This window comes from Tasmannia lanceolata, unplaced genomic scaffold, assembly GCF_043159265.1.
Source record: "Tasmannia lanceolata isolate RefF3 unplaced genomic scaffold, GAP_Taslan_0.1 ptg000003l, whole genome shotgun sequence".
NCBI lineage: Eukaryota > Viridiplantae > Streptophyta > Magnoliopsida > Canellales > Winteraceae > Tasmannia > Tasmannia lanceolata.
In genome coordinates, this window is record NW_027518680.1 from 54,174,618 (window position 1) to 54,318,796 (window position 144,179).

General features: G+C 41.1%; 8 protein-coding genes, 1 long non-coding RNA gene and 1 pseudogene across 10 annotated transcripts; 3 read left to right on the forward strand and 7 right to left on the reverse strand.

The window, feature by feature from the left end:
- Positions 1–2,794: 2,794 nt before the first annotated feature.
- On the reverse strand, positions 2,795–4,470 carry LOC143869935 (desmethyl-deoxy-podophyllotoxin synthase pseudogene; annotated as a pseudogene).
- Positions 4,471–9,887: 5,417 nt separating this feature from the next.
- Positions 9,888–25,292, reverse strand: LOC143855918 (uncharacterized). Its single transcript, XM_077365970.1, has 2 exons — positions 22,647–25,292; positions 9,888–10,944 (listed from the first exon to the last, which is right to left on the reverse strand). The coding sequence occupies exon 1, from the start codon at positions 24,623–24,625 to the stop codon at positions 22,676–22,678; it is 1,950 nt and encodes a 649-aa protein (XP_077222085.1). The 5' UTR covers positions 24,626–25,292; the 3' UTR covers positions 9,888–10,944; positions 22,647–22,675.
- Positions 9,980–11,865, forward strand: LOC143855927 (desmethyl-deoxy-podophyllotoxin synthase-like). Its single transcript, XM_077365976.1, has 2 exons — positions 9,980–10,931; positions 11,230–11,865. Exons 1-2 carry the CDS (start codon positions 10,032–10,034, stop codon positions 11,848–11,850), a joined length of 1,521 nt encoding a protein of 506 aa, XP_077222091.1. The 5' UTR covers positions 9,980–10,031; the 3' UTR covers positions 11,851–11,865.
- Positions 25,293–32,702: 7,410 nt separating the features above from the next.
- LOC143863349 (structural maintenance of chromosomes protein) lies at positions 32,703–46,410 on the forward strand. The gene is made up of 5 exons (XM_077374033.1): positions 32,703–33,386; positions 34,057–34,275; positions 45,213–45,308; positions 45,522–45,626; positions 45,868–46,410. Exons 1-5 carry the CDS (start codon positions 32,853–32,855, stop codon positions 46,090–46,092), a joined length of 1,179 nt encoding a protein of 392 aa, XP_077230148.1. The 5' UTR covers positions 32,703–32,852; the 3' UTR covers positions 46,093–46,410.
- A 6,329-nt stretch (positions 46,411–52,739) lies between these two features.
- Positions 52,740–57,532, forward strand: LOC143863355 (oligopeptide transporter 3-like). Its single transcript, XM_077374038.1, has 6 exons — positions 52,740–53,288; positions 53,637–53,734; positions 54,506–55,075; positions 55,274–55,529; positions 56,459–56,641; positions 56,749–57,532. The coding sequence occupies exons 1-6, from the start codon at positions 52,785–52,787 to the stop codon at positions 57,361–57,363; spliced, it is 2,226 nt and encodes a 741-aa protein (XP_077230153.1). The 5' UTR covers positions 52,740–52,784; the 3' UTR covers positions 57,364–57,532.
- Positions 57,533–61,884: 4,352 nt separating this feature from the next.
- Positions 61,885–89,007, reverse strand: LOC143863363 (3'-5'-exoribonuclease family protein). 2 transcript variants are annotated; one of them, XM_077374043.1, is made up of 8 exons: positions 88,806–89,007; positions 87,691–87,818; positions 87,445–87,501; positions 85,832–85,924; positions 71,237–71,315; positions 67,197–67,321; positions 62,524–62,667; positions 61,885–62,418 (listed from the first exon to the last, which is right to left on the reverse strand). In XM_077374043.1, the coding sequence occupies exons 2-8, from the start codon at positions 87,814–87,816 to the stop codon at positions 62,179–62,181; spliced, it is 864 nt and encodes a 287-aa protein (XP_077230158.1). In that variant the 5' UTR covers positions 87,817–87,818; positions 88,806–89,007; the 3' UTR covers positions 61,885–62,178. The 2 variants fall into 2 exon arrangements, with proteins under 2 accessions (XP_077230158.1, XP_077230159.1); XM_077374044.1 differs by lacking the exon at positions 88,806–89,007 and adding an exon at positions 88,673–88,779.
- A 7,252-nt stretch (positions 89,008–96,259) lies between these two features.
- LOC143863369 (uncharacterized) lies at positions 96,260–96,688 on the reverse strand. The gene is made up of 2 exons (XR_013240869.1): positions 96,566–96,688; positions 96,260–96,485 (listed from the first exon to the last, which is right to left on the reverse strand). It is a non-coding gene; the product is annotated as an uncharacterized LOC143863369 (long non-coding RNA).
- Positions 96,689–96,725: 37 nt separating this feature from the next.
- On the reverse strand, positions 96,726–99,158 carry LOC143869936 (protein FAR1-RELATED SEQUENCE 5-like). The gene has a single exon (XM_077376477.1). It carries the CDS (start codon positions 99,156–99,158, stop codon positions 96,726–96,728), a length of 2,433 nt encoding a protein of 810 aa, XP_077232592.1.
- Positions 99,159–130,241: 31,083 nt separating this feature from the next.
- LOC143869937 (uncharacterized) lies at positions 130,242–130,955 on the reverse strand. Its single transcript, XM_077376478.1, has 2 exons — positions 130,403–130,955; positions 130,242–130,318 (listed from the first exon to the last, which is right to left on the reverse strand). Exons 1-2 carry the CDS (start codon positions 130,953–130,955, stop codon positions 130,242–130,244), a joined length of 630 nt encoding a protein of 209 aa, XP_077232593.1.
- A 2,247-nt stretch (positions 130,956–133,202) lies between these two features.
- On the reverse strand, positions 133,203–136,049 carry LOC143869938 (uncharacterized). The gene has a single exon (XM_077376479.1). The coding sequence runs from the start codon at positions 136,047–136,049 to the stop codon at positions 133,203–133,205; it is 2,847 nt and encodes a 948-aa protein (XP_077232594.1).
- Between the last annotated feature and the right edge of the window lie 8,130 nt (positions 136,050–144,179).

Consider the following 144,179-nt stretch of genomic DNA (forward strand, 5'->3'; position numbering starts at 1 on the left):
CTTCTGAAGTGCCAGCTACATACCCTCGAATCATCCAAGTTCTGACTCCACCTCACTCAATCAACACAGCCAATGTACATGTGTAGCTGCCAACCGCTGACTCACCCAATCAACCATAAAGAGGGGTCTCGATCCATCATCCGCATGGCGGGTACCATCACCTACTCACCATCGTCTGCAATCTGGAAACTCATCTCTACACTAACTGTGCTAGAGACCCTATGCGTGCACACGTCACCACTTTGCTTCCAACTAGCCATTGAGATCTTATGAACGCTAGTCATTGTGTCCCCAACCAGACAATACAATCTACCACAATCAGTATCCTTCATCTTCTCTGTCTTCGTATCCTTTCCCTTCAACGCCTTAGCCAGGCCTTGTTGAACAAGGATGTCCTTCACCCTCATCTACCAAGGGTGAAACTACTCTTTCCATCAAACAGTCTGTTAGAAACTTACCTCTAGAAGGCATCAAAGGGAAAGAGAGCGAGAGGGAGATGAGACGCGTGGTTACGTGGTAGAGGAATAATAGATAGCCTATGGTCATTGAAAACCATATAAATTTGAATTATTTAGGGGCTAAATGGTAAAAGAATATGAGAGAGAATGAAGGAGAAAAATCGAGAATTAAAAAAAAATATTCCTTTTTCCTCTACAAGATTCCATAAATGATTTTTGGAAATCTCCATATTCATATCAGTTCGGATCGGAGGGTTAGGATCATCCTATGGAACTGATTTTTGGGGCACAACGTACAACCTATTTACGTTGTGCCCAAACAGATGAACGGTTTGGATCATCAAAAAAGGTGGGTCGTACCTACTTTTTTAGACTTCACGTGTTTTCACGGTCACCCATCATATAAATTCTCTATATATATAGAGAGAGGAAAATGATTGTGAGCTTGAAGCTCATATAGCTTATATGAGCTGGAGGGCCCAAACACATGGGTCCCACATTTTTTGTGGTGATCCAAACCATTCATTTGCAAGGCCCCATCATAGATAGGGTGTGTACCAAAAATCAGCTTCATTGCATCATCCTAACCCCTCCAAAAGTGGAGAGCAAAAATGGGCATATTTGTGGCAGATTTTAGAAATTGTATTATATAATTCCAACATCACCCTAACAATTACGTGGACGTTTGAAAAATTGAAGTCTCTCTCATGGATAAAACAATATTTGCCTCCTTTGAAAGCTTGTGCGTTGCTTCTTAAGTTGCCGATCATATACTTGAATTGATGTATTTTTTTAGCTGTTGTCATTTGTCGAAAGGCATCTTTTATTTCTTTATTTTCTCCTTAGGTGTGATATATTCACCCTTTTTTTTTTAACTTGGGACAGCCACCTGTAGTGTATTTATGACTACTCTTTTATACGGAGACGGTCCCGAGGAAAAAAGATGCGAATATAACATATTCCTTTGTCAAAAGGCATTTTTATTTTGTTCTCATTAATTAAGTCATAGGATTCCCTTTCTTGCTTTCTCTTGGTTGATAAGAATTCTCCTTCTTAGTAGTTCTTTACTTATTTTATTGTCTAGTCTCTTATTTCTTTAATATAAGAAGTTGTTGCTCTGGCAACAACTACATAATTCATAACATGTTTCCTTTTTAGCATCGATTGGATTGGCACACAATAAGGAATCAAAATCGGTATCCAATTCCAATTTTACTGGAAATGGAATAGAAAAATTAAAAATTAAAATTAATTCAAAAAATTACTAAGCGGTATCCGAATACCACTTCTTCGGGTGAGAGACAGATTCCGGCATTTTCTTCTTTAATTCCGCCTTGGTCTCATTTCCGCCTCCCTTGATTCGGTTCATTTTTTTAAACAAAAGTCAGAATCCGATGGAATCGGAATAGGATGGCGATTCTAGCACCTGATTCTGGCAATCCAACCGAACCCTTAGACCATGTTTGGCAAACATGAATTTCTTTTATGATAAATTATTTTCTCTAGTCAAGTGGGGAGAGAGGCGTGGATCGGATCGGAGAAGGAGAGACTTAAAGGTGAGCTACTCATATATCCCTTTTCCACTGTCTGTCACCATTGGGAAAGCTAATATTTCAGGAAAAAAATTCATGGTAGCCAAACATGCCCTTAGAAATTTCATTTTTCCCAGTTATATATTATTTCGTTTGGTTCTTAAACTCATAAAAATAGGGGATTTGCTAGGCAATTTTGTAAAGGGCGATGATAAATTCGCATCCTGCAGGATAATTCGCACCCCTTTAAAGGGGGTATGTGGCAGACTTCAATGCTTTTTAACGTCAAATCACGTTACAGGGGTGCGAAATATCCTACAGAGGGTGCGAATTTATCATTGCCCTTTTGTAAAAAGTTTCAGGAGAGAACAAACACCTAGAAGCAGATATTTCTTAATTAATTCATCTGAATTGGCTGTTCTCTCCTGAAAAAGTGAGTTGTGAAATGGCTTTTTGCAAAATTGCCTAGAAAATCCTTAAATATAATATAAGAAGACCCGGGATCTCTTTCGTTTCCTTTTCAACATTAATTAAATTCATAATTGGCTTCGCAAGAATAGCGGCTCTTAATTTTAAATGAAGGTTCCTAGCAAAATGGGCACGGGTCCTCCATCGTGACGACATACGCAACAAACAAAAAAAGGGAAGCGTGCTGAGCTCAATTGGAAATGAGAGAGGCCTTATCAAGAACTTCAATTTTGTTGGAATCATTCTTTTTCATTTCATGCTTTCAATTCACTTAAACTACCCATAAGTACATGAACATTACACATTAAACTCCTTTATCCCTCCTTAACAAGCATGCTAAACTAAATGGACGATGGGGAAATGAGGTGTTGCAACTAAGTTTAGGCTAGTTCTTCTTGCTGAAGTTAAGCCGAAAGCCTCTCTCATGTCCAAATTCTCTGCCTTCATCCCATGTGGAAGTTTCCAATGAAAGTGGTAGAGAAGGTTGGAAAGGGCTAACTCAATGGTAGCTAGTCCAAACAACATACCAGGGCAACCTCTCCTTCCTGCCCCAAATGGGATAAATTCGAAGTCTTGCCCCTTGAAATCGATAGAATTACGAGAAAACCTTTCTGGCTCAAACATTTCAGGGTTTTCCCAATATCTTGGATCTCCTGATAGTGCCCATGAATTGACAAGAACCCTTGTCTTCTTGGGTATCTCATATCCATTGATCTCACACTTCTCCATTGATTCTCTAGGAACTAACAATGGAAGAGGAGGGCACAACCTCATAGTCTCCTTGATAACAAGTTTTAAGTAGCTTAATTCACCAATGTCACTCTCTAGTATCTTCTCCTTTCCTCTTAGAAACTTTCTCACCTCTTCTTGTGCTTTCTCCATTTTTCTTGGGTTTCTCATTAGCTGTGCCATAGCCCATACCATGACAGTTGATGAAGTCTCAGTCCCCGCCCCGAACATGTCCTGTAAAGGGAATAGATACACTTATTTCAAAGAACGGAACAAATCTTTATAGAATGATTAAAACCATCATATACTGAACTTTTTTAGAGTGTGTTGACTTTAATTTTTGAGAAATACTATATTCACCACCTTATAGTGTACAAGAGTAGTCGTAGTACACTAGAGGAAGATGGCCCAGGGAAGAAAAGGGGGAGAATATATCACTTCCCTTCTTTTTTTTTCCTTTATTTACTATTTCCTCTAACATTTCAATATAAGAAACAAAATCAGTAATACAAGACGACAATAGCAACAAAAATTTCCAAGGTTCAATCCTTTGAAATAACACATTGCCTAGTCAATTACAAAAAAATACATACCAGGATGACTGCTTTTATATTGTTGGTTGTGAGAGGAAATTCAAAGTCTCCATGCTCTTGAAGTCTTAGAAGAACATCAACCAAATCCTCCTCTTCATGTACCTCCTCATCACTCTTCATCAGCTTCTTCTCTCTGTGTTGTTTGATGATGTCCTCCAAGATCCCATCAAACTTCCGAAAAATCCTCTGTAATCTAAACTTTGTTCCGCTAATCACACTTAAAATTTTCAGCGATGGAAACAAATCGGCAACACTGAATCCCACTGCGAATTCCAATGCTTCCTTGAGCGCGGATATGAATCTTTCTTGATCTCCACACTTGTAACTACTAAAGGTGGCCCTTGATGTTATGTTGTTGGTTAAGGACATAAGCATATTGGTTAGGTTAATTGTCGGTTCATTTGCCGACGCTATGGATCGGATGAGATTTGATACCTCTTCTTCCCTCACTTTGTGATACGATTGAACCCGCTTGGCACTTAATAGTTCCAAAATGCAAATCTTTCGGAGTTGTCTCCAGTAAGCGCCGTAGGGACAAAAGACTACATCCTTACATCCGTACGGTGTGATCTGTACGACAAGGAGATCAGGTCTTGTGGAGAAGTTGAGATCATGGGTCTTCATGATCTCTTTAGCAAGTTCGGGGGAGGAGATTACTACAGTGGAAATTTGACCAAATTTGAGGTGCATTAGGGGTCCATACTTGTTGGCTAAATCTCTAAGGGAGTGATGTGGTAGTGAGCCTAGCAAGTGGTGCAAACTACCTATGATGGGTAGGTTCCATGGCCCCTAATGCAAATCCATTTTAGAAGTGTTTTTCAAACAATATTTTAATCATCCATGATGAAATGTTCGGCATAGCTTCTCATTCTCGCTGTAAGGTTCGGGTAGAAACGGACTAATGAGAATCTGCAGAAGCTCACTCAGAGTCGCTTTGCAGAATCTCATCATCCGGTCTCGCAAAAATGTGAAAAATGGAAACGAACTCTACTGGGCCGTAGAGCCCGAACAAGATTTTCAGGATTTTCCTACTTTTCTCATTCATGCACCTACAAAATAGGTGGAAACCATTTTTATAATAGTTGCAGAACATGCTCCAATAGAAATCAAATAAATGAAAAGTCTTGGGTTGCTATGGGCACGGCCCCTAGGTATTTTAAACTATATAAATGTAAGAGGGCTTCTTAGCAAAACGGACATCAGTTCTGTAAAAATAGACAAAACATTATGTTATGAGACATGCCTAAGAAGATAAGGAAGCAACCTCAAATCCCCGCAAAATGCCAAAAAAAATACAAAAAAATACTAAAAATGTGATACGGAACGCGTGGCGTTGAACAAGACTTTTATTTTTTATTTTCTATTTTCGTCATTTTATTTGTAGTATTTTTTTTGGCATCAAATCTTGTTCTTTTGGCCTGATTTGGTGTTTTAAGAAAAAAAATTCGATTACCTATCTAAAGAGCCCAAGATTACGCGATTTGGACGTGATTTGTCTATAGGCATTTTACGGATATGGTATAGCTGTATTACGGGATTACTATTTTAGGAATATTTTAGTTATGTTTCTACTTTTTATTTATGTTGCTTTAGTTAGAAGATTGAGAATAATGGTTAGGCAAGCATTTAGGGTCGCTAGTCTTAGGTTTTGGCTCTCTATAATGTAATGGCATGAGGAAAGAAAGATATAGATTGAATAAAGTTTATTTTTCGGAAATCACTTATGAAGAGAGCATTGGCTCTTTCGTGTGGGTGAAGGAGATTGGGTCCTTTCACGTGTTAAAGTTTATTTTTGAGAAATCACTTGTGAAGAGAGCATTGGCTCTTTCGTGTGGGTGAAGGAGATAGGGTCCTTTCACGTGTTATATTGAGTTTTTTTGCAAACCGTGGCATGGATTTTAAACCCTCACGAGATTATTTTAGTTGCTGCTTGTGTTGATCTCTATCTTGGTATTGTTGCTCCACGCTCCCTGCATCAAAATGACCAAATGGTTGGTCAATTTCATTTCACTTTCATCTTTATTTTTGAAACGAAATCCCATTTTGGAAGTGTCTTCCAAAATGTAAATCACTCTCTTTTAAGCTTCTACGCTATTTAAAATATGTCTATAATAAGTAACTAGAAACCTGGTGTTGCTACACTAAGGGGCCGTTTGGATACGTGGATTTTAGAATCTTGGATTTCCTCAAAATCCTGGATGGGTGACAAGAGAAGAAGGAGACAGTCCATTTCACTTTTCTTTAGAATATTGGATTTTAAGTAAGAAATCCAGGTTTTAGAAACCTCTCCCCCATCCTGAGATTTCTAAAACCTAGAAACAAGGGATGATCTCCCACTCTCTTACTGACAGAAAGAAGGGTGAGAAATCAGAAAACAACGGCTGGTCTCCTGCTTCTCTCGTCTCCCATCTACGATTTTGAGGAAATCCTAGATTCTAAAATCTGCGAATCCAAACGGCCCCTAAATGTGCTAAAAAAAGTGGGTTGTTTCCTCCTTCAAAAGTGAGTCGTGAAATGGAGTTGCCACGATGAAAACCCAAGCTTTCCCTACTTTGATTCACTAGTTTTGTAGATTTTGGAGTTGTTCGTGGCAACCCCACTTTTTCTAGTTAACTCTAGTGGTGCATGCATGAATGAATAAATCTAGTTTCCACAAGAATCGGTACACGAAATTGGCCCAAGGTTACTCACCCATCGAGGCTTACTCATGCCCATTGCAACTTTAGTCCATAGTGACTCAGACCCGTGAGGATCGGTATCTAAATCCAGCCCATGAGTACCCATCGAGGAACACCTTTACTGTTAAGCAGCGTTCTATCATGATCTATTGGCTTTCGTTCCCCAATTTCGTGGCTCATGTTCCAAGTGACAACTTCAACATCTTCACTAACATGAATCAGTTATTATCTTCTGCGAACATCTATCACAAATCTTTGACAGTACATATTAAACTGATAGATTCTAATTCATTTCTTATTGAGGAAATTTTATTGTAATCAAATTCATTATCAATTTTAAATCTACATATGTTTCAAGATGTATATTACCGTATATGAGATCACCTGATCACGTCATTAGATCGTCTGATTTGGCAACTAAGCTAGATTAGAATACCAGGCTAGATTTGGATTATCTCTTTCCCTACTTATCTTTGTTTTCTATGTTGATCCCTTTTAGTTTTCTATATCAATACTTGTCAGGGTTAATTGCAATCATCCAAGATCAGTGAAATATAACCTTTTACACCTAGCATCAAAGGCGATAATATGGTGGGTTTATTGAAGTTGGGGTGACATGGTGTGACTCATAATTATGTTTGATCCTCATTCATTAATGAAGAGTTCCTTCATTCTCTGCCCATTTAGCAAGCTTAGTCTACCTTCCATGGATGTATTACATGGAGAGCATTTTATTACCAAAAATGGATAATTGAAAACCAGAAATGGCATTGCTATGGTTCGATATTTGGCTTGAAGATTATCACATATCATCTCTTTTCCCATCAGAAAACATTCACTCAATGCTCATGGTTGATTACAGTATCATAAAAAATAGGGATAATTACATTTACACCCCCTCTAGTTTCTGACATATCCACTTCCACCCCTATAGTTTAAAACGTGACAAATACACCCCCTAAGTTTCAATTTGTTTAAGGTTTGCCCCCTCACCTGAAGGTTCGTCCCTAGATTGAAGGGTTAGAATGATCCGATGGAGCTGATTTTTTGGGCACACCCTATCTATGTCAGGACCCATCAAATGAACGCTTTGGATCATCCAAATAATGTGGGCCCATACCAGAATCCAAACACTACCAAAAAATCATCCAAATAATGTGGGCCCACATTATTTGGATGATCCAAAGCGTTCATTTGATGGGTCCTGACATAGATAGGGTGTGCCCAAAAAATCAGCTCCATCGGATCATCCTAACCCTTCAATCTATGGACGAACCTTCAGCTGAGGGGGCAAACCTTAAACAAATTGAAACTACAGGGGTGTATTTGTCACGTTTTAAACTATAGCGGGGGATGTGGATGTGTCAGAAACTAGAGGGGGTGTAAATGTAATTTTCCCTAAAAAATATAGTCAAACTGTCAGATTTCTATACATGATTCTTCTCTAGATTCTTTTGCCTAGTGAGACAGGTGAGTGGGATTTCTATTCATGATTCTTCTCGAGATTCTTTTGCCTAGTGAGACAGGTGAGGACGGTTTGAAGTTGTTATTTCGTAATTTAATGCATGAATGTAACAAGTAACAAAACGATTTTGCCGCCTATCGCCATCTTGTCTGCTTGCTCATTCGCCAGCCTCAGCCAATGAGGTATCTGATTTCCATAATAATGCCAAAAGTTTCCATGGGCCTTCCAATGCTTTAGCTAAAAAACCTCTTGGCTTTCCAACAAGGCTTTCTTGCAAAAAGACTTGAGACTCCAATAGAACAAAATCCAAGTCCAGAACCACAAGATATTTCTTCTAAAGAAATCGAATACTGACCTAACTTTCAATATATCCAATCCTTTGGATTATCAAAAATGGGAAAGATAAAATTGTCTACAATTTTCAGTGGAGTTGGTCTGAGTTTCACAATTCACTTGACAAACCCAAAGAATAGCCAAGTGAATTGGAATCCTCTTCCTCGTAATTGGCTAATAATCCACACTAACTGATCTATTAAAAAAGGGAAGTGATATATCCGCCCCTTTTCATTACTTGGGACACCCAGCTGCGTGTATCTATGACTTCAACGAGGCTGTTGTACTTCGCATGGGAAGGGTTCAACGGATTTGATTGCCACGTACACTGCAGTTGGCTGTCCCAAGTAATGAAACGGATTTGATTGCCACGTACACTGCAGTTGGCTGTCCCAAGTAATGAAAAGAGGCGCATTTATCATTTCCCTTTAAAAAATCAACACTGGTAGAGCCTTAAGGTCTTCTTTGAATTCATAAGAAAATCCGCCCATCCGCCCACTCATCGCTGAAGACATATAAACAAGGTGCCTAAGTATCATTTTTTTATGATCTTTCTCCTTGGTAATTTCTCCTTCTCCTTTGCCATTGTGTTGTTCTTCTGTCGTTTGGCACTTCTACCTTGATCCCATTTTTTTGTAATCTTGCTTTTCGCTTTAATAGATTCCTTACTGATCTAGGCAAGAAAAAAAAATGATGATGTCCAATCATAAATGGATGTTTACATCATATGGGACTACTACTGAATTTTTTTATACTGTCATAAACACAACATAGAACAGTCTACTATTTTGAATATCAATGTGTTATATTGAAACTACTGTTTAAAAACTCCCCACGTAATTCATCAACTTGTCCAAGTCGACTCATCCCTCTTACCTTGGCCGAGTTCGACCGAGTTTTGAGTTTTTTCCTATCAATTCAATCATAACCCCTTGCCCAAGTTAATAAAAATTAGGGGAAAATACAGATACACCCCGTCAACTAGTGCCAATTCCACTTCTAACCCCGTGGTATTGAAAGAACCAAAGACACCCCCTCAATTTTCTGACATTTTAAGTAGACAGCCTTACTTTTCACCCTATAGTTCAAAATTCATCAAAGACATTTTTAAATAGAATCCTGACTTTTCACCCTATAGTTCAAAATTCATCAAAGACGCCCCCTGACAATTTCTTCGTTCCCGTCCACCCCGTCACATAACTAGCATTATTGAAAACTGAGGGGGTGTCTTTGGTACCTTTGATACCACTGGGTTAGAAGTGGAATTTGGCCATAGTTGAAGGAGTGTATCTATATTTTTCCCTAAAAATTAACTGTGTCAATCAAAGACTCGCCAAAGTCGACTCCCTTTGATTATTACCGAGTTCTCATCCAGAATCTGAGTTCAAAAACGCTAACTAAAACTACCTTTAATAAAGGGAAATGATATCAGCACAACCATGTTTTGATATTTTCACTAACGCATCTTATCTTTTAGTATTTAAAGAGTTGGCAAAAGGTTAATACAGTTCCAGAAACAGAAGATCATTAAAACAGAAAAAGGCAAGCTGGTCTGTTCAATTATTAAAACATGGTTGTGCTGATGTCATTTCCCTCAATAAAATATACTAAGAATGTATATTTGTACTATATGAGTAGGATCCCGCAGTGGGGATATGCTCTTTGAACCCCATCAGATTCAGTATACATAAAAAGATATAACTCTTCGCATCAACATAACTACGAGTCCAATAACAAAGACATCAAAATACACTGCAACTTCTCTCCTCTCACCCATGGAAGTCCACTTACCATCCTTTCCTCTGCTCCTCACATTCCTTCTCTTCATGTTCATGTTGATGAAAGTGAGAAAGAGATTCAAGACTAAAAACCCAATTCCAAAATTGCCTCCAGGGCCATCGAAGCTACCCATCATAGGTAGCATGCACCACTTGCTAGGTTCACAACCACATCATGCCCTTAGGGACTTAGCCAAGAAGCATGGACCTCTTATGCACCTCAAGCTTGGCCAGGTCTCTACAATTGTAATCTCCTCACCTGAAGTTGCTAGAGAGATCATGAAGACTCATGATCTGAAATTCTCAAGCAGGCCCGAGTTGTTTCTCCCAGATATAGTATTGTATAATCGTAAGGACCTTGTCTTTGCTCCGTATGGGGACTATTGGAGACAACTTCGAAAGATTTGCATTTTGGAGCTCTTAAGTCCCAACCGTGTCAAATCGTTTTACCAAGTGAGGGAAGAAGAGGTATCAAATCTCGTTCAATCCATTTCATCGGTAAATGGGTCGACAGTTAACCTCACCAAGATGCTCATCTCATTGACAAACAACATAACATCGAGGGCAGCCTTTGGTAACAAGTGTGGGGACCAAGAAAGATTCATAACAGCAGTCAAGGCAGCATTGGAATATGCAGGGGGGTTAAATGTAACTGATTTTTTCCCTTCTTTAAAATTCGTAAGTGTGATTATGGGAACAAAGTTTAGGTTAAAGAGGCTCCATCGGGTGTTCGATAGGATCCTGGACAACATCATCAAAGAACACAGAGAGAAGCAGCTGATGAAGACTAATAAGGAGGAAGTTGAAGAGGATTTGGTTGATGTTCTTCTGAGACTTCAAGAGCATGGAGACCTTGAATTTCCTCTCACAGACGACAACATAAAAGCAGTCATCTTGGTATGTATGTTTCCTAACAGATAGGGCAAGAGAAATTAGAAATAAAAACTGAACTTGAAACCCAATAACAACCTTAGAACTTTTTGTTGTTGTTGTCAAGAGAAGTAGAAATAAAAACTGAACTTGAAACTCAATCACAAAACAAATTGAAAGGGAAAAGACTAGAGATAAAAACTAAAACCATCACGTTCTCAAAAAATTTAGTTAATTCCTTGATTGTATTAGGATTTTAATCACTGATACAGCCAATAAAGCATTGGTTGGTTGTGTGAAATCAATGTATTTATTCTCTTTACAGGACATGTTCGCAGCGGGGACTGAGACCTCATCAACTATCATGGAATGGGCAATGGTAGCGCTAATGAGAAAACCTAGAGTGATGGAGAAAGCACAGGCAGAGGTAAGAAAGGTTTTCAAAGGAAAGGACAATATAGCAGAGAGTGAAATTGATGAATTGAGCTACTTAAAACTAGTTATCAAGGAGATTATGAGGCTGTGCCCTCCTCTTCCATTGCTAGTTCCTAGAGAATCAACTGAGAGATGTGAAATCAATGGCTATGAGATACCCAAGAAGACTAGGGTTCTTGTGAATTCATGGGCAATGGGAAGAGATCCAAGACATTGGGAGAACCCTGAAGAGTTTGAGCCAGAGAGGTTTTCTCATAATTCTATCGATTTCAAGGGGCAGAACTTTGAATTTATCCCATTTGGGGCGGGAAGGAGGGGTTGTCCTGGTATCTATTTTGGACTAGCTTCTACTGAGTTAGCCCTTGCCAACCTTCTCTATTTCTTTGATTGGAAACTCCCTCATGAGATGAAAGCAGAGGATTTGGACATGAGTGAGAACTTTGGCATAACTCTAGCAAGAAAAGCTAACCTAAACTTAATCGCAACCCCTCATTTTCCAGATGGGTTTTGAATTTAGCATGCTTTTTTAAGAATAAAGAAGTTTGATTTGTACAGTTCAGGTGATTCATGCTTTCAAGTTATGTGATAGTGACATGTAAATGATTCTTATCAATATTTTCTACATCCTGAGAGTTTCACACACACAAACACGGGGAAGATAGTGTCAACAAAGAGATGTCTTGTTCATTAACATCAAGAAATATTCCATCACAAACATCTGTACTCTTTGAATAGGTAAAAAACTAGTAGGGAGGTAAAGTAGATATTATTAAGACAATTTACATTAGACCATGTGAGTTTCTTATATGTAGGATTGTGTTCATTTGCCTCCAATCAAATAGTCGTGATGAATGGGCAGATCATCTTTACTGTTGAACAAAATTCGCGCGCGCGCGCGCGCGCACACACACACACACACACATTGCATGTATGCTTTTATATTTTAAGTAATGCAACAAAAACCTAGACGTAAGGGTACCCCAATAGTAGGGGTGCAACTGAAGCCGTGTTAGATCGGTTTGAGGCCAACCCCAGTGCAACCCAAGGTAGCATTACCCCAGCCCTAACCCGACCCAAACCGAGCCTCGAGTCGAAGAGGGTCAACCCTAACCCAGTCCCGCGTCTAAACACTCAACGCTAACCCAACCCATCTAACATGATTTTCCAAATCAGTTTGATTGGGCCGAGGAAAAATAGATAAAATACCAAAAAACAAAACATGACCCTAAGATTTTTGTTGAGAAAATCTGCCAGACAAATCCAATCCCAATCTGACCGTATACAAATAAACGGAAAAGTAAAAAAGATAAACACAAGCCACAAGATGAACACCTAGATTTTACGTGATTCGGCCAAGATGCCCACATCCATGGGTGAGAACACGATCTTCTCAACCAAGACTGTAAACAAGAGAACCCCGAGAAAAATCCCAAGAGAAAACCTGAGAAGAAACTCTCTTCTTCTTCTCTATCTCTCTCCCTTCTCTTCTTTCTCTCTCTTGCCTCCTTTTGCAGCCACCACACAAAGAACCTCCCACCCCCAAGAGAAAAAGCCTCCCTCTAGCTTTTCATATCTTAGGTTTTACAAAACCTAAAAAAACATACTTTCATGTTCTGCCTTCCCACCACAATTAGAAAACCTAATTATTTTAGGTAACTAGAGGTGGTACGAAACAAGGTAACTTTCCAAACAATCTCCACCTTGGCTTGTTTCCCAGCCAACTGAAGATTTTCCATTGATGTCGTCATCGATCTGTTGTCGCCACAAACAATCATTGGCCTTCCGAAGTGCCAGCTACACACCCTCGAATCATTCAAGTTTTGACTCCACCTCACTCGATCAACGCAGCCAATGTACATGTGTAGTTGCCAACCGCTGACTCACCCAATAAACCATAGAGAGGGATCCCGATCCATCATCCCCATCGCAGGTACCATCACCTCCTCACAATCGTCTGCAACCTGGAAACTCATCTCTACACTAACTGCGCTAGAGACCCTATGCGTGCACACGTCACCACTCTGCTTCCAACTAGCCATCGAGATCTTATGAACGCTAGTCATTATGTCCCCAACCAGACAATACAATCTGCCACAATCGGTATCCTTTATCTTCTTTGTTTTCGTATCCTTTCCCTTCAACGCCTTAGCCAGGCCTTGTTGAGCAAGGATGTCCTTCACCCTCATCTACCAAGGGTGAAACTACTATTTCCATCAAACCTGTCAATGTTAAACTGGGTAGAAACTAATTTTACCATCATCTCATATCACCCTCGTTGTGGAGCTCCACCTCGAACGAGAATCCCTCGAACAATCTTTCTACCTCTTACAATCACTCTAATTGTGGTCGAACAACACCCACGATCGCTCCAACTACGGCCCAAGGACGATCGCTTCAACCTGAGCTCTGATTCCACTTGTTGAGAAATCCGTCGGATCTCATCGTGCATAAATACACGAAAAAGTAAAAGGATAAACGCAAGCCACAAGATGAACACCTAGATTTTACGTGGTTCGGCCAAGATGCCTACATCCATGGGCGAGAACACAGTCTTCACCATGAGAAAGCAAAATTACAAGGATTACAATGGGATTAACCCGCAAACCTGCAAACCAGAACCCTTTATTTGTCCTCTCAACCAAGATCATACACAAGTGAACGTCGAGAAAAAATCCCAAGAGAAAACTCGAGAAGAAAACCCTGAGAAGAAACTCTATTATCCCCTCTTTCTCTATCCCTTCTCTTCTTCTCTCTCTTGCCTCCTCTTTGCAACTTCCACACAAAGAGCCTCCCGCCCCCTAAGAGAAAAATGCCCCCCCTTGCCATTTTATATCTTAGATTGACAATTGTATTCATACCATGAAAATTACATGGGGATTACACTGGGGACCATGAGCATGGTTTTAAATTTCGGTTTTGGCTAAAACTTCGGGCTTATCCGAAACCGAAATTTCAGCTGAAATCCCAAAATTTCGGACAAAATTAGGTACCAAAAATTACGCCGTAATTTTGGGACGAAATTTCACTCGAACGAAATTTCGGTAATTTCGTTTGAAAATTTTTGACAGAATAAAAAACTATTATTTTGTTACAAATTTCGATGAAATTCCCGGAATTTTCGAAATTTCGAACAATTTCGTTTCGGTACATTTCGGTTTCGGTCCTCACCGAAATCCAAAATTTCGCTCGAAATTTAAAACCATGACCATGAGTCCCCTCATGCTTTTGCATAGTATGATAGGTTAGGGTGTACCCTAAACCAAAAGAACAAAACAAAAGTACCCACAGAACCACTTTTAGCTATAGATACCATAGATTGACTTTTTCTTTATACCATACAAAACTCCACCCCAAAAACTCTAGCACCACCATGAACCAAGAACACCTGTGAATCATCAAGAAATGCTTCCACCGCTATAGACCTGAAATACCTAACCCCCTCCTACTGATTCCAAAAGGCAATAACGATTTCTAATCTTTGCGATCTTCCCACAGAGATCTTGAAAGTAACTATGCCAAGCATTTCTCCAACTCTTCCATGATGTGGCGGATTTGGAAATCCAGCATTTCACTGAGTAATTCCTCCGGAATCCGATCCAAGTATCCCAGGTTTTTTCTGCTAGCAATCGTTTCTTCCACCAGCCGGATGCCTACTATCTTGTTAGCTTCCCAATTCAGCCTCCTCTCGGCCCTTTCCTCACTCAACATGAATTTGAAGAAAGGGTGTTTATATAGCGGCGAATGGGTATATTTGACCGAGCCAGTCCCACAGAGCCTGTACAAAGTAAAGGGGCATTCTTGAGCCTCTAACTTGAATGATTTCCACTGTTTGCGGAGAAGATCTCCCGACAGCTCCTTGTGCGTCGGGTCATTGATGAAAGCCCTCTCTCTTCATTAGAGATCATCATTTTCATCCTTTTGAGAATATTTTCTAAAACAAGAATCTCCATGAATAGCCGTCTGCTCCTATTTTATATCTTAGGTTTTACAAAATCTAAAAAAACACTTTCACATTTTGCCTTACCACCACAATTGGAAAACCTAATTATAACAGGTAACTAGTGGTGGTGGGCAACAAGGCAACTTTTCCAACAATTTTGAAAATAACGATAAAATTAGGACAGCCATTGGGTTCAGATCGGATCAGGTTGCCCAAGGCCTCAACCCTAGCCCAACCCATTATTAAATCGGGTTGTCTTTTCCCAACCCTCACCCAACCCAACATTTGGAAATGCCAACTCAACCTAAGCTAAAATTGGGTTAACCCCTCGAGTTCAGATTGAGCCCGGACCAAGTTGCACTACTACCCAATGGATCTACGCCACCCAACTACATTTATAACTGCACTCAAAATGCAAAATTAAAGAAACGATAAGTGATGTGGATCCAATGGGGCGCTTAAACTACAAAGGGGTTGCCCGGAGAAGAAAAGCGGGTGCATACATCATTTCCCTATATTTATCTTCTTGAAGTCGAAAAGAAAATTGCAGCTCACATTTCGGCATGCACACATGGCACAATGGGTTCCTAGTAAGGAATAGTGGGTCCCACCTTTGATTGAACACAAAAACTGATGAAAACAGTACTAAAACCAGTATGTTCCTGGAATTTGCAGAAAATGCAGAAAATGTGCTGAAATGGATAGAAAAACATAAGAAGATGAGAAAAACATAGATGAACTGATTCTTTATTGAATTTCAATGAAGATAACAGTAAAAGAAAACTTAGCTCAGTTTAAAGCTCAAAACTGAGAATAAATGGAGTGGAAGGCCTTCTTGAGCAGGAATTCCCTTCAAACAACCTTCAAAGTTCTTTTTACAAGTGATTTCTCTCTCCCAAAGCTTGAATCCTAGCTCTTACAATTCAAATCTCAGCCAAAAAGTCCCCCCAAAATTTTAAAAAAAAAGGCCATTTATATTGGGGCCCAAGCCTAGACTACTCACATTACAAGAATGCCCTTACTGCATTTCTCAATTACAAGTATGCCACCTGTCCTAAAAGAGAAAATTGCAAATGAACCACCATTAATGACTTGTTACATTTGTGACCATACACTATTCCTACTAGAGTTGGCCCTCTTATGCTATGAAAATGTGCCGTAGATAAGTCACTAGAAGAAAAACACCTTATTGTGACGGAAAAAAATCCATTGCCATTGTTCTGTCGCTATGGACAGTTTATAGCGACAGATTTTTCTGATGTCTATTTGTAACTCTTTAGCGAAGGTTAGTAAGAAACTAAATGATATTGATGCAATAGTAGAAGTATAGAGTATCATGTCTAAATTTTATTTTCAATTGAAAAGTTCAACTCATCTACCATTCAAAAAAAAAAGTTCAACTCATCTAGGATGAGAGAGAGAGAGAGAGAGAGAGAGAGAATCTGTTGTAGAATATGAAAAAAATGGGTATATTGCCTAAATTGTTAGCTAAATCCAATTATTGAAAAATGCAAGCCTCGATTGTTCTTCACAACCTCCTCCTTCATAGGACTCACATCCTTCTTCATGTAGCTCGGTAGTAGTTGTCATAAAGAGCTCAGGTTAAGAAGGGAACATAGCTAAGGAAACTAAAGGAATGAAAGTCAAAATTCTATTTTTTTCTGTTTGATTAACCAAGGAAATAAAAGGGAGTCTATAAAGTTACTGGGTTTAGTCCTTCAAAGCATTGCATTGCCTAGTCATTAGAAAAACATACATACCAAGATGATGGCTTTCATGTTGTCAATTGTGAGAGGACAGTCGAGGTTGCCATGCACTTGGAAGAACATCAACCAAGTCCACGTGATCATCTTCCTTTTTGTTATTCTTTATCACCTTCTTCTATTTGTGCTCTTTGATTATATTTTCGAGGATCCTATCAAACTTACCATGAATTTCCTCTAACCTAAACCTTGTGGTGCTAATCACAGTAAATAATTATTACACGATGAAAACAAATAGGCCACATTGAAACCCACTGCAAAATTCAATAATTCCATAGGAATCTTTCTTGGTCTCTACACTAGTTACTGAAGGTGGCCCATGGTGGAAAGAGAGAAATGGCAGAGTGTTTTGCCGTCTTTGTTATATGGCTTGCACTTTGTAGTTTTATGTTGCAAAGAGTTTATCTTTGTACGTATATAGAAAAATATACATATATGTACAAGCCCCAAAGAAGTAGAGTGTAGGCCCCACCTATTTAGATTATCCTAACTATTCAATTTGTGAAGATTTTTTTTTTTTAATGGTCAAAAATTCATTAATTGGACCGCAATGGTCAAAGATACACATAATGTACAGAAACACCAATAATTACAATACACAAAGATGACCGCTCGAGGAGGAAGAAAATCATATTGCTCCAAGGATGCCAAATGAACACCCCTACTAGCAAGACAGTCAGCCGCCCCGTTGGCCGATCTTCTAACATGGAGATTAGATGCAGCACAGGACCCAACAATATCTCTAATCTCATTGAAATAATCCACAAAATGCCAAGGAAATGGATGTGATCCAGAAAGCCCACGGATAACATTGATAGAGTCCCCTTCAACCACTATACGATCAAAATTCTCCCCCTCCAATGGTTCAATCCCATGGTGCACCGCCCTAACTTCCGCCACATTTGAATCGATAATAACCAAAGGACCTGCAAAAGACCATTTAACCTCACCCATCTCATCCCGCAACAACCCTCTGATGCTGACTGGTCCCGGATTGCCAAGACTAGAGCCATCGATAACGAAGCCACTCTCCGGCGGTTGCCCAAAAAATAGTAAGCGTCGTCGCCTTAGATGGAAAGTAAGAAGCACTCCTAACCGATCCCTTAAAAATTCTATCATTTCTTTCCTTCCAAATCATCCATAACACCGCTAAAAATTATATAAGCCAAAAAATTTTGCCCTTACTTCTCCACGGATTGAAAAACCAACTATCAGACGCCTGAAAAATTTCCTCCGGAAAGACCCAAGAGTATCAAACCTCTTCAACACACTTCCCCAAACTTCCCTAGCCACCTTGCAATGTAAAGAGACATGGTTAGCCGGTTCTCCATCCTCAACACAAAGAGAACAATGATTGATAATTAACATTTGTCTCTTCCTTAAGAAATCAACCGTCTGAACGCATTTCTGAATGGAAGCCCAACCAAAAATAGCAACCCTAGGGGGAACTTGGATGGACCAAATCCTAGCAATCTTTAGAGAAGGGGACCAGAAACTAAATGATTATAGAAGGACTTCGCCGAAAACTCCCCAGAAGAGTGCCACACCCATATTCTAACATCATATTCGTCTCGCTTTATATAGCATCCTTCAAGAAGCTCAAAGAGTCTAGTCACTGCAGGAATCTCCCTGTCGAAAAAATTCCTTCTAAAAGAAGGAACCCATTTCATCTTGTTCCCAAAGTGCAAGAAACAATCTCGAACCAAGGCCTCCTTTCCAGAGGAAGCAACAATTAAATCCGAAAATATATCCTTTAGAGGGGAAGCAGAACACCACTTATCTAACCATAATTAGTGAAGATTTTTATACAATGTTTTTTCGACTTTTTGAGTTGTTTGTTTTACACCAAATATCTAAGGGTTAGGATCATCCTATGGAGAAGATTTTTGGAGCACGGTCTATCTACAGCGGGGAACAACAATTCATCTAAATAGGTGGACCCTACTTTATTTTTTAAGGGAATTTTTACATTAAAATTCAAGCCCACATATCATATAAAATCTCTAGAATTTGTTGGGATGCAATAATATTTTTAGGTCAACTCTCTCATATCATATAAAATCTCTACAATCTATTGGGGTGCAATAGCATTTTTGGGTCAACGCTCTCTAGGCATGCACTGGGTTAGTTCAAGCTAGAAGTCAAATTGAGTATGATTTCCACATTGGTGTTGCAGAGAATTCTAGTGGTAAGAAGACCGGATCCAGTGGAAAAAATGAGGTCAATTAGATAAGGAGAGTAGCACTAATGTGGCCATGTTACAGACTCAAAGATTCATCATCGTCGCAGCAGTAACAGAGGTCGAATCGTCTAAGGAGAGAATTTACTAATTTGTGATTACCTTTAAGCAAGGTTATATCGTCAGCATTTATGTGTTTTCAGGTCTGATCAGATTAACAGACTCCACGGAGGCCAAGGTTCCGGCTATCCACCAGCATGAGCATCTTTAGGGAGTAGATGGGAGGTTAAGTTGGACGTGGAAGTTGATTCCTCTAATGTTATTTCTTGGGCTCAAGGCAAGAGTGTTAGGTCCTTGGAGATTAGCGAGGTTTTTAGATGAAATTTGTGGGATGTATGATGACAGATTTCTTTCTTTTGTCCATAATCCAAAGAGCGTCAAACATCCTACAGATCGAATGGCCAAATCGGGGACCTTGCAGGATTCCTCATATGTTGGGGCAATCTGTTACGTGCCTAATCGACTGTAACACATGCACCATAATTATATGCACATAACACAATCCTTGTCCTATGACTTAATTTGCAATCTTTCTCTCTTTTAATTTAGTTATCTTTTGCTCAAAAACAAACACCTTTGAGCAAGGTTAGGAACAAGCTTAATTGTGCAGAATAAGCTTATTACTCTTTTGGAACCTAGGCTATTGCCAAATGCATTGCCGAAGAACTATAATCATAAAGAGTTTTGTGCCTCTCACCAAAATAATGTGCATGTTGCAGACAAATGTATGGCATTGCGTCGTGCAATCCAGGATCTGATTGCGTCGTACAATTTCATTGAAGAACAAAGACAGAAAAGCATGATGACCAAGTTCCTTTCATCATCGAAGGAGACTACAAATGCTCTAGCTTGGCCTAGTAGAAAATCAAACCACCCTTGGAAATTAGCAGATATAATATCAGAGATAAGAGACATTTGCTTGAGAATTCACACCAAGTTTCACCATAGGAGGTCGGCAAACGAACAAGCAGACAGACTGGCTGAAGGAGCAGAGTTCATCCAATTGGAATAGCTCGTGACAACTAACCAGTGTTTAAAAACTCCTTGACTCGACAAGGAACTCGCTCGAGTCGACTCCTTTTCGCCTTGGCCGCATTCCGCGTTACACCACATCCGCATTCCGCGTTTTGCCCCACAAAGTCAATAAACTCCGTTGACTCTCCCAAGTTATGACTGCGTCGATCGCGTCAACCGCATTCTTGGACGCGTCCGCACTGAGTCGACAAGGATTTTCCTTGGCCGCATTCCGCGTCACATCCGCGTTTTTAAACACTGCAACTAACTATAGGAAGAAAGGAGGCTGGAACCTTAAGGGTCGGTGTATGGATGTAAGGGGTTTCCGTTTTAATGATGTATACATTTCTAGGGACACCTTGTCCCTGCTGTAGTATCTGCTGTTTTTTAATAAAACTGTTATCACTGCACTAATTAATTTCATGAGTAGAAGTGAATCAAGTTTCTCGATCTAGTTCACCTTCTTATAAGTATTTCAACAAAAAATGTACCCTTGAGAAAATGTACAGTAACAAGTCACCTGAGCACCATTTTTGGATTCAAAAGAGAGAAATATGCCGTCGATGAGTTTTTGCTAATAGTTTGAAATTTAAAACAGGTAAGAATGTTCAATCAATGTAGTTCTTGGAGTTATTGACCATTACTTGGCTGAGCTCATGGCGATGATAAGGTGTGGGCTTGAACTTCCCCTTGGGCCATTAATCATTGAATGACTCCAAGAACATCTTTCGTTGAGATTCCCAAATAGAGTCCCTTGGAGATTTGTTGATCTGATTGATGATGTTGGATCGCCTGAGGGACATTGCCTTTTGCCATGTTAGCGGTAGGCCAATGAAAGGATAGATAAGGTAGCAAGAGAGGGAGTTCAACGCCCTGCTTTATCAATTTTTTTTTTACACTCCCCCTTGGTCTAGGGAGTGTCTTTGTATTCTGTTACTATTTGTAGTCTTTGTGGGACATCAGTCCACGCTTTATATGTTGCCCCTCCTTTTTGAATAAATCTTATCCACTATTCAGAAAAAAAATACATAAGCCTACCTCAAGAGAAAAGTTTAATGTTCTTGCAAAGCTAATTCTCTTAGATAGCAACGGCCAAACACACACAAAATTTGAAAAAAAAAAAAAAAAAAAAAAAAACTTTCAAAAAAAATATCTCTTGTATAGCCGACAGACTCTTAAGACTTTTCCATAAGCAATCCTTGTCTGAATTCATAAGATGACAAGTATAAACAACAACGGCAGCAACTGAAAAGTACGTTCAAGGCAGAAAGATAGTCAAAGAGGACTATCAAAAGATGTACAAAGAAGTAACACCTCATGTAAATGCAAAGGAGGATGGAATTGAATCTCTCCAACAAAAACAAGTATGTCAACTAGGGAAACACTGTGTGGAGCGCAGCCAAAGAACTCATCATTAGAAAGCAGCCTAAAAAAAAGATACGAAGAAATAGTGGTAGCAAGCACAACAATATACATACATATATATATATATATATATATATATATGAGGAAAAGGATTGTACGCTCGACCGTACCTAAAGTTAGGTACGGTAGAGTGCCAAATCACATGGGTCCCCCATTTTTGGTGGGCATCTAAACCATTCATTTGCAAGGCCCCATCATAGATAGGGTGCATACCAAAAATCAGCACCATTGAATCATCCTAACCCCTCAAAAACTAGAGGCCAAAATGGGCAGATTTGTGGACAAACACTGTCTGTCCATTTTGGCCTCCACAAATGGATGGGTTAGGATGATCCTATGGAGCTGATTTTTGGTATGCACCCTATCTATGATGGGCCTTGCAAATGAATGGTTTAGATGCCCACCAAAAATGGGGGACCCATGTGATTTGGCACTCTACCGTACCTAACTTTAGGTACGGTCGAGCGTACAATCTTATTCCTCATATATATATATATATATATATATATATATATATATATATATATATATATATATATATATATATATATATATATATATGTATATGTGTGTGGTCTAGCTCAGATACCATTTATCTTATATATATATATATATATATATATCTGTGTGTGTGCGCGCGCGTGTGTGTATAACTGGATGTGGTAATTATGATATCGATCTTGCAGATTTTATTTATGTTGACATTCAAAGAGAAAATGAAACATGTACAGCATCCAATCTATTAGTACTTGCCCATAACTTCACACAGAGTGCTCAAATATATGAAATATTAACAAGTTATCTACAGCAACCTTCCGATGGTATCTGTAATCTTTGACAAAAAGAACAAATCTATTTAAGAATGAGCACTATCACAGCAATAAGTGATATATAGTGTGTTTTAGGCTCAAAAAGAAAAGATTTACCACTATTCAGTTGTCTATCTCCATTTTCTTTAGCTTTCATTATGCAATTGAGACGACAAAATCCCAACCTCATCAAAACCAACGGGCATAAGGTGTCTCCCTTCCACCTCCATGCACAGCTCCATGGCCACCTTGCCTTTTCCACACTTGCAGAGACCCTCAAAAAGCTCAACCAGAAGGGTCAAATCAGGAGCCACTGATATCTCCAACATTTCCAGGAAAACTTGGACAGCTCCCTCAAAATCTTCATTCTTGCAGAAAGTAGATATCAGCATCTTAAAAGTATCAGCATTCAGATTACACCTACTTTTTTTCATGCCCTTATAAAGCTGAAATGCGCGCTCAGAGTTCTGCCTCTTGCATTGCCCACTAATAAGAGCAGAATATGTTGAAGCATTAGGGATTAGATTCTCTCTATCGAGTTCTTTTACCAAATATGAGGCCTTCTTTGTCTTTCCCTCTTTGCAGAGCCCCAAGATAAGTGCATTGTATGTAAGTATATCAACCTTAACCTCATTCCTTAACATCTCCTCATAAAGCCTTGCACCCATCTCACTGTTACTCAGTTGACTATACCCATCTATCAAAGTATTGTAAGTAACAGTATTAGGAGCCACATTCATGGCTTTCATCTCACTAAAAATCTTATTTGCATCGTGCAATTTTCCTGCCTTGCAGAACCCATGGACAAGTGTGTTATATGTGATGACATTTGGATGCAAACCATTCCTTAGCATCACGGTCTTAAGCTTCATGGCTGAACTCAATAGCCCTTGCTTACAATTTCCAGCAATCAATGTATTAAAAGATGCAACTGTGGGTATACAACCAATATCCTCCATCCCCCTAAACACCTCTGTAGCCTTTTCAAGTTTCCCCGAGTTACAAAGAGCACAAATAACCATATTCAGAGTATAAACATTCGGAGAAATCCGACAACGATGAATTTCCCTATAAAAAGCTAGAATGATATCCGATCTATGTAGGTCAAGCAAAGAGCTAATATATGCATTGCAAGATTCAATAGTTGGGAGAAAACCATAATCTTTCATTCGACAGAAAGTATCGGTGGCATTTCTAAATTTTTTCAAATGCGCATATGTTTTGAAGAGACAGTCAAAGACATGCGGTGATGAATAGCATAGGCGGTACGAGTAGAGAATGGCATCGAAGAGTTCTGAAACGGAACCTGCAGTTTTAGGTATTACTGTTTTCTTCAAAAGCGACTCGGCAATTCTAAACTTCTTTGCCTTTGTGAGTATGTGAAGGATTATAGAATGGGTTTCAAGAGTGTGTATATTGGGTCTTTCAAGTTCAACCCAATTGAAGAATTCAAGAGAAAGTACATGGTCTTTTTGGATTTTCAAGAGAATATGTTTAATTCTGAAGGGTGTAAGACTAGAAGAAAATGCATTGAGTTTAGCCCAATCAGTGTTGATGAGATGGCTGTGAGTGATGTTCACAAAGTCAAGATCTTGGCCTTTGGGTTCAGGAATCGTGCGATGGGGCAATGGAAGAGTAACCAAACCCCTTCTTCCCAAACTACTGTAAGGCGTCGAGTTGGCCTTTTCCTTCATTAAATCAAAGAATGTCGAAAAACAACGTTGTGGCAGATAATATGTGCTTATCCCCAAGACATCATGGATTGTATACATTGGGCTTATTGTTCTCAAGTATCCAAGGGACGTGGAAGTAAGTTTTTCTTCCTTGGAAAAACAAGGCATTCGCAAAGACTTGAAATTCCTTGTTTTGGGAATATAAGGAAGTGAACGGTGATCGTTATACTCGGAGAGATGACTAGATGTCAAAGGCATCAGATCCCTAATCCCAAGAAACATATGTATTGTGGGCCTAACGACAGGGTTTTCTGGGACAAGAGAGAACATTAGAGGGTTGAAACCCAACCTTACAAAACCATCAGAGGATCTTGAAATGAGGTTTCTCATGTTGAAACTAACAGCTGAGCACGCCTTCGACATTCATCAAATAGAGAGAGGATAAAGAATCAATCTTTCAAGAACATCAGTGGGTATCGAGATGAGGTTTATCATAGTAAAACAGACATCCTAAAACACTTCAGTGCTTCTAAATCGTCATCAATAACGGGATTTGAAACATGGGTTTTATTCACAAATTAGAAATGGGGGAAGCCATCAAATAAACTGAGGGTTGAAAACTATCAGAGGGTCTAAAAATATGTTTCTCATGGCCAGTATTCACATATAAGAAATGGGTATCCATCAACTAGATAGAGACTTATGAACCAATTTTCCATAAATATCAAAGGGTCTGAAAATAAAGTTTCTAGGGTTGAAATTTTTTCAGCAGAAGAGATTTCAAACCATTGGATATCATAAAAAACAGAGACTTTGAAGTATGGGTTCTACTCACAAATGAGAAATGGGTATTCATCCAGTCGAAAAATCAAAGCAAATGAATATTATATTGAGTTCAATAGGAAGAAATCGTGAGATTTAGAAGTTCAATTTCATTTGTATGAATAACAGAAGGGGAAAGATCAAAGTGGAGAACGATAGGAGAACTGATCGTTACTGACCTTTTCGAGACAAATGGGATATTATTGAAGAAAAATCAAAATCTTTCTCTGCTTTCCCTCCTCGTTCTCAACCCTGAAACAGAAAAAGTATGGTCGCAGATGAAAAAGTAGGGGTGTCAACGGATCCACTTAGGGTCGGATCCACGATCAATTCAAATTCCTTATCGGTCGGGTCGGAGTCAGATTGTTCTTTGTATCCTACTTTCCACGTCATAATCACGATCCAATTTAAATCAGATCGTCCATCGGAGTGTCCTATTATGTCCCACTAAGTTAAGTAAACAATTTTTTTTTTTTTAAAGAGTTAGAATGGCAGTTCACTATTAGTGTGTCTCTGTGCATTTTCTTCAACTAAATTAAAATTTTATTTATATTTAATCTGTGTGTAAAATAATGCTTGTAAACAATAAAACTAATCAAAATTACACACACGAATATAATGTATAACTATTATCAAAGAATAAATTACCCTAAAACCCCTTTCTCTTATCCTTCGGGAAAGTATGAAATGAAACGATTGAAATGGGTGAAATCGCACTCCCATCCGATTCATTAAGTGATAAGAGAGGTGTTGACCAAAATACCCTTCATAGAACGGTTAGCGTTAACAAAATTTGAATCGTATTTTTGCAAAACATTTCGGATCGTGACTATCCAATGGGCCTCTGTGGAGTGCCCATACCCAATCCGAAATTTTTCGGATCCCAGATTTGATGATCCGAAATATGCCCATGGATCCTATTCATATGTTTAGATCCCGTTCATTAACGTTCGGATTCGGACGCTCCATCGGACCGTCTGGATCCATTGACACCCCTATGAAAAAGTATGGTGTGGAGAAGGATAGTGTGGGGACCACTTAGTCAATGATTTGAACCATTCATCTATTGGTCCCACAGTGGATTGGCAGGGGGGGCTGCTTTTTTTATTTGGGCTTTGTTATCCTTGACAATTCGATCGACGGTGGACAACACAGTGAAGAAGAGGAGGAAAGTAGGGGTTTTCAAAAGGCTAGTGATTTCGGCATGGTCTATCCTTGTTTTACACTTAAATTCTCTTCTAATAGCTTCTTAGGAATTGTAATAGCTAGAGCTGGTTAAGTAACATGAATTAGGATCTTTTATGTTGGGACGCCAACTCATTCTGAAATGTCCATGAAAAACTACATGGAGATGGTGTGTTTACAGTGGCTTGCTTAGGCTAAGCTAGAGCTCTATAAATACACCATATCCATGTTGCTTGACTCATCTAACCCATTCATTCTATAGGACCTCACATAGATAAGGTGTTCCTAACAAACCATCTCCATACCATAATCCTAACCATTCAATCTATAGAAGACAATTTTCTAGCCATCCATCTAAACCTCCACAAGTCATAACCCTTAGGGTGATTGATATTGAGAAACTGATTTGCCCATTTGTTCCCTCCACGAATGGAAGGGTTATGATGATTCTATGGACCTGATTTTTTGTAGGCACCCTATCCATGTAAGGGCCTTTCAAATGAATGCTTTGGATCACCCCAAAAATGTGGGCCCAAAGAGTAAGGCTACCAAGAGTGCACTCAAGAAGATAACTCTTATGATTGGGTAAGCTTCTTTGGAATCCTTAAGGTATAGGGTAGGTAAGGATTCTCCTCCGTAACACCTCGAGATAGGTGAAGTTCCTCCTCTCTTCCTAGGAGTAAAGGTTTTTATAGAACTCGCGGAACGAGGTGAGTCTTTTGCTTGATTGATGCGAGGCTATTCATTTTGTACTTTTTTATCAGAATAGGCATTGGAGCCATGTGGCTAACCGTAGGGGAGGGTGATTTTTCTGTAGTTTGAAAACTAGCGCAAGGCTCGAGTTTCTGTTGGGCTTAGGGCCTAGGTTTTGTGTTAGCTCGGCACTCGGGTGTGTTGTTGAGCTTGGGGCTCAAGTGTGCGATGGCCCCACAACCCGAGTATTTTGCAAAACGTATTTTAGTCCTTAAAAATGGGTGTGGTTGACTCATCGACGGGTCCTCAGACTGTGGTTTTTGAAACAGAATTTTGGTTTGGGTATCGTTTTGCGAGTCTATAAAAGACCTCACTCCTACTGAAAAAAGGAGATTCATCATTAGGTTCGTTGTCGCGGGTTCTCATTGGCCAAGCTAAGCAAAACGGGGTATCTACACCTTCAGACAAGAAAGATGGGCCCACACAACCAGCTACCAAGGCAGTGGTCGGACGGACAAAGGCCCCTCGGAGATAAGAAGGCTTTCACCATAGTAGTGCCTCATAAGACCTACACTCTTGCATGCTTGCCTTTTTATGACGTCACCATCCAGAGAATCATTTTCTCTGCCCTAGGAGACCGCACAATGTCTCGTCACTTTCCAGTGCTATTATTAACAATAGTTGTATGAGACCCAGCCTCCATAGTACAAGATACTATAGTTGCTAGCCGCCAAACTGTCACCATTTGAGACGACACAAAGTGCATGTCTTGTCACATCACTCTAGAAGTCGTACACGCATGACCCGCGTCTTCGGCGATTATCACAGTGTCATGACATGACACTGTCACATCACATCAAGAAACGCGGAACTCCGTTTATAAAAGGTGTTTTGAAAATCCTATGGGCAAAACAATCTGATCGTGCACAAATTAAACGGAAAAATAAAAGTAACCACAAGCCACAAGATGAACACCAAGATTTTATGTGGTTCGACAAAGCCTACTCCACGGGCAAGAAACACGATTTTCCACTATGAGAAAAATAAAATATAAGGATTACAATGGATTAAACCCAAAACCCTTTCCTTGCTTCTCAGCCCAAGACCATACACAAGAGATAACCCGAGAAGAAACCCAAGAAAGAACCCAAGAGAATAAACCCAAGAAGAAAACTCGAGAGGAACCCGTGAAGTAACCCAAAGAAGAAAGCCACTCTCTCTCTCTCTCTCTCTCTCTCTCTCTCTCTCTCTCTCTCTCTCTCTCTCTCTCTCTCTCTCTCTCTCTCTCTCTCTCGGGCAGCCGACAAGCCCAAGTCTCTTGTACTTGCCACTCTTATTTTTTCCCTGGCCCAAAGAGACTCACGTTCCCTTTTATAATTAGGTTTTCCTAAAACCTAACAAAGCAGACTTTCTATTTTAGCCTTTTACCTTCTCACGTATAGTGGGAAATAAGGCAACTTTCCAACAATCTCCACCTTGGCTTATTTCACAGTCACCTGAAGATTTTCCGTTGATGTCATCACCGGTCCGTTATTACCGCAAACCACCATTGACCTTCTTAAGTACCAGCTACACACCCTCAAATCATCCTGGTTCTGACTCATCCTGATTCGATCTACATGAGTAATGCACATGTGTAGCTACCTACCCGTTGACTCGCCTAGTCAACCCTGGAGAGGGATCTCGGGCCATCCTCCCCAACACAGGTAATGTCACATTCTCACCATCTTCTGCAACTTGGAAACCCGTCTCTGCACCAACTGTGAAAGAGACCCTATGCATGCACGTGCAATCACTCCATCTCAACTAGCCATCGAGATCTCACGAACACTGGCCACCGTATCGCCGACCAGACGATACAATCCGCCACACTCTCTACTTTCATCAGAACCATACAGTCGCGTGTGATTTTCATGGCTCCACCTGCAGTTGAATGCCTGCAACCCCTGGAGTCCAACCGGCCAAGAGATATTAGATTCCTTTGCATCTTTAGGACATAAGCCACACCACTCAAAGTACGAACCACTCCATCGAACATCTCGATCTTAACCCTCCCAACTCCCATGATGCCATAAGTAGACTCGTCACCCATGGACACTACACCCACCCTTGTCTCCCGGAACGTATCAAAATATTCCCTCCGGGGTGTACATGAATAGAGCACCCTGAATCTAAAATCCATTCATCATGAGGATAAAGTGTGAATACCTGTGGAGACTGCGAGAACGTCTCCAAACTCTTCATCCTGCTCATTTGTTACTACTACCGCCGTATTCGTAGCACCATTATATGTCTTGTCAGCTCGCTTTGGACAATCTCCCTTGATGTGGCCATATTCCTTGCAGCGGTAACATTGCAAGCACTTTCCGCCGACTTTGGATCTTGACCTGCCTTTTTCAGATCCCCTATTAGACGCCCTTCCTCTTTATTCCCACACCGAACAACCAACCCATGCTCTTCACTTCCACCAAGAGCATGTTTCTTTCGCATCTCATTCGATAAGAGCAACGCCGTGACTTCCTCTAACTTTATTGCATCCTTACCAAACAACAAAGTCATCATCAGGTTGTCATACGAATCAGGAAGCGAAGTAAGATGCAAAAGGGCCTTGTCTTCTTCCTTCAACTTTTCGTCAACCTTTGTGGAGATGATCCACAAGCCCTTTGAACACCGTGATGTGTTCCAAAAGATCTTCGCCTTCTTGTATCTTCAGCCCATACAATTGCCGCTTCAGATACAACCGGTTGGCCAAGATTTTTGACACGTAAAGCTTTTCCAACTTCTCTCATAATTTTGGCACATCTTCTTCTTCCATAATGTTAAACATAGCACTATCTGTCAGACATAGCCGAAACGTGTTGACCGCCTTCGACCCAATCTCTTCCCACTCGGCATCCATCATCTTTTTCGGCTTTCCATCATTTCCTTCAACGCCTTAGCTAATCCCTATTGAACTAGAATGTCCTTCACCCTCATCTACCATAGGGTGAAAGTGCCATTTTCGTCAAATCTATCGATGTTGAATTGAGTAGAACTTGATTTTACTGCCATCTCAGATTACTCCACAATTCACGGTGTAGAGCTCCACCTTGAACGAGAATCTTTCTTGGACAATCTTTCTACTCCCAAAATCACTCTAGCAGCAATCCAACCACAACACCCACGATCACTCTGCCTTGCCTTGACGATCGCTCCAACCTCGGCTCTGATAGCACTTGTTGATAAAATCCGTTGGGCAAAACAATCTGATCGTGTGCACAAATTAAACAAAAAAATAAAAGTAACCACAAGCCACAAGATGAACACCAAGATTTTACGTAGTTCGGCAAATGATTACAATGGATTAAACCCAAAACCCAAAACCCACAACCCTTTCCTTTCTTCTCAACCCAAGACCGTACACAAGAGATAACCTAAGAAGAAACCCGAGAAAAAACATGAGAGAATAAACACGAGAAGAAACTCGAGAGGAACCCGTGAAGAAACCCGAAGAAGAAAGCCAAAGCCAATTCCTCTTCCTCCACACACTCTCTCTCTCGCCTTCTCTCTTTTTCTCTCTTTCTTTGGGCAGTCGACACAACCAATTCTCTTGTGCTCGCCACTCTCATTTTTCCCCAGCCCAAAGAGACTCACATTCCCTTTTATAATTAGGTTGTTCTAAAACCTAACAAAGCAGACTTTATATTTTAGCCTTTTACCTTCTGACATATAGTGGGAAATAAGGCAACTTTCCAACAAAAGGGAACCCTCCACTCCACGTCTGGGGCTTCATGGCCTCACTCCTTTAGAACTCCCTCAAAGTGGAGGCTCTTTTAGCCTCTAAGGCTTCCTCTTGGAACCTCTCCCTTGTGACCATTACAATCAGAGCACAACACAACCAAACACCACCCCTAGGTATGTATCCACCCGACCTTCTCTCTCTCTCTCTCTCTCTCTCGTTGGTGTTCAACTCTCATTTTGGTGCCTTTGTCTCACTTGAGTGTCGAAGGATTCCCCCGAAGTTCCAACTTCATGTGGCCTTTTATCTTTGTGCACAAGTCGTAAGTCGAGGCAATCCTCCCACTCGGCCACCAGAATTGGAGAGAAGGCGGGACCCAACGCAATCAGAATCGTTCGCACTCCTGGCTAGATTAAGCAGCATCAGAGTGTAAAGACGATCAAAATTGGTAATTCTAGCTCCATGCACAATTGGTTGAGTCATGAACACATTAAGGCTTAATTCCAACCCTACTCCTAAGCTTAGAAGCAACGATTATATTCAGAATGCACACAATAGCTCTAGCCACACTATATATTGAATTGTCTAAAAATAGAAAGAATCAGATTTAAATATAGAAAAAAAATTACGGTGATGATATTTTCACCCCTTGCAGTACGCATGCGCCCCCTTATAACGTGATTTGACATCAAAAGGCGTTATTGCCCAAGAAAAGTACGGAATGGGAGTGATAATTACCTAAAATTATGGATTTCGGGTACATTTTAAATTAATCATCAAACACTGGTGATTCTTAAAAAATGGGTGGAAAAAGACCCCAATACCCTTCTGACATCAACATAAATCTCCTTGCAGCTTCCTTTTTCATTACAGTAAATCCCCCTGTTTTTAATGCCCAGTAAATTGGCGTGCTGCACAAGGGTTTTTTTGATTCGTTTGAATGTGTATTTGAACCGACAGAACCTTAGGTTCGTTTCTATCTTGGCCGTCGGAAATAACCAGAGACGGATAGATGCTTTACATGTGTTAAAAAACTTTTTCGAAAGTTGCCGCCTCTATACACAGCTGGTTTGGTTTGGATTTGAAATTTTCCTTAGAACCTAGAGTCCATTGGGTTCATTTAAATCTTGGTTCATCAATATGCATAGACGGTTAAATCCACGACACGTGGATATCAATATGGAACGGTGACGTCTTCTAATAATACCGCAATTTCTCTGTATGAAATTTTGCATGTACCCATTATTTACGCCGGCATACCCTTGAATTCCGCCGGCGTACACATTGATATTCCGGTGGCGTTCTCGATATATCGGCTGGGTACTCTAGAATCCCACGGGGTTCTCGATATTCAGGCGGCATACTCTAGAATCCGGTCGCATATTCAATATTTTGGCGGCGTACTCGATACGTTTGGAACGCATGTTTAAACCCAGAAAATCTGGCAGCGTAGTCGATATTTCGGCGGCGTACTCTATATTCCAGTGGCGTACTCCAGAATCTGGCGGCGTTCTTAGCCAAAAGAGACATGAGAAATAATAAAATATTTAATAACATCGCCTTTCTAAGCCAAAAGAGAAGTGAAAAATAATAAAATATTCAATAACGTCGCCGTTCTCAACCAAAAGAGATGTGTAAATAATAAAATATTTAATAACGTAGCTGTTGTCACCAAAAGAGAAGTAAGAAATAATAAAATCTTACTTTAAAGATAATGATTGACGTTGGGTTGTGAATTTGTCACGAAGGGCAACATACGAGGACTATGATCATGTCATAAGGGTATTGGGGTCTTTTTCCCACCCGTTTTTTGAAGAATCACCTCTGTTTGATGATTAATTTAAAAGTTACGCAAAATCCGCAATTTTCAGTAATCTAAAGCTCCCATTCCTTACTTTTCTCTTATTGGGCTCCCTAGCTCTTGGATCATTAGGGACCCATTTTTTCAAAACGTGTACGGTAGGGATTGGAGCGAGCCACAGTTTCAATGATCTCTTGCGAGCTACCAAATAGTGGCTTCTTTCAAGTTTCAACGTGAATAGCGCGTCATTTCCCAAAACCCTCTCTTATCCCCCTGAAATTTTGAATCAAAAGACCGCCCAAAAAACAAATCTCTTTCACTCTCTCCTTTTGTTCTTATTATATCATTCTCCCAAAACCCTAAATCCTCTACATTTCCCCTTTTCAATCCTTCAAAAATCCTCTCCATTATTCCCCAAATTGTCTCTCAAAATGTCATCTTCTCGCTATCCCTCCTTCGATTCTCGCTCTTCCACCTCATCTCACCACTCAAACCTTTCTTCCTCATCCGATCTCAAAAACCCTAACCAAAACCTCTCAACCCTAAAACGCCTAGTTTCAAACTCAAATTCATCCCGGATCCTCACCAGAGCTAGATCTGCAGACATTATCGCTCCTCCAAAGATCAAGAACGAGCAGAATTTCGGATCTATGGTTAAGAAATTAATGAGATCTAAACCGAAAACTCCAATAGATCGAATGACTCTCGTTGTTCCGAAAGATTTTATTGCTGAGGATTTGAAGAAGAGTGCGGGGAGAGGTTCGAATCTTACTAATTTTCCGAAGAAATTGTTTCAGAAAGGGACGAAGGATCGGATGGAGATTAAGGCGTTGACGGAGGTGAAGGCGAATACGAGGAGTTTGGCAATGGTGTTGAGGAGTGAGAGAGAGCTTTTGAGTCAGAATAAGGAGTATGAAGCTGAGATTACGGAGCTTAGAGAGATGCTAGAAGGGAAAAACAGAGAGGTAAATTTTTTATTTTTATTTTTTATAGTTAAATGTTTAGAGATTGCTAAATTTCTTTTATAAGTGTGAAAGATTTTATGCTTGAAATTCTAAAACTATTTGGGGCAGTTTGGATACTTGGATTTTATAATCTAGATGGTAAAATCGTTGATTTTACAAGCTAAAACCTGGATTGTATAAGCTAAAACTTGGATTATATAATCTTAAACCTAGATTTTACAATCCTGAAAATGTTACAATCCAGATTTTAGCTTATAAAATTCAGGTTTTACCTTATAAAATTCAGGTTTAGCTTGTAAAATCCAGGATTAGCTTGTAAAGTCTAGGATTTTACAATCCTGGATTAAAAAAAATCCTTGTATCCAAACAGATTGTTTGTTAAATGGCGATTACGAAATTCAAATATTTCCATCAATGGTGATTATCATAAGTGGGGATGATGAATCCTTCATGCTTCAATATTTTGTGGGCGTTTGGAGGTGGAGAAGTAAAAATCTTTTTTGATGAATAAATGCTTAGAGATTGTTCAATTTCTTTAATAAGTATGAAAGATTTTGTCCTGGAAATTCTGAAACTACTCATGAAACGGCGATTCTATTCCATCAATTATGATTTTCGTAAGCGGGGATGAGGATTTCTTCATGCTTCAATATTTTTTGGGTTTTGGCAGGTGGAGAAATTGAAGGATTTATGTCTGAATCAAAGAGAAGAAATAAAGTCATTGAAAAGCGCCATCTTGTTTCCAGATGTTATGAATTCTCAACTAAAGGAGCTTTATGAGAAGCAGGGATCGGAGCTGAAACAGGCAAAACAAGTAATCCCGACCCTTCAAAAGCAGGTTACATCTCTTACAGGCCAGCTCCAATGTTTGGCGGAGGATCTCGCTGAGGTATGCTTATGAGCTCCCTTTCTCTCTTGCTTCATGAAGTGTTTTACTGCTAGATCTTTCATGTTAATTTGACTTTGAAATGATGATGAATGATCTAAGGTTACCTGTCTGGCTTTTTCCTTGTATAAGCTGTTTGATGACTGATTATTTTCATAACCTTATAAAAATCTGTTTGTGAAACAACCAATTACTCCAAACGCTCTAGCTGTTAGAGTCAGCGTTGTTTAATCATTTATACTTCAACATTCCCCCTCATGCGTGACCCCTCTTTTATGGGTTGATTGTATATGTGGCCCCTCTTTTCGGTTGGCTGAACACGTCCCAGGACTTGCTGTGAGGCAATAGCACTGATATATGTGGCCCCTCTTTTCGGTTGGCTGAACACGTCCCAGGACTTGCTGTGAGGCAATAGCACTGATACCATGTGAAACGACCAATTACTCGAAAAACTTATGCTGTGAGAGTTGGTGTTGTTTAATCATTTATATTTCAACCCTGCTCACCAGCAAGGAGTAAGAACTAAGAATTCTATTACATACCATGACCCTTTATATTCCACGTTAAGCATGGGACACAACTCTTCAATATCTGTTTAGGCAAAGGGAGAAAGTTATATTCATAAATCAATAAGAAGGCCTCATTCTCATATAGGATGATCCGAGATTACCTGTAATGACATTCAGACAATACTAAGCATATTTGACATCACAAGAAATTGCCACATCATACTATCTTCCCTAAGACTATTCCTTCCCAAATCAAGAGCAGGATATTTGATTAGTGTACACAAAAATGGTTGACATCCCTCATGTAGCTTCCAATTTGTTAATTATATAAGAGAATGCCACTGATAAGATCTTAGAAGCACGAAGCGGGTGCGGGTGCGGGGGAGCGTGGGGGCCTAGAAGAGTAAGTTTGAGAGCGCTATGGAAGTGTGTATTTAATTTTTTTTTTATATATCTTTCAAAATTCAAGTACACCAAAAAATAGTAATGTCCAACCATTTTCACACATCTTTCAAAATTTAAGTGCGTAAAAAAGCAGTAATTTTTAATCATCTTCATTTTCGTGCCCTCATTCTCGTGCCTTTGTGTTTGCTCCAATGAAGTACTTTGAAGAGTTGGAGGACTTTGATGCAAGGAAGTTGGTGATGGTGGGACCGAGAAATAGGAGCAGGTTGGGAACGTCATGGGAGTGGTTCCCGTTTCTTTGGGGTCGTGCTCCTTGCAAGCTCCTTCCTAAGGAGTGCCAAATCGAGGTTCCGGGGTGGGAGCGGCACCCTGAGGTAAGGTTCTTGCTTCTAAGGATAAGATACAAGTGTCCACATTCTTGGAGATTCCTTGATACTCAAACCTTGTGTATCCTTAGTCTAAGAACTATTCTCCTTGTTGTGACCCAAGTACAACTCACCCTTATAAGCATACTGTTAAGGGGAGAGTGCCCAAGCCCTTATAAGCCCATCCACATCTCTCTCACTTTTCTGATGTGGGATCTTTGCTTTTGCGTGTAACCCGCAACAATCTCCCCCTCCACGCTGAAGCAATGTGGGAACTACGAGATCTTCCCCAAGGGATTTTCACCATCCTCAAGGGCACACAAGGGTTTACCGAGATCTTCTCGAGGGATTTCCATTGTCCCCGAGGGTACAGTGGGGTTACCACACGTCCACACCCTAACTCTGATACCACATGTTGGGACCTGGGTAGAACTCACCCTTAAAAGCTAGCCATCAAGGGGAGGGTGCCTAAGTCCTTATAAGTCCGTCCATATCCATTCACTTATTCGATGTGGGATCTTTGCATTTGTATGTAACCCCCAACAATTTCCCCATCCACGTGGAAGCGATGTGAGAACTACGAGATTTTCCATGAGGGATTTCCACCATCCTCAAGGGTACATCGGGGTGGCCGAAATATTCCCCGAGGGATTTTCTCTGTCCTCGATGTTCCACTGGGGTTACCATGCTCAGGCTCTAATACTACTTGTTGGGGCTCGAGTAGAGCTCACCCTTAAAAGCTAGCTGTTAAGGGGAGGGTGCCCAACCAACCCTTAATCGCATGAAACCCCCAACAATCCTAATGTTTTGGAAATGAGAATCTGGGTTTATGCATCTTGGTCCTAACTCCTTGTAATAAGCCTATGTTGCCTCTTCTCTACAGAACAGCCTAGAACTCCAAAAAACTGATTCTGCAACTTCTTCCAAAAGTAACCATGCTTCAATCTCTCTGATAGGGAAGAAGCAACACTATTCAAAACTTGCATCTCTACAATAATAATGTTAGCCAATCTCAAATGACCTGGTTTAAGCTTCAACGCCCATTCCTTTTTTTTTTTTGAAAAGTGACATATTTCATTAATATTCAGATAGCATTCGGGACCAAGAGTCCCAGCTTGCAGTACAAAATATTAAGGTGAATTGGCACGGGCATACCCGAGACTAATTCAAAAAGTAAACAAAATAGCCAAAAATTACAATAGAAACCAAGCATTCCTTTTCTCTATTCTGCTGAATGCAGTCTTTACATCTTCTATAACCATTTTGAAACTATCACACATATCTTTTCGAGACTGAGAGTAGATAAAGAACTCCTAAACAAAACCTCTTAGAACTTCAAGCTGAATGAATCATCAGAAACTACCATGTTAAATGTACTGACGCCTAAGCAAGGGCATCTTCGTCTTTTCCATATACATATTAATATAATATGCGTATTGGGGAGAGAGTTTTTTAACGCATTCTCTCTCTCTCTCTCATTGACGCCTCCTTTTTCTCCCTCCATAGTTTCATTCTCTCTCTCATACTTCTTCTCCCCTCTTTCTATCTCTCAACCATCATCATGTAGGTCTCTAACATGGTATCAGAGCGATTGGTGTGAGAGATCCACATCAACAATAAAGATCCTTTATTATTCTTCGTGCCTCTTTTTTTTTTTTTCAAATTTTCATTGGGTTTTTTTATTTCAGCCCTAACTGTTTGGGGTTTCCAACCCAAACTTTAACCAAAAATCCCATACCCCATCCTCTTCATTTTCGCCCAATCATTTCCCCAATTTTTTTTTGTCTTATTCACAAAACCCTAGTTTTTTTGTCCTATTAAAATATCAGCACCTTCGGTCCTTTTTCTCCAAACCCTAGACCAATTCGTTCTTGTCTTTCTTTCTCGTTTGTGATTCCGATCCTTAGGTCCCCTTTACGCATGATCTAAATCATATCTTCTCTCTTTATTATGAAACTTGTGGTTTGTGGTATTTGTGGTTCGCTCCGTTATCCATGATCTAAATCAGCACCATAGTTGTTGTTAGTGGTGGTTTGATGAGGTTAGATGATTCATCTGTTGCTTGTATTGTTGGTGGTTGTGTTGGCACAGTTGTGGTGATTTACTTGTGGATGGTTGGCCACGTGTGTTGTAGCCTCTCTTTGGTCGTTTCTTCGTGGGGGTGCTGTGGTGGTTATTGTTGGTGATAGCCTTCTTGTGTTTGTTTGCTGAAGTGTTGTTGCCTCGTTGTGTCTGTTGTTAGGGCTACTATGGCATTGCAATAGGTTGTTGAGTGCCTTGTGGAGCTTTTCTATTTATTTATTTTCCGGTAGTGATTGGAGTATACTTGTTGGTTGTTCTGTTTGTCGGCTGTTGTTATGGATTTTGTGGAGCCCTCCGCTCAGCAACTTACGACTCTCAAGGTTGACGAGGGCCGTTCTTCGTCGTATACTGCTCAGTCTAGCTATTCCCATGTTGAGCCTCCCCTTCAGATGACTTCAATAAAACTGGATGGGACAAATTACCCCCCGTGGAAGAGATGGCAGTCTACACTTATCTACTTGGCCGTAGAAAAATCAGTTTTCTTGAGCGCTCTTCTCCGATTCGTACTGACTCGACATATGATCAGTGGCGTGAGGATGATGCCGTGGTTCGCTCCTTTTTATGGGGTTGGATGGAACCCCATATTGCTTCGTCTATGATGTATCTGTAGTCCTCAAAGGAAATCTGGGAGCATGTGGCTACTATGTATTCAGGAGTGGATAATCTGACTCGTATCCGTGATCGTTTTTCAGATTGGTTTAGACTTGAGCGAGGAGACAAACCAGTAGGATCCCATTATAGTGATTACTTTGCACTCTGTCAGGAGCTTGACTTATTGTTGCCCTTTACTGTTGATCCTGAGGTTCTTAAAAAGCGTCAGGAAGAGATGCGGGTAGTTCGATTTCTTGATTCTTTGGGCCCTGGCTATCTCCAGATCCGTCAGCAGCTTGTTAGTTCTGGTTTGCTTCCCACACTCGCAGAGGCCTTCTCCTGTGTCCAGCGTATGCGGGTACCTCAGTCTGGTGAACCTCTAGTGGATGGATCTGCTCTTTGTTTCATATGGTGGGGGTGATCGTGGCCGTGGTGGTGGCTGCTTTGGGCGCGATCGTGATGATGGTTGGCGTGGTCGTGGCCATGGTGGTGGTCGTGAGTCAGGGGGAGGCAGAGATGGTGGCGGCCGTGGTCGTGGGGGTCATCATTGCACTCACTGTAGGTTGGATGGCCATATTGTTTATTATTGCTACGATTTACATCCTGAGCTTTGTCCATACAGGCCTGTGAATGCCTCTGCTGCTGCTTCTGATGGTATTTCTTCTCCTGTGGCTCCATCTACATCTGACTCCCTTGTGATCCTAGGTAATTGTCTTCCTTCTTCAACTTTATCTGGGAACATGCCTTTTTCTGTCTTGTATCCTCTCGGTGACCCATTTCCATTAGTGCCCCGTGTCTTTGGATGTGCATGCTTTGTTCATAATCTGTCTCTAGGACTTGACAAGTTGGAACCGAGAGCTGAAAAGTGCATCTTCTTAGGTTACTCTCATACCCAAAAAGGCTATAAATGTTATAGTCCTCGTCTTAAGAAGACATATGTCTCTGCCGATGTCACGTTCTTTGAGGACCAGCCTTATTTGCCTTCCACAGGTTCTCCATTACCTGCTAACGTCACTAACTTGCCTGTTCCTATTCTGATCGATCCTCCTCTACCAGCCCCTGTGGCTGTTCCTAATATGCCAATGGGTCCTCTCTGGCTTCTAAGGGTTCTGAACTGCAAACTTATACTCGGGGACCTCGCCAAGTTGTTCATTCTACGATTGAAGAAGCGTTATCTCCGCCTACTGATCCTCTTCCGCAGTCGGATTGTCAGCCTTCAGGTACTTGTTCTCCACCTTCTGATTCACCAATTGCATCCCGTACTAGATCTCGTAGTGTTGCTTATCTATATCTAATTTTGTTTCTTATGCCCATCTCTCACATTCCTTTCAGTCCTTTGTTTCTAGCATGTCTTCGATTAGTTTGCCTAAGTCTGTCATAGATGGGTCTATTGAGCATCTCAAAGCCCGCCTTGTGGCTAAAAGGTACACTCAAACATTCGGTGTCGATTATCAGGAGACGTTTTCCCCAGTGGCTAAGATTCCATCGGTTCGTGTCTTGATCTCTCTAGCAGTAAATCGTGGTTGGCCTCTGTATCAACTTGATGTAAAAAATGCATTTCTTCACTACGATCTGTCTGAAGAAGTTTATATGGAGCAACCTCCTGGGTATGTTGCTCAGGGGGAGATGTTCTCATCAGTATGCCGTCTTCAAAAGGCGATTTATGGACTCAAGCAATTGCCTAGGGCTTGGTTTGAAAGATTTAGTGCCGCGGTTTTGCGTTTGGGGTTGAAGTAGTGTGCTGTTGATCATTCTGTGTTTAGTTACAAATCTACTTCTGGATATATCCTCCTCATAGTGTATGTTGATGACATTGTAATTACAGGAGATGACAAGTCTGGCATACACAATCTGAAGTCCTTCCTCCAAGGTGAATTTTCTACTAAAGATTTGGGTCAGCTCAGATATTTTCTTGGTATTGAGGTTGCTCGCTCTCGTCGTGGCCTCTCATTGTCACAGAGGAAATATGTATTGGACATTTTAGAGGAGACAGACTCAATGGGGGTGAAACCTGCGGCTATCCCTATGGATCCAAATGTTAAACTTCTTCCTGATCAAGGGGAGTTGCTGAATGATCCTGGTCGATATAGAAGATTGGTTGGGAAACTAATCTATTTGACTGTCACTCGTCCAGACATATCATTTGTAGTTGGTATGGTTAGTCGCTTTATGAGTGCTCCACGTACCTCCCACTGAGCCGCTGTCATTCAGATCATCAAATATTTAAAGGGTACGCCAAGCGAAGGTCTGTGCTTCAGAAAATATGGACATGAAAAGATAGAAGGATTCAGTGATGCGGATTGGGTAGGATCTCCTGCTGACAGGAGATCAAAGACAGGATATTGCACATTTGTCGGAGGTAATCTGGTGTCGTGGAGAAGTAAAAAGCAAGATGTTGTGTCCAAGTCAAGTGCAGAAGCTGAGTATAGAGCTATGTCATATACGAGTGGGGAGTTAATATGGCTTCGCTCATTCTTATCAGAGATTGGGTTCGCATCGACATCTCCAGCGCAGTTGTATTGTGACAATAGAGCGGCAATTCATATTGCAACGAATCCAGTGTTTCATGAACGAACCAAGCATATTGAAGTTGATTGTCACTTGATTCGTCATCGAATTCAGAGTGGTGAGATTTGCACAGCGTTTACCCGATCCGCAGATCAACTTGCAGATATGTTTACCAAACCATTGGGATGTGCCAAATTGAACGATTTTTTTAACAAGCTTGGAATGTATGATATATACATTCCAGCTTGACGGGGAGTGTTAAATGTACTGACGCCCATGCAATGGCATCTTTGTCTTTTCCATATACATATTAATATAATATGCGTATCGGGAAGAGAGTTTTTAACGTGTTCTCTCTCTCTCTGTCTCTTACTCTCTATCTCTCATACTTCTTCTCCCCTCTTTCTATCTCTCAACCATCATCATGTAGGTCTCTAACATACCAAAACCTGCCTCCAAGGTGAACGAATCATCAGAAACTACCGAAACCTGCCTCCAGGAACTCTAAGATGAGATGAAAAGAGAAACTTCCAGGAATATAAAGCACAACTAAAATATCCAGATAGGAAAGCCCAAGCGAAAGAACGAATCTCTCAAGCTATAACTATGGAAAAATGACAATTTCTGGATAGTGGCAGACAAATCACAGTGCTATTCAACGATAGAAAACTGAGTTGTATCTCCCTTTTCCAACACTTCTCTGTCTATTCAATTACAGTTCTCTTCTTCCTCTTTTCCTTTTCTCCCTTTTTCTTTTCTCCTTCATTTTATAGCGATATTTTTTTTCCTCAGGGCCGGAAGGCCTTTCATTCAAGGTTACTACCCTTGGCCCCATTTTCCTCACCTTTCTTCTCAATACCAACCTTCCTTAATTCTTTCAAATCCCTAATAGCTATTGACCGAAACAAATTCTTTGTGGCTTCCAAATCATTGTCAAAACCTATTCCGAAGACATCCCCTATAGCCAGCAGCTCATCCATTTCATTAGAGGGAATGACTCTGTTCTCTTCTGATTCTAGAAAATCTATCAACCTTGAATCCGCCTCTTGTCTTTCCAAATCCTCTCCCATCCGAGTCTGAACCTCCATGCTGACTTCCCAATCCAAGGAATTCCGTGACTCCTGAGGCACATCATCTGAGTAACCCATCAGTTTCTCCAAACGCTCAATCTCTGCCGCTCTAATCTCCTCCCAACGTTGACGACAAGCTCTTCGCTCCTCTTCCAGGGCTTCCTTAAAGAAAAAAAGTTTATAGATTCTGACAAAAGGTCTCTTTTGGATCAGACTTCCCTGAGACCTTTAGAAGGCTATCCTTGCTGGCCAGTGCATCCTTCTTGAATTGTTTCCATTGCCTCTTCCAGATTCCCATGGAGATTTCCTTAGGCGTAGGACATACTTCTGCCGCCATCGCTTCATCATATTGCAGGGCCCTAAGAAACTGTAAATCATCTATCTCAAATGTGATCGCCTTCCTCTTCCTAAATGAAGAACCAGAGTAGGTCGACATAGCAGCTGGAAAGGGTTTGAAAGGCTTATGAAAATCTTTGAGGAGGTGGCTAAAATTAGAGGAGGTGGCTAAAATTAGAGGCTAAATTAGATTTCCTTGGCTCTTCTTTTCTTCGAGAATCCAAGAGATTTCTTTTAAATAGAGAAAGACCTCCTTTTGTAGCTAAAAGATAATTCTCGGGACACACACCCCTCCCCTTCTGGCCAACTTTATCTTTCTGAACCGAAGAGCCCTTTTTGGAAGGATTGACACGAAACCTTTTGATGTGACTATTGAGATCATTCAAGGCTTTTAAATTTCCGTTATTCTTATTGCTCTTAAAAAGACGGTTTTTAATCTTAACCGCCTTTTCCACTGACAAGGGTTGTAGATTATGACAGTTAGAAATATCTTTTCTGGAAGCTTTTCCATCGAAAATACTTGATTTAGCTTTTAGGGGCTTCTGACACGGTCCTTCCTAAGACTGACCAATTTCCCTTTCAATGATGGGGCTAAACTTTTTGGAGCTTTTGCCGGTTTCTCCATTCCCGAAGTAGAGGATAATTCAAATTCTGAGACAGAATTATCCAACGGCTCTTTTGACTTGGGAATGACAGAATTACCCCCAGAGCCTGCAGGTAAATGCTCATCCACAGACAGTTCAATCACCGGCGGAGGGTCAGTAGAGACATCTAAAGTAGGGGCCAAAGGAGAGGAATTTCTTTCTGCTAAGGGATTATTAAAAGACATTAAAGACTCATCCACCATCTTAACTCCAACTGGATAAACCGTAGAATCTACCAGAAGGTTAATAAAGGATGGCAAACCTTAACAGAAGAAGCGAATTCCAGGCAGTGGTCATGACTACCCGACATCTGATTTTCCAGAACTTGTCCAAAGTGCTGACCCAAAGTCTCCACCGTGGAAAGAGACTAGGCATGGAGTGGGATATTAAAGAACTTAAGTCTCACTGTTCTTGCATCAGTATTTAAGGCATGTAACCACAGTTGAAGGGAAACTAGGTATCCACCCAAAGCATCACCTCCCCGCCGAAGAATGGAAGTGCCTGACTTTGGGACTCAAAGCAAAAGAGCACCAATGAGGGACTAATGCAGAACGGTTTGCTTAAAAGCGGCAAAGCCCAATTTCTCCTTGCCCAGGACCAAACTTCTTTCAATAAGGACCTATTCCACAAGGAACCTATCAAACAAGTTTTTAAAGTCTTCTTCCTATCATTGATCAGTTCGCTTGGGATAGTGAATACAGGGGGTTTTTTCATCCACTCTGGATACGTGGAGCTCCTTGTGGATCGCCTTAGGTATCCATGACTTAGCAGCCTCTACCTTTTTGTTAGACTTCGGCCCTGAACATTTTCTGCAGATACGTCGAGTACCATAGTTGCTATAGCTGCACTTCAAACACCTACAATCATCTTCTCTTTGGTTTGGTAATGTCCACCTTCCTCGAGTAGATCCATTTCGGAAGTCAAACCTTCTTGTTATCAAGTCTAGATCCTCATGGCTCCCTACCGATCGAGGAAAGGATCTTGGGGGATGCCATGGAGATCTCACTCTACTCTCCCCCTGACTTATCAAAATCAGAGACCTCCGACAACAGCTGTTAAAGACTCCTGACAAATAGAAAGCTTCCTGAGCTGAGTATCCGCTTTCTACCAGATCTAGGAACGTTGGAGCCACTCAGTCAAGGTTGGAACCACAAACAAACTGATTTGTGAAGGTATCCCGGTCCAACGGGGATTTGTATGTCGGCGATTGAAAAACTCTCGAATGGACATTATGCCCTAGGAAGCCAACTTCCCCTGCTTCAACAAAGACCTTTTCAAAGAGCCCACCTAAAATAGTTCAAGCTAATGATTCATAACTTATGATTGATTGTAAGACTATAATCATGGCAGGGCTTATCAGTCAAAATTCTCCTACACCCAAGCATTCTTTTTCAAAATGATCCTACACCCGAGCATTTTTTTTTCTTTTGTACTTGTTTAAGTAAAGAAAAGAAAATATCACTGAGACTGCCCAAGCCATGGACATTGAGGGGAAGGGAAAAGGGAGTTTGTGGTGTGAGAAGTCTTCGAAGAGGAGAAAGAGAACATAGGGGAAAAGGGAGTTTGTGGTGTGAGAAGTCTTCGACTCCCATTCAATAACATCGAAAGAGAAGGCCTTTAACACTTAGCTCCCCAAAAATTATGCCTTAAATATGCAAAGACCCTCTAAAAGCTTTGTTCTTAAGGAAAGTTACTTTGATTATTCAAAATTCACAACTCAATGCATTGCTTATTTTTCTGAGCACAGGTAAAGGAGAAACCTTCACACATGTTGGGGGTTCCACACTAAAGCAAAGGTCCCACAAGTCTTATATGGACTTGGGCATCCTCCCCTTAACGGCTAGCTTTTAAGGATGAGTTCTACCCAGGTCCCAACAGGTGGTATCAGTGCGGGGCGTGGTAACTCTTGTGTGCCCTCGAGTATAGAAAAAATCGTCGGGGAAAATCTCCGTAACCCAGCTTCTGCCCAGGTCCCAACAACACATACATCGGAATTGGAAGCCTTGCTTAGAATCTGCCAATTTCTTTCTCCTAGGAGGCTGGATTTTGTAGGTGTGTTGTCATTAACTCTTTCCTTTGAAGGTTTTGACGAGTGGCCTAGTGGGTGTGATATCAGTTCAAAATTGTACAGCAGATATAAAAAAATTAGGAAAAGTAATGGAACACTGGGGTATCCTATTTGGTCTGAGAGAGAAAACAATCATGTCATTAAGATCGATTGGACATCCATCACCAAAGATTTACATTCTGGGTCCTTCAGTAAATGATGTTTCCTTTCGACTCACATACAAAAATGTTCAAGAAAAAGAAACCATCTATATAGATCTCCTGTTCAATTATGGGAAATTCCACTTGCTGGGTTAAAAATTCGTTCATTTAAATTATCTAGCATGGCTTGGGTTAATTGCTGATATTGAATTGGATGAGCAGGTTAAGGCAGATAAATATGCAGTGAAGTCATGCTTTGGTGGACATGTCAGCTCTCCTAGAACACCAGAGTATGATCAAGAGGCTGCTAACTCTTTGGTATGTGATATCCATTGCTAGGCTCAGTACGTAAACACATGGGAAAAGTGAATCTTAATTTTCATTTTGCACACTGCACTTAAGCAGATTCAATTCAAAATTAAGCTAAAATTTGCAGGTTACTTCCTTGCAGCATTCAGTTTTTATGTATAATCTTCAAAAGTTAAGTTCCAGTTTTTCAACTTTCATCTAATACTCTTTGCACAATGTCAGGAATTCAGTTCTGGAGATCCTGTGACTCCTGGTAGCCCAGATGACATGTTTCTCAAGGATTTAAATCCTTGTTTGACTCCTTATTTTGACAGGACAAAGTCTAAGGTATCACTCATTTAAAACTTAGATTCATCCATCCCTTAGCCATGTCTGATCCACTTCTGGTTTCACATATGGCTTGTTTACAAAACTGAAAATTCCCCTGTTTGTTTACAATTAACAGATACATCCCTCCCTTTTCTTTTTAACCATTCGTACTTTTGACGATTGACATCTTACTTAAAGCTGTTATTTCAATACTTCCTTTTTAGGGACTAGTTTTTTTATGAAAATCCAATTTTTTTAGGAGTATGAGCAGATGATGGGCTATGATTCTCCACATGAATCGCGGTTTTTCGGAAGCAACACCCAAGTTTTCGAAGAGAAGCGTTCGAGCTCTCACGGTGTGAAAATGTCCAAGAGTTCAGAATATTGCCAGAGGCCAAGTTTCGGAAGTACTGTCCGAGTAGCCCGCAAATCAGATGAAAGTAAATGCACCTCTGGAAAGCCAAATCGTCAGAGGTTTTTGTAAGTTCAATGGGTTTCCATAGCCATCAGTTTTTAAGAATCCGCCATGTTTCTTTTTATTCTTCTGTCTATGTACTTTGTTTCTTTCGGCAATTAAAACTCCTGAATGGGATTACCATATGGCTAAGTATGTTATCTGTCCATTGTATTGGCAAAAAAACAGAAAAATCTCTATTTATATGTATCAACAATATATAGAAAGGTTTAGTGTAGAGTCACTGGTTCTGTCTGCCTTCTATTAGAAGAGGAATGCTATTACTCTTGTAGAAATTGGTTTTCTTCTACCTTTCTTGGCTATAAAGTTCTTGCTTATTTGCTGCTTTACTGGTTATTATGGGTGATATGTTTTTCTGGTGCAGTGTATACCCTAAAAATAGTGTATGAACAGATTGTGGTGATTTTGATGGTTGTGTGATCTCTTGTAAATTGTCCGTGACACCCTAATGCAGGAGCATCCCCTTGGCAACACATGGGTCCTTGGCTCCTTAGGTTAGTTGCTAGCTTCATTAATTGATAGTTGCATTAGTGGTCTACTTAACCACTTTCTATCATTTTAGTTGTGTTTACATGTCATTTGACATTTAGTATGTCTTTAATATTCCTTTTCCTAATTAGTGGTAGTTTAGGAAATATCATTGTATTAGGGACATCATTTAAAAGCCCTCTTATCTTCTTCTTGGGAGAGGTTAGTTTTTGGAATGTTTTGGGGATTGGGATTTTGCAGTTTGGTAAGAGAGTTTTCTTCTACCCTAAAAGTAAATCCTTAGTTGCAGAAATTTCATATAAGCAAGGAGAAACCGAGCTTGGATTTCAAGCTTCTCGACCTTGCTGCTATTCTTCTCCAATTGGACCAAAAGGCTGGGCCTGGGTGTACCCTCTCTCGGCCATCTCAAGTTGTATCCTAGGACTTCTAAGGCCCTGTTTGTTTCATATTATGACAACCAATGGTGAGGGCCCCAACCGATTATTGGCCCTCACCATCGGTTGTCACAATATGAAACGACGAAACAGGGCCTCCGTTGAGATAGTGACAACCGATTGTATGCCCCCTGGATGATTATTTGACTCAAAATTAATGTAATTTTGACAACAATAATCGGTTGGGGCCTCACAATTGGTGGTCATTACTATTCGTGAACTTCCATTACTATTTGAAGAGAAACAAACAAACAGGGCCCTAAAGGAGCAGAAACCAGTTCCATTACTATTAGGCTCTGTTCACTTGTTTTCCCGGGAAAGGAAAAGAAAATGTTTCCCGAGAATCTGACGTGGCATTAGGAAAAGAAATCCAGGGAATTTGTGCAGGAAAAGATTTTCCTGGACTATTTATGGACTGTTCACTTGCACAGGAAAAGGTTTCCAGGGAAACTACTTGCATGTCATTTTTTGACTTATTGTAGAAATTCCACGAGTGTAATTTTATTTTCCCTGGAAAGCAAGTGAACACCATAATTCTATCTTGTCAAGGAAAAAAGAGGCTGTTTTCCAGGGATTTGCTTTTCCGGGAACGCAAGTGAACAGAGCCTTAGTGAACTTCCTCTATTTTTTTTATTTTATTTTTTGAGAAAATAAAAACTCAGATAGTAGTTCAGAGTAAAATTTGTAAACTTCCTCCTTGGTGTGAGTAATTTTTTTTGTGGAGTTTTCTTCAAAAGTCCACCCGTATAATTCAAAAGTTGGTAAGCTATTATGGTGTGACGACTAAGTTTGGGTCCATATCTGGTTAACCTTTGCAAATCATATTTCTCTGCATGATTTTTTTTTGTTGAGCAGTCCTGTTATTCACAAAATCAGAGGTAGGGTTGAGGACCCAAGATCTGAAGTGTGGTTGCTGTTGGCTTAGCCATGGATTAAAGGGATTGACCTTATATCCAGACTTGTATTTTGTCAACCCACTCAGAGCTAGAACTATTACTGTCAGATACAGAAATTTTTTCTTACTGTAATAAGCCGATAGCTTATATACAGAAAGACCGCAGTTCTACTCATAGCTATAAACTTACCAATAAACTGGTTTCAGAGGAGTGGGATTAACCTGAAATTCAAATTCCTAGGAGAAGTTCAGGCTAATGTCACTCTTATGGCTGAACTTTGGGAGAATGAGGTGACGATCATTTGTTTATCTAAAGGAATGTAGTGGGATTAGCCTCAAATTCAAATGTCTAGGAAAAGTTGAGGCTAGTGTCCCTCTTATTGCTGAACTCTGGCATGCAAAAATGAGGTGACGTTCATTGGTTTTGACTACTATTAAAAGAAAAGGATTATCCACATCTCGGACTAGTCTTATTGGCTTGTAAAGGTCTTTCCACAGTTAGTGACTGGAGCTTAAATTTGTTAAGCTATCATATAAATATACAAACACTTGGCTGCAAGCATTTTGTTCATTGGCTGCCTTTGAATCAGTCACAATAACCACCCACCCTTCCCTTCCGTGGGTGTGCTATTGATCCACATATTTCCCCTGGAAGCTAGCTCAGCGCATCTGCTCTTATGTATTTCATCACACTCAGGCTTGGACTTTGAGTACGCAGACATCTAAGCACTTTTGAACTTACGTGAACGTCGAAGAGAACTTTTGATTGGTTGCAAGTAATCGTCTGAAAACGTGATCAAAGCCAAACAATCAGCATAAGTTGGTTCACTACTTCTCATCTCAGCTTGGTTAACTTCATTAGAAAACCCAGATGGGTTCGTTAATGCGTATACTTATGTGAACTTCAATGCATTGTATACGGCGCCAATTCAAGTTGTGCATTAGTCGTGAACAAATACATGACTTTAGAGTCTTGTTTAACATTCAATCTTGAGGGCTGCTAGCAAAATGGGATTTCATTTGACAAAAAAGAAAGATGAAACTGTAGGTTGTGACACATGCACAAGATAACAAGGAAGTGAACTCGAATCCCCATGAAATCCAAAAAACACTATATATGCTCTGTTTGGATGCCGGGTTTTTTTTTTTCCTGGGATTTATGTGGGTAAAGGTAGGAGACAAAAGAGGGGACAAGCATTAATTAGAGAAAGATATTATGATGAGTGGAGAGAGAGGGTAGAGAGAGAAAGAGAGAACACCCTTTTCAAGACAAGATTTTGCTGATGTCAGCAAGAAAAAGCTGATGTGACCACTAAACCTTTACCCACATAAATCCTGGGAACAAAAAAAACCCAGCAAGGGAAATGACCAAATCGTTAGTCAAGTCCACTTTTGTCTTTTTTTTTTCCAAAGGAAATCAGATTTTGAAAGTGTTTTCCTTTCAATCTTTATCATTGTCCTGAGGGTTTATGAGCTCCACTAATGGATTCAAATACCAACGGAGGTTTATAGACCTTGTTAATAGATCCAAATACTAGTAGGACTATGTGGGCCTTAGTCAGTCCAAATAACAAAACATTTGTAAGCTTGAGTGAGCTTTGGAAAAATTTAGTAAGACTCAGTATTTTTCAAATTAAAATGCGTGTATTTTAAGGTACGTGCCAAGTTGATGGAGTAAAAATAGGTAGGGGCAGACCGAAAATAACTTGGGTAGAAACAGCGAGGAAAGACTTGAGGCCTATGAACATAATAGAGAACATGACCTTGGATAGGAGAAAATGGAAGAAAATGATCTATGTAGCTGACGAACCCAACTAGTATCAGGATTAGACTTAGTCAATTTGAGCCGGGTAGATCCTTTCACCTTCTTAATGAAAAATTTGCTAAAGGATTCATTAGCTGACCCCAACTAGTTTGGGACAAAGGCTTAGTTGAGTTGAGTTGAGTATTTTAAGATACGTCTTTTAATAATGGCACTTCTCTTCAGACATATGCCAATATGTAAGCTCTCATGGACTTACATGGACTTTGACGAATACTTTAGAGATACGGGAATTGAAGTTGTGCATTAGTATGAACAAATACACGACTTCAACGTGTTGTTTAATATTCAAATTTTATTGTCATAGTGTTTATGGGCTTGATGTCGGGAAAGGGGGCGGAAACGATGCCAGGACGTTATTAGAGTATGTGGTGACTTGCCTTATGTTTGGTTGCCACATGCCTAGAATCCTCAAGGATAATCCAAGTAAAAAAAAATACGCTTTTTGGTAACTTTATGGTGTTTGCTTGCCAATTTAGCATCATAATCCTAGGAAACTACCAAACAAGAATCATAGGTAATTATTGCTTGTCGGGTGAAGTGGCCCCCCTGTTCTCTCCGTAACAGTTGATTGATTGTACACAAGAAGGGTGAATGGATGATGAAACAAAGTATTTGATCGGCGTGCGGCTTTAGCCATTCGATCGTAAATGGTATCAGAAGGGTTATAAAAAGGAGAGAGAGGGGAGTCACGGTGAATGAGGCCAACACTGAATCCACCATTACTGGCTTCCACAAATTTGTTTGGTAGAGAAACTAAGAGAGCCAAAGAGAGGAGAATTGTATGGGCAATACCAACAGTAAGCGCCATTGTCTTAGAAAAGGCTAGGAGACGAGGGAAGAATGGTTTTTCATTATCTGAACAAGGTCTATATAATAATTTACAAAAGTGAATTTCATAGTTTGTTGGAAGTGCTGTTACCTAAACAAGAGAGTGCATGAATTATTTCCAAAGGAAATTCCCACATCTGAATGTGGGGGTCCAGTTGTTTGTTAGACTTATAATATGGTGGGCCCCAGTTCTGTTTAGAATCTGACCACCAATTGCAATTCGAAGTGGGAGATGATATCACATGGAAAGAGAGACAAATAGGATATAGTGGGTCCCACAAGCGTCAGAATTATTGATGTCATGCTTTTGAAAAAGGAAGTCATGTGTTCTCCTCCTTTTCTTCCCCAGGCCACCCCCTCTCTTGCTTTTATCTTTTGACACTACAAGGGGTGGCAGGGAGAAGAAAATAGAATCACCCTAACCTGACCCCTGACCCATATAAGAAAGTGGTATCTTTTTGTGAGGACCGTTCTTTCTGTGAAGGTTTACAAAGGGAAATTATAAATTCGCTTCCTTTTCTTCCTCAGGCCACCCTCTGGTACCGTGAAAAGATACACAAGAGAGGGTGGCCTGGGGAAGAAAAGGTACCGTGAAAAGGTACACAAGAGAGGGTGGCCTGGGGAAGAAAAGGAGGAAAATACATCACTTCGGTTTCAAAAGCATGACAACCATAGACAATAGTTCTTTGTGGCTTGTGGGACCCGCTACATGTTATTCATCTGGAGATTTTATATAGTGTAAGCCCTTATAGTCCCGTATTTTACAAAAAAGTACTGTACGGACCGCATCATAGGATGATCCAAACCGTCCATTAGATGGAATACAGAGTAAATAGGTTTTTCCCAAAAGAATCATTTCCATCGGATGATCCCAACCCTCCAATCTAAATAGGTTTTCATAATATGCAGTTCCTCTATAGATTGGAGGGCTATGATCATCCTATGGGAATGATTTTTGGGGAACAGCCTATTTACTCTGTATTCCATCTAATGGACGGTTTGGATCATCCTATGATGTGGTCCGTACAGTACTTTTTGAAAAATACGTCTAGACTGTATTGGTAGTCGGATTCTAAACGTAACTGTGGACCCACATTCAGATGTGGGAATTTGCCACGTGGAAGCCACTGCCACATCATCTGACACGTCAGCCTAGAGCACGGCCCGTACTAGGGGCAACGTTCCGTTTTCGGAAAGAAGGGAGAGGGCACTCGTGTGGCGACGGTGTGGGGCACGTGTCTCACGCATGCACGTGTAAACTCTCCACTAGCTTACCTATTTAGAAAAAGACAACCTGTCTCATTTCCAATGTTATGATAGGGTCCATCTAAATGACCAAAGTACCCTTTTCTCATTTTTGTTTAAAGAACTTGCGCATAAAGGGTGGACCCTACTATGGATTGGAGAATAGACTGAATAGTGGAAACATCTCATCAACCAAAACCATCTTAACCATTCAATTCTCAATGTCATTTGTAGGAGAGTGATACATTCACCCCTCTTTCTTATTTGGGCCACCCGCTTGTACTCTAAAAGGGTAGTAAAAAATACACTAGAGGGGGATGGCTCAAGTTAAAAAAAAGGGGTAAATATATCACTTCCCTTGTTTGTATTACATGAGAAATTATACCGAGCAAGGTCGTGCATGATCAGCCCAAAAGTACAATGGGGCCCACATTGTTTGGATGATCTAAACCATTCATGTAAATAGAGTATGCTGAGAAAATCTTTTCCATAGGATGATCCTAACCCTCCAATCCATGGAGGTTACTATGTTGCGCTGTTCATATTAAACCTCGACAAATCAGAGGGTTAGGATCATCCAATAGATAAGATTTTCGAGGCACACCCTATCTACATCAGAACCCAACTAATGAGTGGTTCAGATCACCCCAAACAATGTGGGCCCCATTAGATTTTGGTGCTGCATGGGCATCATATAAAATCTGTGTCATACATGGCACTATCATGACATAGACAGACGATTGGATACATCTGCAATTGAGCCAAAAATCAAACCCAAAAGCCAAACCTATGTTCACCAATAGAGTCTAGCCTCACTCTCCCACATATCTTCTACCAAGGGTATTTTCGTCAATTCAAGTTCATGTCTTCACGAATAAGACAAACCCCCACCACCCCATACTCTATAAAATCAACCTCAAACATACACATGCATACAGACAGAAAGAAAGAGAGAGGTCTGAAGAACAAAAAAAACCCACCTTCAATGGAGACTGGGAAAGGAAAGAAGGAAATTCCAACCTTAGAGAAGCAAGATGAAGAACAACAGTCAGATCGATGCTCGATCGAAGAAGTGGCACTAGTAGTGCCAGAAACCGATGATCCACTACTACCGGTCATGACATTCCGAGCCTGGTTCCTAGGACTCTCATCTTGCACAATTCTCATATTCTTGAACACTTTTTTCTCATATAGAACCCAACCTCTCACTATCTCGGCCATGCTCATGCAGATTGTAGTCCTACCCATTGGAAAATTCATGGCATCAGTCCTTCCCACTAGAGAATTGAACATGATGGGTCTGAAATTTAGCCTCAACCCAGGTCCATTTAATATGAAAGAGCATGTGATCATCACTATTTTTGCAAATTGTGGGGTGTGGTATGGAGGGGGAGATGCTTATTCTATTGGGGCAATTACAGTCATCAAAGCTTATTACAAGCAGAACTTGAGTTTTCTTCTTGCCTTTTTAATCGTCTTGTCCACTCAGGTATTTCTGGAGTTCTGTTTCTTAACAAAAATACATTGTGTCATGAATAGAAAAATGTTCCCAAAAGCAAGTTATGGTGAAGTATTTTATTTTATTTTAATTCTGTCAATGGTCCCTCCTGATTTTTGTTGGTGTTTCAATCAAATGTAGCACAGAAAAGTAATGTAACATAGTTTGTATCTGTGCTGGTTTCAAAAAAAATTGTTGGTGTTTAAATCAGATGTAGCACAAAAAAGAAATGTAACATAGTCTGTATCTGTGCTGGATTCAAAAGTAATATATAAAAGCAAAATTATTGGAATTTTTTCATGTTTTCCATTATAAAATTCATTAATGTTTCTGTGGCAGATTATGGGGTATGGATGGGCTGGAATGCTGAGAAGGTACTTGGTTGACCCTGTTGAGATGTGGTGGCCTTCCAACCTGGCTCAGGTTTCACTGTTCAGGTCTGTGTTTTCATCTTTTCGTTTTTACTTTTATGGTAAAAGCTTTCTTTGCTTCTAGTTATGAGTGGAAAAGATTAAAAAAGAAGAAGATAAGAGCATAACTAAAGCATGCATGAATGAGGCTTAGTTGTCGGTTTAAGTATTAGAGTTTGAGATTGAATCTCTCTTGTTTTCAAAGCTTTCACATTTAAAGGTATAAGGAATCAGAAAACTCAAAAAGAAAATCTTTTGTTTTGAAGCTTTCATTGTAAAAGGTTTAAGGAAGCAGAAACAGAAAACAAAAAACATATGAGTCTTGAATTTTGGATTGTAGATGGATTTGAGTCCCATGTATAGGAAAATGGATATCTGAATTGAAAAAATCTTGTGGGCCGTCTTGACTGATGTGTTCAGCTTTCAGTTTCATGACATTAAAGCATAACGATAATGGAGATAGAAGAGAATATTACTGGGTTTTAATCTAGAATTTGGATGGTGCTAGATCATTTCAGAGAATATAAATAAAGTAAAAACAATCTGAAAAAAGTTTAATGCAAACGAGAAGTTTTGATAGTTTTTTTACATAGTTATAAACTTTCATTCAGGCTACTTTTGATAGTTTCTTTACATAGTTCTAAACTTTCATTTAGGCTTCATTTCTTTCAACATAAAATGGGACTACAACAAATTTTGAACTCATTTTTAAAATTTGCCTTACGCCCATTTTAGGTCTAAAGAAACAGAGTTTTAGAGTAATTTGGATTTTTACTCACCATCACAATGATGTTGCAGAGCACTCCACGAGAGGGATGACAGATCAAAAGGCCCGACTAGGATGAAGTTCTTCCTTATTTTCATGGTGGCAAGTTTTTTCTACTATGCTCTACCCGGCTATCTATTCCCAATCTTGACATTTTTTTCATGGGTTTGTTGGGCACGGCCACATAGCATCACAGCTCAACAGATTGGGTCGGGGTACCGCGGGCTTGGAGTGGGTGCCTTTACTCTTGATTGGGCTGGGATCTCGGCCTACCATGGCAGCCCGCTAGTGACTCCATGGTTCTCCATTCTCAATGTGGCAGTTGGGTTCATCATGTTTATCTACATAATCATCCCTTTGTGTTACTGGAAATACAATACCTTCGATGCCCGAAAATTTCCTATATTTTCTAGTGAGTTGTTCACTTCCACTGGCCATAAGTATGATACTACCAAGATCTTGACTCCTCAGTATGATCTCAATGTTGCTGCCTATGATAGTTATGGGAAGCTCTACCTCAGTCCTCTTTTTGCACTCTCAATTGGGTCTGGATTTGCGAGGATTGCTGCAACCATCACCCATGTCTTACTCTTCCATGGCAGGTAGACCTTTGAACTAATATTCGACACAAAACGCATTAAATTAAAGTAATGTTCATCTCTTCTCTACCTAGTGGACTGCTTGATTTTTACCATTCTAGCATATAGTACACCATATTTTCAGTTCATTTTCAGTGCATTATTTCTTGATGATAATGTGTTTCTTATGACACCTTTATTATCATCTCTTCCATTTTGTAGTGATATTCTGAGACAAAGTAAATCAGCAATGAAGGCTGTAAAGTTGGATGTCCACGCAAGATTGATGAAGAAGTACAAAGGGGCTCCCGAATGGTGGTTCCTTATTCTACTAGCAAGCAGCGTAGGGATATCCTTGTTGATGACATTTCTATGGAAAGCAGAGGTGCAGCTGCCATGGTGGGGCATGCTTTTTGCCTTTGCCTTTGCATGGCTTATTACTCTCCCCATTGGAGTCATTCAAGCAACGACAAACCAGGTACTCAAATTTACAATTTATAGGACATTTATGCATAATGTTTAACTACAAGCCACCTAAATCCCACTCCATGACACCAAATATTAATCCCAAGACATAGAATATCATAGATACATGGACTAACACTAATCTGCAATATAACCATTTTATAGCTTAATGCCACAGTATGAATATTTACACTGTAATCAGAATGCAATATTATTTGTTTGTGGAAATTCCATGTCAAGTGGGCTGGTCAGAGTTAGAATAGCACAGTTATCTGGTCCACCTAAAATTGAATACTTTTTGTATTCAATCATATATCATCTAGCCATACTTCCAAGTTTGGGATCACCCAAAATTTGCTTCAAGGCTATGATGTATGATGCCTTGAGTTCTCCTTTTTTATCTCATGCCACTAATGATCAAAGCAAAGCACAAATGAGCTCCACGAACAGAATCATAAATGTAGGTGTTTATGAAGATTCACAAATGAGCACTATTTCTGTAGCAATTATGAATGCTCCCGACTTTGTCGTTGTAATGCACACAACAGTATACTACACATTAAAACTGAAATTCTCTTTCTTAAATGAGAACCTTGTTATCATTTTTTTTTCATTTTAGCAGACTTCTCGTGTTGTGAATTTGACTGTGTCTCTAAGGTTCGATGCAGTATTTAAAAATTTGAACCCAGATTGGAGATCTGTCTTTCAGTTTCCAAGTTCACCTAAAAAGAGATAGGAAAACCCAGAAACTTTTAAGGAAAAAATTCTATCCCCTACAGACTTTTAGTGTCCTGAGTTAATCAACAAGATTTGGGAGTTATATTGCAGTATATGCATTGTATGGGACTTTGTGGCTAGTACCAAGCATGAACTTTTTTATATAGGTTAAGTTAAATTTTGTGGGTCTCTTATAACATCCTTATTTTTATGGTTACTAAACAGCAACCTGGCTATGATGTCATAGCACAATTCATAATTGGATATATTCTGCCTGGCAAGCCAATTGCGAATCTGTTTTTCAAGTTCTACGGACGAATAAGCACAAGCCATGCACTTGCTTTCTTGTCTGATTTAAAACTCGGCCATTACATGAAGATCCCACCTAGGTGCATGTTCACAGCTCAGGTATGCAAATCAGAGAACTTCCACAAATGGTTAAAATTTCACTTTGAATTTTTTGAGCATTTTCACTTTGCATTTTAGTTCCACAACTCATAACTCAACTCTTTCAGCTAGTGGGGACGATAGTTTCAGGCATTGTCAACCTGGCAGTTGCATGGTGGATGCTGGGGAACATAGACAATATATGTGACATTGAATCTCTCCATCCAGATAGCCCATGGACATGCCCAAAATTCCGAGTCACCTTTGATGCATCAGTTATATGGGGTCTCATTGGGCCAAGGCGTCTATTTGGGCCCGGAGGAATGTATAGGAACTTGGTCTGGTTGTTCCTTATTGGAGCTTTCCTGCCTGTACCTGTGTGGATACTAAGCAAAATCTTCCCTGAAAAGAAATGGATCTCTTTGATCAACATACCAGTTATCTCTTATGGTTTCGCCGGAATGCCACCGGCAACTCCGACCAACATAGCTAGTTGGCTTGTCACCGGAACCATCTTCAACTACTTTGTTTTTCGATACCGGAAAGGGTGGTGGCAGAAATATAACTATGTCTTGTCTTCAGCATTGGATATTGGAACTGCATTCATGGGTGTGCTTTTGTTTTTCGCATTTCAAAATGAGAAGGTGAACTTGAAGTGGTGGGGAACTCAGGTAGATCACTGCCCGTTGGCTTCGTGTCCGACGGCACCTGGTGTTTCAGTTGCTGGATGTCCAGTTTTCTAGCTATCATTCAAGCATTGAAGATACAGATATTACATACAGTTTCAAGAGTCTGAATAGCATTGTTTTCTTTAGCTGATGAATAATGTAAAGTAGAGAGATTTTAGAACTGGTTATGAAAATTTTGAAAGTTCTTTTCATTAATGGGAAATGTTGTTTCCTTTTTTTTCAATTAGAGCATCTTTTACATGATTGAGATATCTTAAGTTGGGAACTTTTATATGGTGTCACTTTGTAGCTGCTCCACTTTATATTTCATCCGACTTTATAAGAGGCTGCTGTTGGAAAATCAAGGGTGGTAACTTTGTCATACTGCATTTACGTGCAGCTATGCATACACCATAAAGAAAATTTAACTGAATTTTGAACTGCGCACTTTCGCCCCGGGCATTTCTTCAATCACTCCCTCTTTACCGGTTGTGGAGCTCTAGAACGTGGTAAAAGAAGTCTCTCTCACTGAAGGTTACTGTTCTACAAAGAGAGAAGTGCCTAAGGGTTGAACCTCTAGCTCAATTGATTAAGGCTTTGGTTTTCAATCTAGAGGTCGGAGGTTTAGTCCCAGCTTATCTATCAAAGCTCAATTGGTCAAGGCTTTGGTTTTCAATCTAGAGGTCAGAGGTGTAATCCCAGCTTATTTATCAAAGCTCAATTGGTTAAGGCTTTGGTTTTCAATCTAGAGGTCAGGGGTTTAATTCCAGCTTATCTATTAAAAAAAAGTGATGTGTGCATAAATGAACAAGATTGACAAGAGTTTTCTTGCCTTCTAAAAACTCGTAAGAGGTAAAGGCAGATGGAGATGGATTTCAAGTGGCTTGGCAATGGCGGCCATCACTACAAACTCTGGAAATACCCCTGTTGAGTGTGCTTTGGCCAGTGAAAATTAAAAGAAGGAAAAACAGAACACCTATAAACAAAAAACCAGTAAATACCAACAAAAGCAAACAAAAATCAAAGGTTGATCAATTATATAAGAGAATGGAGTCAATATATCTGCAACAAATTTGTCTGCAAATCTATTATCAATCATATTTGAACCGAATGAGTTCACCTATTTGGTCACATGGGAATCAAAGATTACCAATTAAAACACTTGATGTATTTTTTCAATTATCAAAACACTAATAAAAGAGTCAATCAACCAAATAGCACCCACTTTGGAAAAACAAATGGAATTCCATTGAATGTTACGTACTTACGAGAATTGAATAAACACTCACACCAAAATCATAATAATCAGATCTTCTTCCAATGTAATCCTCACTACCTACAACTATCTCTGATCAGGAGATTTACGATTTTAGAGCCCACAAAGCGATAATGGTTGGCAAAATACAATGATAAGATGCAGGTATAATCAATTTCCAATCCGCAAGTTAGACGAGACGGATGGACAAGAAGAACAAGTAGAGTCTGAAAAGGTCTAGACAATTCAATTTGCTGAACTGTTGGATCTGTATAGCGATGAGCAAGATCTTATCTCAGATTAGCTGTGAATTTTCTTAACAACTCTTTCTAATACCCTTCTTAGATTTTTCCTTCAGGTACAGGACTAGACAAGTAGCTCTAGGTCAACAATTAGCAACTCAAATGTGCACAATCAGTGATATGAGTAAGATTCTGCCACTGCAAGATTGGTTCTAATGCCTCTATTTACATGTGAAATTGCATAGAGCTAGTGAGTTTTCTTCAAGCCAAAGGCATTCCAATTTCAAGAGTATCTACCAATGGGAGAAGGCCTTAAAATGTATCTCAAATTGAATCACAGGAACAACCACCCGTTATTCAAATGACAAAGCCCCATGCAAGAATACACTAAACTTCTTTTTCTTTTCTTTTTTTGAGTATTTAAAGCAGTCAAATGGAAGGTGTAACTTGATTAGCTTTCTACAAATACATTCATTTTCTACACCACTGAAACGAAGCATAAATACATCGAAATTCGAGTTGTAGAGCACACTAAAACCTATCCAAGTGCAGAAACTCAATGTTCCTTCTCATGACTTTAAGCATACATTAAACATGTAATTCTCAGTCATATGGTGAATTTGTCCAAATATGGATCAGACCTAGCTCCAATTCAAGTCATGATGATGGTTTTAGGATATTAAAACACTAGACACATCTTAAATGTCTGCTCTCCATTAAGCTATCTCATTCCATGGTTTTAACTCTCCTTACATTAACAGAGGAAAACACTGGCCAAATTTGAATGGTATTTGCTTGATCTTAACTTCAGTTAACAGAGGAAAGCGCACAATAGCTTCAGAGATTTCATGGAATCTCATGTAATGCTATTCCACATCAAAGGATCTTCTCCAACAGCTTCAGAGATTTCAATAGGACATTAGAATCCATGAGAAATATCACAAAACTTGACAGCTTCAATTGGTTTAAGCTCAGATTTCATAAATTAAATGAAAGCTATTCAGTTTAAATTCTAATGAAAACCAACAGGTGGTTCAGCACCTCCAGGTCTGGATGGAGAATGCTCGAGATTGTAAACACTCAATCCAGAGAACAGTATACACTCAATCCTGAGAACAGTTTTATCTTCAAATTTCGGAAACTTTTCATTCAAAGTGTGTTTAAATGAATGTAAATTCAGTGTTGTTGGATAGATCAAAGAAATTATCAGCAGTTCTTAGAAGAACAACAAAAAGTCCAGCAAATAAGACACGTAGGAATGATCAAGGAGCATAAATTTCAGTGGAACAGTAACAACGAGAGGAGCCACTGCTTCGGCTTCCAGAGCTGCATGAGTTTTAAGAAATGAAGGGCACCTAGCTGGGAGTAGATCAAGAAGAGATTGGCGGTATTAGTCAATCAATTGGTCTTGGAAAATTTCGCTTTACTTTTGTATTCCAATTCATCACCATGGATTAATCTAGTAACTAGAATCTTGGTTAGATTGGTTGAAAGATAAAAATTTTGTTTTTGGGGCCCCCAAGCTTCCGCCCGCATACCGATTTACACCATCGACTATCAATGGCAACATAGTCCATCAATGATAGAGCATGATTTTTACCGGTACGCCCGGAGCCCATTCCCGGCTATCAGAGATTGAAATTCCCCTGGTTTCCTATTTTGAATTGAAATTGTGGTTGAAAAATTTTTGGTTCTAGGCCGATGGAATTTTAAATAATACATTGGGTTTATTGGATTTCTCGTGTTGAGATAAATCCAACGAGCCCAAGAAATCAAAATTCCAACCGTTGGATTGGAAGTTATGGTTAAAAAAAAAAACAAAAAAACGAAACATTAAAAAATTCCAGAATTGGTGCGGCGGTCGACCACAGGTCGGCGGCCGATAATTAATGAATCTTAAAACTAGGATTTTGGAGGTTTTTGATCTTTGATCATTGTGGACCTTCGATCAATGGTTCACGATATACTATATTTGGGGATTAGGGTTTTGTATTTTTTTTTTTTTTTGTAATCTTTTGTTTCATCTGGTTTTCCTTTGATACCTCTGTGGATTATGATTAGATCTTTATGGAAAGGGTCCTTGGCATTGAGAAAAATGAAATAAATGATGATATTAGTTAGCTCCTCTCCAAATGATCTATGTTTTGTGTCAAGAAGATTTCAAGATGGCATATTGCATTTCCTTCTGTCATTTCCCTGCATATGGGAGCACATGAAGATAGCCAAAAATCCAGTGGGTTGAAGATAATATGAACATGAAGAGTGTGTGTATCTTTTGGGGGCGAATGAGAAATCCAAGACCATAGATATTGATAGATGGAACTGCCATCTATTTGTTGAACAGACAGTGAGACAGATCGACGAATTTATCACTGCTAAATGAAACAAAAACAAAGTGAAACAGAGATGGAGGGAGTTGGAGTGATGAACGGTTCAACTTGCAAAGGTCAGGGGGAGAAGGTGAAAAGAGGGGAAGGTGCACAGGCTCTCATGGTTTGAATCATTGAAATAGGTGGGCCACTGTACTTTTTTCTGCACCTGTATTTCTGGCCATCATATAATTTCTCCTAAAACAATGCCCAATATAGGAGACTTGGATTTGTATGTTATGAGGTTTATTTGCTGGAATCAATAACAGTCAATGGGTACCAATTCGTTATGGATATGGTACCACCCATTTGGTCACTAGAACAAAATATATGTAAACTTGCATTGGGAGGGATGTAGGTAACTAAAAAGTTGCAATGCATTCTAGCATTCTGCTTGAAGAGATGTCTAAATTACTTTGAATCCAAAAAGATGACTAAATAACATTATATCCGATATAATGGCCCTTTCAAACTCAAGAAATTAGAGAATTTCTACTAATTCTTGGATGATTTACAATGGATCTCAAGGCGTGCTTATATAGAGCACATGCATGATAAACCTAGAAAGAAATCACACAAACTATGGAAAGAGATGATGACGGAATATTCTAATCTAATCTACTTACTAATTAAATCTAGCTACCAGCTTGCATCTACGACAAGAAAACCAAACAGTAAGATCTACACCTAATCCAACGGTTGGATTTTACATATTCTAACACAAACAATAAATTATAAAAAACTTCATTGCCATCAGAAGGTTTAACCATGTTACAAGTCAGCAGCACAGATCACTGAATCCAATACTGTCATTAGCTGTTCAAACAATAAATTATGAAGACAAAAATTACCATCAGAAGGTTTAAACCATGGTTTTAAATTTCGTCTGAAATTTGATTTCGGATTTCGGCCAGGACCGATATTTAAAATTCGAAACTGGAATTTAAAATTTTCAGCCGAAATTATAAGATTTTCGGCTGAGGCCAAAACAGAAACCGGAATTTCAAGCCATGGTTTAAACATGTTACAAGTCAGCCTCGGATGCTTCGGCAGCAGAGATCTCTGAATCCAATACTGTCATAAGCTGTTCGCTAACATGTTTTGCCACAGATATCATGTCAAGAATGACGCTTGGATCTAAGCCGGTACCCCCTCGTTTGGTCAGCCCACAGACATGTCCATGCCTGTTCACAGAAATTGAAACCGCAGAGCTCATTTGGGATTCCTCTTCTGAAGTTGCATCTACAATGTAGTGCCTACCAACCTACGAGCCAACAGGTATTGGTCAGCAAGAACAGGGCGATGAAGGGCAGATTACTTGGGAGTTTGCATAGATTTTAGTACTATAAAGAATCAAATTCCAATTTACCTTCGTTAAAGTAACAATGACAGGAACTCCAGAGGTCTCAAACTGCAAAAAATCTTCATCACTGACGTCAACCTCCGGTTGGTCATCGGCACCGGCACCAACAGCAACTTGAACTTTTGGTATGCCTGTGTTGCTCAAGGCAGCCTAACAATACAAGAAAATCATTTGTGAATATCAGTCTGAAGAAAGTAATTACACAAAGATTACCTCAGAAACTCTCTTAGGGTCCATTCAAATTGCAGTAAAACTATCATAAATCAATTTCCTGAGTAAAACATTTCATGGTAAATTTTTTCATTGTAAACTTTTCTTTTTCTGTTGATCCATTGCAGACAGTAAAATGAGATGTAAATCAAATACAGAGCTCCAAGTACCACTAATTTTACGGGTCCATTCCAATTGCAGTAAATTTTAATTCACTTACCCGTCTATTACAATTACATCAACGGGCTAGGATCATCTTTTCTAGAAATTTTTTGGGTTGTGGCCTATCCACAATAGGGGCCACTTAATGAATGGTCGTGCCTGTGGGTAGGGATCATGAACGGTTTAAATCGTACATATGGGTGAACCCCACTTAAGAAGAGCTAGGTTCTTCATTTCTCTATTTCATGCGTACATATTTTATACTTTCTAACATTTGATTTTAATGTAATAGAGCATCTTGCAAGCAAGTGTTTAAAGATCAGGTATTATCTTCTTAATTTTCCCATTATTCTTAGTTATGCAAGTTGCAAGCTGGACTCTAATCCTTAAATTCATGTGTTCCACTTAATGGGATTGGTGTAGGGGATTAACAAAAAGCATGAGCATCAAATAAATATAAACATAATGAATTAAAAAAAAAACATGAGCATCAAATAAATATAAACATAATGAACCAAAAAAAACAAGGTAGAAAGCATGAGCAGCAAACCTGCAAAAATAAGTAGCAAAATCAAATGGGAACAATGGGGTGTAAAATCTCATGCTAGTAAGCAAAAGCTGCCTAACAAACAAAAGTCTCCCTTCTACATTAATCTACAGAGTTGAAGAGTAATGAAAAGACTAATGAAAAACAAAAGTCTCCCCACATTACTCTTTTACGTGCTTCTTTCTCTTAGAACAAGGAAACTAGAGAATGGTGATGGCTGGGTTAATACAGACTAAAACCAAAGACCTAACTAATGAGAATAGCCACTCCCATGGCAGTTGCTACAATGGCAGAAACCCAGGCCAGCTTCTCTGTTATTCTAGGAATCCTTTCTTTCAATGCCTGACTACTTGAACCTATGAAAACAGTATAGCTTCCCATTGCAAACACAGTCCCAAGCAAAAACATACCTAGAAAAGCGGCACCAGCCAAGCGTGACGGCAGAGCAAGTGCAGGCAGCATGTTCATTAGTGCATTCGGTTGGGAATATAGTAGAAAAACAAGATTATGATGGTCTGAACTTGAAAAGGGAAAAGAACGAACATAAACAGTGTTTTTTTTTTTTTTGCTTGAACTGTAAAATATGCATTCTTATAATTGTGGATATCTTGAAACATTCGGATGGCTTTCATCTGTTAACCCAAAAGGGTAACAAAAAAGGATGACATTGTGGGCGAAATTGTTACCAGAAGCCCTAAAAAAAACTGTAACCAGAAGCCCATGCTTGGTAATCCTTTTGCAAGCTGCATAAAAAATCATGGAAGCATTATTCTTAATACTTTTTCCCGGGTCTGGGTCCCAGTTGATTCAATCACGTTTAAAGGTATTGCTCGAAGTGCAAAAAAGGATGCAAACGAGAACCTCAATAGTTGCATCTGAAGTAAGATGCTGCAGATGATAGGGCAGCAAACAGAAACACTTCACTATCAAGTTTAATTTAACAGATCTGTTTTTTATGCTAATAATTGTGGATTTCTTTGTCACATAACAAAGGAGGGATATGGTTTCTTAGTCACAATCCAATAATAGTGGATTAAAGGACAACAGAGCTCACAACTCCCCCATCAAATCCCTATTGATTACTGTTAGGATCTCGTTTTCCCAATCAATCACCTTCACTTCATATGTCAGACCCGATTTGTCTGTAGCGTGAAGAAGAGGTTTCTGCTATGGTGGAGATGAGGGAGAAGAATAGATTTCTGCTATGAAGAAGAGGGAGAAGAAGAAGTTTCTCATGATCGAGTGCTACACCAAGGATTAAGGCTGGTGGCAGAAGAAAATTTGGATTTGGTTATAGTGGAAGGGGATTCCCTCAATGTGATCTGGTGGTTGAGGGGTCCCTTGGCGTTTTGCCACTTTCTTTGACGAAAATCAAGACATTGTCGATTCCTCGTCGATCTCTTATCATCATGTTAGAAGATCCGCCAATGGGGCTATAGATAATTTAGCTAGGCGTGGTGTCAGTTTGGAAGCTTTGGAGCTATTTGATTTTCTTCCGCCTTGGTTTTTCTTTTGATCTCTTTCTTTCCTTTATTTGCTTATCTTGTAGTTGTTCCTTTTGTTGTATTGGACCACCTTGGTCTTTTATTCAATGAAACTCCTAACCATTCAAAAAAAAAGGGGAAAATTACATTTACACCCCCTCTACTTTCTGACACATCCACTTCTACCCCTATAGTTTAAAATGTGACAACTACACCCCATGTGGTTTCAATTTGTGTGAGGTAGACCCCCTCAGTTGACGATTCGTCCACGGATTGAAGGGTTAGGATGATCCGATAGAGCTGATTTTTTGGGCACACCCTATCTATGTCAGGGCCCATCAAATGAACGCTTTGGATCATCCAAACAATGTGAGCAGCTCCATCGGATCATCCTAACCCTTCCATCTGTGGACGAACCGTCAACTGAGGGGGCCTACCTTATACAAATTGAAACTACAGGGGGTATAGTTGTCACGTTTTAAACTATAGGGGTAGAAATGGATGTGTCCGAAACTAGAGGGGGTGTAAATGTAATTTTCCCAAAAAAAAAAGGTTTCTCATGATCGATCTCTATCAAATCCCTGTTCCACGCTTCCTACTATGGTGGAGAAGATGATGATGCAGCATGCAGATATAGAGGACGAGGGGGAAGAGGGAAAGGGTTACCTGGCTTGAGAGAGTGGCCAGAGATGGTAGCCGGCGAGAGGCTAGAGATGGTAGATGGCTTCCTCTAAGTTCCCCACGAGAGACAAAAGCTGAGTTTTGAGAGATAGTCTACCATGCGAGTTGGGTTTGGAATTTAATTCAGCCCTAATAGAAAGAAATTGATTTACGGTCCTCGATCATAAAGTCATCACGTTTCTGAAATTAAATTCAGGGGCATGGATGATAAAAAAAACTTTACTACACTTGGAACGCCCCTGAGTTTGCTCAAGGGCGTAAAAAAAATAAAATTTAATCAAACATTTACTTCAATTGGAATGCAGCCTTAGGTAAAAACTAATGTGAAAAAGAAAACATTTTTCTTTCAAAAAAAAAAAAAACATTTATATTGCCATCAAATTAAAGTTTGGAGAAATGAGCCTGAAGATTGGTCTCTAGTGTGTTAATCTGATAAACTATCTCGTGACATGCTGCGACTCTCTCCAGCACCCAGCTCATATAACGTATGTGAAGACAATGGGTATGTTATTTTGAGTGACCAGAGACCATCCAAGAGACAATGACAATCCTCACAGGACTTGACTAATGAGGGCTTGAATTATTGACAAAACGGATGTGATGGAAAGGAGAGAGGATTGCGCCCAGCGTTCCTGACAAAGCTGCAAACCAATAATATGGTGAACTAAACCACTGTTTAGAATCTCAGTAAGAGGACGAATCTTCAGGTTAGTCTTCAAATCATCTGAGTCGGTTCTTATTTGAATAAGGAATGAATAGGTGTGCTCTTAAAACTTGGTTAATTCCTTATGAATTGGGGGAAAATTCACTCGTTTAGCTTTTTTCCAATATCGGCGCTAAAGAAATTTGTTGTTTGCTTATCCTCAATGAGAACTGAGGCTATTTTGTTTCTGTCAATTCCATGGTGAATCTATAACTTTTTATAAGCTGGCAACTATTAAAAGCTCCATAGACATGCGAGAAGTGCTGGGAGGAAATGATTGCTCTAACCTTCGCCTTGTCCATCATGTGGCATTAAGATTGTAGATTTGTTCACATAGTTGATGAACCCCTAGATCAGATAGAAGCAGCAGATCCATCAAGTTGGTGAACCCCAAGATCAAATAGAAGCCCAAATAAAAGAACCCAGGTTTTGTACACAGAAATTTATTCTCCGAGTTTTTTGTGTGTGTGTGTGTGTGGGTGGGTAGGTGCGTGGTGGTGGGGGGGATTAAAGGGGTGGACCCTCTGTCCCTCTCTTCTACGCAAATTGATTTTCCTAGTTTAGACTTAACTTAAAGATTACCCTCTCCGAGTTCGACTACCCCTCTCCACGTGCATTGTCGTGTGCCTTTTGCCTGTGCGACTTGAAGCAAACCCGAATTAATAATTAATGATGAATACCTGTTCTGCTATGTAATCAGAACCCAATAAAAAAACTAGACATAAGGTGGTCTTCAATCAGCTACCTGTGCAAAGGGAACTGTTCTTCTAAAATTTTGAAGAAGTGAAAATGGCGTACACTCAATCATATTCTCAAGGTGTGCACTTGTGGAAAAGGCTAAAAGAAAAGAAGCATTATACCAGTAATGAGATTCTAGTGAGATTATGATTACCTTGATAGCAGCACCTAGGGCATCAAGTAGGTTTCCATCTGAACTGACAACAAGACCATCAATATATAGATCCCAGCATATCTTCCCTTCCACAACTATCAGGGATGAAGGATCAATTCCTGCCCCTGATACACATTTATTCAGCCCACCATAGAATCAGCCGAAATAAAACAAGAAATGTAATCCTTTAACGTGCCAAAAGAACAAATGAGATACTGTAGCAGAAAGGTTATTGATTGTTTTCAGACTTACTAAATATCAATTTAGCCTCTTCGAACAATAGAAATAAAGTGATGCCTATTGTCAAATAACATATGAGGCCCGGTTAGGGACTCAGACAGGGTAACAAGTTATCTACTGAATGGGGCTCACATCAGTGAATTTGATAAGACAGACTTGTACTCAGTTAAAAAGCCCATATAATATAAAAGTGGGTCCCCATCCCACCAATTGAAGTCTCATGGAGTAGCTAATTTGGTACTCTGTGGCACACTATCTTTTCATGTTTCCCCATAAAATATCTTTCATGTTTCCGCATAAAATACTAGGGTTATGTATTGCATGTAGACCATTTTAGTTGGTGTGAAAGCTACATTATGGGGCTTTCCCTAGATAATCATTTATTTAAAACCCATGTCACACGTGAGTGGGAATATAGGAATGAAGGGAACAATCACATTCACCCAAGTATTTATGAGGTATTTGTCTGCGTAAACATGCATGTATATATGTATAAGTCGAGGTTTTCTTTCTTGATGGGAATTCTCAAAAATCGAATTTTTGGTGATACTAATAAAAATTGTTACGGTCTGATACCTGATAAGTAACTATATCAAATCAATACATACCTGATATGGGTGCAGTTTTTGGCAGATATTAATACAGGTACTATTGGCTATCATATCATAACCCATGAGAAAAATGATGCTTACTGATCAATAAATATCATATGCGCCAAGGTTTCAGACCATGAGAATACCCATTTTAGCAGGAAAACCTCAACATACATATATAAATGCATGCACCATGAACACATAGAAGAACTACTCAACATGCATGTCAAAGCGTCCTCCCCACTGAAATATGCCCACCGAAATGTGGCATAGGTTTTGTTAACTTACCAACTTCTCCAAAAGCTTAAGCTGTTGGAGAAAGGCGTTATTTATATACTTTAACACTCCCCCGCACGTGTGGCCCACTTGGCAAACACGTGGCACATGTGGTCCCACTTTGGGCCGACCATCGCATGTGAATTTTTGCTATCCAGGAGGTTTGAATTCGAGACCTTTTGATGCAGATTGTAGGCCCAATAAGAGGCATCTTTGCCCATTAGGACTTTTAAATATTTATTTCCATGTTATTTTAGTTTCTAGGATTTTTATTTCCATGTTTTAGTTTTTAGTGCTTTTATTTTCAATGGAACTTATTTGCCTATAAATAGGCCTCATGTATTAGGGATTTTAACTTTTTGGATGATTAATTGAATTGAGAGCTTCTCCCCCAGAATTCTTTTCTCTTCTATTCTTCCCTCTCTTCTCCTCTTCTCCTATTCTTCTCCTCCTCCCTAAATTCCTCTCTTCTACTTCTAATCTTCTCTTCTTCTTCTTCTTTATCCTTTTTCTTCTATTTCCCTTCCCGGTCTTACATCAAATTTGGTATCAGAGCAAAAGATCCAAGCACCGTTGAACTATCCAAGTCCCCGATCGAGCCACAAATCAGCCCAAGGAACCCTAATCCCTAAATCCCAAACCCTGACTCTAGGTCCCATCAGTAACCATCCACCTTCATCTCCTCCATCTTCCACCATAGCCGAACACCATCATCCTTAACCCATCTTCAAAACCCAAAATCAGCCAACAGATCCCCATTAAAAAAAAAACATCTCCTTTTGTACTTGTAGAACCCTAGTCCAAACCCTCCTTGTCACCAGCCATCATCACCCAAAACTTCTATTAAGATCTGCCCATACCCTTTTCAATACCCTGTTAAATTAGTCACGATTGTTGGCTGGTTGTTGACGAAACCCATTCTCAAAACCCTATTGCAAAACCGTCCAGCTTCTTCTTATTTTCAGCCTTTAACAGCCACACAAAAACCCCCATACAGCCCCTTCCAAATCAGTCCCTCCTATCCAAACCAGTCCGTCCTTCATCATCTTCCGCAGCATCCGCGCATTGCCATCGCTTCCTGAAAGAGTCCAGCATGTCTCCTTCGTAGGGAAGAAGGAAACCCAAGAGGGTTTTCAATTTCCAGAATTTTCTCTCTTTGTCGTATGAAAGGAGACCGACTTTCCTATATTAAATTGATCTCTTATCCAACTCCCCTCCCCCCCCCTAATTAACTCACATGACAGATTCTAATATATTGTCAGTTAGAGGAACACGAGAAAGTAAAGTCCTAATGGGCAAAGATGCCTCTTACTGGGCCTACAATCTGCATCACCTTTGGCTCTGCTACCATGTTAGAAACTTACCGACTTCTCCAAAAGCTTTGGAGAAAGGCGATATTTATGTTTTATACTTTAACAGGTTTTAAATAACCATATACAAGGAATGACCCAAAGTATATTGCATACATCATTTGAATGGTGTATACACCTCATGGATATAATATCTTGATCTGATAGTGAAGCCACCTTCTAGACAGTCATGGGCCTAGAATGCAGGTTCATGCTTGAGCACGTGGTCGAACCAGCTGATCTGATGCATCTGACGGTAGTTTCTTGTACATAAATCATTGAATAAGTTTATATCTGATGCATGGGATTTGCTAGTGACCATCACAGAAGGCATCTCGAGGACCAGTTGTTGCATGAGAGCACAGCCACATAGGCTCACTTTTTGTCTTATTCATTTAATTCATCCTATCTGGCTGCTCTCTCATGCAACAGCCAGTCCGCGAAATGCCTTCTGCAATGGTCCCTAGCAAATCCCCTGATGCATTGGATCATTCCTCATTCCATGTGCATATGCATGTGAATATATATATATATATATATATATTATAAAGGCATGACTTATCACTACTGTTAGAAGAAACTCCACACTACACTATAATTTCGTATGCTATCCTAAAAAAATAAAATAATAATGAATGACCTTCCTGCATGAATGCTTTTCATTAGTTTTAAGCATAAAGTAAAGACTTTTGTTTGAGAGGGAGAGGAGTGACAAAGCCAATGCATTTTGAGGGTAAAATAGGGATTTTAAACAAACCAGTGACATGGATTTTAGGAAAACCAGCCTGATTTCTAAGTGAACCAAAGATGACATACCATCAGCTGAAATGCACTAAAAGTTATATCTTTTGGCCATTTCGGGAAAAAAAAGAGCATTTCAAGGCTTGAGTAGCATTAGCGGAAAAAAAATAAAAATTATGCCAGATAGCTCTGTAGGAATAAAATGGTCAGCTGAGCTTCAACTGAAATTTAAAAGGGCCATTTTTGTGAATATCATTTAACAATAGATACTCGAAGTGGGAAGCAGGTACCAAAAGGGGTAGGTAAAGAAAGTCTTAACAGGTTTAAATATACCACTGGGGGTATGTACAGAAGGCTTCTCTTTTCAGTCATCATTTTTGCACAAGAAAAAAAGGCAAGAAAAATACATAAATATTATAAATCATGAACATTATAAAATGGAAATGACAAGTAGCACCATAAATGCAATCATTTTTCTTCATAATTTATAGATTCCACAAACCTATCATGATAGTATTGGATACATGATTACACATACACAACAATAAGTTACATGTACAGATTTTAGCTAAAACAAACTATATTCACATCCAAATAAATAAACACAGACAAACGGACATGCATTTCAGCATATGAAAGAGCGTTTGTGACATACTGACATGTGACATGTATATTTATAGCCTCAATTAGCCAGATTAGGAAGAGATTTTTCTTTTCATAAATTTTCATTGCCGATAAAAATAAATAAAATTGAGATGATGAAGAAATGGAAATATTTTATAGGAGGCAGTTGCCGAACAGATAAATTTCCTGACTTGTTTGTCTGCTGGAGACTTCATACCTGCTCCACTCTTACCACCCAATAGACATATCTGGAGTGCAACTGAGAGCTCTGTTGACAACTCTTCACCTCCTCTTCCCTGTGTAAATGTTTGTATGTGTGATGTAATACGAAATGCAAATGGAACATGAAGTAATGTCAGAGACTACCCAACCAACAGGTGAGAAATTGAAATATATGAGGGGAAGAGAAGCGAAGTAAACGCTACAGATACTAGGAGTTGGATTCTAGCATGGATTTAATTTCCACCAAAACCGAGACAAAACGACTAAAATGTTTCCATTTCTATCCCCACCAAAACCGAAACGCATAAACCAAAATCGTAATTGTAATAGTGGTATAATATATCAATATATATTACATAATTATCAGTGGTATACTATATAAGTATATTAGTATAAAAAAGGGCGGCCGCACGAGGCTCCCGCCATTGCGGGGTCTGGGGAGGGCTAGATGTACGGAGCCTTACCCCTGCTTTGCAGAGAGGCTGTTTCCATGACTCGAACCAGTGACCACCAGGTCACAATGGAGCAACCTTACCCTTGCGCCAAGGCTCGCCCTCATCAGTATATCAGTATATATTACATAATTATATTTATATGGCGACAAGTACATGTATTACGTATAAATATCTATATGAATTACATGTGAAATTTAGTACGTACTCAATTATCAGACAGTGCATGTCACTAGGTGTTTGGCGTCTTTAAACCATGGTTTTAAATTTCGGTCGGGACCGAAACCGAAATTTGCCGAAATTTGGAATTTCGCGAAATACCAAATTTCGGAATTTCGTGAATTTCGGCCGAAATTTCGAGAAAATGAATATATATATTTAAAAAAAAATAAAGATTACAAAATTTCGTCCGAAATTTCGATATTAAATAAATAATATTTTTTAACTATTACCAAATTTCGGTGGGGTCCGAAATCAGTACCGAAACCGAAATTTAAAACCTTGCTTTAAACCATATATATGATTTTATTGCTTATGTATTGGTTTATAAATGTGCATTTGTTCTTATTCTAACATTTCCTAAAGTTCCATCTTTAATTTCTATCATTTGAATATGTTTCTATATGTTTATGTGCTTTTACAGGATTTCCACTGCAATTTCCAAACGAAGCCGAAATGTTTTTGTTTCCGTGGCAATCAAAACCGAAATCAAAATTTAAAACCTTGGATTCCAGCAACAGAAGAAACAGTCAGCACTGTCAAATAGAGTAAAGATTTTTTTTCCAAAAAGTGACAGCCAATAACTTTCTCTTTTTCTTTTTTTTTTGAAAAACGACAAAAAAGCTATTAAGAAACATAAATGCAAATGATTGCAAGCGACACAGATATTTCACCAACACTAGAGCACTTCTATGAACTCGCTGCTTAGCCAACAAGTCCACAATATCACTGCGCTTTGTAAGAGTATTAGAAACAAAACATCCCTTCCTGAGCAAAGATCAAAATCTCTATCAACTCAATGCACAAGCCTCAATGATCCCGGACTAGAATAAGCACCGAATAATGGTGCTGACCAAATCACCTTTGACCCACAATCTGCTATCCATCTCATCAACGAATGACTGAATGCTGATGAGAAGCGTGTGTACCTCAGCCTTTTTAGAGGCCATGGGACCAAACCTACCAGGGAAAGCTTGCAAGACATCACCCTTTCATTTCTGAAAATTCCGCCAATACCAGCTGGATAACCCAACTTGTAACTTATCTTTCAAAAAAAAAAAAAAACCAACTTGTAACTTACTTCTCTTTAGATTTCTGACAAAAGATGATCTCATTCTATTTCCCAAAGAGATCTGAAGAAATAATACCCCAAAAATCAGTATGCGTCAGTGTTCAAGAAGAGTTCAATACATTAATGTCAGAGATAATCTTCCTCAGGGTAGCTCTTGTCCTCATTCGGTTTCTCTTATTCCAAGCATGGTTTTAAACGTTTCGGCCGCGACCGAAACGAAATTTACATGAAGTCGTTTCTTTACAAAATTTCAGCGAAATTCCACTGAAATTCCGAAATTTCGCCGAAATGTCACTGAAATTTCTGTTGAAATTTCGTTTTTAGCCTTTTTTACAAAATTTCCACCGAAATTTTAAAAAAGTCCACCGAAATGTTATAATTCCCACCGAAATTTAATAAATATTCACCGAAATAGCCAAAATTTCCACTGAAATTGCCGAAATTTACACCGAAATTTTAGACATTTCGATTGAAATTAAAAAAAAAAAACAAAAAACAAAATCATAATCATATTTTTACATGATTTCAGCCGAAATTTCGGCTCGAAACCGAAACATTTTGGTTTCAGTGGTGACCGAAACCGACACCGAAACCGAAATTTAAAATCTTGATTCCAACGACCCAAGCTACCACAAATGGAATTATGTTCGAAAGAACACACCACTCCCTTAGGTATGCACCCCAACTTGTAACTCACTTCTCTTTAGATTTCTGACAAAAGGTGATCTCATTGTATTTCCTATAGAGATCTGAAGAAATAATACCCCAAAAATCAGTATGCGTCAGTGTCCAAGAAGAGTTTAATACGTTAATGTCAGGGATAATCTTCCTTAGGGTAGCTCTTGTCCTCACTCGGTTTCTCTGATTCCAAGGACCCAAGCTACCGAAAATGGAATTATGTTCCAAAGAACACACCTCTCCCCAAGGTATGCACCCCACCACCATTCCTCCAGGTGAAGGCTATAAAAGCCAGGAACACCCACCACATACATACCACCCAAAAGCTCCATGATGACGGACCACTTACATACCACTCAAGAGCTCCACAAATTGACAGATCTATTCTATGATTTGGCCGACACTTTGAATTTATTGCCGACACACGTGTCATGTCGTGTCCGACACGACACCCGTGTCCACACGTGTCGACACTCCTTTAGACACTTTTAAATGTACTACTAGAAGTGTCAGTACCGTTATATGCATGTATGTGTGTGTGACAGTAATTCTAGATTTTTAGGGTTTGCCAAGTCAGATACCCCGTATCAGTGAGGAAACTCGGCGCACGAATCAGTGTCCATAAATCATGATTATATGTACTTTCTATTTTAGTCGTGTCCCCGTTTCTAAATTTTTGGAGTTTACCGTGTCTGACACTCTGTGTCCGTGTCAACACACGACACTCGTGTCCACAAATCATAGGATCTATTCATCCTTCAAATCCATGACGAGCACAAATTCGTTCATATCCTCTAGCAGCCAGTCTCTCCCATCCGAACATGAAGAAACCAACCTTCTTGAATCTTGTCTCCCTTCTCTTCATAACAACTAGTTTGAAGTCTCTGCCACCACCCTGCAACAAATCCCTAAATGCTTCTTCACCCCAAACCTTCCCATCACACCTTATTGCAGATCGGCACATCTTTGGGGAAGGGAATAGGATGGTAGATTAGCAAACCAAAATAATATCTGCGCCGATGACGATCTCAGGATCTTAACTCTGGCAAAAATCATTCATTGAAGATGACACTATGTTGCCTTTGGTGAGCTGCCATCTTCTCTTTATAATAGATGTGGCATGTTGTATCACCCCCTCTCCCTCCACCCACCCACCCTCCTCCTCCTCGTCTTTCAATCTCACTCTCGACACCCCACCCCGCCCCGTAGTAGTATTGGATGCTCATTATGCTCTTTACTGTTAGAGAGAAAGAATGAGAGAAAGGGTTTGTGTAAGCTAGGGATGTCTCCCCCTTACACATGTATTTATAATAACAAGAGGATAGTACAAAGACAGTTATACCCTTAGGCATTCTACATATTCTAACACTCCCCCTCAAGCTGGAAAGTATATATCATACATTCCAAGCTTGTTACAAATATCACTCAACTTAGCTTTGCTTAAAGGCTTTGCAGATTGAGTGAAGACTGTGGATATCTCTCCTCTCTGGATTCTCTGACGAATAAAATGGCAGTCCACCTCAATGTGCTTCATTCGTTCATGGAAAACCGGATTGGTAGCAATATGTATGGCAGCCTTGTTATCACAATACAACCTAGAAGGGGAAGAGGGCACAACACCAATCTTAGACAATAGTGAGCGCAGCCAGATAAGCTTTGTACTCGTTTATGCCATGGCCCTGTATTCAGCTTCAGCACTGGACTTGGCTATGACGTCATGTTTCTTGCTTCGCCATGAAACCAAGTCCCCTCTTACAAAGGTTCAGTATCCTCTAGTCGACCACCTATCCGCTAGAGATCCTGCATTTGAATCAGAAGAACCTTCAATTCTCATATGACCATGCTTCTTAAACAACAGGCCCTCTTCCTGGAGCACCCTTCAAGTACTTGAGAATCTGGATTACTGTAGCCCAATGAGAGGTACATGGAGAGCCCATGTACTGACTAACTGCCCCTACAACATACGAAATGTCTGGACGAGTAACTAGAAGGTAAATGAGCTTCTCAACCAATCTCTTATATCTACCAGGGTCATCCAATAGGTCCCCATCTTCAGGAATAAGCTTCACATTAGGATCCATGGGTGCAGATGCAGGTTTCACTGCAAGATTTCCTGTCTCTTCTAATAAATTCTACACATACTTCCTATGTGATATAGAGAGGCCTCGAGAAGAACATGCCACCTCTATCCCAAGAAAGTACCTTAGGCGACCCAGATCCTTAGTAGAGAATTCTTTCTGCAAGAATACTTCAATTTATGTATACCTCCTGAATTACTGCCGGTGATAATAATATCGTCCACATACACTATAAAAAATATACAACCATCTGCAGACTGATGACTGAAAGCTAAATGGTCAACAACATATTGTTTCATTCCAAAACGCATGACTGCTTCACTGAATCTTCCAAACCATGCTCTCGGAGAGTGTTTTAAACCATAAAGAGACTATCTCAGGCGACAGACAGAGGAGGCCATCTCCCCCTGAGCAACATACCCAGGAGGTTGCTCCATGTAAACCTCCTCAATGAGGTCGCCATGGAGAAAGGCATTCTTCACATCGAGCTGATAAAGAGGCCAAGCATGATTTACTGCCAGAGAAAGTAACACTCGAACAGAAGGAATCTTCGCAACAAGTGAGAATGTCTCAGTGTGATCAACGTCAAAAGCTTGAGTATACCTTTTGGCGACGAGGCGTGCTTTCAAACCCTCAACAGTCCCATCTGGCTGATACTTAACAGAGAACACCCATCGACATCCAACAGTGCAAGCACCTGAAGGCAGAGGAATTAAATCCTAAGTCTGATTAGTATGAAGCGCACCCATCTCTAGATCCATGGCAGCATGCCAGCCTGGATGAGAGAGAGCTTCGGCCACAGACTTTGGTAGAGAAACAGAGGACAAGGAAGACACAACCTCGAAAAGCAGAGGTGAGATTATCATATGAAACAAAGTTAGAAATAGGATGAGTAGTAAAGTGAGAGCGAGTGTGTGAAGCAATAGGGGTATTAGAAGGTACCATAGGTGAAAGAAGAGATGATACCTGAAAGGGAGAACTCTGGATCTCTAGCTGAGAAGATGAGGTTGTGAGAGGTGGTGGATGATCTGCCCGTCGACGTCGCTAGTAACACTTCATAGGAGCAGGAGGCCCCAAAGGTGGAGAAACTGAGACAGGGACAGAGGCCGATGCAGGTACATCCACTGATGAAGATGGTGACGAATGCACAATAGGGTCCGAAGCAATCCGTGAGTCAGGAACAAGACTCTGTGGTGCAAGAACCTGTGGGAAGAAGGGATCGAACTCAAAGAAGATCACAACAGAAGAGACAAAAAACAGGCGGAGAAGAGGATTGTAGCAACGATAACCTTTTTGGGTCCGAGAATAGCCCAGAAAGATACATCGCTCCAACCTAAGGTCTAACCTATCACGACCAGGGCCGAGAATGTGAACAAAGGAAACACACCCAAACACCCTAGGCGTGAGAGGAAAAGGATCCAGCTGAGGGTGGAGAACCCGGTAGAGTGAGTCACCATGCAGAACCGTTGAAGGAAGACAGTTAGGACAGCATCCAGAAGGATTTTGGTACTCGCATTTGAAAGAGTAAAGTGCGAGCCACCTCAAGTATTGGAGTTTCCTCTCAGCCACACCATTCAGCTGAGAGGTGTAGGCACAAGAGGACTGATGTAGTATGCCATGAGTGGAGAGATAATCCTGAAACCTATTCGAACCTGAGAAGGATTCCCTAGCATTATCTGTGCGTAAGCATTTGAGAGTGCAATTATATCGTGTTTGAATTTCAGCATAAAAGGCTCGAAAAGCAGAAAAAACCTCAAAACGGTCTCTAAGTAAAAACAACCATGCCATACGCAAACAATCATCAATAAAAACAATACAGTACTTATAACCAGTTGAAGATGCGACCCTAGAGGGCCCCCATACATATGAATGGACTAATTGAAACGGACTTGAGACTCGACTAAATACTCGGGGAGGAAAGGACACACGATGGTGTTTTTCGAGTTCACATGACTCGCACTGAAACGAAGAAACAGATCCGAGAGACACTCCAAACGATAGAAACCATCTACCTCGCGCCCAAGCCTATCGTCCTCCCAGTTGAGAGATCCTGAAAGAGACAATAAGATGGATAAAATTAGACCAAGCAATTTATAGTCTTAGTAAGGTGGCTAACAGAAAGTAAACTAAAGGGAGACTTGGGAACACATAAGACTGAAGAGAGCATAATGTCAGGGTGCGGAGAGATACTACCAACACTAGAGATAGGAGTAGTGGTACCATCAGCAAGAGTAATGGACTGAGAAGCATAATGAAATTGACGAAAAGAACTAAGCTGAGAAGAATTACCAATCATGTGGTTCGAGGTCCTCGAATCAATAATCCAAGAACCAGAGCTAAAGAGAAGGATAGTGTGCGAGCTAGCTGGTTGTGCAAGGCACACAGTAGGATGGGCGCCCAAGCAAAGACACAGAAGCTCCTTAAAGTCGGCCCTGAAGACTGTGAAAGTATCACCGGACGTCACTGGCTAAGTAGCCGAGGAAGGATGAGTAGCTGGAGAACTAGAAGTAGAAAGATGGGCCGAGCGGACTGACTAAACTCTGGATGCAGCTGGAAACAAGTATCAAGATGGTGGCCCTCTAGCTGACAGTGCGAACAATAAGGGCTACCACAGCACCACCAACACGGGTACCACGGCGACCACCACGGCCCCGACCATGGCTGAAAGAACCACCTCTGCGACCAATGCGGCCACCACTATCATAGGTAGCCAGTATAGAACTATCGGCAGAAACAGAGACATCCAGGGAAGCATCGGTCAAAAGGCACTGTTGGGCACAAGAGTAGACCATTGTGAGACAGGGAATAGTGCCAAAGCCGATAATTTGCTGACGAAGATGAACGAACTCCGGACCCAGATTGTCGAGGTAATGGACAACACGAATCTGGTCCCGCTGGCACACAAGTACAGTGACATCAGACGTGAGAAGCATAAAGACATCAAGCTGCTGGCAGAGGAGATGAACTGGCTAAAATGGCCAGCAAGAGACATGTCACCATGACAAAGACACATCAACTCAGAGTACGTAGCACATATGCGAGTAAGATTGGCTACTCCAGAGTAGAGTAGCACAGTAACGTAGGGAGGAGCACCATAGTGCCAGCAATAGAAGAAGTCATACTCTGCCATAAGAGAGTGTGAATCAGTGCATCCTCCTGTTCCCAGCGCTCATAAGAGAGACCAATGGTAGCTGGAGGGGCCTAGCGAATAAGGTGAGCCTTGCCTAGAGCAAGGAGATATAGTGCCACTCAGAGTATGTAGCACATATTCGAGTAAGATTGGCTACTCCAGAGTAAAGCAGCGCAGTATGATCCCAGATCTCCTTCGACGTTGGGAGGAGCACCATGGTGCCAGCCTAGGAACGGGTAATCTCCCGGGGCTCCCGCACCCGCACCCGACACGTATGGGGTGCGGGTACGCCCCGGGTACGTCTGGGGTACGTACCCCATTTTGTTTTTAAAAAAAAAACCAGTTTTGGTGGTTGGGTGCGTGTCGGGTGCGCACCACGCGTACCCGACACGTCCTGCTTCTTCCTGCTGCTTCTCTTTCCTCTCCTGTACTTCTCTCTACTTTCATGTACTCGGTATTTACATGCAAACCATTTAAGTAAATGTCTTTACTATTTTATTGTCCATTTACTTAAGATTTACATGTAAATAACGGAATACCCCCCTTTTGGATTTATTAAAAATAGTTTCAACACCCAAATCTAAAAGGAAAAAAGTCAACTCTCCAGTTCTAGTACAAAATTCAAAGAAAAAGGGTCGGGTCAAAATTTTAACTTTCTTAACTTCCAAACGGTGGGGTATTTTTCAAATTTTAAAAATTCATAAAATCTATTTTGTCCAAACATTATTAAATCCCAAAAGTCCGGTAAAAAAAATCTCATAATTTGATCTCTAAAAATTATTCATCTTGTCAGGCACTGGTCACAGACTTTTTTTTTCTAATGAATGATGTATTGATGCCTCATGTTATGAAATATGGAACTTAATCACTTTTGAAATGAAGAGTAATATTAGAATTTTCCATTTTGGTGATGTTATTGTTATTTGATTGCTCTACAATTATTATTTTTTTAATTTTTATAAATATATAATAAAATATTAAAATATATTATTATATATTCGGCGTACCCGAACGTACCCGCACCCGGTTTTTTTGGCAAATCACGTACCCACGTACCCATTTCATGTCGTACCCGCACCCCGTACCCGTACCCGTGCTTCATAGGTGCCAGCAATAGAAGAAGTCATACTCTGCCATAAGGGAGTACGAATCGGCGCATCCTCCTGTTCCCAGCGCTCATAAGAGGGATCAGTGGTAGTTGGAGGGGCCTAGCGAATAAGGCGAGCCTTGCCTCGAACAAGGAGATATATCTCAACTGCGACCTTCCAAGTCAAGTAATTAGTCCCATCCAGTTTGACAGTGGCCATCTGTGGGTATGAGCCCTCCACAGAAGATGGATAGCTCGAAGAGGAAATAGCGGACGGTAATGGTGTGGCATGAAACGCAGGGGTCGTGCTGATAGAAGGATCCTCAATGACAGGAAGCTCCATGAAGACAGAGATAATGAAGATAACAATCACGAAAGTCGGCAGAGAAAAAGAAGATAAATGAAGAGACTAGATGGATCCAAGGGACATAGCACGGCTCCATGAGAGAGAGACAAACATAGATCAACTTAGAAAAGAGAGACGAAGCCGCGGACAAGACAAAGAAAGGTGTAGGAAGAGGATTTATACCATTAGAAGGGAGAGAGAAGATTTATGAAGTAAAAAAAAAAAGGTTAGGGTTGAAGGGTTCTAGATGTAGGGGAAAAAATATATGGTGTGAAGAGTAGGGATGGAAGGGCTTCAAATGAGGGTAAGGGTTGCGGGTGTGGATGGGAGAAAGAGAAAGGGTTAGATGGAGAAAGAGAGAGGCATTGTTCACGGGTATTGTTCACGGCACTGTTCACGATACTGTTCACGGCACTGTTTCGAGGAAGATAGTGGCTAAGAGAGAGAGAGAGAGAGAGAGAGAGAGAGAGAGAGAGAGAGGCGAGAGGGCTGCGGTGAGGGGGCGTGGTGCATAGGGTGAAGGGAGAGAAGAGATGGGCGTGGGGAGAGCTTCTCCAATGGTCCCTAGGGCATCATAACCCTAGGGCTCTGATACCATGTTAGAGAAAAAGAATGAGAGAAAGGGTTTGCGTAAGTTAGGGATGTCTCCCCCTTACACATGTATTTATAATAACCAAAGGATAGTACAAAGACATTCTACATATTCTAACATTTACAAATTCCCCTTGCTTAACTAGCAAATAGAAAAGATTCCACCAGCGACTTCTCTGTGTTTTCTACTACTAAACTCGTCCAAACTCACCCTCACTCTCCAAGTGCCCTTCTCTGACGATGATGATTTTGCAAGGAAATATTTGGTGAGAACTGAGAACAATAGTCTGCTATTGTCTTCAATCCTCATTTCACAAGCTGCTCGATGTTGCCAAGTTTGTGGCGAGTTGCTCAGAGCAAGAGGCAGGAATTCTCTTCACGCCATGGATGATAAAGAGAAACTGGATTTTTGGTCTATGACGCCACCTAAGGAGTACAGGATCTTAGTGAGGGCAAACAGAGAGAAGGAAGGGAGATGGTTGAATTGTCCATACCCAACCAAGGTTTTAGAAACTGGATTTTTGGTTGATGGCACTGCCTAAGGAGTACAAGATCTTAGGAACAGCAAAGAGAGAAGAGCGAGAGAGATGGTTCAATTGTCTATACCCACAGTTTTAAATTTCCGCCGAAACCGACATGAAATGACTGAAATGTTGCTGTTTCCATCCTCACCAAAACTAAATCTCAATGGAGACGTTCCACTTTATTATATCCGTCGAAATTTCAAAACTCCGACCAAAATTTGTCCGAAATGGTCGAAAAAATGGAAAGATGTTCTGATTTACACCAAATAAAACTGTTTTTCTCAGAATTAAAACACAAAAAAAAAAAATTGGGAAATGATAAATGCGCCCCTTTTCATTACTTGGGACACCCAGGTGCAGTGTGCGATGCAATCAGGTCCCTCCAATCCTTCCCATGTGAGGTACAGCTGCCTCTTTGCAGTCATAGATAAAAGTGCACCTGGGTGTCCCAAGTAATGAAAAGGGGCGCATTTATCATTTCCCAAAAAAAAAATCCCCATAATCTACTGTATATCTAAAAAACCCTACCAATCAAAGAAACACATTTTTTCCTGCTTTTCCATAGAGTTGTTTTTTCTAGAAAACGACAAAAAGTATGGAAAACATTGCTTTGGAAAACCCTAAAAAGTTTGGAAATTTTTCTGTAAGACATGTTTCTTTGATTTTTATCTTTGTCAGCATGTTTTATGGGCCCATGCTATCTAAATCAAAGGTGGGATCATTTTCGTTTCAATGTGAAGTCATGGGGATTTCAAACTTCAAACCTATGAAACATACAAATGATGAGTCTCTAACTAAGCACAGAGAGGGGAAATGTTATTTTGTAAGCCATTTTACTTTGTACCATTCAAAAAAAGTCCTTTTACTTTGCATTTTAATTTATTTCATTAATGTAGATGAAGATATTTGGTAAGCAGCATCATTGGACTGCACAACAAAGTAATAGCATCCTATGGATGAGATGTCAGATTGGCATGGGACCAATACCACCTCATAACTCTATGTGGACTGATATAAAGTTGGTGTCCTTGGAGGTATGATTAGTCATTGTACTTTCTTATAATTCATTACATTGTACTTCTTTATTGACTTTATTGTTCCTAATGTGTGAATAACGCATGTCACTAGGTGCTCGATGTGATTAAGCCATTATGGATGGTTTTCTTGCTTATGTGATAGTATTTGTGCTTATTCTACCATTTCCCAAAGTTTCATTTTAAAATTTTATCATTTGCTTATGCTTCCATATGTTTCCGTCATTTTCCAACCAAAACTGAAATGTTTCCATGCTAACAGAAACCGAAATTTAAAACCTTGATTCTCCTTGCTGGAGCATATGACTAACAAGATGCTCATATGACTAGGGAAGAGAGGACAACAATAGGGTTTTATCCTCATCTTCAAGTCGAATGACAATACTTGACGATTGACTTACAATCTTATTATGCATTTAGATTATTAAAAACTAACGTACCTTCTTTAATTTGTAGTGTACAATCGTTGCTTGAGATATAGATGGTTTGTGAGTGATTTCATCATGAAGAGGCCTTCAAGCTTCCTCCAGAGCTTCTCCATATAATCCTCTTTCAAGATATTATACAACAAATCATTCGAAAGACATGCGGATCACACTCATTGCCCTTAAATCGCAATCTTCCCAATCAGGATCCTTATCATTGGGCTTCTTCGACTCCCCTTTTAGCACCTTAAGTAGACCGTGTTATATCATGATCTCGAATCTTGACTTGTCATAAGCCAAAGTTTTTCCTTCCCGTCAAACTTGTGCACCTAGATTCTCACATTTGAACCTTTCACCACCTTCACAAACCCAAACCCAGCTTTGATACAAGTTTGTAGTGAAATGTTTTTTTTTTAATGGTTGCAGTTTCATTGAAAGAGAAAAGGGAAGAACAAGATGGTCGACCCAAAAGGACAAAAAGAATACACAAAGAAAATGGAGAGAGATACAATCAGAGTATAACCAAGGATCAGCGTGGGAGTTAGTCAAACATCTCCAAACCGGGTGGGGAGTTAGTCAAACATCTCCAAACCCTGCTTCCCCCACCATCCCCAGCAAGTTTGTAGTGAAATGTTGATTTAGGGCTTGATGGAGACACAAAATAAAATGAAGAAATCAGCAACCGCACAAGATCACAAGCTTTTACATGACTAGGCAATAGTGCCTACGTGCACGAGCAAAAATGATCAAAAGCTTCCACCAAGCAAAGATTACAAAGTCACATCACATATCTACAACCAGGACCTTTTATTTTTTTGAATGGTGAATGGGTTTCATTAATAAACACAAGACCAAGAGGGTCTCAAAAACAATGAAAAAAGGATGGAAACAAAATTAGAGAAATATGGAACAATGAATATCAGAAGTTAGGGGGGAAGAAAATCAAACAACTCTAAATTCTCCCAAAAAACTCCTTCCCTAGCCAGTTTGTCCGCCTCCCCATTGGCAAATCGCCTAACATGAAGAAAGAGACCGAGGCCGATCCCAATCTGTCCTGAATCTCATCAAAGAGAGCAGCAAATCTCCAAGGAGCCACACGTGAACCTCTAAGCCATCTGATAATGTTGAGAGAATCCCCTTCAATCATTACCTTGCTCAAATCCACATTGAGGGGTAATTTGACTCCTTGATGAATAGCGCGGTCCTCCGCCTCATTTGCATCTGCTACCCCAATCGGACCTCTAACAGCCCATGATACTACCCCTTCTTCGTCCAGCAACAAACTTCTAATTCCAGAGGGCCCTGGATTTCCCATACTAGAGCCATCAAAGTTTAGTTGTAAGGTTCCATCGGCCGGTGTTGTCCAAACTTGAATAACTTTGGGCTTGTTACTAGAATAAGCACAAATCTCCCTCTAACCGTGCCATAATTCATAAGCTTATACAAATCTGAAGCTATCTAGTGTTTTTACCAAAATATTGTTAAGGCAATTTACCTTAATGAAAAGGAAATGGGCTCCTTTAGAGACTCCCTTGAAAATTCTAGCATTATGTTCTTTCCAAAGGACCCATATCGTGGCCAAAAAGGAGACATACCATACTATTTTTCCTTTACTTTTCCCTGACGCTAATGCCCAGCTTTCCACTAACTCTACGAACTTGGCCGGAAAAACCCAATGTATCTCAAATCTAGAGAGTAATCTTCCCCATACCTCTCTAGCCATCTTACAATGGACTAGGAGATGATCCACAGACTCACCCGACTCAATGCACATTGCTAGGGGTGGCAAAATTGGCCGAACTGAACCGAAACCGAACCGATTCAAATTTCGGTTCGGTTCGGGGGTCAAACCGAACCGAAACCGAAGATTTCCAATGATTATGAGTAAGGGATGGCAAAATTGATGGAACCGAACTGAAACCGAGCCCAAATCGAACCGAAAATTCGGTTTCGGTTTGGTTAAACCAAATTCAAATTCGGTTCGGGATGGTTTGGAGTCAAACTGAACCGAAACCGAACCATTGCCACCCCTACACATTGCACTATTCCTTTTCCAAAGGAAATCGATAGTCTGGATCCTCTCAAGGCATGCGGCCCATCAAAAAATGCAAACCCCCTGCGGCGCTTTAATATTCCACACTTTGGCTACTTTGGAGGTAGCGAGGCCAAGGTAGAAGCATGTGGTAAAAGGATCTGACTGAAAATTCCCCATCTAAGTTCCAGACCCATATTCTTTTATCTTCCCCATCTAGCTTAATGTAGCAACACTCCAATGTCTGCAGAAGCTGCCCCACCAAGTCAAGTTCCCTATCAAAGAAGTTCCTTATGATCTGAGGAGACCATATCACCCTACAATCAGGACCTTATATAATACCCTAACCCTAATTCTAGTGTAGAGGTTTCACCCAAACACTGAAACTTGCAATTTCCATCTTATGAAAATACTCTCATTTTGTGCGTCAAGGGCGCTGCCCTGATCCCCTGCCTGGAGGGAGGCAGCGAGACAACCCTCACAATGTGGGCCCTTTAGACCCATATTGTAATTGCAAGGAGGCATATGGGAATAGATGGGATACAAATGTAACACATGTAAACATTGTGATATAGGTCAATAATAAATAGATTTCTATGGAAAGAAGGTGTAAGTAAAATCTTAAAGGAAGTTCATGACATGGATAGAATGTATATCAAGAAGATGTATTATGTGATATGCATTCTCCAAAATAGTGTCACCATTAGAAATGTCTTAGTGCAAATGAAGGTGATATCTCAACACTAGGAAACAGCTATCTCCACTCAGTGATGAATAACAATGCTTTCTGTGGAACGATTCTTATCATCTTGAAAGATATGAAACAATTTCTCATCATAAATTTATGGATGATGATAGAACACATATCATGATAGCTATGAAATGAAATAATAGCAATGATGCATCAAAGTAACCAACCAACCTCAAACATCGGGGCTGCTGTGGGACTACAGTCAACAAATATGGCAACTTTTCCTTTGTCAGGTTGAAGCAGAGTTGGTTTTCCGAGTTCAGCCTGAAATGAAATGAAATATTAAGCAAAAGTATCACGTCCCAATGAGCCAATTTCATATGAGGAGATAAATCAGGTCCATTGATGACAACAACATGGATCAAATGAATTTAAATCAGCACCCCAACACATTATGAATTCATGGAATAAAGTGCAAACTTTCAGTGTTGGATTTCTTACTTGTGAAAATCCAAGAATAGCAGTTAAAGTAGAAGATCAAACTAGCATGGTTTTAGGATAAGTAACAAACAGCTGGGGACAACCACGTATTTGTTGCCCCCCTCAACAAAGTATAGGGGACCTATTAATCTGATTGCTCCGCTCAACAAAGTACAGCGGGCCTATTAATCTGATTGGCCCCTCAGCAAATTATAGGAGACCTATTAATCTGATTGCTCCCCTCAACAAAGTATAGGGGACCTATTAATCTAGGGCTCTAAGGAAAAACTCCAATTAAAATTATAATTGAGACTAAATATATTGGAAGTGCCACAAACCTTTTTGTGGTTCTGATATTAACATTTCTATTAAAGAGAAACTTCTTTTAACGACATAAGTACTAGCAAGGTTCTGAAAATCGGAATCGAATCGTTAATCGTAACAGGGTTCGAATAGTAAATCATACGATTTTTTCAGATTTATATATAAAAATGAGAAAAAATATTAAAAAATATAAAAAGGTAAAAAATAAGAATAAAATGAGTAATGATCTAGTTTCCATTTGAAACTATTAAATTAAATATAAAATTCCATGATTAGTAATTAGAAGCACAAACCATATTCATCTCATAATAAATTACTAAACAAAGCACAAACTATATTCATCATATTATAAATCATTATATAATTTATCACGACAGTAAACAAAGCACATATTCAAATCTATAATAATCATCATACAAAGAAATGTCAACAATAAACAGAGCATTTTGAAATGATTTTCATTTTGAAATCGCAATCAGTTCTCAAAATCCAAAACAGACAGAATCGTAAAAATCGCACGATTCAAAATCGAATCGTACTGGAATCGTAAGATTTTTACCAAAAAGGATTCTTCGTCCGATTTGAATCGTTCAACCCACGAATCGATTTGAATCGTAAGATTCAAATCGTAAATCATAAGATTTTAAAAACAGAGAGTACTAGGGCCTCTTTGGATACCACCAAAATTGGCCCTTATTAGCAAATAAGATTATTTTAAGTTAATCTTATTGGTAAACATGACATTTAAGGCCACTTTAGACACCATTATCTAGGACGGATACAAAACTATTTGTAACCATTATTTGCTCATAACATTAAATGCAAATAAGACTATATTATATGCAAATAAGACTAGAGATCCAAATATGCTCTTAATCTGTACAGGTGCTCATAATTATTAAAGTTCTACACATCCTCAAAGAGAAATTACTTTTGCGGTCTAGGAACAAAAAAACATCAAGATGACCCTGATTTCTCTCCTCAAGGGCAATGAGATACAAGAACCAAGAACCAAGCAATAGAAAATCGGACATGAATACCTTCACGCTGACAATAACATCGGTTGCACCCAATCTAACTCGTGCCGAGCCATTCGCCTATTATGAAGCCCAAAAAGGAATTGGAGGGGAACCCACATGGAAACAAGTCAGTCGTGATAATTAATTCAGTGACAGAAAACAAGCCAAAAATAATTGAAGTAAAATAAAGCATTTTATCATCTCTAAATAAATAACTCCAACTAATGGATGGCTTATGTAACAACAATATGTTGCTACTCACTGTACCTGAGCAATGACTCCAGTTTCAACAGAGATTGCTCGAAAATGCAGTCTCTTGCGACCATCACATCGAAGATCTTGTGCAATCCCACCCTGTATGAAACGCTTCTCTCCAACAGATAGTCCCACCATTCCTACATATAATTAACAGAGTAAAGAAAAAAATCATCAAACTGGGATCAAGAACTGGAGAAACAAGCCAATAAAAAGTTTCCAGGGACGGAATCAGCAAACTGATCAAATAACTATAACCCACAAAAATAGAGAAAATGGACTCACAAAGACAAGCCTTCCTAATGTCCCAGATAAAGAAGAACATGCAAATAAGAAGAAAAATAAACAACACAAAAATCAGACCAAACAACTGAAGAAGAGACCCGAAACCGTCTTAATTAAGAGAAGCTTACACTCAATTAAGAGGCAAACCTAACTTAAGAACAACCCAAATTCATATCACCATCAATAGCTGAACGAAATGGCCATTAAAATAATACAACTTCTCAACATTACTGATATTTGCACTACCATGTTTTGATAATGAAACAAACTCACCTTGTCTTTTATTATTTACCCAGCTGTCAAAAGTTATTACAATTCCAAAAAAGCTAGCAGCACCCAAATAAAAAGGAAAAGACAGGCCGGGTTTGTGTCAATATCAAAATATGGTAGTGCAAATATCAATAGCCCTTCTCAAAAGCATTTTTACATACACCTGGTGTCAACAGTGCTCAGATGAAATAAAAAAAAGCATGTCTCATTCAAATGAAACAAGACAGTGGGCAATGTTTCTGAAACAATCCAATGAATGAAAAGGAAATCACAGAGCTGAAACCCTAAAGCGGAAAGTACGAGATCAAGAGCAGAAGAAAGGGAAGCAATGAAGTTAAGATCAGACAAAAATATGACAAAAATTCATGAAAAAAAAAACGAATCCCAAAATTACAGAGTTGGAACTTCAAAACGCTAGGGCAAGGAAGGAGAAATTTACAGGGATTCAAAGAGCCCTAATCGCAAACCAAATAGATGAAATCTATAACAGGAGAAAATATAATCAAAACCAAAGAAAAGAAAAGGATGAAGGGTCTAGGGTTAGAGAGAGAGAGAGAGAGAGAGAGAGAGACCTGGGATTGAATTTTCACTTTGTTTTTGGCGGCAAGTGCCTCAGCCAAACGTAATTTAAAGCAGTGAGACGCCAAATCCCCAACTAAAAAATACACACTGTAAAGCCTTAGAGAGGAGCTTTGTGCATAGAGCTGGGAAGCCAATTTTCATGGGACCGCGCATGAGTTTGTACATGGGACCGCGCATGATTTGTGCCCTAAAGCCAGAATAGTTTAGGCGTTTTGCTTTGCATTTGGGTGCCACATTAGTAGACCCGGCAAACGGGTGGGCCGGGCCGGGTTTCACCCAACCTGTACGGGTCTGGTCGTATGGGCCGGGTAAAAAATGGCCCGGAATTTTACAGGTCACCCAGTTTGTTTGTTTCTTTCTTTTTGCTGTTTTATTCCCACACTATAATAAGATAATCCAAAACGTCCATGTGATGGGCCATAACGTAAATAGGTTGTGCCAAAAAAATCATTTCCATAGGATGATCCTAGCCCTCTCATCTATGGAGGAATTGCATATTATTATTTATGGGAACCTCTATGATAGGAGGGCTAGCATCATCCTATGGAAATGATTTTTTGTAGGTGACCTATCTACGGTGTGTTCCATCACATGGACGGTTCATATAATCCTATAATATGGTCCGTACGGTACTTTCTAAAAAATACGGGACTATAAGGGCTTACACCATATAAACTCTCAATCATTTCAGTTTTTACGGGCACCCGCGGTTCCATCCGGCCCGGCCCAATTTTGATGTGACCCGTACGGGCCAGGTCAAATTTCTACGGATCACTAATTTAGTGAGCGGGACCTGGCCCGTACAGGCGGGCCTGGGGGACCCGCGGGTCCGGAATAGTGCCTACATGCACGTGTCATGGAGTGGCTTATTTCAGTCACTTGGGTAGTGGACTCTAAGCAAGAAGAGTAGGTGCGACAATGGGATTGCGCACTGAATAGGATCACACTAGAATAGCCTGTAGACAGGAGCTAGTAATGTTATTCTACCAGACAAGACCATGTACATGTCCTGACAACTGAGGGGTCATATTAGTCTGTGGGCCCGACCTAGATTCTTGGTCTATCTAATAGTGGTCCTTCTATGGGTCGCCTGAGGGTAGTACTAGAGTCTTAGACAAACCCACGAGGCTAAGAGGGAAACCCGACATGGAATTCTCCGCCCTTGATTAAGGGGATATCATCTACAAAATTGGTCAGAACAATAGGCCCATAAAGATATCTTGGCCAAGCGTATTTGATAAATGGTTTATCAAATGTTTTATTAAAACATGTTTTTGAAATGATTTGCAAATGCATTTGCAGGCCCTAACTGCTTGATTGGAAGGTATACCATGAGTGGGCCAAGGAGGTAGTGAATGTCCACCCCCGTAAGACTCAACTCAGTAGATGTGGAATGGAGAGAGGACTTACACATATTAGATTTGATTAGGGGTATGATGATTTGACAGTCATCTTTAGGGTTACGTCTCGATAGATGCCACTGATCCAATGCGGTTGTAGTTATTAATTGCGGAACAAAATTGCAGCAGGGTTTATCTTTGGGTTATGCATGATCGAATGTCGGATCCCTGCAACGTTCTCACTCACAACTCGAATGACCCATTTATATCTTTTGGATAGAGTCCCATATTTACTAGACTGCACGGACAGACTAGATTCATTTGATGCGAGGGAAAAGATTTAAGCAATTCCTATGGTGTATACACACTGTAGGATATATACGTGGAATACCCAAAAGAGTTAATGGTTAACTTAGGGGTATTTTAGGAATTATATAAAATTATTGATGGAGCTTTTATCCCATTGGTTGGGAGGAATTAAGTTTATTTAATTAGAAAATTAAATAACAAGTGTTTATTTAATTTCAAAAGGTCAAAGAGCTAGCAATTTACTAAAACAGTTGTAACTCACTAAACACTTGGCCAAATTGAGTGTGTAAATAATGTTAGAGAGTATGCCCCGAAAAGCCAGTAGAAAGACATTTAGTAATCAATAAAGATTTATTTCATGACATAAATGAGTAATTATATTAATGAATTGTATGATGTGCTTATTTTGTGACACATGTTCGTCCTTGGATAGCATAGTAGAAATGTCATGCTCAAAGGATTCACAGATACAAGGGAGCATGGAGATATGACATCTCGGTTCTATGCAAGCCTTAATAGTTCATGGTTGGTAAACAGACTAGACATTTCTTTTTGTATACAACCAGCACCAGTTTTGCCTACATGATGTGACTTATCTCGGTCATCTGGGTAGTGGACTCTAAGTAAGACGAGTGGGTGCGACGATTGGATCACACGCTAACCGGATCAAACAAAGAACAACTTGTGGACAAGATAGTATAAAGTTGTTCTTTCAGACAGGACCCTTCACATGTCCTTAGACTTGAGGGATCTTATTGGTGTGTCGGCCCGTTATAGAGTCTTAGTCTATCTCATAGTGATTCTAGACCAGAGTCACATTCGGATAGAGCTATATCTTAGAGCAAACCCTCGAGACCAATAATGATACTCAACATAGAATTCTTCGCCCTAAAATTCAGGGTTTGACATCTACAATTTTATCAGAGTAGTAGGCCTATTAGATAGCTTGGCCAGGCGGACTTGATAAAAGGTTTATCAAAATATTTTATGAAACATTGAAATGTTTTCAAAGGATTTTACAAATGCATTTGGAGGCCGAACACTGCTTGACAAAAATGGTATACTAAGAGTGGACAAGGGGGTAAGAATGTCCGCCCCCCCGTATGACTCAACTCAGTAGATGTAGTTAAGAAGAAAGGACTTGCACATACAAGATGTGATTACGGGTAAGGTCATCTGAGAGTCATCTTCAGGGTTACGTCTTGATGGAGGCCACTGACCTAATGCGAGTGTAGTTTAACTACAGAGCGAGATCGCAGTGGGGCCCACCATAGGGTTCTGCAGGATCGACCGTCGGACCCCTGCGATGAACTCACTCATAACTCAAATCACTCGGTAACATCCAAACCAAGGTTTTAAATTTCGACCAAAATTTCGGGTTTCGGTCAACCCTGAATTTGAAATTGGGTAAACTCGAAACGGTACAAAATTTCGATCGAAATTTCTGTCGAATTTTTGATTCCCTGAAATTTCAGTCCAAAATTTCAGGACAATCTCCCAAAAATCTGGATTTTAGTCTTTAATTAATATTTTCTCGAACTTTCGGCAATTTCGTTCGAGATCTTTTATGAGATGAAATATTATTTGATTTGATTTCATTAGATTTCGTCAGAAATTTCGGTTTCGTTGAGGGACGAAACGCATTCCGAAACCGAAATTTGAAACCTTGATCCAAACATATCAGGGTTCTGCATTTTATGTAATTGCACGGACGGATATGATCCGTTGGATCAATATGGATATTATATATATATAGAGGAATGATAGATGTAAGGGCCCTCTTTATGCAAGGGCCGGAGAAGGGCCCTTAAATTGATCCACGTCATTAAGTGAAACTGAATTCAGTTTCTCAGCCGACTTTTAAAATGACGTGGATCTATTCAAGGGCCCTTCTCTGGCCCTTGCATAAAGAGGGCCCTTGCATCTATCATTCCTCATATATATGCTTATAGATATATATATATATATATATATATATATATATATATATATAGAGAGAGAGAGAGAGAGAGAGAGAGAGAGAGAAAAGTGAGTCTGGTCGGCAGACCAGAAAACCCGACTCTGCTCCTTCAACTTTGTAAGCCGTTAGATCTTAAGTGGGTTATCCTGGCCATTGTTGCAAATGAGAAAAGATCAAATGAGAAAAGTGGGTTATCTTCCACCGACGAAAACCCACGACGAAACCCACGACGAAAACCATTTCCTCTTCTCAGTTGCAGAGCTCCTCCCCGAGGGTTTCCGGATCTCACTCAAAACCTCCCATTTCACCGCCCAGTTGAAGAGCTCCTCGCTCGGATCTCACTCAAAACCGCCCATTAAATCAGGTACTTTCAAGATCTTGTGAAATATTTCTTCATTTTTTTCTTTTGAAGCCCACGACGAAAACCCATTTCCTCTTCTCAGTTGAAGAGCTCTTCGCCGTGGGTTTCCAGATCTCACTCAAAACCGCCCATTAAAAAGATCTCACTCAAAACCGACACTCTCAAAACCCTCTTCTTTCCCAGACTCAAATCAAAACCCAACCCATTTGCAGAGATTCGAGCAAAACCCACACTCTCAACACACATTTCAACACCCAAATCAAAACCCAACCCATTTGCAGAGATTTGAGCAAAACCCACACTCTCAAAACCCATTTCACCAACCCATTTGTAGATTGAATGCTAGGTTTTTTTTTTTTCGGAAAGATCTGTAGATTTTTCGAATTGAAAGGTGTTTTTTTTGGGTTCGAAACCCTAGCTGCTGTTTTTATTTTTTTTTCCATTTGTAGCTGCTGTTTTGGTTTTTCCTGTTTAGAGGGTTTAGTCCCTTAAGTTTGTTTCTGGAGTGGGAAAGAAGAGGGTTCTTTCTCCTTTTTTTCTTATCTTCTAATCTCGTTTCTCTCTCTCATTTCACTATAATAGGTTTTTGTTTTTACTCTGTTTTGCTTCCAGCCTATTATAAGTTGCTAACGTAAATGAAAATTCTCTCTGCCATTGAAGACTGATGGAAGAAGACTCTCTTGGCATTAGATTTCACATTTTTCTCTTTCTGTTGTTTTGTTAGACAATTGTGTGCAGATTGAGAGAGATTTGCTTGTAGTTTTGTGTGTGGGTTCCAAGTGGTTGGAATTGTTGACCTTTTCAAAAGTAGCAGTTTTGGTGAAAGCTTACTCACACATTGCAGCTGGAAATTAGGATTGGATCAAGGGTTCCCAATGGATCTAGTTTCATCTTGTACCCTATAATTTGGTATAAGATGAAAGTAGTGTTTTCCACTCAATAAATCTATGTTCATTTACTTTAAATTAAATGGCAGAGGAGGAAGTAGGGCTTTTTTACAACTGGTAAGAACTGATGATCTCATCTTTCCGGTTCATTTCACAAGCTTTTTCCATATAGCTTGGTGCATGTTCTTATTTAATTTTGCAGGAAGGTAAAATAAATTGATGGCTTCATCTTCAAATAGTGATGGAAGGTCAAGTATGTTCAGAATCCCCGTACTTAAATGTAAATGTCAGAAGAAAGCTACTCTGAAAATAGCCAAGACTGATGTGAATGATAACCAAGAACGGGTCTTCTACTCCTGTCATTTCAATGTAAGTAGAGATTGTTTAAGTGAAATATTTTTTCTTGGCAATTTCAAAGGTCCAACTTACATCTGTATAACGCGCAGGATGGTATTACTTAGAGGTGCAATTATTTTTTATGGGTGGATGATGTTTTAAACAAGCCGGAATTTAGGTGCCAGAGGGAATCCAATAACCATCAGAGAAGGTTGGGAGATGAGGTAGCCAGATTGAATATGTCAGCGCAAGAGACGAAGGAAGTGGTAGCTGAATTGGGAGATGCATTATCCAGATTGGTTGGGTGCCAGAGGGAATCCAATAACCATCTGAGAAGCTTGGGAGATGAGTTATCCAGATTGAACATGTCGATGCAAGAGATGAATGAAGCAGTAGGTGAATTAAAGGTCTTGTTGCGACGTTCGAAAGTACTTGAGAATGAAAAGGGGTGGAATAAAGCAGTTGGAGTTCTTGCCTTTTTGTTCTTGACTTTTTGGTACCTATTTCAGGGTATTTGAAAATGAAATGACTATCTGTAGGAATACGTTGTAAAGAGTGTGTTTTTGTTCTTGTCTTCTTGTTATTTCCTTAAGTGTAGTAAGACTTGCTTTTTTATTTCGAAACACCATTATCTATTGCACCTATGTTCTTGTCTTCTATACTTTTTCCCACTAATAAAGTTTGGAAGGAAAAATATCAAAAGAACACCTATCGATTGCATAAATTTTCTTCTAAAGTTTGGAAGAAAAAATATTTCAAAAAATTCATAATTTTATATATTGGAGCAAAGATTACATTACATGCAAGTGAGAAAAAAATTCTCTGATGGATGCTAGTTTAGGTAATTAAATTCTCTAACCAGATTATAAACACTGACATTTACTCTATCTCTGAGTGTGATTCTCCAGAATGTTATAATTTGGAAGAATGGCTGAGTTAAATATTGGAAGAAATTGAATCCCTTTTATTGAATGAGGCATCACCTTGTCACAGTTCGGATACACTTCTTTCATTTCAACATTAGGAGTGATTTGGGGATTTTGGAATTCTTGCTCATGAATGGATCAGTGCTCAAGGAGGATGTGTATTGCTTACAATAAGTCAATTAGCATTGTGAAAGATGGATAAAGAGTACAAAGAAATTGCTACCTCAACTAAGGGCTTATTCTCATACTCTAGTAATATTCACATGTAGATTTGACAGAATTGATTGCTCTTGCAATCCCAATCTTTCTATTCGATTAAAATAACAGCAGTCTTATTTGATCCCACTCTTTATTCAATAACCCCTGTTTCTGGATTTTGGGGGGTGACTAATTAGGATCCATTCCAATCTCATTTTCCACATTAACCTCTGTTTCTGGTTTTTTTGGGGGTGTAGTGAATCTTGCAATCTTCCCAACCCCTATCAAGTCCTTCCCAACACATGAAATTTGTTTGCTTTGGATTGCGATCTTTGGCAGAAATGTCAATGATAGGTGAGCAGAGGAGAGAAAGAGAGAAGAGGGAGTATCAAAAGGGCGAGATGGTAGAGGGCTAAGGGGAGAGAAGAACGGCGAGATGGCAGAGGGTTGTGTTGGGGGTTCCACGCAAAAGCAATTAATCCCACATTGGAAAAGTGGATGGGCTTATTAAATGAACCCTTTTTGGATTAACAAATGCATGATCCACCTTTCTAAGCTTAATGAACCACATCTTTTACCCATATCTACATAATTTCATTTTGCTATTCTCTGATAATAAACTCATATTTAGTTCATCTGGTGAAGAACATTTGCACCATCCTCCGTGACTCACTCTCTCTGAGGGAGTGATAGCAGAACCCTCACAGATGAATTGTTGAATTCCTACATCAAAAACAATCAGGTCACCCTAGGGAAGACGAATGAAGCATTCTAATCGCCTCGCAGAGAAGCAAAAGATATAGATTCTGGCAACCATACATTCTAAACACTATCATTCCAGTGCCACTCCATCAGAAATCACCTGTCAGTAACAAAACCCAATTATTAAAAGCTACAACCGGTTTCGTCACGGTTATGCTTAAGGCAATAATTCAACCACACATCTTAAAAAATAGATAACTCAGAAAACATACAGAACCCCTCAAACACAAAAGTTAAAGGAATTGAGAACAGTTACAACAATCCAAACACTTGAGGACCAAAACACATAGATATGAAGCAGCGACAAGAACAAAATTGACCATTGTTTTGATAGGCCCCACATTGCATCTCCAATGGCCTAAAAATCATGTCCAATAATAGTTTTTGATCATCTACATTCAAAGACTGTTATATAGACAACATCTTGCAAATCACTATTTAGGAAAATAATTTTGACATCCATATGATGATAAGTAAAAATGTGGTACGAGTATCATGAATATTAAAAGAATCTTTCTTTGAAACTCAAGGAGAAAGCTTCTTTAGTCTGATCTCTGTTGTTGAATGAAATTTCTTCTAGTCAGCATTGCCCTGCATGAACAAGAATAAGGATCATCATCAGGCCGTTACAACTGATACAAATAAACCATTTCATGTGAAGTAGGAATTACCTCCATATTGTTATTCAATCTATATTCAGTCTTCGTCTTCTTCCTCTGCCTCTTCATCTTCCTCCTCTGCCTCTTCGTCTTCCGCTACGTCTTCATCCTCCTGCACCTCCGTTGTGGGCAGCTATCGACACATATATTAACGAAAAAAAGGTACTACATGTTAAATCCCGTGAACAATAAATATTTCAGGAAAAAAAAGGAAAATGTTAGCAGTAATCCAAACCTTCATTTTCTTTTTACACGTTGTCTGGTAATGGCCCAAAAGACCACAAATTCCACACTTCTTCCTCTTGCGCTGGGTTTGAGACAACTCTAAAGGAGATTTATGCCGCGTAGCTTTTTTTGGGCGGCCTTTGCCTCTCACAACTTTGGGATCGCAAATAACAATCTCAGGGGTTTCCCTGATAAAGTTAGAATGCACTTGGCTGCCACTACATGGCATTGAAATTTGCTCAACCAACTTATTTTGTTCACATTCCGCTAACCAAGCATCAAAAGCTTCATTCATCTTCTTAAAGAGACTCTTATCACTCTGCATTTCTTCTAGAAGGCGTTGATGCTTTCCTATCAGGCACCATTTCTGAAGAGGAGTAGCGTCATCACTATCTTCTTCTCCTGTAGGCACTCCACCACCAACATGATATCTCGCCCCAATACTCCATCTATGTAAGATATATCTCGCAGGAATGCTCGTTAAACGCTTCAAGGTCATAATGCGGAGTATATGTCTACATAAAATCCCTTCAATTTCAAACTTCGCACATGCACATGTAGCCTTTACACCCTCTTTAGATTCCTCATACACAACCTTCGACCATTTCCATATTGGGTCATCACTGAAACCAACAATGTATTCGGTGACGTTGCCATTCTTACATGTCTCATCTTCCCACAGATCAATACTTTCAGTAAACTCGGTTTGGAATATGGTAAACAATGCCCTCGTATAAAAATCTCCTGCTTGGGCTTCCAACCGATTTTTTCCTTTCAATACAACTTTTGTTGATTTAGTATTGAAGTCTTCTTGAGATTCGGACTTACGACGAGCAACGAGTGCCCTATCATATTGTTGGACAAATTCTTGTAAAGTTGTGTTTTGATTGACGAAGCCATCAAAGAAGGCATTTATGCTCTCACTACGTGAACTGGATACCATGCCAGCAGTGAACGTGCCTCTAAAATAAACTGGCACCCAATGACTCCGCGACTCCCACATTTTCGCTATCCAGTCTTTTTCACCAATGTTATATTTCTGAACCATCTTTTTCCACTCCATCTCAGAATCTGATATTGTTTTCCTATAAAACCAATGAGAATAATCTTTTTCGAAGTCACTAGTTGGGTCTCTAAAAGCTGGAATATGCTCAACTAGATGCTTCTTGATGTGCCAATAGCAGAACCGATGGCGAGTACTAGGGAATACACTCTGAATTGCATTTCGCATTGCCCCATCCATATCGGTAATTATGCAACCAGGAGCCTTCCCAAACATACACCTCAACCATTGCTCAAACAACCATGTAAACTTCTCTTCCTTCTCGTCTGCTAGTAGTGCGCATCCAAAGAGGGCAGACTGTCTATGATGGTTCACCCCAGTAAATGGAGCGAAAGGCATCTGATACCTATTAGTCTTGTACGTAACATCGAAAACAATTACGTCAGTAAATGTTAGGTACGCTGTCCTTGCCCGTGCGTCCGCCCAAAACATAGATCTTAAATTGCCCACCTCATCCAACTCCATAGAAAAGAAGAAGTTTGGATCTTCTGATCGTTTCTTTTGGAAATGTTCTGCTACTATGACTGCTTCTCTCCCCATATTGTTCTGTCTTCGTATTCTCAGACGGGAAACCACTTGATTGGTTGTGATTTGTGCATCTGATCCTTTACATGACTCATTAATAGCCCTCGCAATACCAGCAGGCGGCAACCCACTATCTCGGAGCAAATCTATCAAATTCTTACAGGCATTGCTCTTATGGAATCCATTATGTGAACGATGCAATCGTATTCTGTCAGGGGAAGTGAGAGCATGACAATGAGTGGGTTGAAAAGCAGTGACAACCCACTTACCATTTTTGAGTGATATCTCCAACTTCGCTTCACAACCCTCCCGCTTATGGCGACGCACTTTCACTTTTTTTCCAGCCTGTCTCTTATCATTCGAGCTTCTAAACCCCTCTTTATCGCATACGAATCTCCTCCATATTACAACTTTAATATCCTTCTTCGAAGTAGCGGTCTTTGCTTTCCAAATTCCAAAGCCTGTAACCAATGCGTATAAATTATAATACTGATGGGCAGCTACTTCGTTCTCAAACTCCAAACCAACAAATGGTACAATACGTGCATTGCTCTGAGAATCATCCTTAATAGGCGTACTAAAGTTCCCACCACATCTCACATCATTATCACCTTCTACCAAAGTAGCCTCATTCAGATTTCCACCCCCCTCAACCATAACTACTTCATCTCCACCAACTTTCTCATTTACTCCTTCAGCTTCCGACATTGTATCTTCAATCAAAAGTAACATATTTGCATCAATTTGATCAATAGATAACACACAAGGTTCCAACTCATTACTGCTATCCATCGGTTCTATACAACGTCTTCAATCCCTTCTCATAAGAACAACCACAGTAAATAAAAAGCCATAAGAAAATCATTCCAATCTCAAATAAACAACATTTTACTTCGAATACAAAAATAGAAATAAAAGGTTTTCCCAATAGAAACAGAATATATGCTTCCTCTGCTTCCTGCATAACGATAGCTAAATATCCATTTTCATGCTAATGAGTTGTTACCAAAATCTATTTTTTTCCCTAAAAACCTTCTGTTTGAAAAATAAACAATAACCATCTAGCAAAAACCATTCAAATCTCAATCTTCTGTTTGGTCAATCCAGTTTCTCCTCGAAACCAAAACAAAAACAGCAGCTAGCAAAATATGAAGACCGATGTGGATTGAAAAATGCAGGTAGGGTTTCGAAACCAAAACAGCAGCTACAAATGGAAAAAAAATTAAAAACAGCAGCTAGGGTTTCTAACCCAAAAAAAACCCTACCTTTCAATTCGAAAAATCTACAGATCTTTTCGAAAAAAAAAACCTAGCATTCAATCGATGGCTTCAAAAGAAAAAAAAAACGAAGAAATCCGAGAGAGATCTTGAAAGAGGAGAGAGTTAGAGAGAAAGTACCTGATTTAATGTTGAAAACGAACGAGAAGGAGGGATCCAAGCCAAAACCCCTTTCTTTTTTCTTTTTTTAAATCTCTACAAACTCGCCCAAATCAAAACCCACAGTTGGTTTGATTTGGGTTTTGATTTCTCTACAAACTCGTCCAAATCAAACCCCTTTGTTTTTTCATTTTTTAAATCTGTACAAACTCCGCCAAATCAAAACCCACAAAGAACCGTAGCTTTCTCTACAGACTCACTTTGAAAAGAAAGCTCCAGCTTTGATTTTCTAAATCTCTGCAAATGGGTTAGTGGGTTATCTTGAAATGGGTTGATGAAATGGGTTTTGAGAGTGTGGGTTTTGCTCGAATCTCTGCAAATGGGTTGGGTTTTGATTTGGGTGTTGAAATGTGTGTTGAGAGTGTGGGTTTTGCTCGAATCTCTGCAAATGGGTTGGGTTTTGATTTGAGTCTGGGAAAGAAGAGGGTTTTGAGAGTGTCGGTTTTGAGTGAGATCTTTTTAATGGGCGGTTTTGAGTGAGATCCGGAAACCCACGGCGAAGAGCTCTTCAACTGAGAAGAGGAAATGGGTTTTCGTCGTGGGCTTCAAAAGAAAAAAAATGAAGAAATATTTCACAAGATCTTGAAAGTACCTGATTTAATGGGCGGTTTTGAGTGAGATCCGAGCGAGGAGCTCTTCAACTGGGCGGTGAAATGGGAGGTTTTGAGTGAGATCCGGAAACCCACGGCGAGGAGCTCTGCAACTGAGAAGAGGAAATGGTTTTCGTCGTGGGTTTCGTCGTGGGTTTTCGTCGGTGGAAGATAACCCACTTTTCTCATTTGATCTTTTCTCATTTGCAACAATGGCCAGGATAACCCACTTAAGATCTAACGGCTTACAAAGTGGAAGGAGCAGAGTCGGGTTTTCTGGTCTGCCGACCAGACTCACTTTTCTCATATATATATATATATATATATATATATATATATATATATATATATATATATATATATATATATATATATATATATATAACAAGAGACTCTAAGAGAATTTTTCGAGAATGAAATTGGAGCCGTATAACTCTCATTTGATGCGAGTTAGTAATTAATGGATAATTAATTAATAATTAATTATTCATTTATTATACATTGTTATATATTATTAATGTGATTAATAATAAGTATAATAATGTGAAATCCAAATGTGGATAGTTATTCCCAAACCAGTTTCGCAAAAGTTACGGAATTATAACGGAATTAGAAATTGGGATAGTACTACTACACTTTGGATAAGGTTGGTGGGGCCCACCACACGCCCACAACAGATGGGAGAGCTGGGGAAAATGTTTCCCAATTGCTCTAGGAGTTCGTAATGCACAAGAACTCCTCTTTGGATATGAATTGCTAAAATGAAGCCTCTGGACTTGAGCAATTCCTTTCCAGCTCGAACACTTATTAGATAAGGCCACAAAGGACTGGAGAATTATTAAAAATTCACTCCCCCAATCAGTGAGGGGCGCCCCACTCAACCTTGGACATTTGGGAGGAGTCCCAATGCTTCGAGGAGTCTCAATGCAACTAGTTTCTCAATTGGAAAGGAATTGGGAGAGAGAAATACAAGGACTTATCAAACCAAACTCCTTTTGATTAAATATGGGAAAGGGCTGGACGTTTTCCAGAGCTTAGAACCTTGGAAATTCATCCCCCTTTCTCCCCTCTTGAAAAAGTTGTTTTCACTCATCTCTCTCTATCTCTCTCTCAATTTGCAAAAGTTAAAAAAATAAAGGCTTCCAATCAATTTCTCTGCAACTAAGTTAATGATTAGATCGGACCTTGTTGAAGTGATTAAGTGTTATTCACATCCACAATCAACGGTGCAAAGAAAATAATCCATCGGTTCAACTTGTGAGGTTCACGGCGTTCAGAACGATCGCAACCGTTCGAGGAGTAGATCAAGCAACGTGGTTCCTTGATTTATTCTTCAAAGAGGTATTTCTTTATGCTTAATTAACATAATTAACTAATCTAGACTTTAGGATCTTAGGCAAAAGCAAGATCGAAAGGAAACTTTAAAGTTCCATGCGTTTTTGTTTCCGCTGCGCATAGCGATCTTGCCGGAAGGGTATAGCCTTCCTTCAAATACTCATTGGAAACAAATTTTAAAGAGCTACAACTTCTTATTTTATGACATTTCTATATTCGGCTTATAGTCCAAAAACGGGATTGAAAATCAGTTACCAGCTTTGTAGCGGGAAATCACCACATCAGGGTGGGCCCCGCATGCAAAAACACTCAACTCAATCAAAGGGGGCACATTTTCTACTTTTTTCATGCATTTAAAAAGAATTCAAATCCTAGTTGCTATATATTTGCAGAGAAAATAGGAAAAGTAAATATTTAAAAAGAGAGAGACTATGGAGGAGATTTCTTTGGAGATTTTTTCGGAGAAAAATTAGCAACTCAAATATCAACAAAAGTAACTCACATTTTTGGGATGGGAGAACGTCCAACTTTTCCTAAGTTTTTGGTGTTCACAAAGATTGTTTCTTTTTATTGGAAAATCAAAAGCTAGTTTCCTCCTAGTTTTATGGAGAAACTTTAGGAAACTAAAATGTTTCAAAATCAAAACATATAAAAGCCAATGTGGACTTTTTTCAAGGTGATATTCATGCTGGAAATTTGTGCTCCCACCTTTAGGAAAATGTCCAAGTCTTTTCATTATCTCTCTCTTCTAGTTTCTCTTTTCCTAGTTCTAGTTCAAGAACAAAAACAACAAAAGCTTCACAAGAAAAAATCGTCTTCCAAACCTTAGGTACTGTAGACACCCCATTTTGTCAAGACAAGACTAATGATAGGTTGTTGCAATGATGGATCCTATGATGAGTCTTGAAGCTTCTCTGGTCTTTCTCTCGATATCTATCTCAATATCTCTCTAGGTTTTTTTAAGACACATAGTTATCCAATACCCTAAACAACCAACAGCCAAGCCTACATCCACAACCACCCAAGTTTACCAAAAACCTTCCGAAAGAGCCCTAAAATGGTAAAACAAAGGTCCCAAGGATAAAGCCTGATAGATTGGCACCCACTTTTACAACAAACACAACATCCTAAAGATCCAAACACCAAAACTCGCCAAAAGCTCTACCAGATGCCATTTCTAGGAACCGGAACCACCTTTCGGTCACCAGAAACCACTTTGGCTACCAGGAACAACCTTCCTAGAGCTAAAGATCACCTATCAAGCAACCATCAAACCCAAGCCAACATCCGGGAACCTGTTACCAACTTCCAGGGACCCGGAACCCATTTTCAGGACTCAGAAACTACTTTTGGTCACCAGAACTAGCCCCGATTATCAATAAATGTTTCTAAACATTCAAGGATCATTTTTTGTCACTACAAAAATTTCACTAGGAATAAAAAACCGCTCACCAGCAATCGGGATCCAAAAACCACTTTTCGGTCTCCAAAAGGCATAAAGTAACTAGCAAAAGTTACTTTTTCGTTGCTCAGAACCATTTTTTAGCAATTGGAGGTCAGTTTGGGTCACTGAAACAGCTATTTTGACATGCACTAGCCCTCCCTCCCTAGAAAACTACTCTTAGAAACCCGAAACCACTTTCTGAAAACCTGAAAACCCACTCGGACTAACCGGGGCCAACATTTGGGAGGAGGCCCACCTCTAAATCGCAGGGGACTCCCCCCAGTCCCCTGCGATTTTACAGGAAAAGTCTATAAGAGGGACCTCTCCCTCTTCATTTCTCATCCCTTTGTGGACCCGTGATCTCGAGGCTGCCTGAGGGGGCCTCTCGATCTCCAGATAGAGAGCTTTGCTAAGGCTCTCTCGAAAATATAATGCCTTCACAGCATGAGCCATGGCGGTATATTTGATACTTCTTAATTCGGAGTCAAAGCTAGGAGTCAAAATATACCTAAATATGAAGAAGAGTCGACATCCATGGATTAAGGCCATGGAACCCATAAAATACTCTGTGCAATGGATAAATCCAGAGATAATTGGGTCCGTGCCTGGTTACGAGTAGGGAAGGTGTTAGACACCCCACTCGCCCGAGCGCACTCGGTCTCTTATGCCATTTTTATTATTTTCAAAGAATTTTGGACTAAAATCAAGTGAAATGGGAACAGGCATCCCTGAGAAAATGTCTACCTAAGCATGCATGACTCAGGGATGGGCAAAGAAAGCAAACAAATCCTAACTCATCACATCTAATCGTAACTCAACACATCTAAGAAAACAGTAAACAATCACATGCATAACTGTAGCTAAGCAGATAATGACAGATATGATGAGTGTTTGTCTTATTAAATAATCGCAAGTGCACGGGTCGCGTGTAGTCACGGGTCGAACTTAGGGAAGAGAAATCTAGTTGTCAATCCTATTCCTGTACCGATTAGAATAATAGCTATGATATAATGTTGCCTGGCAAAATCTAAGGATTTCCATGGGCTTGACCTCGGAGCCAACACTATATATAAGCGTATATTCTATTCAATCTAAGAATCAAATTCAACTAAGATCTTTTTTTGATTTAAAATCCTAATTTAGGCAAAGTGTACCAAAGTTCAATGCTCTCTTTTAACTACTTATCTAATTTAATTAGAAAATCAAAATTCTAAGGGCTTAAGTTAATTGGAAAATTGCAAAATAATTTAGAATATTGTAAAAATCTTAATTCAATGTAAAAGATTACTTAGGGTTAGAATCCACCATGGGTTTGGATTAGATTGATTAATTAAAAAAACTCTTGAATTGGGTTGAAAATTCGATTAACTAGTCAATAAGGAATAAGATCAAAGGGATGCCATTCCTTATAAGTAATTAATCAAATCCACTCTCCAATTTACATTAATTATATAGAACTTTATATTTGTTAATCAACAATCATTCATACGAAAGAGGAAAGCCAATGGCATGAATGATTGGAATTTTTCAAACACAAAATCCTACACAAATTTTCAATTGAGTTGATTGATTTAATTATAAATATTTTTCCTTCCCCATGGCTTCAACTAAACCCTAAGTAATTAGGATTTAGTTATTTATGAAGAAGGGAAGAAAAATAAAAACAAAAAAAAATAGATGGGAGAAGAATTACCATATAGAACTTGAAAGGAAATGAAACAAAAGCAAATTACTTCTTCACTAACTTGAATTGAAACAAAATTACATCAAATCAAACTTAAAATAAATAACAAAAATTAAATAGAACTTAGTATTTTGCTCCTCCAACTTTGGCCAAATCCTCCTCTTCAAGCTTTAGTGTCACCTTGAAGTGGATCCTTGAATGGTTGATCCCTAATAAAGAGAGAGAACGAAGAACTTGAAAAAGAAAACAAGAGAGAACAAGAGAGAGCTTGAAAGTGGTAGAGAGAGAAAAAAAATGAGAGAATGTCTTCTTTAATATATAGAGAGACCTCCTTTTTGGGAATTAGATGGCAACGTTGGCAACTCTTTCTTTTTTCCTTGGTTGTGATGGGTCCCACCAAATCCTTGGATTCTTGCTTTATTTTCTTATCCCACATGGGTCCCACATGATTACAACTGCTATTTTCTAATTTGAAGAAAACATTGGCTGTTTATATTATTCCATGCATGGGCTGATTTCTATAAAGAATCAATAAACTTCCAAAAAAATCATGAGCTGCTTGCTAAAAGTGTGGGCTACATATTCAGATTTCTAAAAACTAGAACCACACGTGGACCTCACATGTGCATGGCAGTATGCTATTCTCAAACAAAATGGAAAGTGGCTACTGTTTCTATTCTCATGGGAGTCTCACATGATTGTTGCATAGTATATTTTGCATGGCAAAATACTATTTTGCTCACCCGAAAACGTGGGCTGAAGTGTTTTGCACGGATTTTGATAACTTGGCAAGATGCCAAAATGGTGGGCTGATTTCTTTCCTCTTCACAAATTCCATAACAGCCATCGCTTTCCATAACAAGTTTTCTCCAAAACCCAAGTGGGTCCCACTAGTTGCCATAAACTTCAATCCTCTAAAAAAGAATCCTATTTCCATGCACATACACGTATGCCTTTTTCTTGCTTGCCATGCAAAAAGCAACAAATTTTATAAATTCACTTTCTAATAACCAAAGTGGGCTGACCGAATATGGATGGGGCCCATTTGGAATGATCCAAACCATCCTCATAAGATGATCCAAACGGTCTTGTTTGATGAGCCATCAAATGAATGGTTGTTCACTCCAAACCATTTCCTTAGGTCGATTCAAACCATCCATCTAATGGATAACATTTGTAATTGGTCGAATCCCCTATTTGAAATAGCCGTGTGATTTTCTCTTTAAACATGGGTCCCACTTTATTAGGTTGATCAAAACCGTCCAAATGATGGGCTATGATAGGGTCCGGACTCAGCACTGAGGGAATCCGGACTCAGCAATCCGGACTCAGCACTGAGGGGTCCGAACTCAGCATCCAATTAGCTTCTGGCACGTGGCCCTCACAAGGACCGTTGGAAGGCCAACACCTGTCTCCACTAGGTGTGACACCTGGACCAATCAGGGACCTCCACTTGCCCTCCTTAGGTATGAAACCTGGTCCATACAGAGGCCACCACCTGGCTCAAAACTACCACCTGTCCTAGACAGGTGGCTCAGAATCACTATAAATAGCCTTCACTTGTGCTAAGGTGAGGGTCCTGAAAATCTGAGAACCAAAACTCTAAGCTTTTTGCTCTGACATTGCTCTACACTCCTGCTCATACTGACTTGAGTGTCGAAGCGCCCGTCCGGAGTATCACTCCGGGTTGGTCCTCTGACCCTTTTCTTTCTTGTCTGTACTCTGTGCAGCGCAGGACTCAACCAGCCATTCAGCCGTGGCTCGTTAGCCCGGACCACCCAGCCCTACCATAACCTGTTACCGATTTTAGGCCTAACAGATTTGGCGCCATCCGTGGGACCACGCAACAAAAAGCTGTTCGAAAATCTCACCCAGATAAAAATGGTAGGACAGACCGGCAAGCGAGCACCTCCGACTTCTCGGGCTACCCGGGCTACGGCCCCCCGTGAAGGACGAAGTGAGCGTCTGGCCTCGCAGGTGGAGGTCGGGGCGGCCGTGGAGCGGACTTCGCCCCACTCGGACCGTTCAGACCCCACCCCGACCCCGAGGGAGATGAGGGCCCTTTTTCAGGAAATGACCGCTGTAGTTGCGCAGTTCAGGAATGCGGCTCCCGCACTCCAGCAACACCCCGTCGAGGTTTCTCGACCTGTTCAGAGGGGAGAAAGCTCCCGCAGAGAACGCGCGTCTCCACCCCGCGACCAAACTCGTCACTCCACTCGAAGAGACCACCAGTCGCGGGACAGGAGCGTGCGCCCTGAGCCTCGTCGACAGCATCACCGGTCACGATCTCCCTCCGTGCAGAAACGGGGCAGCAAGAGAGACCCTATGCACGGAGAGGGATCGCGGCACCGGCGAAGGAGTCCCCTCAGCCAGTCCGGATCCGCAAGGAGCCCATCAGCCGTAAGGAGTAGACCTGCCCGTCTGGCCGAACAGAGGGACGATCCGATGTTACTAAGAATCCAGAAGATCGATAACAGAATCGAGGAGCTGGCTAGAGATCATGGCCGCCCTGCTTCAAGGATCTTTAGTAGCAATCCCCCTTTCACAGACCGGGTACTCGGTGCGGCAGTCCCCTTGGGCTTCAAGATGCCGCAGATCCCACAGTATGATGGGACCACCGATCCCGTGGATCATCTGCAGACCTTCAGGACGACGATGCTCCTCCACGGGGCGTCGGACGGGTTCCTTTGCAGGGCACTCCCCACCACATTAACCGGAGCCGCGAGAGATTGGTACTCACGGCTGAAGCCCAAGTCCGTTGACAATTTCGACGACTTCGGGGACGACCTGGCCCGGCATTTCATGAGCAGCAGAAGGCCTCGAAAGACGACGGCTTCACTGATGGCCCTGAGGCAGGAAGACGGTGAGGCCTTAAAAGCGTTCGTTGGCCGGTTCAACAGGGAGGCCCTTCAGGTACCCAACCTGGATCCCTCCGCGGCAACGAATGCTCTTCTGGCCGGAGCCCGGTCCACCGACTTCCGAAGAGCAGTCGCCCGGCGAAATCCGCAGTCCTTGGCAGATCTGATGACCGGGGCGGAAGAGTACATCTCCGTCGAGGAGACTCTCGCTGCCCTGGATTCCGTCAGCAAGAGAAGACCAGAGGAGAAGAACCCCGCCAAGCAGCGTAGGGATGACAGACCCCAGAGGAAGGAGAGCAGTCCGTCCCGGAAGGAAAGGAGCTCCCCCAGGCCTCGAAAGGAGAGGAGCCCCCCGACGAGGGAGCGCTACACGCCCCTCACCGCATCTAGGGCTCAAATTTTGGCAGCCATCCGGAAAGAAGACTTCATCCGGTGGCCGAAGAAGCAGACGCCGGAGGCAGGCACCCAAGACATGTCCAGGTATTGCCGGTTCCATAAGAGCCACGGCCACGACACCAACGCCTGCATTCATCTCAAGGAGGAGATCGAGCAGCTGATAAGCAGAGGGTACCTCGGGAGGTACTTAAAAAATAACGACAACAGAAGGGAGCGCCAGGACAACCCGAGACCCAGAGACAGAAGTCCTCGAGACGCCCAACCCCTGGGCGACCGCCTCCAGGCTCCTGCCCCGGCCGTTCTCCCTCCTCAGGTACCTCAACCTCAACTCCAACCTCATGGTGTTATTGGTACCATTTCAGGAGGGCCGACCGCGGGAGGGACCTCTTCATCGGCCCGCAGGACCTATGCCCGGCAGGTCAACGCCGTCCACGCCTGCAGCAAGAGGGCCGAGCCAGAAAATGAGATATCCTTTTCGGAGGCAGATCTTGACGGTCTGATCCTCCCGCACGATGATGCCCTGGTCGTCACAATGCTAGTGGCGAACTGGGAAATGAAGAAGATCCTGGTCGACAACGGGAGCTCCGCCGACATCCTCTACTACCACGCCTTCGAACAGATGATGATCGGAGCTGACCGTCTGAAGCCGGCCAACTCAGATCTGTTCGGGTTCTCGGGAGAAGTTGTCAAGGTCGAAGGGCAGATTGAGCTTCCAGTTCTGATCGGGGAGCCGCCCCGCCAGTCCTTCGCAATGGTGACCTTCCTGGTGGTTAAGGCCAAGTCGGCCTATAACGCCATTCTAGGACGCCCCGGCCAGAACCTCCTCCGAGCGATTCCCTCCGCCTATCATCAGAAGATGAAGTTCATTACGCCAGGAGGCGTAGGTGAAGTCAGAGGGGATCAGCCCCAATCAAGACAATGCTATGCGGCAGCACTGAGAGGGAAGAATGCGTCTGAGTCTCTTCCAATCGAGCTGTACGATCTGAGAGACGAAGCGCAGGTCACAGTCAACCAGCCCGCAGAGGACCTCATCTCTATTCAATTGAACATCGATGATGAACAGAGGGTTGTCCAGATCGGCTCTGCCCTGCCAGAGGCCGCGCAGCAGGATCTCGCTCAGTTCCTCAGGGCCAATGCAGATGTCTTTGCCTGGACTCCTTCAGACATGCCCGGCATTGACCCGTCGATTAGCACCCACGAGCTCGGTGTCGATCAGACCTGCAAGCCCGTGAAGCAGAAGCGTAGACACTTTGCACCGGAGAGGCGGAGAGCCATCAGAGAAGAGGTGGAGAGGCTTTTGAAGGCCGATTTCATTCGTGAGATCCAGTATCCGGACTGGCTCGCGAATGTGGTAATGGTAAAAAAGTCCAACGGAAAGTGGAGGACCTGTATAGACTTCACAGACCTGAACAAGGCCTGCCCAAAGGACAGCTACCCACTCCCAAAAATAGACCAGCTCATTGACGCCACAGCAGGTCACGAGCTGCTCAGTTTCATGGATGCTTTCTCAGGATACAATCAAATCAGAATGTACGAGTCTGACATCCCGAAGACATCATTCGTTACCGACCAAGGGACTTATTGCTATCGGGTGATGCCTTTCGGACTGAAGAATGCAGGAGCCACTTACCAGCGTCTCGTCAACAAGCTGTTCAGAAATCAGATCGGCCGGAACATGGAGGTTTACGTTGACGATATGCTAGTGAAGAGCAGAAGTGCTTCCAACCATATCTCCGACCTCGAAGAAGCCTTCCAAGTCTTGAGGGAACACAACATGAAGCTTAATCCGACCAAATGTACGTTTGGCGTCGGAGCAGGCAAGTTCCTGGGCTTCATGGTAAGCCGGAGAGGAATAGAGGCGAATCCGGAGAAGATCAAGGCAGTAATGGAGCTGACTCCTCCCAACACTATCAGAGAAGTGCAGCGGCTGACCGGACTGGTGGCAGCTCTGGGGCGGTTTATTTCTAAATCCGCCGAGAGATGCCTCCCGTTCTTCAATGCGATCAAAGGTATAAAAACCGCGCCCTGGACTCCGGAATGTCAAGCAGCGTTCGAGGAGCTGAAGCAGTACTTGTCCTCCCCTCCCTTGTTGTCCACACCGGAGCCAGGAGAAGAGCTGATTCTGTACCTCTCAGCGGGACCCTTGGCAGTTGCAGCAGTACTGATCAAAGAAGAATCTAATCAGCAAAAGCCGATCTACTATGTTAGCAAGGTCCTCCACGATGCAGAGACCAGATATCAGCGAGTAGAGAAGCTCGTGTGCGCCCTCATTATGGCGGCCCGGAAGCTAAGGCCGTACTTCCAGGCACACACAATCAAGGTCTTGACAGGACAGCCTCTCAGACAGATCCTCCACCGGCCAGACACTTCGGGCCGACTTGTCAAGTGGGCCGTGGAGCTCAGTGAGTTTGATATCAAATATTTACCCAGGCCGGCGATCAAAGCTCAGATTCTCGCTGACTTCATAGCCGAGTGCACAGTTCCGGACCCAGACCCCGGGCTGGTAGCAGTTCCATCTCCAGAGGCAGAGCTGGCCGTACCAGAGCCTCGAGTCGTTTCCAGAGCATCACCGCCCCCCGGGACTGAGTCCGTCATCGCGCACCCAGTTTTTGATGAAGAGCCGCTCTGGGAAGTTTATGTGGACGGGTCATCGAACAAGACAGGGTGTGGTGCTGGACTAGTTCTCACCGGACCAGAGGACTTCGTCCTGAACTACGCCCTGAGGTTTGGTTTCCGTGCGTCCAACAACGAAGCAGAATATGAAGCGCTCATAGCCGGGATGAATCTTGCTGCGCAGACCCGTGCTCAGAGGCTAAAGGCGTACTGCGATTCACAGCTGGTCGTCTGTCAGATCCAGGGAGTATATGAAGCCCGTGAAGAGCGAATGATCAAGTACCTGGGGAGGGTTCGCGGTCTGGCCGTTCATTTCAAGAGCTTTGAGGTCGTCAGAATCCCCCGAGCAGAGAATGTAAAGGCAGATGTGCTATCAAAGCTTGCAGCCTCAGGTTACACCGCCCTCAGAGAAATTCGCATGGAGTTTCTGAAGAGGTCCAGTATCGATGCCCAGTCCGTCGTGGTAATGCAGATTGACGATGAGCCGTGCTGGATGGATGAGATAATCAGGTATCTGCGCAGCGGAAAGCTCCCGGGAGAGAGAAAGGAGGCCCGTAAGGTCACGCAGAGGGCAGCGAGGTTTTCACTGGATGGCGAGACTCTATACAAGAGGTCGTATACCCTCCCGTATCTGAAGTGTCTTCGCCCCAGTGATGCCTTGTTAGCCCTGCAGGAAACCCATGAAGGAATCTGCGGAGAGCACCTCGGGGGCAAGGCCCTCGCCATTAAAATCCTCCTGAGAGGTCTGTACTGGCCTACATTGAGGAAGGACGCGCTGAGCCTTGTAAAAAAGTGTGAGAAGTGCCAGAAGTTCTCTCCGACCGTCCACCAGCCACCCGTTCCGATGGCCCCGATCATCAGTCCTCTTCCCTTCGCAGTATGGGGAATGGATATTCTGGGCCCTTTTCCGCCGGCCTCGGGAGGCCGTGAGTTCGTTGTTGTCGCTATTGATTACTTCACCAAGTGGGTGGAAGCAGAGCCTCTGGCTAAGATCACAGAGCAGAATGTACAGAACTTCTTCTGGAAATCGGTGGTGTGCAGGTTCGGAATCCCCCGGGTCCTCATAACGGACAATGGCAAGCAGTTCGACTCGAGGAACTTCCGAAAGTTTTGTTCTGACCTGCACATAGAGCAAAGATTCACATCTGTGGCACATCCTCAGACGAATGGGCAAACAGAGGTGACGAACAGGACCCTCTTGCAGGGGATAAAGAAGAGACTGGATGGCAAGGCAGGGCGTTGGGCAGACAAACTGTATCATGTGCTCTGGGCGTATCGGACTACTCCGCGTACGGCCACAGGTGAGTCGCCTTTTAATCTCTCCTTCGGAACAGAAGCAGTGATCCCGGTCGACATCGGCGTCCCCTCCCCAAGGATCGTCCATTTCAGTGAGCAGCTCAACGGGGACGGACTCCGTGCCAACCTTGACTTGCTTGAAGAAGTCCGTGAGGAATCTCAGATCAGGTCGGCGGCCTATAAGCAGAAAGTATCCAGATATCATGACGTCAAGATCCGACCAAGAGAATTCCGCGCTGGCCACCTAGTCCTGAGGAAAGCCTCCGTTTCCCAGCCAAGAAGCGTGGGCAAGCTCTCTCCGACCTGGGAAGGACCGTACCGAGTCAAGGAAGTCATCCGCCCAGGAAGCTATCGGTTAGAGTCCCTCGACGAACAGATGCTGCCACATGCTTGGAATTCTAGAAATCTTCGGATCTACTATCAGTAATTTTGTTTGCCTTCATAGGCTTGTAAAGAACTGCTGTAATCATCCAAATTCTGTAATGAGTAAAATAAGTTTCCCAAATAATTGTCCCTCTTTGAGTAACTCATTTAGCCATCAGTATATAGCAGCAGTGGTGCACTCCGGCTCATCCTAGTGGCTTGGAGATCAGTTCCAGCCGAGGACGCCCGCAGTGGAAACCACCTTCAAATATTTCCTAAGTGTTTGAGTACCAAGCTTCCAGCTCGGTTCTCGCAGACTTAGGACGAGCAGCAGTGGTGCACTCCGGCTCATCCTAGTGGCTTGGAGATCAGTTCCAGCCGAGGACGCCCGCAGTGGAAACCGCCTTCAAATATTTCCTAAGTGTTTGAGTACCAAGCTTCCAGCTCGGTTCTCGCAGACTTAGGACGAGCAGCATTGGTGCACTCCGGCTCATCCTAGTGGCTTGGAGATCAGTTCCAGCCGAGGACGCCCGCAGTGGAAACCACCTTCAAATATTTCCTAAGTGTTTGAGTACCAAGCTTCCAGCTCGGTTCTCGCAGACTTAGGACGAGCAGCAGTGGTGCACTCCGGCTCATCCTAGTGGCTTGGAGATCAGTTCCAGCCGAGGACGCCCGCAGTGGAAACCACCTTCAAATATTTCCTAAGTGTTTGAGTACCAAGCTTCCAGCTCGGTTCTCGCAGACTTAGGACGAGCAGCAGTGGTGCACTCCGGCTCATCCTAGTGGCTTGGAGATCAGTTCCAGCCGAGGACGTCCGCAGTGGAAACCGCCTTCAAATATTTCCTAAGTGTTTGAGTACCAAGCTTCCAGCTCGGTTCTCGCAGACTTAGGACGAGCAGCATTGGTGCACTCCGGCTCATCCTAGTGGCTTGGAGATCAGTTCCAGCCAGGAAGCCCGCAGTGGAAACCACCTTCAAATATTTCCTAAGTGTTTGAGTACCAAGCTTCCAGCTCGGTTCTCGCAGACTTAGGACGAGCAGCAGTGGTGCACTCCGGCTCATCCTAGTGGCTTGGAGATCAGTTCCAGCCGAGGACGCCCGCAGTGGAAACCGCCTTCAAATATTTCCTAAGTGTTTGAGTACCAAGCTTCCAGCTCGGTTCTCGCAGACTTAGGACGAGCAGCAGTGGTGCACTCCGGCTCATCCTAGTGGCTTGGAGATCAGTTCCAGCCGAGGACGCCCGCAGTGGAAACCGCCTTCAAATATTTCCTAAGTGTTTGAGTACCAAGCTTCCAGCTCGGTTCTCGCAGACTTAGGACGAGCAGCATTGGTGCACTCCGGCTCATCCTAGTGGCTTGGAGATCAGTTCCAGCCAGGAAGCCCGCAGTGGAAACCACCTTCAAATATTTCCTAAGTGTTTGAGTACCAAGCTTCCAGCTCGGTTCTCGCAGACTTAGGACGAGCAGCAGTGGTGCACTCCGGCTCATCCTAGTGGCTTGGAGATCAGTTCCAGCCGAGGACGCCCGCAGTGGAAACCGCCTTCAAATATTTCCTAAGTGTTTGAGTACCAAGCTTCCAGCTCGGTTCTCGCAGACTTAGGACGAGCAGCAGTGGTGCACTCCGGCTCATCCTAGTGGCTTGGAGATCAGTTCCAGCCAGGAAGCCCGCAGTGGAAACCAACTTCAAATATTCCCAGCTCGGTTCCCGATGCAGCACAGAAATAATACGTACAAAAATGAGAATGCTGTGCAGACAGTTGAACAAAAATGTATTTGTATTCAGTATTCGTATTCGTATTACAAAATTGCTCTCTTCGCCGAGCTGGCTTACAAAGAATAGGCGTTACCAACTGTGCAAACAAAAAACGTATCATCAAAAAAGAAAGAAGGCTGCCGCTCAGGCCTCCTCGTCGGCCACCACCTCGGTGACGACCTCTGCGGGAGTGAGGGCTGCAAGCTCGCCACCCTCCGCCAAGGAGACGGCGGCCACAGTCACCTCCGCATCCACCTCAATAGGCCGGGAGGAGTCCGGTTCGTCTTCCTCCTCATCTTCCTCATCCTCTGGAGGTGCATACGGGACGGTTAGCCCGTCCAAGGAGATGTCGGGGTGAATCTTCTTCACCTGCTCGGAGCAGAGAAGGAAACCCGCCCTGTAGGCCTGGAGGCCTAAGTCGAAGTGCTGGGCCTCCTTCCTCTCCTCAGTTTCCTTCACGGCCTTCTCCACGGCCGCCTTCTCCTTCCTTCCGGCCCTCTCAGCCGCACTCAGGAGATCCTGCACGGCCTGGTTTTTGACCCTCTGCAGTTCGTCCTGTAAGCTGTTGAGCTCGGCCTCTTTGATCTGGACGGCTTCATTGAGCTCGCCGTTCTCCTTCTGGAGCTGGGCCTTTTCGGACTCGATCCTTGTGATCGTCTCCGAGAAGAGATATCGCTTCTTGGCCATATCCCTTGAGTAGACCTGGAGTTGATAGAGGGCGGAGCTGATTGCCGCTTCACAGGTCTCCGGCACCTCTTTTTCGACTGCTAACCGGTCGCGGGCGAGGACACCCTTGTACATCAACTCTGCGGCCACCCGGGTATCCCCCAGGCCGGTGTCCGTTTTCTGCACGGCCCAGTTCGGGCGGAAGACGTTGTCGCCTCCAACCGATGCAGTAGCCGGCACACCCAGTACGGCCCCGCCGTGCTTTGACCCTGTCGCCGCTCCGGACTTGGAGCTCTGACCCGTGGTGTCTGCCCGGCTCGATAGGGCAAGCTTATGCGTCGCCCGGCTGCTTTTAAGAGGCTTAGCCAGCGCGACCATCGGCGGGGTCGACTCCGGCACCTTCCTCTTCTTGCCCTTTGTTTGGGGCTGCTCCTGCGCTGGGGACGCGCCCGAAGACTGCTTGATTCTGTCCAAAAGGGACATCTGCTTCACCATTTCTGCAAAAGAGAACGGAGCGCAGTCAGCAATATGAAAGTTGAAGAATACTTCAGAAAAATAAATGCTATCCTATAGTATCTACGTACGTGCCGGCGTCGCACGACTGACCCCGAGTGCGACCAGCTCGGCCTCTTCTTCGAACTCTGAGCAGTGAACTGGACCTCGCTTGAGCTCTTCTTTGATCAGAGCGAAGGTCATATGGTCATAGTCTTCGAGAGCTGGTTTTTTACTAAGGCGGCGAGTGTCCGGCGTTCTCCATTGTAATGAGAACGGCCACTGCGAGCCCGGCGCGGTGTCCTTTACATAGAAGAACCTGTTCTTCCATGTGTGAATGGAAGAAGGTATCCCAGTGATCATTTTCATTTCAGGCCTCTGGCTAATGTAGATCCAGCCGCCGTCCTTATGCCTCTTCAGGTGCGCACACATCCTGAAGACGGGCACGGTGGGGTTCCTACGGAGCCGGACTTCAAGAAGGTACAAGAAGCCGATCAGTGTCCTCCAAGAGTTCGGGACGACCTGTGTAACTGCCAGCCCATAGTAATTCAGTGCATCCGCAAAGAAGGGGTGGAAGGGGAGCCTCAGCCCGGCCCGGAAGGCCTCCTCATACACGCAGAGGTCTGCGCTATCGTTGCTGGCCCGATCCCCTTCGACAGCCGCCCTCAGAATGTACCGGCTAGGAATACAGTATTTGTCCCTGACGATCTGAAGCCTGTTCGGCCACAGATGGTTCACCTCGTATAGGGCCCCGATGTTATACTGCGGGTTGGCTTCCATCTGTGCCTCCGCTATCACCTCGACTGGCATGCGCGACGATTGAGGGACTGCCGCTTCGACGTCCTCATCATCGTCGCTGGTTTCTACCCGATCCGGTCCGTCCCCACAGGCCGGGATTGTGTCTAAGTCCACACTCATCTCCTCACCGCTCTCCTCGTCTATTATGATCACTAGCTCTTCGCCCTCAACACCGGCCTCCTCTATAGGTGAGGCCGGAACCGCCCTCTACGATGCCTCGGACCCCGATGCGGTACTGGTCGAACCGGACTCCTTTGAACTGGAGTCCGTCTCCGAACTAGTGCTAGACATAAAAAGGAAAAAAAAGAAAAGAAAGGCTAAAAGCTAAAAAAGATTACCGAACTGGAGTGTTGGACGAGGACCTCCGGGCTCACTGATCCGAAGCGGGCAGAAACTTGAGCAGCCGAACAGAAGAGGAGGAGAGTAAAAGATGAAAAGTAAGAAATGAAGAGTAAACTCCTGTATTTATAGAGAAGCTGGGAAGAGCGGGAAAAATCCCGCCCATTTCCGCCAGCCGGAGTGCGCCACGTCGCCTTCCGCATTAAATGCGCCGCTCGCATTAAATGCGCCGCCTGCATTAAATACAAGGCACAGGTCCCAAAGCGCCAGAAGACAAAAGACCTGTCCGGCTTTCCGGACAGGATATGGTGCATTCGAAAGACAAAGACCTGTCCGGCTGTCCGGACAGGATATGGCGCGTTCGCTAGACGACAAAAGCGCTAGGCGACAAAAGACCTGTCCGGCTGTCCGGACAGGATAATTCAAAAGACAAAGACCTGTCCGGCTGTCCGGACAGGATATGGCGCGTTCGCTAGGCGACAAAAGCGCTAGGCGACAAAAGACCTGTCCGGCTCTCCGGACAGGATATGGTGCGTTCGCTAGGCGACAAAAGCGCTAGACGACAAAAGACCTGTCCGGCTGTCCGGACAGGATATGGCGCGTTCGCTAGACGACAAAAGCGCTAGGCGACAAAAGACCTGTCCGGCTGTCCGGACAGGATATGGCGCGTTCGCTAGGCGACAAAAGCGCTAGGCGACAAAAGACCTGTCCGGCTCTCCGGACAGGATATGGTGCGTTCGCTAGGCGACAAAAGCGCTAGACGACAAAAGACCTGTCCGGCTGTCCGGACAGGATATGGCGCGTTCGCTAGACGACAAAAGCGCTAGGCGACAAAAGACCTGTCCGGCTCTCCGGACAGGATATGGTGCGTTCGCTAGGCGACAAAAGCGCTAGACGACAAAAGACCTGTCCGGCTGTCCGGACAGGATATGGCGCGTTCGCTAGGCGACAAAAGCGCTAGGCGACAAAAGACCTGTCCGGCTGTCCGGACAGGATATGGCGCGTTCGCTAGACGACAAAAGCGCTAGGCGACAAAAGACCTGTCCGGCTGTCCGGACAGGATATGGCGCGTTCGCTAGGCGACAAAAGACCTGTCCGGCTGTCCGGACAGGATAATTCAGAAGACAAAAAGCCTGTCCGGCTGTCCGGACAGGATATGGCGCGTTCACTAGACGACAAAAGCGCTAGAGGACAAAAGACCTGTCCGGCTGTCCGGACAGGATAATTCAGGAGACAAAAGACCTGTCCGGCTGTCCGGACAGGATATGGCGCGTTCGCTAGGCGACAAAAGCGCTAGGCGACAAAAGGTTTCACCAGCAAAGACCTGCCCGGCTGGCCGTTCATAGCCTTAGCCGAGCAGGACCACATGACTTCCTGAACCAAGGACGTCCAGGACCCCTGGCCGCCCAGGCCTGTGGTCAAAAATTCAGCCGTGCTGGATAGTCGAATGCCTTCTGCCCGGCCGTACTCCTTCAGGCCAAACGCCAAGGCCAGGCCAGGGCGCCAGGAGTCTCCTGTCCAGCCACTATTTCTCCTAGCTGAGTCTGAGCCCGGCCTCAGCTGCCTGGAGGTCTTAAGGCTGGCCCGACGCTGTCTTTACCTTCTCTTTGCTTCTTCTAGCCACTTTCATGGCTTGAAGAACCAGGGGGCAACTGATAGGGTCCGGACTCAGCACTGAGGGAATCCGGACTCAGCAATCCGGACTCAGCACTGAGGGGTCCGAACTCAGCATCCAATTAGCTTCTGGCACGTGGCCCTCACAAGGACCGTTGGAAGGCCAACACCTGTCTCCACTAGGTGTGACACCTGGACCAATCAGGGACCTCCACTTGCCCTCCTTAGGTATGAAACCTGGTCCATACAGAGGCCACCACCTGGCTCAAAACTACCACCTGTCCTAGACAGGTGGCTCAGAATCACTATAAATAGCCTTCACTTGTGCTAAGGTGAGGGTCCTGAAAATCTGAGAACCAAAACTCTAAGCTTTTTGCTCTGACATTGCTCTACACTCCTGCTCATACTGACTTGAGTGTCGAAGCGCCCGTCCGGAGTATCACTCCGGGTTGGTCCTCTGACCCTTTTCTTTCTTGTCTGTACTCTGTGCAGCGCAGGACTCAACCAGCCATTCAGCCGTGGCTCGTTAGCCCGGACCACCCAGCCCTACCATAACCTGTTACCGATTTTAGGCCTAACAGGCTACTACCATTGACCGGCCACCAAAGAGAGAGGGACCACACCATGCTTAGAAGTAGAAGTGGGGACCCAACGTGATCTGCAAAATTGCCTTTCTTCTACAAATTTTTTTTCTTTTTAATAAGTGGGCCAAATTTAGATGGATGAAAACCAATTTTGAGCTGATCCAAACCATCCAATTTGTAGCTACACTTGCAAATTGATTGTCTCTTAATTCCATTTTAGTGCGTGACCGACCATCACATGTTACCTCGAAATTCAGCCAACCATTGGATTTGTCACTTTTGGCACCATGCAAATTGATTTTGGCACCACCATTTTACACCATGTAATAGATCCTTGTGGGTCCACCAAAATAGTTATGCGGAACCCACTTGCTATTTGGATTGGTATTTGCCCTCACTTGCTTGCCATATCAAGTGAGCGGTTTAGATTAATCAAACGTGGGACCCATAACTCATATGCTATAACTCATAAGTTGCATCCCAAATTCGTCATTTCAAGGGCCATAATGATAATTGACCGCCCCTCTATACCATTTCCATCGGCTGATCCGAGCCGTCCAATTAATGGGTTGCATTGTAAATTGATGGCATCCCTTAAATAACCCCAATAAGGTAATCCGAACAGTTAAATTCACCCCAACTAAAGATCTTGAATGCGGCCACCAATGTATCTTGAAATTTTTAGGTTTCTTGAAAATTGGTTGTTTTCCTTTGATTTTTAATCTCCTTGGCTTATTTTCCTTGGAATTCCTAAAAAAATCCTGAAACACCAAAAAGAAAGAAAATACCTCAATAGTACCGCTAACAACAAATATGCATGTTTTTCCTACCACTACCATTCACACATAAATGTACTCATCAACGAGATAAGCAGGAAAAACAGTAAAGAGCTACATCTAAGCAGATAATCAAGATAAGATGAATGAATAAATGCTCCAGCTAAGCATGTGAATGGGTATGTGAAACTGCTCAATAGATATATCTAAAGAGTAAACACTCAAGATAAAGAAGTAAACACACTAACATGCACCTAATTACGCAGAAGATGATACAAAGCAGTAAACAACCAAAGCAATAGAATAAATACACTAGCATGCGAGCCTATGCAAGAGATAATGCTAAGAAAATAGTAACTAATCACATGCTAGAAAAGTAAGCAAGTTGAAAGTAAACACATAAGAAACCAAAGACAAACACGCGATAAGCTAAAAGATGCAAGTAAATGAAGAAATTGAGAAATCGACGGTATGTGAGGACCATAAATGCCAGGAAAAATAAAATGGGACATACGATAGGCTCATGGAGCATTCTAAAAGAATCAAGCCAAGCGATCCTGATCTGCTAAAGATCGGACAAATCACAGTCCATAGCCTATCGTTGGACTCAGCGAGAATAATCCCTGTGAAGAGGCCACACTACGTCATCACCCATGGGCTCGCGAGGACAATCCTTGTAAATGGGCCACGCTACGTCGTCGCCAGTCCAAAAACCCGATAACATGTCGGAAAATCGATGAAAACCGGAAAACCACGATCAAAATCGGAAATGGAATGAAAGGAGGGCTCCGAGTGACCTGGCAATCATCATCCTTGCCCATTTTTAGTTTTTGTATTTTTGTATTTTTTTTTTATTTTGAAAAGTTTGAAAATGTTTTATTTAAAAGGTTTGACTGAACTTAGATTTTTGAAATGTTTGCAACGTTTTATTTAAAAAGTTTGAAAGAGGTTTTTTTACATGTTTGACTGGACTTGGGATGACGATCCCAAGCTACTTACGTACCCCGTGGAAGAGGATTAAGCCAACGTAATTCAAAAATATCATTTTCGAAAAATCATTTTTAGTTTTTAATTGTTTTTGGATTTTTGTTATTTGATTTTTATGTGTTTTGTTTATCCCTTTTGATTGAAAGGGGTTTTGGCTCAGGAGGTCACCGTTCACTATTGTCAAAACCTGATGATGTGTTCCCATGATTGATGGAATCCCTAAACTCAAGGAGGATCCCGAGGAACGTGAAGAGTAAACCTGAAAAAGAAGAAAGGCAATCCTAAACCTTATGCCTGTAAGAAATAATTATCACAAAGAGGAAGAAATCCCTATGCCCTGTAAGAAATAATGATCACGAAGAAGAGGAAACCCCTAAGCCTCATGAGAAGTGATGAGATAAGCAAAAAGACATGAAGGGCAGAGGGGTGGCTCAAGAAACATTCCGTCAATGCCTGAACCAGAAAGAGAATTTCTGAAACTTGATGGAAGATTCAAAGACCGATGGAAATCCCTAAAGTGGAGTAGATCCTAAAGATCGACAAAGATCTCAAAACTGATGAGAATTAGAAGAGAATAGGACTAAGTGGTTGACTCTTGGACCCTACTATCTACATAGACATACGAGAGATCAAAAGAATATACTAAAGCTGATAATCGTACCCACCACTTTACCATGCATGAGACAGTCACAACTCCAACTGAGGCATGTAGCTGTGGATCCCGATCCGCGAGAGAGGGAGGCGGTGAGGGAGGAGCCCCGCACGCGCTAGCAGTCTCTATGGATCATCCACGTGAATGGAGAGCTCTACCAAGGAACTCTCGAAAGAAAGTGCCTCTCACAGTATGAGTGGCGATACAAAGGTGAGATACCTCTCGATTCGGGGACTAGCCCAGATTCGAGGCGTACCTTAAACAAAGAAGAGTCGCCATCCAAGGGAAAAGGCAAATGGGCCCTGGATCCCATACTATGCTCTGTTGCAACGGATAACCAGAGATATACAATAAGGTTCGTGCCTGGTTATGAATTCGGAAGGTCTAAAGAGCACCTCATCCGCCCAAGTGCAAACACCTGGTCTCTTATGCCATTTACTTAATAATTTTGAAGAGTTTTGGGCGAAAATCATATGGAATGGGAATGAATATCTCCGAGAAGACGTCTATCTAATCATGCATGTCTCGGAGATGAAATCAAAGGCACACAAGATAAAATAAAAGAAAACATGTGTCACCTAAGCATAGCTAGGTTATAAGTGACATGCCTAATGGGTGTCTAAGTTCTGATGAACAAACACATGCATGACACACCAAAAAAGTATAAGGTCTGCGCAATAAAGTAAGAAAACACTGCAAAACATAGAAAAAGACTCGATACCATACAACCCTAAGACTCTAATCTATACCTAGGCCAGAGTCTTTAGATGATCTGATGTTCATCCAAAGAAGCCTACGTATCCCCGCCTCCACGAGAATCAAGGCAACATAGTTCTTCGCACATATTCTAAGCTATGATGCCTAAGACATCTAGACCTCTATCCTAGACTCGATCTAAAAGACCGGACTAGTTCTTAAAGCTTCTTGTGTGATTATTTAAATTCCAATGGATTGTAGATTTTAGGACACCTTATATGCCTTAACTAAATGCAGGTTAGCCCTAAGCTAATGCAGGTGGTTCCTATAATCTATGTGTAGCTAGGCTGTACGCCCTAAGGGAAACAATGGGATCACTAGCGTATCCAAGACTTAATCATCAATCGGCGATATGAATCGCCAACTGACTGGACGGAGGCGCTCCTATAACTCTAGGACAAACTCCTAACTCTAACACAAACACAAACAAACCACACAACACATCAAAGACAAACTCAAAACTCTAAAACTCTTTAACTAGGACAAACTCCTAACTCTAGAGGAAGATCTTGTTGAAAACAAGGTTTTGAAGATTTTTGGTATTTTTTCTTAAAATGGGTAAATGATTTATTTACAAAGGTTTGGCTGGACCTGAGATAAGAATCTCAAGCTGCACTACGTACCCTGTTGAAAGGGATCAAGCCAACGTAGTTCGGAACAGATTTCCTAACTATTTCTAATGACTCAAGATTTTTGAGATTTGTTGGTTTTTCAGATGTTTTTGTTATTTTTAAGTGTTTTTGACTCAAGGGGAACAAATCCTATCGTCATAAGGGGAGGACAGACTCCTGATATCCCGCAAAGGTTGGACAGCATCCTATGCTTTGCGGGGGAAAAGAACAGAAACACAGCTCTGCAAGGGTTGGACAGCATCCTATACCTTGCAGGAGCGGATAGAAAAATACAAGATTTGATGAGAGGTTGGATAAAATCTTAACCCCTATGATGATAGGACTGACTCCTGAAAGAAAAACAGACTCTCTAGCTAAGGACAGACTCCTAGGCTAAGGACTGACTCTGAAAATAGGATTCTAAGAAGGAGGTGCTAATGAGACAAAGCCTGTCTCCTAAAAGAAAAAGAGATAAAGAAGGGTGCTAGTGAGACTATCAAGCTAATATAAAACTCACAAATACCAAGGAAAAAGAGACCTTGTGCATATTTAGCAAAAGTAAAACATCCAGCCGGGCCGGACAGCTACCTAGCCCTAGGGTGCAACAAATGTGCAACCCAATACCCATAGGGTAAGGGGTATGATGCCAAGCCGAGTAGGATGTTCTCCCAAAACCAAATGATGCACAAAGAGGAGGTTTAGCAAGAAAATGAGACTAGGTATGTCTCTTAGACACAGAGGTATGATAGAGAAAAATACTAACAAGGAAAAAGAGACCTTGTGCACATTTGGCAAAGGTAAAACACCCAGCCGGGCCGGACAGCTACCTAGCCCTAGGGTGCAACAAATGTGCAACCCAATACCCATAAGGGTAAGGGGTATGTTGCCAAGCCGGGTAGGGTGTTCTCCCAAAACCAAACGACGCACAAAAAGGAGGGTTTAAGACCTATGAGACTAGAGGTAGTCTTCTAGAGGTTAACTCAGGTTGATTCATTAATGAGACAATGCCGGTCTCCAAAGATTTGGATTTAAAAGACTAGGCAAGTCTTTTGAGAAAATAGAATGCTATTTGGACTAAGCGAGTCCCCTAAGGATGGGCTTAGGCTAGCGCCTTCATCGCCCTTGCAACGAGAGGGAATTTTCAACAAAAATCTAAAAGACTGTGTTATCTATCAAAGAGAGAAGGAAAGTCTACCAGATAATCACAAATTCCATTCTATTCTTATAAAAATAAATCAAGTACTAAACAAAGAAAAAATTTCAATAAAACAATACACGATCTATAGCAATTATAAAATGATAAACAACATTAATTAGTCCAGACCAGCCGCTGGATAGCCTAATAAAGTAAAAACAACATCAAACACTTCTATGCCCAACCACAAGCGCTGCCCCAATATGGGGGTGAAATCAGATGATGCTAAAGTAATCATCTGATATCACAAATACACATAATAATATTTCTAAGCCCGCCTTGAGATCAGACAGTACTCATGTCGATAATATCGAATAGAGTAGTCATCTGATCTCCTTCTTTCCTAAAACAGTTTATTTAAATAAATAAACAAGTATTATAAGCCTCAAGATATTCTCACCTGAGCATTCCATTTATCACCACCTTCAAAATCTAACTTAAAGATTAGTATAAAAGACAAGTATTAAATATTCAGCAGGTTAAATATATTAAATGATATTTCTAATTTGTACAAATTTTAATTTGAAGGAGGCATTTACTTGTGCAGATTCAAGTGCAAAAACAGTGAATGAAATGTGGACAGATTTGTGTTGAATAGCGGGTTGATTCAGTGCACAGATTTATGTTAAACAGTTGAGGGTGAAAATGGGGACAAATTTTGGTGCATTCTTTTCTTGTTTTATTTTCAATAGTAAACCAAATACGAAGTCATATTTATAGCATTATAATAAGTACCACATTTTTAATCAACACTATCTCAAACTATCTCCGATTATGAAAGATATGACCATCACCAATTTTGTAATTTTCTAATGAATGCTGTCACTTTCAGACCAAAGTGAAAGGAAATGAATCAAGTCATTGAGTATTTATGATTTGCGATAAATCAATGACTCAAAAGAGCGTATTAAACCAATGCAATATATGTGTGCCGATTCATCGGTTGAAACTATGTAAACTAGGGGTTGATTTTATGCAAAACAGGGGCGGAATCAGGGAGCCAAAACATGCATATAACAAGGCTGAATTGTGAAAGACCAAATTCAATTATAATCAGCAAAAGACCTAACCAGTTGAAGGTTGAACCAGCATATAAACCACATAAATCAGTGAGAAGTTGAATCCTTGGAAGACCAAGCCAAAGTGCAAATCATATAGTTACATACACATTCTCATATATTCATCACATATATTTTCACCTTCACAGCCACACGCATTCTCTCACATTCATGCACATATATCCATCTATATATCTCCCTTATCATTGCTCTGTTTAAAAATTTAATTGTTGCCTTATATATGGAATGACCCCAAAAATCAATCATTGAAAGATATACTAGAGGGGAATGCTATCCTCCATAACTAAAATCGTAAAGCACACAAATTTCAAACAAGAAGTATCAGAGATATCTCAGATTTTAAAAAATCTAGAACATCAATCAACAAAATTAACTGTACAGCTAAATTCAAAAATCATGCCTCAATAATAATCTTAGATTAGTAAATCGATAGTGAAATAACTTCAGATTTACTAAATTACAGGTTTAAAAAAAAAAAAAAAAAAAAAAAAAAAAAAAAAAAAAACTAATTCATTACAACTCTGTACAATTCTAGCATCAATAAGCAGAATAAGCATTGAATCGTAACAGTAATTGAAAAAATTAAAGAAATTAAACTAAAAAAAATAAATACCTATTTTCCTCAGCTAAGAATGAATATTGATGAGATAATACTCCAAAAGATGTATGGATGCCTCGATCTCCCTCTCTTTGAACCGCTTCAAGGTGCAGATGATGATCGGAGGTGAAATTCCGGGCCGGAATGGACAGATCTGGCCGAAAATGATATGGATCGGTAAGATCTGCAGGTTAGGGTTTCAATGGCGGAAAAAAGTGCTGGATCGATGAGAGCTTTGCCGGAATCTAGCCGGCTCTAGGTCAGAGAAGAAGAAGAAGAAGATTAATGGTAACGATGATGACAAGCAGATGGGGTGGAGCTCCGGACTCTAGTCGGAGAAGATGAAGAAATGACCGGAGCAGTGCCGAAGATAGACCGGAGGGAGATCAATTGGAGAAGATGCCAGAGAAGATGAAAGCCGCCGGAATCCGATCGGATTCTTGCCGGAGAAAAGGAAAATACGGATTTTTTCTTTCTCTGCAACTCACTCTCTCTCTCTCTCTACCTGAAGATCTGAAGGAAAAGATGCTGCTAACCGGAGAAGAAGGAGATGACCGGGTCTCATGGATATTTGCCGGATTCCGGCGGAATATTTAAGAAAAATCAACAAAAATATCGCCGGAATCTGGTCGGAGATGATCAGAAAAACAGAGATCTATGTTTTCTTTACAGAGTTGAGTTTTTGTATGAACAGATCTACGGATTTGCTCCGGTGGATCTCGCCGGTGGGAGCTTGATCGGAGAAGAAGGAATCGATCGAAAAAAAAGAAAAAGGGTTTGGGGATTTTGGGAATTTCTCTCTCTCTCTCTCTCTCTCTCTAATTTTTAAACGATCCTTTTAAAAAAGGCTTAAGCTGATATTTATAGTTTTTTCTGGATGCTGATATTGGCACCCCCACTTGATAAGCGCACACATGTGCGAATCCGAATGGCTAATTCACCCCCTCTGCCATTGATAGCCACACAAACTCAGCTTGTCTTTTCCGAATTTTTTTGTCAGATTTTTCCGGAATTTTGCAGGGGCTTTTCTGAAGTCTCGAGGCTTCTAAATATGTATTCATGGGTATTTAGGGGCTTGATTTGACTTGGATTTTTCCTAAAATACAAGGTTTTTAGGGGAAAATGAAAATTTAGTGGGCCACCCCCTCATTACACTACACACACCAATTCAGCCCGCTTGCTGGGCAAACGCGCTCAGATCATGATGAAATTTTGCAGGAGGTTAGAAGAGACCCTCATCCAGCCTAGGGTGAAGTTTGGAACCCTAATGCTGAGATTCGGATGGATTTGGCACGAGCCGGGAAGGTTTAGGGCTAAGTCAAAATGGGGTGTCTACAGATGCCCCTCTTTGACAGAGCGTGCTTGTCGCGCGAATGTCAAAGCTGAACAGACGTCACATTTTGACTAGCCCCAAAATTGATTTAGAGAACGGGATGGAGAAAACGACTTGGTGAAGGTTGGATTATTAGAGGTTTGGTTTGTTAGGAATGTTGTTTTTCTGTTCAGAGGCGAATGGTTTTATGCTCAGAGGCGAGTGGTTTACGCACGGAGGTTGAAAGGTTTTAGCTTAGATGCTAGGGAATTTCAGCTCGGAGGCCTGAGTTTTTGCACAGAGGCTTGTTTCTATGTTCAAAATCATGGTTTTATGCTCAGAGGCGAGGATTTATGCTCGGAGGCAGAGATTTATGCTCGGAGGCCAAAATTTATACTTGGAAACAAAGTTTTATGCTCAGAGGCAAGGATTTATGCATAGAAGCAAGGATTTATGCTCAGAAACAAGGAATTTATGCTCGGAGGCAATGATTTATGCTCGGAGGCAGGGTTTTATGTTCGGAGGTAAGGATTTATGCTCGGAGGCAGGGTTTTATGCTTGGATACAAGGTTTTATGCTCAGAGGCAAGAATTTATGCATAGAAGCAAGGATTTCATACTCGGAGGCAAGGTTTTATGCTCGGAGGCAAGGAATTTATGCTCGGAGGCAGGGAATTATGCTCGGAGGCGATGGGTTTATGCTCGGAGGCAGGGTTTTATGCTTGGATACAAGGTTTTATGCTCAGAGGCAAGAATTTATGCATAGAAGCAAGGATTTCATACTCGGAGGCAAGGTTTTATGCTCGGAGGCAAGGAATTTATGCTTGGATACAAGGTTTTATGCTCAGAGGCAAGAATTTATGCATAGAAGCAAGGATTTCATACTCGGAGGCAAGGTTTTATGCTCGGAGGCAAGGAATTTATGCTCGGAGGCAGGGAATTATGCTCGGAGGCAATGGGTTTATGCTCGGAGGCTTGATGGTTTATGCACAGATGCAGATAATTTAATTTGAATGCTTGGTTTATTTATATTTTATGGATATAAACTCCACTGGGGATTATGAGATAGGTTTTCAATAAGATAATAAGAAAGACTCTCAGAGGAATTTGACTAAAACTCTACTGAAGCTCTTCTTATCTTTATTTAATGAAAGTAATTATCTCAATTATCAGAGTTCACTTGATATCTTTTATAACCTGAACAGGTTATAAAAGATGCCCCTAGTACGAATTTACTTACATGACAAATTCATAGGAGAACAAACATAGGGAACATTGTAGAAAAGGTTTTCATTTCCTGAATTTTTGAAGTTACAAATCTTTTCAAATACAACAGACTGAATCTGATAATCTTCTTCTCTTTCTGTCCGCTGCCAATACTTCGAATGGTCTGAGTACTATCCTTCTGAACTCTGCTCTGCTCTGTATCACTTTCGAGAATCTACAACCTCATCATTTTTCTATCACTCCAACCTTGGAGAGACATTGACCACACAGGACTCCCCACACAAGACCTTGGAGTTTAACCTTGACTTTGACAAGGACTGAACTGTGGCTAACAACAAAGGAGGACTTCGACCATGACTTGGATTCTAAGAGAAACTGAATCTGCTTTTCAGCCTGATAAGTATTTTAAAATGGTATAGTCTACCACTTCTTAGAATCTTTCAAAAACCGTATTTAAAGGTGTTTCATTCCTCTTTTCAGGTTTTCCGTCATGGTTATTATCCCTTTGGTTTGCTTAGTCTTAACTCCTTAGCTTATAGAGTGTCAGAAGAATCTCTACTGGCGCTTACTCAGACTTCAGAGTAATGCCTCAGAAGAAATAAAAGTCTTGCTGGCATTCAGAGGTTTTATCTTTTTGAAGTCACTACCATGACCAAATCACCTTTTCAGGTTTTTGATTTGGCGGACCGCATGCCTTAATTTTTGTCTGGACTGTCTGCCCTTGCAGATTTTCCATCCAGCAGGCTCTGCACCTTAATTTTTGCCTAAGCCGCCCTTTCGGGTTTTCAACTTAGCAGGTGAATGACCCTAATTTTTGCCTAGACCGCCCTTTCAGGTTTTCAGTCTAGCGGGTCTAAGACTCCATCATTTTTTCTTTCTTTCTGTTTCTCTACAAACCTGGACCTAAAATACACCAGAAGGACTTTTAGGTAGGCTTGGTTCAAACAGGTTAAACTTTTGGTTTGTTTTATGTATTTAACCGAATCTGGCCCTCCAGACTGCCTACGTATCCCCAAAGAAAATGGGAATCAGGTCCGCGTAGTTCGCCCATTTTTGGGGTTTCAAGGATTTTTTGTTTTGTTTTTTTTTCATATTTTCAAGGATTTGAAAGATTTGAAGGATTTGAAGAATTTGACCGAACCCGAATTAATCAGGTGGCCTACGTATCCTGTAAAAAGGAATCAGGTCAGAACGTAGTTCAAGCTTACTATCTTTTATGACGCAAGTCATAAAAGATGCCCCTGGTTTGTGTTTGTCAAGAAAAAGGGATTTTTTTTTTTTATATAGGCCCAAAGGGTTTGCAAACGGTATTTTGACTTTTGGGTTGTTAGCTTTTGACTCTGATCGATCAAGGATGGCCTCCTGGTGTATTTAAGCATAGTACTTCTTTAGTTGGTCCAGGTTCGTAGGTTCTGTTAATTTTTCACCATTTTCATTGAGGAGTCTTACGGCTTTTCCAGGCAGGACTTTATCAACAATGTAAGGACCAGACCAGTTTGGCCTGAATTTTCCTCTGGGATCGAACACCGGTGCTCGATAAGATTTCAAGACGAGATCTCCTGGTTTCAGGTCTCGAACCTTGACTTTCTTATTGAATGCCCTTTCGATTCTTCTCTGATACCCTTGGATGTGGTATAAGGCTCTGAGCCTCTTTTCATCAATCATCTGCAATTCATCATGTCTGGCTTTGGCCCACTCAGACTCTGGCATATTCGCTTCCATCATAACTCTTAAAGACGGGATTCTCACTTCAACAGGGAGGACTGCTTCCATTCCGTAAACTAGAGAGTACGGAGTTACACCTGTAGAGGATCTGATCGACGTCCTGTAAGCCCACAAAGCATACGGGAGTTTATTCGACCAATCCTTATAAGTTTCTGTCATTTTGCTAATAATAACCTTGATGTTCTTATTAGCTGCCTCTACAGCACCATTTGTCTGCGGTCTGTAAGGAGATGACTTATGATGCTTGATTTTAAATTCTTCGCACATGTGCACTACCTCTTTCTTGAAGTGAGATCCATTGTCAGAAATCAACTCATGAGGTACTCCATATCTGCAAATGATGTTTGCACGGATGAACTTCGCAACTGTATTGGAAGTTATGGAAGCATATGAAGCAGCTTCTATCCACTTCGTGAAATAGTCAATGGCCACCAAGATGTACTCGTGCCCACTTGACGACTTAGGATAGACTTTGCCAATGATATCAATCCCCCATACTGAAAATGGCCACGGCGAGGTCATAGAATGCAGCTCTGACGGAGGCACATGAATAAGATTCGCATAGACTTGGCATTTATGACATTTCTTCACAAATGCGAAACCATCTGTTTCCATTGAGGGCCAATAGAAACCGAGTCTAAGGATCTTCCTTGATAGCATTTTACCGTTCATGTGAGGACCACAAACACCTTCATGTGTTTATTCTATGAGCTCCGCAGCCTGATCTTCATCAACACACAAAAGCTGAATCCCATCAAAGGATCTTCTGTACAATTCTTCACCACAAATGATGAAGTTAGCGGCGAATCTCTGAAGAGTTTTTCTTTCTTTACTGGAAGCTTCAGGGGGATGCCCCTTGCCTGAAATGAGATTTCGGATATCAGTATACCACGGTTTTCCATCTGGACATCGCGCTGATATCTCAATGGCATTTACATGCGCTGGAGCCCATTGCGACCTCACAGCTAAAGGCTGAACCTCCATCGTCTCAGAAATATCCAACATCGAGGCTAAGGTAGCCAAGGCGTCTGCAAAATGATTCTTGGTTCTCGACAGATGGGTAAATGTGATACTCTTGAATTTCTTGGCCAGAGATTCGAGATAGAAATTATACGGGATCAATTTTGATTCTCTTGTCTTCCAATTACCATTGGTTTGACAAATTATCAGAATTGAATCTCCAAATACATCAATCTCTTGGACTTTCAAAATTAAAGCTGCCTCAAGTCCTGCGATACAAGCTTCGTATTCTGCCATGTTATTTGTACATTCGAATTGTAACTTGATGGATATCGGGATGTATTCTTTCTTGGGAGATACAAGCACTGCTCCTATTCCTTGTCCTCGATTGTTTACGGCTCCATCAAAGTACATTGTCCATCTGGTACCTGGAATCTCTTCTTCAAGTTCCATGATTTCTTCATCAGGAAACTCAACTTTCAGAAAAGCATTCTCCTCAACAGGAGCATCAGCTAGCTGCTCAGCAATAACCCGTCCTTTGACAGATTTTTGAGTGACGTATGTGATGTCAAACTCAGATAACAATAGCAACCATCTTGCAGTTCTTCCTGTAAGGGCGGGCTTCTCGAATAAGTACTTCAACGGATCCATCCGTGAAAGCAGAAATACCTTATTCGATAATAGATAATGTCTAAGCCTTTGAGTCGCCCAGACTAATGCTAGACAAGTCTTTTCCAAGATAGTGTACTTTATCTCGTACTCTAGCATTTTCTTGCTGATGTAGTAGATAGGCTTCTCCTTCTTAGATCCTGCATCTTGCTGAGCAAGCATACAACCCATTGCTGTATCTGTGATGGACAAATACATCAACAATGGTTGACCAGGAATGACTGGGGATAAGACAGGAGGCAAAGACAAACACTGCTTGACCTTTTCAAATGCTTCCTGACATTCTTCATTCCATTTCTTGGAGGAATTCTTTTTCAATAATTTGAAGATGGGTTCACATGTCATAGTTAAATGAGATATGAATCTCCTCAAGTATTGCACCTTGCCAAGGAATCCACGAATTTGCTTTTCTGTCTTTGGTGGTTGCATTTCTTGGATAGCCTTGATTTTCTGAGGGTCCACTTCGATTCCTCTTTCACTGACCATGAATCCAAGCAACTTCCCTGACGTGACCCCAAATACACATTTATTTGGGTTCAAGCGAAGTTGAAACTTTCGGATTCGCTCAAAGAACTTTCTCAAAGCGACTGTATGCTCTGGCCGAGTCCTGCCTTTGACAATCATGTCATCGACATAGACCTCGACCTCCTTATGAATCATGTCATGAAGAAGAGTTGTCGCAGCCCTCTGATAGGTAGCTCCAGCATTTTTGAGACCAAACGGCATTACTCGGTAACAGTATGTACCCCATTGAGTAATAAATGCCGTCTTCATCATATCCTCAGGCGCCATCTTGATCTGATTGTAGCCTGAAAACCCATCCATGAAAGATAACAGAGCATGTCCAGCAGTGTTGTCTACCAGGATATCGATGTTCGGAAGTGGAAAATCATCTTTCGGACTTGCCTTGTTCAAATCTCTGAAATCGACACACATCCTGACTTTTCCATCTTTCTTGGGCACAGGTACAATATTTGCAAGCCATTCAGGGTACTCAACTACTTCGATGAATTTCACTTCGAGTAGTTTCTTAACCTCGTCATGAACTTTCAACTCCCATTCTGTTTTAAGTTTTCGGAGTTTTTGCTTCTTCGGCTTGATGCCCGGAATTAGAGGTAATTTGTGTTGCACAATGTCCTCACTCAATCCCGGCATGTCATCGTAAGACCAAGCAAAAACCTCCTTAAACTCTTTTAGCAAAGTGATTAATTCTTCGCGTTCCTCAGGAGATAAAGTTTTGCCAATCCGAATCTCCCGAATTAAGGTTTCATCACCTATATTTACAGTCTCAATTTCTTCTTCGAGTGGTTTTGCTCGGCGAATCTCCTCTTGTTGAATCATGTATTTGATTTCAAGAGGAGTTTCGTCGGCTTCCTCGTTTGAGGGGGAGTCTTGATTATTATTATTATTAGTTATTTGATCAGGCTTTGAAGCAGAATCAGAAACAGAATTAGAAATAAAGACAGGATCGTATACAAATGAGTCTTTTATTTCTTTTGCAGAATTGATGATTACATCGAATGATTCACCCACAGCGGGCGTTACAGACTCAGAATTCAAATGAAATGACATGTCGACATCAGTATCAACATAGACAGGACTATGTACAAATGAAGAATCAGTGAAAACATCTTCTGACCGAGACCCGATAGGGACTGACTCTTCACCACCTCCGAGAACTACTCCAACCTCTATGGTACCTGCATCAAAAGAAAAGTTAGAAATGACAGACTCTGGGTTGAACTCAGAAACTGACACGTTTTTTGAAATGACTGACTCTTTTGAAAGGACTGGACTATACTGGAGGACTACTTGGGGTATAACCTGTGCGGTCCAATTGTCTAAAGGTCCAGTAGCTGGAGTAATGCAGTCTTTGGGGCTCACGAATGGCACATCTCCTCCAATCATAGCGATGATTGGGGCCTCAACCTGATATAGGGAGTCTAGGAGATGCGGCTCAATATTTTCCGCCCAATCTGTAGCTGGCTTTTCTGCTATCGATGCCAAGGCAAACTGCTCACTGTAGAAATCTTATGATAACTCATCTGTGAAGAAGATCTCTAACCCTGGAAGCCTCTTCCCAATTTTATCACACCAGGTCTCAGGAAAACCATAGAACGGACAATCTGCCCCTTCTCTTCTGAATCGGCCGTTCATAATCATGCTGTACGGTCCTGTCGGAAATTCTATACCCCGACGACGGCATTCAGCCCACTTCAACATATACCTTCTCATTTCTTGAACCTCTTTTTGGGTTGGCTGATATCCTAACCCGAATAATCCGCCAACTGCCTTCAATTCCGGCCATTCAGTTGGGCCTTGCAGATTTCTTCCCAGGCCAGCTCCCGGGACATAACCATACTTTCGCATTATCTTCACCACTTGAGTGTTTGTGCTCGAGAGAAACATTATTTCTTCATTCATTGCTTCCCCAAAGGAAATAGTAGAGACTTCTAATGAAAAGCCAGTTAAACTAACATCTCTTGATTTTTCAGTGCTCAGTTCAGATGTTATTTGTCCAACTTCCGGCTCAGGGTCTCCTCGCACTGTGATCACCCGATTGTTTCGGACGAATTTCAATTTTTGGTGAAGTGTGGAAGGAACGACTCCAACTTTATGAAGCCACGGCCGGCCAAGAAGGAGAAAGAAAGATGTTTTGATGTCAAGAACCTGAAACTCTATCTCGAAAGTTTCACCTCCTATTTCGACTTCTGTGGCGAGTGTCCCGATGACATCTCTTCTGGTTCCGTCATATGCCAATATCCCCTGTTCCGACGGGATAAAATCGGCTGGCCCGAATCCCAGGGTAGTGGCGGTGCTTAAAGGACATACATTTAAAGCTGACCCATTATCCACTAATACCTCGGGGACCCTCTTCTTGTTGCACAGTATGGTGATACGGAGAGGTCTTGTGTGATCTCTTCCTTCTTGAGGCAGATCCTCATCAGTAAATGACAATGTTCTAGAAACCCTGGCCATTGCCACGAGATTGACCAACTCATCGGGGGTAATTTCAACTGATACTTGAGAGGCATTTAATTCTCGAAGCACAACCTGTCTGTGTTTCGGTGATGCCATCAGTAAACCCCAGATGGACACGTTAGCTTGTGTCTTCTTCAGTTGTTTCAACAAATTTTCTTCCTCTTCATCCACAGTCTGCTTCTGTTTCAGATTCTCTGCAGCTCTTACAACTTCAGCAGGATTTTCTGCTCTGAGTTCTGCAGGTTTGAAGACACGACCACCTCGTGTGACATGGCGGAGCTCGTCACACTGATCTTCCAGAAGCAACAAGTCTTCTTCTTCCAATCTTAAAACATAAGGGATCTTTTCTTTCATCTCTTCCTCCTCCTCACTCTCGAGGACATAAGAACAAGAACACTCAGAGGATCCTGTTAATCCTTCATCTAGAGGGGACAGTATGTAAGGTTTCTTGTTTTCGATCGTTTCATCTTCATCATCCCATCTCAGAATATACGGTCTATCAGAAATAACCGCACAAATACGGGAGTGATCTAAGAGGATTTCTTCAGTGAAAATGGCATACACGTTCGGGGGAGGAACCGCATGTGTAGGTAATGGGTTTCGAGTGACATTAGGCGCTTCTACGGCAAGATCCTTTGCTTCTATCATGTCTTGGATCTTGTGTCTTAAAGCCATGCATTTGTCAGTCAAATGCCCTGAATTCTGATGATAATCACAGTACTGGTCCTTCCTCCAATACTTGGGCAAAGGGTTAGGAAGCTCTCTAGGTTCCAACAAAGTGATTTTTTTATCTCTCAGTAACTTCTTCAAAGCCACTGATAAGGAGTAAGGGAGAGGGTCGAACTGACGAAAGACCTTCTTTTCCATCGGCCTCCTGACCTCGGTCACCGTTCTGGATGGTGGTCGGTCATAACCTGGTGGTCTGGCATAACTGGGAGGCCCGGTATAGTTAACACTGTGCACCTCCTTCGGTGCCACAATAGGTCTTTTTCCTTCTCTCACATCAGAGGAAGGTCTTGATCTCAGCCCCTTGGACAAAGCATCTTCGATTTGAGTTCCGGTTTTGATTAGAAAATCAAAATCAATGAAGTACTGGATTGCCATGTGGTGATAGTATTGAGATGATAAGTTTTTCACAACAATCTTAATCTGCTCTGAGTCAGGCAAACGGTGAGTCATCTGCGCTGCCTTTCGCCTCCATCGGCGAATGAAAGAAGTGAAGGTTTCATTGTGCCCTTGTTTCAGTGCCTTCAGATCTCTTTTTGTCACATCTATTCCTTCCTCCATGGAGAATTGCTCAACAAATCTATTGGCAATATCCTCCAGAGTTCTGATCTCTTCGGTTTTCAAGCTCAAAAACCATTTCTTTGCTGTTCCAGTAAGAGATCTAGGGAAAAGAAGAGCAATCTGCTCCGGAGTAAGCCCATGCTGCTGTAAGAGAGGAATAAGGGCTTTCAGATGACTCTTGGGACATCCTGTCCCATCATACTTATCATGATCCGGCATCTTGAAATTAGGAGGTAGCACAACTCCCGGTATTATCATATACTCGGCCATGTTTAATTTTTTCGGACCCTGCATTTTCATGCTCTCCATCTCCTGGGCCATCTTATCTAACCTATCGACTATCCCCTTGCCTTTATCCAGATGGGGGAGACAGTTCTCTTCTTCATACTGCTCGTCATCAGAATTGTCAAAGACTGGCAACACAGGAGGCTGAGCCATCATAGGAGGTGGGCGAGGCATGATTGGGGTTTGCTGAGGTGCAGGATTTTTGGAAGTAGATTCTCTGTCATTCTTTAATCGGGCTATTTCTTCATTAATGGTACTCAATTGTAACATTATCGCTTTCATCATCTCATTGGTGTCCATACCATTTTGCCCATTCTCTGCCATCGCTTCAGGGGTTGGTTGGACTGGTGAAAGTATTTCTTGAAAATTCAAGGAAGGTGATAGAGGAGAAGTAAAAGAAAAAGGTGACAAGGATTGTCGGCTCAGCCTGGAATCAGAAGTCTGACGGGACCAGGTTGGTTTTGAAACGAGGATTTTCTTAGGAGCAATGGCTGCTCGAACAAGAATCCTGAAATGGAAGTATAATCACTAGATTAAAATTTTGATAATCGAGATAAACCATTTTGATCAAACAATGACAAAAGAAACAAAAACACACTTTCATTAATAAGATTCAAATTGTGATTACAACGGATGAAAAATATTAATCTCTGATCACAGCTGGATAAACAGACTGACAAGAATGGAAAATGCAGAAATCGGAATAACAAAACATGATATGGATCTTCAAGGTTCCTCAATCCGAGCTCTTCGGCTTGCGGGCTCTTCCGATATTTCTCCACGTCGGAATTTGCGAGATAAACCTAACCTCCTTTCTATATTTTTGTTTCCCCAAGCAGCCACAATGGATCGGACGAGATCCGGAGTGAGATCTTCACAAATAGGAGGGACTATGATTCCGGGAGGACATGGAATTCCCGTAATCTGATGGAGAATTCGCATGGGTGCATAAAAAGAAGATTTCTCAATACCCGTGAGGTAAACAAATGAATGTGGGTAAGTGCTAGTAAAAACATGGAAACACGAATGACTTACCCAGCGAAACTGGCTCTCCTCTACATGTTGTAACCAATTGTGCCATTCATCAATGGACTGAGGTTGGTTGGCTATTGGTTTCCATGTATGGAAATTCTTCAGGGTATACGGATTTTGTTTTTGTCGCTGAAGAATTTGAAATTTTTCACCAAGCCAGACATACAACAACTTCACACACCCACAGAAATTGTCTTTGATATTTTGAGAAGCAATAAGATCTAGTCCCAAAAAGGTCTCTGCTAACATGGTAGGAATGGGATTCCTCCCTTTGTTAATTTGGTCTACCACAGTTAACAAGGTTAACGGAGCAACACGAGGGTTTTTCCGAATGACATATCGCGCAAAGACACTAAAAATCAAAGCATTGCGTCGACAACTTTGAAAACGAGAGTTAGTAGGATCGACGTTTTCAGAAAAAAGGGTGATGAGGTTTTGAACTTGCACACACGTATCCGTTAAGCATGAAAGTGCATCAACAGTTTGATTTTTGAATAGCTTGCAAAAAATGGAATGAGAGGAATCTATGCTCGAAGATTGTATCCAAAGTCCATCTGTTGGGAGCTTTAATAAAGCACACCAATCTTCGAATATAGGACAAAGCTCGAATGATCCAAATCGAAAAACATGAAGATTAGGATCCCAGAATCTAGCGGCTGCTTGGAGAAACTTCCAATTTATATCGGAAACACTCAAATGATTGAAGGCACAGATGAACCGATCAGCCATACTCCTATCCGAAGATTCTAGCGGAAGAGCCCTAATAGTCTCGCTTATCCAGCCTTTCAACAAATTATTCGCCATGATTTAACCTAAACACAAAGAATAGGATGGGATAATTAGGGAATGGAGAATAACTTGGAATAAACAAAGAATAAAGATGGACTTAACCAATAATCACAAGAAAGATATAATTGGCGACATCAAATGTTCCATTGATGATCAAAGATGATCAGAAACTCAGGGAAGAGACCACGGTCATAAAATGACAAAAGTAGATCATAGACCGGATCTAAATCTGAAAGGTGGACGACAAAAATGTACGATCAAGAAGATCAATAATGATAGACTATGGTCATAGAGACAGCAGACAGGCTATCGACCATATCTAAGACAGGACGAACAATAATTTGAGTAATACAACAAAAGAATGGATAAATGAGGTTTGCATTTGAAGGATGAAAACAGGTAATATTTATCATCACTGGGTCAAGGAATAAACCATAGCTATGAGTGTGACAGGTAGAAGCCACTAGCTAGGTTTAGATCTGAGAGATGAATATACACAACTGATTGATTCAAGCCAGGAATTTCTACTAGAAAGTAGGTCCTGATCTTATAATCAAAAGATATATGGGCAAAAAATCTCAATGATTAGAGCAAAGGATAGGCCATGACCACGAGAGGGCAAGTAAAAGCCACTGGTCGGGCCTAGATCCGAAGAACGGACTGATATGACTAATTTGATTAGATAAGGAAGCCTCACTAATGAGTAGGCTCTAATCTGATAATCAAAATATAGATATATATACATATATATCCTAACCAGGAGCACCAGCCCTAAATATGATCCCATAGAGTCAAGAAGCTTGACTCAAGACAGACATGTGAGTGTATTAGGACTGCGTCTGTAGTCACATAAGGTGAACTGCAATAATCTATGGATAAGACATGGCTCCTAAATCTAAGCTCCAACATGTGTAAGCAACGCATGTTCGTCCTTATATGAATGCAATATATATATAAGCACATGCAGATCCTAATTGGGTTTTACTAAATCAACATATATATCCATGTACATAATATATGTAAAATGAAAGTAGAGCTCCGGACTCAATATCAGGTACTATGCATATGATCCATACTTTAAGTATATAACACAAGTACACCGAGTGTTATATACAGTATGCTTCATTGCTCACCGGCTGCTGTAAACACAAGTACACCGAGTGTTTACGACTGCAGCACTGGCGCATAGCTTGGTAATAGATACAACAGCACCATCTGGATAGTGATATCCCATGAGGCACGCGTTATATCTATCCCGTGGAGCCAATAATGAGAAAATCAACAAAAGAAAATAAAGAACAAAATGATGTATGTTGTGCAGTGTGTGAATTCCTTGTTTTAAACACCTATCTGGTGCCCCTGGATTCTAAGCGATTTAAATTCCCATTTATAATGATTTTAGCTCAAAATTCTTCAAAATTAATAACAAATGGCATTTTAACAGAGTTAGGCAATGTTTCAAGAACTCCCCAGCAGAGTCGCCAGCCTGTGGATCCCGATCCGCGAGAGAGGGAGGCGGTGAGGGAGGAGCCCCGCACGCGCTAGCAGTCTCTATGGATCATCCACGTGAATGGAGAGCTCTACCAAGGAACTCTCGAAAGAAAGTGCCTCTCACAGTATGAGTGGCGATACAAAGGTGAGATACCTCTCGATTCGGGGACTAGCCCAGATTCGAGGAGTACCTTAAACAAAGAAGAGTCGCCATCCAAGGGAAAAGGCAAATGGGCCCTGGATCCCATACTATGCTCTGTTGCAACGGATAACCAGAGATATACAATAAGGTTCGTGCCTGGTTACGAATTCGGAAGGTCTAAAGAGCACCTCATCCGCCCAAGTGCAAACACCTGGTCTCTTATGCCATTTACTTAATAATTTTGAAGAGTTTTGGGCGAAAATCATATGGAATGGGAATGAATATCTCCGAGAAGACGTCTATCTAATCATGCATGTCTCGGAGATGAAATCAAAGGCACACAAGATAAAATAAAAGAAAACATGTGTCACCTAAGCATAGCTAGGTTATAAGTGACATGCCTAATGGGTGTCTAAGTTCTGATGAACAAACACATGCATGACACACCAAAAAAGTATAAGGTCTGCGCAATAAAGTAAGAAAACACTGCAAAACATAGAAAAAGACTCGATACCATACAACCCTAAGACTCTAATCTATACCTAGGCCCGAGTCTTTAGATGATCTGATGTTCATCCAAAGAAGCCTACGTATCCCCGCCTCCACGAGAATCAAGGCAACGTAGTTCTTCGCACATATTCTAAGCTATGATGCCTAAGACATCTAGACCTCTATCCTAGACTCGATCTAAAAGACCGGACTAGTTCTTAAAGCTTCTTGTGTGATTATTTAAATTCCAATGGATTGTAGATTTTAGGACACCTTATATGCCTTAACTAAATGCAGGTTAGCCCTAAGCTAATGCAGGTGGTTCCTATAATCTATGTGTAGCTAGGCTGTACGCCCTAAGGGAAACAATGGGATCACTAGCGTATCCAAGACTTAATCATCAATCGGCGATATGAATCGCCAACTGACTGGACGGAGGCGCTCCTATAACTCTAGGACAAACTCCTAACTCTAACACAAACACAAACAAACCACACAACACATCAAAGACAAACTCAAAACTCTAAAACTCTTTAACTAGGACAAACTCCTAACTCTAGAGGAAGATCTTGTTGAAAACAAGGTTTTGAAGATTTTTGGTATTTTTTCTTAAAATGGGTAAATGATTTATTTACAAAGGTTTGGCTGGACCTGAGATAAGAATCTCAAGCTGCACTACGTACCCTGTTGAAAGGGATCAAGCCAACGTAGTTCGGAACAGATTTCCTAACTACTCCTAATGACTCAAGATTTTTGAGATTTTTGGTTTTTTTAGATGTTTTTGTTATTTTTGACTCAAGATGACAGCATCCTATCATCAAAAGGGGAGGACAGACTCCTGATATCCCGCAAAGGTTGGACAGCATCCTATGCTTTGCGGGGGAAAAAGACAGAAACACAGTTCTGCAAGGGTTGGACAGCATCCTATACCTTGCAAGAGTAGATAAAAATCACATGATTTGATGAGAGGTTGGAAAGAATCCTAACCCCTATGATGATAGGACAGACTCCTGAAACTGAAGGACTGACTCCTATGCTAAGACGGACTCATATACGAAAGGACAAACTCCTAGCTAAAAGGGTGGACTTCTAGTCTATGGGGTGGGCTCCTACGCTACAGACCTTAAGGGGACAGGTTGTGAGACTTAGGATAAATTCCCTATGGAATCGGCTCTAAACAAGGCTTGTCTCCAAGGGAGGAGTGCCTTATGAGACATAGTGTGTCTCCTAGTGTAGGAGAATGTCAATCCTAAGGCAAAGGAATCCCCTAATGAAATCAAGACATGATGATGAATACCCTTAAGGAGGTATTTCCCAATGAAGGGAACTTTAAGTGCAAGAGAATGCAAGGCAAGACAATTATGTGCAAATGATAGGTTCAAATGAAAAGAAAAGGTTTAGCTTGCCATAGAAAAAGAATCCAAGAAATTTGGAAAACATGGAAATGCATTTGGAAATGATTTGAAGGATTTTGAAAGCCTAAATGTCTAGGAATGCTAAGCTCTTTTAGTTCAAGTGCAAGTCTCTATCATAGCTCCTTAACATCTTTTAATTAACCATTTCCCAACATCTTTTACAAATTTCCAACATGTTTAATTCAGGTTCAAATCATTAGTAGATTACTTGTTTGCATATCAATATCAAGTTTGACAAGGCATTGTTAAAGCACAACCAAACACCCAATTTTTACTAAAACGGGTCAAAAATGTAAAACAATTCATGGAAATTTACTAATACATGATTTATAACTTGCTTGTACGCTTACATATCCAAAAATAATCATTAGAAACGATTTAGAATCAGAACAATCACAAAAAGCAAGCCATATCATATTAATGACATAAGGTGTAGAAAATGTGATTTTCTGAGGAAAATTTGACCATCTAGACATCAAAACCATCAATACTCACAATTATCAAAGTTGTAGATCTCATGATTAGTGAAATTTTCTCTTTTGACTACTTCGGCCAACTCCAGCCAGAAGTGGTTAGAAAATGATCATCTCTAGGTTATCGCCATTAAAAAGCACATTAGGTGTTTGGCTGAGAGTTTACACTCAATTTTGACACCCAAAATATTGTTTCTGAAAAATTTGTACAATAAGAAAGTTTTAAGAAATTTTGTAAGGAACAACTTTCCTTTCTACGGCTCTGGCCAACTCTGACCAGAAATGATCCGAAAACAGCCGACAATGTACTGTGCACAGCATGACAATTTTTTCGAAACAGCTGAAATCTTACAAATGGATTTTGACAATCAAAACAGCGATTCTGGTAAAAATTTGCACAACAAGAAAGTTTTGAGAAATTTTGTGTGGAGCAACTTTCCTTTCTATGGCTATGGCCAATTCTGACCAGAAATGGTCCGGAAACAACCGACAATGTACTGTAAACAGGGTCTTGAACTCAAAATCGAACTCTAAAAAAAATCCTAGCTGAAACAGAGCATACTACAAAAGGAGAAAATACAACAGGTGGTGTAATTATCAAGGTGTGAGGGCTGTTCGTATACAAATGGGATAGGGGCTGCTCCTAATAAAGAATTCTTACACATACATTAAACTATATACCAACAAAAAGGGTAAAATCCAAATCCATACCACAACTTACTATAATTAATGTCAGAGCAAATACTAAACATATGGGCCAAACCTCTTTTAACTCTCAATGACTCTAACCACAAATTTAGAATGAATCAAAAATCTTTCCAACGTGTACAAGTGAAAAGTGGAGAAATTTAGGGACAATAATTTGGGCTCATAAAAAAAACAACAATTTTTTCTTTTTTTTACCGATCTTTACTGAACACGAGGACATGCAAATTAACCCAACACAAACCTGCTATCTAAAAAAAAAAACTAATTGAATTCAAGGCAATATTGTGTGGGTGTCATGTGATAACAAAATTTGAACCAATGGTCAGCACAGAACCATGAAAACAAGTGATGCATGTCTTAAATCTGAGTGAAAGACAGACTGTCATTATCAAAATTAAGAGAGCTGCCAAAATAGCAAGTGAAGGCATGTTATAACCTTTTCCTTTCTTCTTTCTTTTGGAACTGATGAGCAAGGGATCAAAATAACTTGAAAAACACCAAATAAACAATAGAATTTATGAAGTTCTTAAAAATGAAAATTCCAGTTCAACGAGAACAGTAACATGAGAAACATAAAAGAATTAGCAAGGATATTCTAAAAGAAATTATGATAATTACAATGAAAGAACACCTGCTCATAGTTTAAAACATCAATTAATCTTTTCCTTCTAAACAGAGCACTCTATTTAATATTAGAGACAGTACAACATGAGCAAGGCTGAAAATTAAGAGGACAGATTTTGCAATCAAATCATAAATCTCTAGCATCGTTCTATCAATTCATCACTATTATCATCTTGATCATAAAGATCAAATTAAAATAAAAAGTCATGTTCAACTTACCTAATGGAGTAACTAATTCCAGACCTTCGATTTTAGCAGAATTCAAACCAAAGGATCAAAGAGGAAAGAGCATGAAGGTAGCAGACAACAAATCGAAATTGTTGATGAAGATTAAAAAAAATCAGAGCTTCCTTCTTGTTCAATCGAATACTAGTGATAGAGAAGTGTCCACAATTCAAGTTCTAGAAGATAGGAGCAAGGTTAGGGTTTAGAAATTTGGGGCTTTTCTTTCTCTCTAATCTCAGATCCGATTTCTTTCTTTTGTCGTTTCTCTTCCGCGGATGAGAACTGGCTGTAATCCGGCCAAGCTTGCTCGGAGAAGACGAATGGGAAAGCTAGGGTTTCGCATAGAGATCTCTCGTTCTCTCTCTCTCTCTGTTAGATTTGTAGAAAATGAGAGAAAAGGAAGAAAGCAAATCTAGGAAGGCTAGAGAAGTGATCGGAGAATAAAATCCGGTCAGAGCTTCGGCGAATTGCCGGAAACGCGATCGGAGAAGATGAGTTGAGGTTTGAGATCCACTTTGTCTCTCCTAATTCTCTCAGACTTTCTCTCTCTAATTTCTGCTAAAAACCCCTAATCCTCTACAAATGAGAGTTTAAGTCAGATTTATAGGAAAATAAGAGGGTTAATATCGGCACTACCATTTGATGAGCGCACGAAATGCGCGCGAAAATTGATAAGGCGCGCCAAAGAATCGTGTCTTTTCTAGCCTTGGATCGGCCCATCCCAGGATAAATTCGCTCCCCTCTCAGGATACGTTCACCCCCTTTTGCGAACTTGCACCACGGCATTGCTTGACTCGTTCGCCAGGCAAACGCGCTCGGATTTCGATGAAATTTTGCAGGGACCTTGCTGGGACTCTAACCTACCTTGGGGTGAAATTTGGAGTCCTACCTCACTGATTTGATATGGTTTTGAACAATCATGGAGGGATTTAGAGCACGGTCAAAATGAGGTGTCTACAGATGCCCCTCTTTGGCAGAGCGTGCTTGTCGCGCGAATGTCAAAGCTGAACAGACAACACATTTTGACTGGCCCAAAATGAATTGAAGAGAAAGAAGAACGAAGAAA

Coding starts and splice junctions, on each gene's coding strand:
- LOC143863349 (XM_077374033.1), top strand. CDS start 32,853: ATGTCATCTTCTCGCTATCCCTCCTTCGATTCTCGCTCTTCCACCTCA. Junction 34,276..45,212: donor TGGCGGAGGATCTCGCTGAG/GTATGCTTATGA, acceptor TTGGATGAGCAG/GTTAAGGCAGATAAATATGC. Junction 45,309..45,521: donor AAGAGGCTGCTAACTCTTTG/GTATGTGATATC, acceptor GCACAATGTCAG/GAATTCAGTTCTGGAGATCC.
- LOC143869937 (XM_077376478.1), bottom strand. CDS start 130,955: ATGGAACTTGAAGAAGAGATTCCAGGTACCAGATGGACAATGTACTTT. Junction 130,319..130,402: donor TATCCGAAATCTCATTTCAG/GCAAGGGGCATC, acceptor TTTGTGGTGAAG/AATTGTACAGAAGATCCTTT.
- LOC143855918 (XM_077365970.1), bottom strand. CDS start 24,625: ATGTCGAAGGCGTGCTCAGCTGTTAGTTTCAACATGAGAAACCTCATT.
- LOC143869936 (XM_077376477.1), bottom strand. CDS start 99,158: ATGGATAGCAGTAATGAGTTGGAACCTTGTGTGTTATCTATTGATCAA.
- LOC143863363 (XM_077374043.1), bottom strand. CDS start 87,816: ATGGTGGGACTATCTGTTGGAGAGAAGCGTTTCATACAGGGTGGGATT. Junction 87,502..87,690: donor AAACTGGAGTCATTGCTCAG/GTACAGTGAGTA, acceptor GCTTCATAATAG/GCGAATGGCTCGGCACGAGT. Junction 62,668..67,196: donor CCCTAGGTGCTGCTATCAAG/GTAATCATAATC, acceptor TTGTATTGTTAG/GCTGCCTTGAGCAACACAGG.
- LOC143863355 (XM_077374038.1), top strand. CDS start 52,785: ATGGAGACTGGGAAAGGAAAGAAGGAAATTCCAACCTTAGAGAAGCAA. Junction 53,735..54,505: donor GCTCAGGTTTCACTGTTCAG/GTCTGTGTTTTC, acceptor ATGATGTTGCAG/AGCACTCCACGAGAGGGATG. Junction 55,530..56,458: donor TTCAAGCAACGACAAACCAG/GTACTCAAATTT, acceptor GTTACTAAACAG/CAACCTGGCTATGATGTCAT.
- LOC143869938 (XM_077376479.1), bottom strand. CDS start 136,049: ATGGCAGAGAATGGGCAAAATGGTATGGACACCAATGAGATGATGAAA.
- LOC143855927 (XM_077365976.1), top strand. CDS start 10,032: ATGGAAGTCCACTTACCATCCTTTCCTCTGCTCCTCACATTCCTTCTC. Junction 10,932..11,229: donor ACATAAAAGCAGTCATCTTG/GTATGTATGTTT, acceptor TTCTCTTTACAG/GACATGTTCGCAGCGGGGAC.